The following is a 119696-nucleotide window of genomic DNA, read 5'->3' on the forward strand; positions in this document are numbered from 1 at the left end:
CACAATATTCTACCCAATTTAGCTGTTTCCAATTCCACCCATTTACTAGGTCTCTCAAAATTCACATGATAAACCAGCACGAGGAGGGTGAAGGCTAGCACATGCTTCCACTGCATATTTCTGATCTACAGCTAATGCAACGTACTTGGACAGCTCAACACTTTAGGAAGAGAATGCTAACTGCCAGTTCTGTTATGTCAGCTAACAGATTCCTGTGCTGGCTAGCATCATGCTGAGAGATGGGGGTGGGAGAGTGAGGCCAATTGTGCTCTCTTGGACTCCTGGCCACAGATTGCTGTAGCATCACCAGGGATCCAACTCATGATCTTGTAATGCTAGGTTTATTGGATCACATGAACGCCTCAGAACATCTGAGGTTGGTCAGAATGTTCAAACCACACAATAAAAAACTGCATTTTATTGGAGGCTTAATTTGTATATTGTAACACGAGAGCTCACTTACTGAAGGAAGTGTGAATTGTGTTACCTTTTAAAAATGGCTAGAGGCAATAATTTAAGCCCTTTGTTGACCCTATTGCCAGAAGTTTGATCTCTGGGCAAGTAGGGTGGCCATTCCTCTCCTCCAAGCTTCTTGGACTATCCAGTGACTTTTCCAGTTTGAAAAGATGCTGTGGTGTGTCATGTATCTTAGAGGAAACAACTGCTAGCCTTCACACTCCCAGCTTAACAGTACCGTTGGATTAAGGGAGGCCAAGCTTGCAGGTAGAACTGGCTATCAGCTAATTGTGGAGAAAACCGAGTTTTAAAAAAAGGAACAGAAAAGATCAACCCCTTTTAACACTTGCAAACATGGATAGTTAATAGTTAATAACAGTCAGTCTCCACTTAGCTATTAGCATGATCTCCTATAAAGGTCAAGAAATCATTAGTTAGCATTAGCTTTTACCTTAGGTTTAGAAGATTGGCTTTACTGAAACCATTTGTAATCAGCATGCATAGACAATAAGAAAATGATCACACACAACAATTCCTGAAATTATAGACAGCTCCTTAAAATTAAAATGACATATTTTGTAGCTACAAGGCAAAAAGTAGAACCTAAGCCTCAGAAAGGTAGAACCTTCCTTTGACTTTTTAGAAATGGAATGCCTTTCTGGAGGTGGCAGAATAATTAAAAAGCCAGGCAGGAAAAAAAAAACAAAAGGAATAGTGGCATGTCTGCATGGTCACATGGCATGATCAAGCACTTTGTAAGGGGCTTTAGAGGCTGCGCCATGCACCCCCCCCCAACCCCAAAGAAATAATCATTGCTGTTAATGTTGTTGTGTTGTTGTTTAATTAGTTTAAATGTGCTGATTGTGTGGTTTTGTGTTGAGCTTCGGGGAGAGTGTATCTACCATGAGGAGGAAAAGTGTGGTGTAAAGTGACCTGCCTGCTTCCCATGTGTGAATAAAGTAGCACTTCTCATGGCAGAATTAACGACCTCTCCTGCATCTCCTTCTACACCGATGCCACAGTGGCATCAGAGGTGGGGTAGCGCCGCCAAGTGGAGGATGCAGAGTTCTCTTGTGTCTCTGCTCTTGCATACTGATGGAGAGGACAGCCAAGGAGCTGCAGTAAGGTCGCCTGCCAAGGTCAGTGGAGGACACCCCAGAGTGGGGTGCGCCGAGGACCTGCGGTGGTAAGGATGCGGCCCCAAGTGAGGATTGAGGGTGGTTGCTCTGTGGGACTTCTGCCAGCTGGCACTCTGCATGCCTCAAGAACTTGGTTCAGACTGTGTGGGTTGCTAGGACGGCTGACTTTTGGGGTGGCTATGTGGCGTCTGCCACACACTACACGTTTCAGAAGGGGCTTTAGGGGTGTGGTATGCAAAGCTGCGCCACGAGCTCCACCCCCCTCCATGAAAGAGACAACTGTTGCTGTTGATTTGTTTAGTTAAAATGTGTTACGTGTTGATTGTGTTATTTTGTGTTGGGGGAGATGTATCTTCCATGAGATCCATCCAGATGTCCTGCCTGCTCCCTGGCTGTGTTTGTGTGTGACTTCTTCTGCTTGTGTAAATAAAAGAGCACTTCTTGTGGCAGAAATAATGGCCTCTTCTGCGCCTCCTTCTACGCCAATGCCAGCATATAAAACTGTGAATTCTCTCAACCATTGAGGCTGAGGGATACAATGCTCTCTTGCAAACTCCTACATAAGATAACAGACATAGTTAATAATGTATTAAATTACAGTTTTAGGCCAGAATGCCGCTTCAGCGGCTACAGACAAATGAAAAGCCCGTATTGGAGCTACTATTTTGTCCAATGTGACTTTCTCATCAAGACTTTGTCTCCATCTTGTGTTGTGAAATCGTACTGCACTTTCATGGCTCCACTGGCCTTCTTGTTTTGAATGACAGTCATAATTATGAGGGCGAAAAACGTTAAAAGGATGTAAAGGTAGCCAGTGAATTAGCAAAAAAGCGTATTTTTCATCAGAGGTTTATCTGAACGTATTTGTTTTAGGCTTAAACCTGACGCTGCACATGTAAAAGTTGGTAGACTGGCCTGCCTACCTGACATTTGTTTACTTAGCGCTTGTTCAAGAGTTGGTGTGCAGCAGAGCTGCTGGCTAAGCTAAAGTGACAGCCACCTCACCACCTCGAGAGAAAAAAAACACCTGTCAAAAGTGTCGAAAAAGGAGAATAAAAGTACAAGGTTTCCTCAGAAACTGGCGCTGACTGCGACAGGATATATTTTTATGGTGTGCTTTTGGGACAAAAGTCATGTTTCAGTTGTCTTTTTAACCGTTAAATGGGATATTTCCTCCGTGTTTTCAGTGGATGGAGTCAGATGGTCAAACCCAACAGAGCCTCGACTCGCTCTTCAGGTCGTGTGATGCTGATAATTCGGGACGGATTGAAAAGGGTGAGTTTTTCAGACTCTGTTCAGAGCTACACGTCCGCTCAGAGGACGCCGACGCGATTTTCAGCAAACTGGACACAGACGAGGACGGCGCGATAAACCTGGATGAATTCGTTAAGGGCTTCCAGGCGGCGGCGAGCTTCATGAGGCAAGAAGAACAAATGGGGGAGCGAGGCAAGGGCGCAGAAGCCTTCTCTCTGGCCTGGGAGGACTTCAGATCCAGGCTCGGGGAGCAGGAGAAGTACATTCCCCGGTAAGGAGAAGCAGGAGGAAAGGCACCTGGGTTTGGTAAGAGTTGGTTATAGCAATTAGAAGTGGGTAAGATGGCTTAAACCATACTCAAGTAAAAGTACTGATACTTCAATAAAATATAGGGACTCAGGTGCCACACTTTCAAAAGGGTTTTTCAAGGGTTCTTTAGTAAAGGCGGTGTTTCTATTTAGAACCATTCCGTGTCAGTCTGAAGGGCCATTTCACCATGCAAAGAACTATTTAAGCATGAAATGGTTTTAAAAAGAACTACCTTTACTTAAGAACCATTGAAGAACCATCTTTTTTTAACAGTGTAGGAGTAAAAGTTCCTGCCAAAAACCAACTTGTGTCAACCCCTTAAGTACTCAGTACTGCAGTGGAACTTACTAGAAACTTCCCAGCATCTGTCAGCATAGGAACCGAAGTTTGTCAGGTGCTATTTCTTCTCTTTTGGGGATTTTTTTTTCCGCCTGCTAAAGCTTACAGAGGTTATTTTGACCCAGTAAAACAGAATTAAATTAAATCTCAGATAAGAAATTTGATAATACTCAAACTACAAACGAGAAGTGGGCGATATTGGAAGAATGTATCACGATATTTCGAGAAATTGTCTCGATACATACGATATTTACAATATTTGTGGTATTGTGTTACAATATTAATTTCTTCTGACATAATTTGGAACAGACAGAAAAGAGCATGCAGCGTTTAAAATGTGCTCTCTAAGGACTGACGATACTCAAGATGTACCGAGAAATACACCTTACGCAATCCATCATGATAACAACATATTTTACACCATATTTAGTCATGCAAAAGTAAACAAATTCAGTTATGTAGTTGTGGTTTTTAAAAAGAAAGTTACATTGTATCTGACCCAGCTGTAGCTATGAAACTGTCATAGATATACTGTATGCCTCCCATTTTTACAAGGTACTAAATAGACAATTAAAACACATTGAAATACATTTGTTAGGTATGAAAAAGATGCCTGAGTCAGAAATTTCCCTCAACAGGCAATTTTGACGAGATTTGAGGCGATCTGTACTAATAGAGCTTATTATTTTGCATGGGACTTAAAAAAAAACATTCTGCTTTGAATTAATGTTGGGTTACCACTTACACTCCTAAAGATTTGTCTCTAAAATTTCATTTCCTTAGATCTTTAGCACAGGAAAAAGACTTTTCTGGGCCCTGTACTCCAGCCAGTGTTGGAGAATAACAAAGTACGGGAGAGCAGGGCACAAAACATTTTGATTTTTACTAAATAATTTAAAAAAAATTTGGGATAATCTTGTTTTTATACAAGCAATATATACATCTCTGCTGCAAACAAACATTTGAACTTTGTTTGTAGTACCTACCATTCATGTACAATTTCATAGAAAACGACGAGAAGCGCAGTGTTACACTTTACCCCATGGATAGGGTTAATTGTAACAGACAGAGGGTCAGTTGTAACAGTTGCTAGAAAAGTAATAAATTAGTGCAAACAAAGTTAATTCTATATAATTCTATGTTGTAAGGAGCAAATATATTTTCCAACTGTACTGCATTATATAATATCAATCTATAAGACAAACACACACCATCAGATTATACATGAAAACTGACATGAGACTGTGTTAAACAATGGCAAATTTATATTTTAGCAAATAAAATCAACACACCAGTAAAATATGGAACATTGCTTCTCAATAACTATAGCTTTACCAGGTGTTAATGTCAATTTCATTAATATACTTATTTTAAAAAAAAAGTTAACTTAAAATGGAAATAATGGAACAAGAACAAGTCATTTTGGAGTGATACAAATGCATTTTGTAGCATTTCTGTCGCTCCATCAGTCATGAAATTTGAACACAATATAGAGGCCAACCAGTGTTTTCAAATCATGCACAAAAAATGAAAAATGACACTAGTTTTAGTTCTGACAGTGGATGTTTATTGTTATTTTTATAGTTGTTGAGATAGTGGATGTTACCAGGTCAGTGTACCAAATAAAAGAAGCCAGTATGCGTTAAAGTCATTAGTGATTCTTCTTGAAATGAAACACGCCTTTGTAGGCTTTGTGTAAACTCATCTCAGCCTGTTTGCCAGATGTGAGTCATTAGAATTAGGTATCGAAATGTTTATATAACCCATTGATAAGCATGTTTACTTAAAACATGCAAGTGGATTTAGAATGATATGTGCCAATACCTTCACTTGGGTAGAACGGTCGTTTCTACTTTTTCCACATATGAGTAATCACTAATAAGAATGCCTGTGTGTTAACTCGACAAAACATATATTTTGTGCATATTCAGCTGACTCTAAAAATGCCAAGATGAGTTTAGTTGTGCAAAGGGGAATTCAATTGACTTGTCAACATTTCAAGACAGTTAAATAAATATGATGTACAACCAAACAAAATGCAATTATGTGCAAATCATTTAAATCTCACATTTAATTGCAAAGTTAACATATCAAATTTTGAGAGAAATCTGATGAGAAATGTTATTGTTTTTTATTGGTTTTAAATTTTGCCCATTTTGAACTTGATGCCAGCCATGTGTTTCAAAAACGTTGGGACATTGGCAAAAAAAGGCTGATAAAGTTGCTAAAGTGCTAAAACACATCTGGTGGAACAACACACAACTAACTGGGTCACAATTGGCAGAAAAAAAAGCATCCCTGAGAGGCTGAGTTTTTCGGAGGGAAAAATGGGGAGGGGTAAACTGTCCTGTGAAAGATTGTGCAGGCAACATTCGCAACACTTCAAAAATAACATTCTTCAATGTAAAATAGCAAAGAACTTGGAAATTTTATCTAATCTATGGTAAATAATATCATAACAGACAAAGAACAAGTCTGAAAACCAATACTGGCTGGTCATGATCTTCGGGCCATGAGGCGGCACTGCATTAAAAACAGACACAATTCTGTAGTGGAAATCACCACATGGGCTCAGGAGCACTTCTAAAAAGAACACAGTAACTTTCTGTGATGCAGGTTAAAACTCTACCATGCAAAGAAGAAACCAAATGTGTATATATATATATATATATATAGAGGGACCATCCAGATTGTCATCAGCGCACAGTTGAAAAGCCAGCATCCATAATGGTATGGAGGTGCATTAGAGCACATGGCATGGGTGACATTGTGAAGGCACCATTAATGCTGAATGACATATATCAGTTTTGGTGCAACATATGCTGCCATCCAGACAACGTCTTTTTTGGGGAAGGCCTTGTTTCTTTCAGAAAGAATATGTCAGAACACATTCTGCATGTATTACAACAAAAGAGTCTGGGTGCTAAACTGGCCAGACCCGTCACTCACTGAAAACATTTGACACAATATGAAGTCAAAAATATGACAAAGGAGAACCTGAACTGTTGAGCAGCTGGAATCCTGTATCAAGCAAGAATGGGAAAATATTTCACTTTCAAAACTACAGCAGTCAGTCTCCTCAGTTCCCAAACGCTTACACAGTGTTGTTAAAGAAGAGGCGATGAACACGGTGGCAAACATGCACCTGTCTCAACTTTTTTAAAACATGTTGCTGGCATCAAATTCAAAATGGTCATATGTTTTTCAAGAAACAAATTTTCTCAGTTTCAACATTTGATATGTTGTTTTTGTACTATTTTCAATTAAATTGCACACTGTATTGTTTTTATTTACATTTTTGCACAGCGTCCTGACTTTTTTGGAAAAGGAGTTGTAATTAAAGTTGTTTCGAATGTTTTGATGTGAAATGCTCCACTCAAGACTTAATGAGTCAGAATTATTCACAGGTGTGGTGACAGGAACCAGATGTCCAGAGCACTGAATAGGTAGATAGAAAGATATTACACAAAATTGGTACAAATGCGCTCCTTTATGCCTGAGACATTATTTTGTGATAGTTTTGAGATAGGATTTTGTCCTAAAACATCTTTTTTAAATCAAGGACTTGTACATGCAGTGAGTTGTAGTTAAAAGCATACTTTTTTGGATTTACCACACTTTTACCATCATCATTACTTAGAAAAACTTAAAAGATGTGCATGTTCACTATTCATTTCAGAATTTCGTGTTGTAGACATTGTGATCCTTGGTTCACCACCATTAAAATAGAAATCTGAGTTGCTCAATTTTACTGCAATTCTCCATTTCACATCAAACCACTCTGAATGGCTTGACTTTACATCTGAATGACTGAATTTTGCTGATTTTTAACTCTCTAGAATTACGCTTTTAATTCATGGTGCATGTTTGACAATGTAGTTTGAATCTTATGACAGGACAGATGAGGCTATTGGAGCCAAAGGCTGAGAATAGCTCAGACCACCGTGCTGCCACGCTCCAGCTGAAGGAACATTGATTAGTGCCTCTTCTCATAAAAAAAGACACCATGGTCATGTGGCTAATGATGAACATGGCCTTTCATGAGGAGACCTAGTTCAGTAGTTTTATACCGGTCTTCAGGGTCCCCAGATGGTCCAGATTTTTGCTCCAGCCTAACTTGTAAAGTATAGGGATATAAAATATGGACCATCTGAGAGTCCCTGAGGACCAGTTTGAGGAACACTGGCCAAGTTAACATAGATAAGTTAACCAACCAATTAAAGTACAGAGATTACAACAGTATCATATAGAGAGAAACTGACCAACTAAGCTTAAAACAATGGTTTGGCCAAAAATCACATGTACACAGTTAACACAAATGTAGTTGATTAGCCAATACTTATTTAGCGTCCAAAGTTTACTTCTTTAATTTTGCACTGCAGCTGATGCATTAAGCTAATGTGGCTAACAGGTAATGAAAGCTTATAGTCAACAGTTGCATGCCTAAATCGTCACACGCTTGCCATTGAGTTGTTAAATATTTCGTATCATCTTGTTTGTGTGGTTTCTGATAACGTATGACATACTGTTATGCATAACAGTGGACAAAAGTACATTGCATTGCTCAAAATTAATAATAGTAGCCATTCTGAAGCCTGAATGTCATACAGTGTCAGAAATCTCATAAACATGTCTATTAGAAATCACTTAACAACTTCATGGATTTTGAAAAAAGATTTCATGCAAGTGTGTTCATTTCTTGCTACAATTTATATGAGCTTCCATTACTTGTTAGCTACATTAGCCTCGTAGCTACAGTACAAAAATAAAGAAAAGCAATAAAGAAGCAATTACTGGACACTAAACTTGTCTTGGCTAATCTACTTGATTTGTGAAGTAAAGGGAAAAAGTGTAAATTTGATTTTTGACCTGAAAAATATTTTCAGCTGTAACAACCACCCTTACAATTGTGTTATAATGTTTTTTAGAGCTTGTTCTAAAAATATCTTTGAACCCATGCCTTACATTTTGATTTCCAAAACAATATTTCAGCCCTCCCTTTGGCACCAACATCTGTGGTTAATTCATTCAGCTATTTTTGGATCTATTTATATCTCTATTTTGCTTCACACATGTAGTCACATGCATAATTTTCTGTAAAATGTTCAGTCTGTACCCTTTAGGATTCAGGTGGGCTGCAGGGCTCACATAATATCAGCTGTGCAAATATACTCCTAGGATTCCTTGAGAGATTATGCCCAGTGCCTTTTTCAGTCACATTGTTAGTTGTAGTCTTCTTCTGGAAATTCCCTAATTCTAGAACAAGGTTTAATCTGTGTCCAGGACATTGGCTGCAATGTAATGCAGAATTTTGTGATGGATATTGGAATGGAAAACACCATGAAGACATTATTAGGCACCGGTACAAAGTTCATATTGGTACTTTTGTTATAAAGTAAGACATAATGATGGTTAGTTTTTGGAAAGGAATGCACTGTTATGCACTTATGTTTATCAAATCAAGATCTTTTGAATGAGTTTAATGAACATGCTTCATGTCTAAAGAGATTGTATTTGTTGGGCTGATTTAAAGTCAACCTGAAATTAAAATTGATTCTTGTCCCTGATCGTATTAAGCACAATTCATCATACTATACAATTTAAAAGAAAAAATTCTTGTGACATTTGACTTTTGCCTGCCTTTAAAGCATCTTCTGAGTTCTGGTTGTGTCGTTGTGTACTAGCGTGCAGGGACAAATCACATTAACCAATAATATCTTGTTTTTACCCACCACCTATCATTGAGCAAAGCTCAGCTAACTCAGAGACCCTTCCTGATACAGTGTTAAACTTATGAAATATGTCACAGTATGGAAAGACTTGGAAAGACTTTTTTTTTCATTGATTTTTTTTTTATCAGTGCACATATTCCCATCAAAATTATTAACCTAACTTTGCTTTGACTGCTTCCTTTATGTTTATCTTGGTATTTTTAGCTGTAGATTGTGATGTAATTCTAACGTGTTACCTGTGTTTATTGCTCTAATAACTAAAAACTAATGTACGTATGTGTTTAGTATTGACCAGGTGTCGACTCTGTACCAGAACATCAGTCTGACTGAGGCCAGGATCATTCCTCAGTATGAGAGAGTTGTACTCAACTTCATCAGAGAGATTAAGCTGCAGAACACAGAGATGGAGCACCTGGCACTGGCTGTAAAAAGGTTTGGACACATGCAGTCAGGTCTGCAAATATTTGGATGCAAAGAAATGTAGCTGTCCAACAAAGCACGTTGGAGAAATTAAATAATGAAGATGAGCTCACACTTTACCATTTATAGGGGCTCAACAATCATTTGACAGTTAGCTACTTAGCTGTTACAAGGCCAGATGTGGGTTAATTTCCTCATTATTTCACTTGCAAGTAAGCAGATAAAAAGCTCTAGAGTTGATTTCAAGTGTGGCATTTGCATTTGGAATCTGCTGCTGTTGCTCTCATTGTGAAGTCATCTCAGAGAGCTGTCACTGCCAGTAAAGCAAGCTATACTAGGGCTGAAACATCAAAAGAAATCCATCAGAGAGATTACGAAAACATTATAACTAAATACACTATTTGATAATTGTTAAAAAGAAGAATGCACTGGTAAGCTCAAGAACACCAAAAGGCCTAAAAGACCACAGCAAACAACCATGGTGGATGGTGGAAGACTTCTTTCCCTGATGGTAAAAAACCCCTTCACAGCTGGGCAGAACAAGAATGCCCTCCAGGAGGTAGGTGTATCTCTGTCAAGTCAACAATCAAAAGAAGACTTTACCAGAGTAAATAGAGAGGGTTTACAGCAAGATGTCGACCATTGGTAAGATTCAAAAACAGGAAATCCTGATTAGAGTTTGCCCAAAATACATCTAAAACCATCTTATGGACAGATGAGACAAAAATGAACTTTTACCAGAATGATGGCAAAAAAGGAATATGGAGAAGGGAAGGAACTGCTCATGATTCAAAGCATACCACTTAATCTATCAAGCATGGTCGAGGTAGTGTTATGGAGTGGGCATGTATAGCTGCCAATGGAACTCATTTCTTTGTATTTATTGATGATGTGTCTGCTGACAAAAGCATCAAGATGAATTCTAAAGTGTATAAGGCTAGAATATCTGCTCGGGACTTCGGGACTCATGTGGATGGCACTTCACAGTGCGGGTGGTGAAAGTTCCCAAAGCATGGCGAAAGCAAACCAAGAATTTTTAAGGCAAGAAGTGGAACGTTCTGCAATTGCGAAGCCCGTTCCCTTACCTCAGTCCAGATGAGCGTGCATTTCACCTATTGAAGGCAAAACTGATTGTAAAACACCCCAAGAACAAGCAGGAACTGAAGACAGCTGCAGTAAAGACCTGGCAGAGCGTCACCAGGGAAGAAACCCAGCATCTGGTGATGTCTATGGGTTCCAGACTTCATACAGTCATTGACTACAAAGGATTTGCAATCAAGTTCTAAAAATGGTGGTTGAAATGAATGCTTGTGAGTCTGTCCATTTACTTTTGAGCCCCTAAAAAATGGGGGGAGCGATGTATGGACATGGTTGTAATTTCTACACTGTTCACCCAATTTGGATGCAAATGTACTCAAGCTGAAGCTGAAAGTCAGCATTTCCATATTCATTAGTTAATTCCAGTATGCTGTAGTATACATCTAAAATAACAATAAGTTTGTCAATGTCCAAGTATTTATGGATTCGATTGTTTAAAATATCCTGGCAATTAGCTAATGCATTTTTTTTTTGCTGTGGCTGGCCTTTCTCAGTTATATGGTGGAGTGAAATAGACGAAAGTCAAAGACATATACAGCAGTTCTTACTATACACAGATTCTGTTTGTATCAGTCTGATAATTAGTGTTCTGGCTGTGGTTCTGCTCAGAACACAGGACCTGACTGCTGTATGCTTTACATTAAAATAATAGCTGTCAAGGTCACAATGCTGTATGCTATGCTATGGATAGTGTGCTCTTACTGTGTTTAAGTATGACACATATGGCTGGATCATGCAGAAATGCTGTTGTGTCCTCAGGGCTCAGGACCAGGCTGCCATTCAGCTGAGCGAGATGGAAGAGGAGATGGACCAACGCATACACACGACAGAGAGAAACACACGCATGCAGGTCAGCACAGCACTGCCAGTTAACATAACTGTTTCTATATGGGCTGAGACAAAAGTGTGTGGTGCTGTTTGTAGAACAAGACAACAAGAAACTTCTTTTGAAAGTTTTTTTGATAAACCTTTACCTCCATCTGAAACAGTTGTGATTAGAGAAATACTGAGTGTCATGTGTCATAAATATGGCTGTCACATGATAGAAATAATTATTTTTGATTACTCACATTATTTTAAGTCTTATTTGCTCAAATTTGACTCTAAAATATTTTTTTCATTTAAAAAGCAGTGAATTTTGTTCAATAGTGTTCAAAATAAGCTTCATCAGTTTGTAATTATTACTGTCAGTAATTCCTTAACATTATTTTCATCATGAATCTGAATGTGAAACATACTTTCCATAGAGTGAACTCAGTTTCCAGTTTTCATCACCTACTTCCAGTGAGAGCAACAGTGACTGCATGTTAAAATCAATGAGCCTTATTCACCAATATTTTCCGATATTCACCAATAAGTTTTATCTTTTAGGAAAGGTCCTAAGAAAAAGTCTACACCAGACTCATGATGTGTTCTTAAACCGCAGAAATGTTTGCACCTTTGTGCTCTTGAGTGTGTATAGATTCTATTCTTACCTAAGAACAAATCCCAAATAAGAATCTTTGTAAAAAAATTTGTAATTTGGTTTTAAGAAGATTTTTTTTCTTAAGAATTGTTGGTGAATGATGCCCAATGACTTTATGTATCATAGATACAGTCAGTGGTTCCTCCACAATTGTAGTCCTCTTGTCCTCTTACCACAATATTATGTCTTATTTTGAGGGGAGCTGTAGATTTGCACTTTTGCTTTTTGCTTTTGTTAGTTTGCTGCTTGTTGATTTATCCGTAATTCTTCCATAAGCCACTTCAGTGTGGACTGAGGAAGCCGTCCTCCGGTGCTAATGGTGCTAATATTATCAATATTGTTTTACTTGCTTAAGATTCAACATAACTTCAGTGATGAACAGCTTGCTTATTTCCGGTACTGCCGTCTGTTTTTGCACATGTGCAGACTGAGAAATCAGAGTAAGAGTTTACATGCACTGAGAAATCTGATTACAGAGCTAAAATCTAGCTCTCTTTATCAGATTTCTTAATTGGATTTATAGACCTTACTCCGATCGGATTATTGAGTGCATGTAAACGCACTCAATGATTTGACATAATGATAGAAGAACATATATTGAAAAGGTTTGAGTGCTGACGAGTGCTGACATCACAAGGCGCTTAAAATATGTGGGGTTTGGACTAATTCCCAAAGATAGTGCTTTTGTCAGTTGGTCCTTTAGTGTTTTAGTTTTAGCAAAGACAAAAAGCAAGAGCTGTCTATTGAAACATTATTACATTTCAAAAAATGCTGTTAGTTAGGTATAGATTTCAGTTATTTTGTATGGAATATTATTTTATACACTGACCCAAATTAGAGCTCATAGTTTAACTTCACAGTAGTATTTGCAGTGTTTCTATGGATTCTGTTTTGGTGCACAGCAGATAATAACAGATAAATGGGCACAGGTGAATTTGTGCTGCTGTAATCAGCCTTCTCATGTGAGTGTTCTGGAGTACATCCAGGACTCTGTTTAACCACTGCGTCAAAGTTTAAGGGCTGGGAAACATGTGAAGTCTCGCGTCTGCTCCTGTCCTTAACCCTGTTCTTAATCTTTAACTTCTGGTCCTTGTCTATTGCTCATTTAGTTATATAACTTACAATGAACTGAGCTTATTTACTCATCCAAACAGTATCTGTTTAATTTTCTTCGGTAGTCATAACAAATGCAGTTAGATTTGCTAGTATGTGCAGCTATACAATAGTAGGCTTTTATTTATTTGTCCTTATTCTATTACAAAAAAATTGAGAATGTGTTTAATTACTGAAGAAGTTCTTTTTAAAAATTAATTCCATGTTTTATAGTAAAGCAGTAACAGTGATTCCAGTGAGTACGTCATGGGAACAAGTTAAAGCAAACAACTGATAACATGGTATTTATATCCTGAGCCAGGTTCAAGCAGTGCGTGTGGTTTTCTTTGAATTTCCTAGTAAATGTAACACAATTTCTGTCCCATTCCTTATGTTTTAGCAGTTGTTTTTATATGCTTGCTATACCCTCCACACCTTCCTTAATTAAGTATTTTAGGGCTGACGCTATTAATTATATTTTTCATGGAAGAATCTCCTGATTATTTTTGTGATTGATCAGGTAATAAGGTAATCTGTTTGTTGTTTTAAAGAAAGGGTAGTACTGTATGTCAAAAATGCATTTAAATAGGTGTATCCATCAGTTTGTGTCATAAGTCAATGCCGATTTATTGAGATGGTACATTTTAATTAGTATTTAAGTTAAATCTGTGCCAGCTTCTGTCTTTTGGCTTTGATGGTCTTCTTATTGTATATGATGACATACTACTTCTGTTCTTCCCAGGAGTCTAAGAAGGCAGAGGCAGCACTGAGCAATATGAAACATCACTATGAAACTCAGCTGGCGGAGTTGCAGCAAAAGATTCGCATCTTGCAGATGGTGAGGCCCACCTTAGTGTTTATTTCATGACCATAAACGAATCCCTTAAACTGCATTCTTATTATCCACTGACTGAAGACCGGAGTAAGTACACCAGTGTCAAACAGGAGAATGCAGCAATGAAGTGAAGACTTATTATTCCTTAAATACCATAAACTATTATATTATAGATGTATTATATTAGTTATAGGGTTATATTATATAATATTACAGTTGCAAATGATACATTTATGCAAATTTGAGAAGTTAAGAGTGAGGAATTGAAGTGAGGGCCCTCACACACGTCGCATATAGTTTAAGTGTGTTAAGCTCAATTCATTTCTAAATATCCATTATTATAATTATCAGTTAAGTCCAGTGCGTCCTATGCATTTATCTTAAGGTAAGGTAAATGCTTAAGGCATACATTTAAAGCTAGAAATTATGTGTCTGTCTAAAACTGAAGTGCTGTTATTCTAATGTAGGGTCTCAAACTAAATTTACTTGCTTAACGTCCTAAAAATCCCAGGCTTATTACATACTAAGGCCTAGTATTCAGTAACAGGAAATTCAGTACAACCTGGCTGGGCTATTCTTAGCTTATAGAAGTGTATGATAAAACTTTGAGCCCGCTGGTGGGCCCTGGCCATTTAACAGGTTAAACATTTCCCTAAACAGATGTTATGCAACTCCCTTCATGTAAAGCGAGAGGCCAAAATTAATTTAGATGTTTTATGCAAGTGACCACAGGTCTTTATCTTTATCCAGCAAGCCTACAGTGGCACTTGGTTGAATTATAAAAATGTATTAAAGGGGATTTCCACCAGTTTTTTAAATTTTCGGCATAATTCAATGGTTGCGAAGTAAACAAAGTCTTTCAGAGTGGTTTGAATGGTGAAATTGTTCAGGGTACAGAAACCTAGCAAGATTTCTGTATAGTGGTGGTGATAGGAACCAGGGGTCATGCTGTCTAACACACAAATATAGCCAGTTTATTTACTATACAAAACCACCAGTGAACCTACATGTGTCTTCTGAGTTTTAATATAGAAAGTTGCTTAAGGTAAATTTGTGTTAAATCTGAAAAAGCAAGTTTTCTTTGGGGACTAATTTGTCTTATAACTCTGTTCATGTACCTCTTTGCCATAAATGTACTTTGAACAAATGTGTTTTAGGCCAAAACCTTCTCAAGGTTTGTATCTATCTTAATGTCTCAGGCATCTGGCAGCGTATTCATAACTATTTCATGTAATATAGAGGCATTAAACTCTAAAACTTAACCACTGTGAACAATTTTGACTCGCTAAATGTCTCTCGAACAGAGCATTTCACAATGAAACCACTCTGAATGAATCTTAATTATTTTAATCATTGAGAAAATTGAAAAAATCTGTGGGCTGCTACTCTCAAACATCCTTTTTTCTTATAATTTAAGTTTTATAAATTCAGTCAATTTTGATTGAGATAAATGATGATAGTGATTTTGCCACCATATTTTTCAAATTGTAATCGCAGCAGTCAAGTCAAATCTCCCATCCAGTCTCCTTCATTGACTTACTGACATTCTTCTTAATAGTCCCCCGTTTCCTGTACTATTCGACTGCACTAATAACATGATGATCACCGACTATATAGCAACAGGAGGCATCTAGCTAACATTATATTTCTTCCACAGAGTGAAGACCAGAACAAGTACACCAGTCTCAAAGAGGAGAATGAAATGCTGAAGCGAAAGAATAATGAGCTCACACTGGTATGACAACAGCTTTATTTCATTAAATAGAATGTTGACAGTTTGAAGCAGTAAGTTAGGCTCTAATAAATCTATCTAAAAAGTGGCTGCTGTTTTTTCCTTGTCTCAGCAAAACCAAAAGCTGAAGCAGGAGCTGCTGGAGTCTCACACCAACATAGCATTTCTGCAGAGTGAGCTAGACTCTATTAAGAGTGATCTCACTGACCAGAGCATCAATTTTGAACGGTGAGAGGTCTTTTTTTTGGTTGAGGAGGGTGGGCTGCATTTGAGTGTTTGGAAGTGCGTGTAGAAGCCTTATCTGAAATTTCAACCAGCCTGTTGGGATCGGCCATAAAATATGTAATTGGGACAGTAGTACAGCAGTCTGTCAGAACAAAGTGACAGATGTCTAGTTTCTGTGTATGAGTCACAAACACAGACAGTGATCCTCCTGCCTGCACGCTGTCTCTGTCTGGCCACTCCTATAGCTGTTTGCTGTGCTGGTATCACGAGAGCAGGATATCCTGGAGTGACACCACACGCCTAAGGAATTTTGTGACCTTGTTGCTAAGCACCCAAGTCAGAGACAAAATTCTGAAAGCCTTTTCATTGGTCTGTGGCCCTGTCTTTTTCTGTGTGTGATAAAAAAGCCACCCCTCATTTCTTTCATTTCCAGACAAAATTACCTTTAAGTACACGTTATTTATTTTAGAGGAGTTATTTCTAAGACGATTAGATAAGAGATAATGGAAGTGTGAATGTAAAAAGACAAAACGTATAAAAAATTGTGAGTTTCCATCAGATAAACAACACTTAAAGCTTTCATCTTAAGTAGAGAGGAGAAAATCAAGCTCCACTTACTTCAGATCTGAAAAAATCACAGGTGTTTCTGTCCATCCTTCCACTGTGAGAAGACAACTCAGCACTGTGTGTCTGAAAGGATGTGTAGCTGTCTGAGAAAAAGAAATAGACAAAAAGGAAGAAAATTTAAACTAGAACACCAAGACTGGACATTGGAATAAGGGTTTTTTATGGACAGATGGGTCTATTTTTTTGTTTGGGATTACTTTGAGTGAGAAAATCAGAAAATACAACTTCTGAGACTCAACTCTCTGTAGAGTTCTAAAAAAAGCTGGAACAAGTCTCCTGTAAATAATGGAAACTGGACAAACTAAACATTGAAAAAAATGTATGTTATATTTAGCTGTTGAGGCTTCTGTGTCATTTTCTGTTAAATATGTTTTGTCCTTTTTTCTTGAAGCTGAAAAATAATAACTTGTACTTAATTAGATGTATGAAAAGTGACCTCTGAATTTTGCACAGTACTTTAGTTCCAAATAATAATAGCAGTGCTAAACATAAGTAACTATTAAGTAATAATACAGAAATAAAAAAAAATATATGTTTGTTATGTTATGCAGAGACGAAGCCCTCATGAGGTGTTTTGCAGAGGAGAGGGACAACCTGGAGAGACAGATTGAAATGTTACAGTAAGTTGTGCCAGGAGACACCTGACAGTTCAGCCTCTGAGAAAAACACACAGAAATAACTGGATCAAGTTTTATTTGATTGTTGTCACGATGATGGTTCTGTAATTAGATCACAGTTGAACTGAATATATACACTGCCAGATGTTTATAGGTGTTGAAACATTGCTTTATAGAAGTGACTTTATTCAGTTGTTGCTTCTGGTAAAGTTTCTGTGCTTTTTTTTTACTCATTTTGTTTTCTTAGGTCAGCAAACAGGAAGCTTCATGACAGCAATGATGGTTTACGCACAGCTCTAGAGAACAGCCAGACCAAAAACAAGGGGCAGGTAAGCACTTATATTGAAACACTAGAGTATTTGGTTCTGGGCTTTACAATGTGTCCACAAAGTTACTGTAAGTACAAAGCAGTGGGGTAATATATGTTTAAGAAATGGTAAAGGATTAAACTGCAAGAATGAGCTCTCGTAGTGACACATGGGAGGTGAAGATTAGTTGAAGACAGGTTCTGGTTGCAGGTGTGTATTTGCCCAAACAATATCGTAACCATGCAGTGGCCTAAGATAGTGGAACTAATCTCATTTCAGCGATTATCTCCTGGAAGTACTTTGGCTAGGAGAAAGAGCTTGTGTGCTCCATATTTTGAAAAGTAAGTGAAGAGTTTGGGGATTTTATACTGCCTTTGACAGAGTAACAGCTACCTTTAATGTAACGCGTCAGAATGACGCAGATGCTCGCAGATAAAAGGTGAATGAGAGGCTTTACTAGTGCAAACAGAATCCACAATTGTAGTCAGGTCACAGGCAATGTTCAAATCCAGAAAAGACAATAAACACAAAAGCACAAACATAACCAGGCAAAAAGTCCAAAAGGGATCAGGCAAAAGGCAGGTCAAAAAACAAGGCAAAACAGGTCAGAACAGGAATAAACAGTCAGAAATAACGTTCAGTAGCTCTGTGAAAAGAAGCAATACCTCACAATGAGACTATCTACAAGCCCAGGCTTTAAACTAAACTAATCAAAGAAGAACAGGTGTGTCTGATCAATACTCTGGGGAACTGGAGCACTGATTGGAGCGTGAGAGTGAGGCTGGAGTCACGTTATCTCCCAGGGCATTCTGGGAGATTGAGTCCAAAGAGAGTTCAGAGCCGAAGGGAGTCGTGACATATAAACTGTGAGCTTTTTTTTAAACAATGAACAACACTTCAAATGTTACACCAGGTAATAAATACAAGTCAGAGACCACCCTTGCATTTATTTAATTTCTGACCAAATGGCCATTAAGTACAAGTTATTAATTTATCAGCGTCAGAAAAAATCAGAAAACATGTATCTAAGTGAAAATTACACTGAAGCCTTTAATATAAAATGTTTCAGTAATTGTGTGCCCACACTTTTTGAGGGATTTTGGAAGACTTGCTTATAGTTTTCCAAAGAAATAGACAGATATTTTTCCACTCAATTTCATTTTATTCAATTTCCATTCTGTTCCTTTTTCCATTATATTCCATTCGATTCTTCTTATAATCTTCAAAGTTCAGTCTTAGAACTTGGTTACATTTTCTGCTTCCCACAGTCAATACAATTTTAGACTCAGCAGTTCATAAAACTTTTTAATCCACATCTCATTTTTAAATCTATTTTCTTCCCTCAGTAAGGGCTCACTGGCAGCTACACATCCTTTCAGATTCATAGTGTTGTCATAGTGTAGTGGAAGGATGGACAGAAACATCTGTGGATTTTTTCAGATCTGAAGCAGGAGTGGAGCCTAATTGCTGGTCTGATGGTGGCAGTTTTAGTGGTCTACCAGGTCTGGAAGCTAAATAAACAAAGGGAATCTCTGACGTTTGCACAGTTCTTCACTGTAAATATGTACATAATCTAAAAAAAATCCATTGGGATTCTCTGCATTGCTTGCTACTTTTTAATAACCTAAAGCATTTTTTACGTACACAGTGTATAATGAGCATGTCACATTTACTCTGGTGCTGTTGCCGTTTCTTTGGCTGCCATTATATCATTACAAGTATAATGCATAAATGTCTGTCAGTAGCTAGTATTATCATTGATAATAGTGACAATAGTGATTGACACAGCATATAACTATTCTTGCTTGCTTGTTTCTGTGGTCCTGCAGGTGCTGTAATGTGTGTGGGGATGACGACTACGATCAGCTGCAGCTAATGGAGTGTCTGCGCATGCAAAGCAGTGACTCTTTGGCCCTGGCGCTGTGTGACCCCATGCGCATACTCAGCTGTGAGGTGGACAGTCTGCCTGAGAGCTGTGTGGACAGCGGCATGTCCACTCTTCGCTCCAACAACGGCTACGACTCGGAGCACGAGAGCACATACAAAAGCCCTGCTCGCCCAGTGGATGCAGCCACCGCCTTGTCCGGAGACACGTCAGACACAGAGGTGAGAGAACTGGGCTACGTGTGTAGTGACATTACACGGAACATTGTGAACACAGAGATAGAGCTGACAGTGGCTGTTAAAGTGCTGTATAAATGAATTCAGTTCAGTTTGGTTCAGTTAAATTACATTCAGTTCAGTTACATTCTTAATAGTACAGTTACTTTATTCTGTGTAATTCAGTCCAGTTCAATTCAGTTTACTTCAGTTCAGTGTTGTTGTCAGTGAGCACAACAGCACCACATATAAGTATAATGAACTATTATATAAATAATAATAAATGTGTTTCCTTTGCGCAATTGTAAACAGATAAGCTGTTAATAAACATTGTATTTCATGAGTGGAGCTGTTTTTTGCTGCTTTTAAAGGTAAGTAAAAAGTAAAAGTAAAAGCAAGTAAAAAGAGGCAAAAACGTTCATCAGTTGCTCAGAAAGAATATGAACAGTACTTTTCAGGTGCTGATTATCAAAGAGCTAAAAGCTTAAACCTCTGTGCATATTGCAACACTGCAGGTTAGCCTAGTCTGTCTGGGTCACTGCTCTGTCCTGCTTCGTGTTCCCAGGTGCAAGAAGTACGGGAAGAGACGGTGTGTGGATCAGACAGTGAGTCAGTTCAGAGTTGGACTCTAGTAAAGCCAGACATCCCTGTGTCAGGAAAGAAATGCCTTTCAGCCATCTTCACTGAGGTAACAACAAACAGCTGAAATTAAAGATGAAAATTTTGACCCTTCAATCTGAAGGCCTTCTATAACCCTACATAAGTCTACAGCCTACAAAGTTATTGCTCAGCCTGGCTCAGTCTGTGTATAGGAACTTAACATCATGGACAGATTGCTTTAGTTCTGTATGACTAGAATTAAGATATACGGAATAAGATACACAATAAGATATAACAATAAGATACTTTGCATTCGTATTTTGTGTATTTTTGATGGATTGCACTGATGTATTATGTATTAGTGAGGTATGATGCCACCTGTGCCACAAGTCAGTATGTGGAATTTCTGTCCTGCTAGATCTTCCCCTGTTAACTGTAAGTGCTGATGGAAGTGTCTAGGAGCAACCACAGCAAAGCCACGAAGTGGTAGAACACACAAACCCATAGAGCCGGGCATGCGAGTGCTGAAGTGCACAGTGCCCCATCCTCTGTTGAATCACTCACTAAAGAGTTCCAAATTGCCTTTGGAACAACCATCAGCTAAAGAACTGCACGTTAGGAGCTTCACAAAATTGGTTTCCATGGCTGAACAGCCAGACACAATCCTAAGATCAGTATGCACAATGCCAGATGGGGGAGGGGGTGGTTAGGGGTAGGCGAATGCCAGGAGAACTTGACCTGCCTGTTTTTCAGGGGTTGGTCTAGGCCCCTTAGTTCCAGTGAAGGGAAATCTTAATGCTTCAGCAGACCAAGACATTTTGGACACCTGTATGCTTCCAACTTTGTGTAAACAGTTTGGGGAAGAACCTTTTCTGTTCCAGCATGACTGAGCCCCAGTGCACAAAGCAAGGTCCATAAAGGCATGGCTGGGTGAGTTTGGTGTAGAAGAACTTGACTGGCCCACACAGAGCCCTGACCTCAACCCCATCAGACACCTTTGAGATGAACTAGAACGGAGACTGTGATCCAGGCCCTCTCGTCCAACATCAGTGTTTGACCTCACAAATGTTTTTTTAGATGAATGGGCAAAAATTCCCGCAGACAAACTCCAAAATCTTGTAGAAAGCTTCCCAGAGGAGTGAAAGTTGTTATAGCTGAAAAGGGGGATCAGCTCCATAGTATTGCCTATGGATTTAGAATGTCATAAAAGCTCTTGTAGGTGTAATGTATAGATGTCCCAAAACTTTTGTCCATATAATGTATGTTGTGGTTTTATTTGATCTTGTTCTGTTAATTTTATGTCTTTTCATTTGCATTGTTTTTCCTTATTGATACCTTTTGCAATCCTTTCATTCTTGTTCTTATTCCTCTTCTTATTATTGTGCTCAGTCATGAGCTGTTCTCTGTTGTTGCCTTATAAAGTGGCTTTGGGCTTTGAAAAGTTACCATGTACATAAGATTTATTGTTGTTGTTGTTGTTGTTAATACTACTACTACTAGTAATAATAATAATTATTATTATTATTATTATAATAAAACATAGCTTGTTTCTGTAGAGAGAAAAAGATGAGTTAGTGGAGAAGCCACAGGCGTCTGATAAGACGTACAAGATCGTGTTAGCAGGTGATGCTGCCGTGGGCAAGTCCAGCTTCCTTCTGCGACTGTGCAAGAACGAGTTCAAGGGCACCACCAGCGCCACTCTCGGTAAGAGTGACCAAACAAGTTTTTCAAAACTACACTCAACTACACTTCATGTCACAGTATCATTGTACATGTAAGAAGACTATGAGATAATGTTAGCTGTGTTTGTTTTGCTTTATTTAGGAGTTGATTTTCAAATGAAGACTCTTGTCGTGGATGGAGTGCCAACAGTATTACAGCTTTGGGATACGGCAGGCCAGGAGAGGTGAGACCCAGAAGTGAGGCCTTAATATTACACCTTAGCCCTAAATCCCCTAAATCCTACATAATAAACCATAATTCTTTATCTTAGCTTAAACCAATAAGTCAGTAATAAGCCTAATGTTAAAACAGTATTTAAACCCATAACAATGAACATGTGTCCTAAAGACAGTATCCTAAAGGCTTAACAATAAATCCTAATAGTAGTTCCAACAGACTAAATCCAACCTTCAGTCTGAAACCTTACACCAGAACATATGCTGTAAACACTTCCCCTAAATCCAAACACAAACTTTTAGCCTCTTTTGAATTACTTTTAACATCAACTAAGGGAACTATGTGCAAACTAAAGACTGCTTTCATTGTTTGTTTACACAGGGATTTTTACTGGGTGTCTTCTGGTTGCTTTGTTGGTTTAATGGGTGTTGTAGGAATGTGAATTCGAATGGTTCCTTTTCTGCAGGTTCAGAAGCATTGCTAAATCCTACTTCAGACGAGCTGATGGGGTACTCCTGCTTTACGATGTCACCTGTGAGAAGAGCTTTCTGAATGTGCGCGAATGGGTCGACATCATAGAGGTGTTTCCCTTATTTTCTGCTTAATGTTAAATAATTCAGGATTGGACACCTGAGCGTGCAGTGGCAGTCCTGGAATTTTAATTTAATTCAAAACTCCTCATTTTAATCTCATCTGCATGATACACATAACTCTGATATAAATGTTGACTTAAGTCCTCCTTGCCTCCAGGATGTTTCCCAGGATGATGTCCCCATTATGCTGGTGGGGAATAAGACAGATCTGCGGCAGCAGGCTCTTCAGGATGGCATTACCTGCATCCCAACCAGCTACGGAGAGAAGTTAGCCATGGTGAGGGCATTCATATCATTGAACACATGCACGTCTCTCCCTCTGACTCTGTGGACAGTGATCAAGCCGCTGTGAATGTAATTAATTATCCGTTGAAAGTCTAGTGTCACTACTCTCTTTTTGCTCTGTTATTTAAATGTAATTATGTGATTGCATAATTGACAGTAGGTAGTTATATAGTGAATTATAGTTACAGATATACAGATATAGTTACATTTTGTATTAACAGGTTCAAATCAGACTTTTCATCAAATTCAGATTATAATAAAACATCTCTTCTTCTACTTATGAATGCAAATCAGACTCCACATGTTCACTTTTCTTCCATTAAAAAATAGTTCACTTCTAAGTGTGACTTTTAAGCATTAATAATCCCATCATAATTGGATTTCTGCAGTTATCCGATTATTCAAATGGTCATGTAAGCACCATATTCCAATCTAGAAATCCGATTAAGAAATCCGATAAAGAGAGCTGGATTTTAGCTCGGTAATCAGATTTCTCAGTGCATGTAAACTCTTACTCTGATTTCTTTCGGATTTCTCAGTCTCCACATGTGCAAAACAGACTGCTGTACCAGAAATAAGCAAGCAGCGTCGCTGTGAGACACAGCAAAACACTTTTGGAGCAACTAGATTTGACGAAATAAAGGATTTAAGTTTTCTGCTTCTAGATAATGTCTGTTCATATTTTCACGTCAAGCAGTGCAGTGTTTTTTTAAAAAAAAGCTGTGGCATGAAGTTTGAGTTTTACATTACATTTTCGTCACGTCTTCTTCTGTGAGTTTATTGGCTGGCTGAAAGGCAGAAATCTGATTACTGTCTGACTCATGTAGACCCGGAGTTTCCCCATTATCTGATTACTCAAGTGCATATAAACGCATCGACTGGATTACTGACAAAATCTGATTTTCTGCAGGTATTGTGTTATTAAGTGCATGTAAACGCACTCAGTCTTGTGCCAATATGTAACAGACGGAGGGGAATCTGATGTAGCATTTTGGAAATTAACCCCAGAACCAAGACCGCACAATATATACAAAATTGCAGTGTTTGAGAAAGTTGTAGGATATCATAATGATACAAGAAGTGATAAATTGTAAATAAATTAAATCCAGCAGGTACAGACCTTTTTACCGTGTACACAGAAATCTAACCTTAATTACAAAAGCACTGTTAACTATTGTGCAAAGTGAAGAATAAAAATAATGACATGCTAATACCTACTTACATCACAACTGGAAGCACATTTTTGTGCATTGTAAGCTCCTTATGATGATGCTGTTGTGACAGTAGCCGTTACTGCATTACACATTTATACACAACACTGATAGTGAGAATAATCTTCATCATGTTAAAACATTTTTATAAGTTAGTTAGTTAGGGATAGAGTAGTGGTGATATGTATGTACTTTGCACTTTGTATTTGGTTTTATAGCCGAGTGGTTAAGTCACTGTATAAGGTAGGGCTGCAACTAAGAATGGTTTCCTTAATCAGTCAATTAATCAGTTTCAAGATCAACAGTGCCACAGTATGCCTTGTACACTGCCCTCAAAAATGCTGTTTTACTCAGTGTGAAAGGTGCAGAAAGAATAAAAGAACAATCAATACATAAACAAATCTTACATGGTAGTCTGTGTGCTATAATGGAGTTTGTATAGGGGCTTCACATTGCTATTCAAATGATTTCTCCTCAAAGATAGATTAATGTGTGTGGTGGGTAACATCATGTAATCAAACCTGAGCACACAGAAGAAGCCTAGTTATCAGCCATGCAGTGTCCTAAACCATGTTCACCACATGTGAAACAGCAGTAACTTGCATGTGAAAGTAGTGTTTTTAAAACATCTGTGCCTGTAAAAAAACAGAAAATCCTGTAATCCTGTAATCTCCAGTCTATTTTCCAAAATCATGCCATTTTAACTGTTGACTACAGTTCTACTAGAGTTTTCTGCCACAAATTTGTTTCTTTAAATCCTCACGACAAGATTCATTGCTAACAATTTTTTATTATCCATAACATCAATTAGTTGTTGCAGCCATAGCACACGCAACATTGGGCTTTGACTCCCCTCTAAGCACAGCACACCGCTGCTCTAATATCTAGTCTGATATTCAGTCTGATTATGTTACTTTTGCATTGCACAGAATCTAATTTATTCCCTTCTGTCATCATAGCCTTAATGTCATCTTGGACACTCATCTCACAAAACGATAAAATACGATGAATCATGCAGCCCTAGACTGAACTAAATTGTTTCTGATCTGAATTTGAGGCATGTTTCTGTATCAACCCCATGTGCTTTGTTCTCACCAGACCTACAGTTCGCTCTTCTGTGAGACAAGCGCAAAGGATGGCTCAAACATCGTTGAGGCTGTCCTCCATTTAGCGAGGTGAGTCACTCACACCACATGAAATGAGGAAAGTAGACTGGAAAGGGAAAAACTCCTTCAGTCAGATTAAAGCAAAACTCTCCCACAACCAAACCCCAGCCCCCCTCCCCAAAAAATATTACATCAAAACTCAGCATCTCCAAAAAAAAGTTTACTTTTAAACAAACTAAGTATGGATCTCTGAACTTCAAAGCCACATCAAAGCACTCTGTTCCACTTACTTAGCACTTGGGGGCAGCAGATCTGCTCAAATTGCATCTGACTGCAGAGCCCATGAGGAGTAAAGGGTGACTCATAGTGCAATCTCTGTGAGTGTAATGCATTAAGCATATATTGCTAAATGAAAAATGGAAATATGAAATTAATTTGACAGTGAAATCACAAAGCACATTATTTTTCGATCAATCAGAGAGCTTGAATGCCAGACTCTATGGACCATTCTACCAAATTAGTTCAAACTGCAGCCTCACAGGAAAAAAAAACAATTAAGTATTTAGACCTTAGATATTTACAAGGATTATGTTGTGATCTATTCAAACCCAAGACATTAATTGTGATAGTAATAAGCTAAATATGTACAAAAATCATGATTCATATTTACATTATTTCTTTCAGTGTTTTAAAGATTTCTTTTAAAGTGAAGTGAAATATCTAAAAAAAAATGCTGTCCCACATTTTCTTGTCACTACCGAAACACAGTTTTAGTCTGTAGGCGGAGCTTTATTTTAGCCACACCCCTTCATTTTAAAGCAGGAAGTTAGACTGCGTCCCTCTCCCTCATGACCACATGATGAGCAGTTAAATCCCATTGTTTTGAAGTGTGTCCCAAAGTCTGACAATCAGTGTGTAATGTTAAGAATTGTTACTACCGAAACACATATTTTCAGCAATTAAGTAAACTTTGTTGTGTACAACTGTTCAAAGCTGTATTTGCTCGACATGAACTATTTAGCGTTTTTGAGTTCTGCTAAAAATTAGCTAAAATTGTCACTACCAGAGCAGTCACTCCTGAAATGTTTGGCAAAGTTTCTATAGTGTTATGTCGTGTTATGTTTTGATAGTGACAATTTTAGCTAATTTTGAGAAAAACTCAGTCACGGAACAGTCACTACCGAAACGTTTGGCTAAGTTTCTATAGTGTTATGTAGTGTTAGTGTTACGTTTGAGTAGTGACAAAATTGTTTAGTCATTTGTTTTAATAAACATAATTCAAGTAAAGGGTCATTCAAAGCAAAGGGATTTTAGTCTAAATGAGTTCAAAATCTGAGATGTGTTTTGAACCAATTCTGTAGAATAATCCATATACAATACAGTTGAGTCATGCTCAGCTCATGTTTATAGCAGCTGTTCTATTTTGTAAAGCTTCTCCCTCTTCTTTACAGAGAGGTGAACAAGCATGCACACGAACACAAGGAACCAGCATCAGTGGCCAAACTCTCTGGAAGTCACACCAAAAAGATTTCCAGCCTAAACTGCTGTATGGTGTAATGTTTGTGCTCTTCATCCAAAAAGACAGAATGTAACCAGCGAGGCTCCTGCTGGTCTTGCTGAGCTTATGGCAAAAGCAAAATCAAATATGTGGTTGCTGAATTGGCTGTTTGCATTCGTTTTCTTCTGTTCCCTGTGTTTTCACTAGAGCCTGACTGGTATATAAATATAGATTTTAACAAGCTAAAGGTTCTGATAACTGACGATTATCAGTTTTAGAGTTAAACACTGCTTTACTGATATGATTATCAGTAGTCAACTGTGAATTGTCTATTGTCACATTTCCTAAACCTAAACAGTAGAAAGTAATATTAAGTAATATGAATAATGTAGCGGTTACCAGTCAATCTGCTGTCAGTCGACCTTAACAGCCAAACAATATATCTGTTGGGTCTTGGTTCAGTTTTGTGTCCTAGCCCAATATTACAGTGCTGGAGTCTTGGGCTGTGTTGAGGCCTTAACACGTTTCTATGCATGTTTGAATCGTCTACCTCCGCACAGCTTTGTGATGCTCTGACTCAACATATTAACCTGAACTGGCTCCCTGTTTGACACAGTGCACCCTGCCAAGCGTGTTCAGTCTGTTCCCTCTCACTGTAAGCAGTGCGCTGTATGGAGAGTAGGAGAGTGTTCTGCCTCAGTGGAATAACAGTGGAGTCTTCGCTGATGGTTCAGTCAGACAGGTATACTAAGTAAAGACGCTTTATGCTTTAATTTTTTATTAGGTTTTTTGTCGAGTGACGAGGGCCCTCCAGCAGAGTCGCTGGGGGTAATTATAATGCATTATTACAGTCTAACTGAGCTACACTGTATTTAAGTATGATAATTAACTGTGACAGCATTATATAAGATGCTTGCTTGGAATGTATGTTCAGCATTTTTATTCTTTATCCTTATATCCCAACTGAAATTGTTCTGTATTGTACATACAGTCAGAGATCATCCTTTGTTTATTGATTTATTTGATTTCCAGTCATAATGGCCATTAAGTGCAAGTTAATAATTTCACAGAGGCCTCAACAACTAAATACAATAACCAAAACTTTGTGTGTCCATCTTTCCATTCTTTTCAAGAGACTTGCTAACAGTTTTTCAAAGAAAACTGCAGGGATATTTTTCCACACCTTTAAAGTTCAGTCTTAGAAGTTGGTTGCATTTTCTGCTTCTCACAATCCGAATGATCCCAACAACAAATTTAGATTCATCAGTCTATAAAACCTCACTCCACAGTTGAAGGACAGACAGAATCGCCTGTGGATGTTTTCAGATCTGAAGCAAGAGTGTAATTCTCTGTTAAATATATCGTTGCTGTCCAAAGAAAAAGAAGTATCTCCAAAATGGTAACTTTAAAGGACAGGGCAAAAACATTCTTTACTTTTATTGTAAGTCAATGTAAAGATATTTTATTCCAGGTAATTTTAGAGGTTTGCTATTGGTCCATTCATCATGAAATTTTCACACAGTGTAAAGCTATTGTGCTCAATTGATGCAGAAAACTAAAAATAAAAAAAATGGAGATACATGTTTTTCTATGGACAGTGACGATATGTTTTCTCCTTTTTTGTGACACTGAAAAATGAACTTTTTTGACCTGAAATTTAATAAATGAAAGGGTGGTCTCTGACTTTTGCACAGCACAGTTGTTTGTGTTTATTTGCATATGACACCCTTGTTTATTCATTCAAATGTACTGTGCTGCATTAATTAGTTAGCTTTGTGTTATGCAAAACATTTAGAAGTGGCTTCCCAGAATCAGATTATGTGAAGTCTGAAAGACTTTTTAATGGTGTTCCACATCACTGGAACTGCAGTTTAGTCAAGGATCTTAATTTATGTCTGACAAACTGGCTTATGATGCTCGATTTTAAAAATGTAATAATTTAAAAAATGTATTATAAGCAATGCAAAATAAAGTGCTTTCATTACTTGTTTCTCATTCTGATGTACAATGTAGCTGTAAGCATCAGATTTTGGCTAATTCATGTGTTTGTGCTTTTCATGAACTAAATCAATCTTATGCCTTAGTTTTTGAGCTGCTTCCTTCTGTTAGTGTCAGATTGACAGGTATTAAGATGGAATGTGTGGAGCTGTTCTGTTATGGGAGAATATAGGATTTACATGCAAGACACAACTTATTATTATTACTCGATTATTATTTAAGTCACATGTGGTGGACATGTGAAATCAAACACAGAACACTACACTACAGAAATCTGAATTATAGACTAATTTAATTAAGGCCTTTAGCAAACATGCCACCAAATAGGACATATTAATCTCAATTTGAGATGACGTCTTTATAAAATAGAATCCGACTCGTCTGTCTTCCTTCATGTATAATCAAGTGCAGTTCTACTAAATTAAATTGCAGCTACCTCCCTCAGCTTAATAACCGCCATCAAACTTGCCAATTTTGGAACGCTGCTATTTTCCATTTTTCCCCAAATCTGCTGTGTATTTCCGTAGGCTAACTCAAGTCCTCCACCAACCTTACATTTCAAAGTAGAACCTCTAAATATCCATTTAATGCTGCTTCAGCTTTGTTTTTCTCTCTTAATGCTGACTTTTTTTTTTTTACTGGCTCGCTCTTATCCCTTCTTTTTCATCTTTCATGATTCATCTCCTCAGAGCTTTAGTCATTTTCTAAAAATGTTCTCCCATTCCCCATTCCGAAGCATCTCATCTTCTATCCTCACCTTTTCCAAGTTCGTTCAGGGAAGTTTTAGGGAAATTGGGCTGAAACTGCTTTATTCAGTTTCACCCAAAGCATTTTTGTCATACACTTTGTTTAACCAGGATTGCTCACCCTCATTCAGCTCAAAATAAAGTTCGTCTTCCTTCATTTCTTATAATCAGTGTTTTAATGCACTGTATTCTGCTGTGAATTTTCTCATATTGGCCTGTATTAACAAACTCAGTGTACTTTATGTACCTTATGCTTTGTGTCTGTTCAACATGCAGGTTTATCTAAAAAATAAACAGTACACTTTACATTTTTCATTGTTGATGGATGTGTAGTTTTCATTGAATAGTCTTAGCAAGCAAAGTACAAGAAAAGAACGCTCAGGCAGAAGAATCTCCGTGTTTTGATTTGGGAGTTTTATTGTGGCAGTACTAACATATAAAACAATCCATAATTTTAACATATAAACAATCAAAATTCACTTTACAAATTTCATAAGGCTTTGAGTCCCAGTGTTGCACAAACCGGGATATGTTTTTTTTTTAATCGTCCCAGAGTTGCACTGTAGAACTGATATAGACAATTTTTTTTAAAGCAAAAACAAAACATTTAGTAAGCCATGCAAACAAAAGACAGCATTGCACACACTCCATCTGAGAAATTAAGAAAAAAATAACTACTGAAACTGAAATTGCATATACCAGCATCTTCCAGATGTTTTCCAGAGTTGCATATTTTCTTTTTATCGTCACACTGAACATGAACTACTAAAGGGAAGTGGGTTCCTTTTCTTAAAAAGGCCAATGTGACACCAAACCTGGATTACAAATGTAGAATGAAATAATCTAATTCAGCATTTTCTTGCCGTTTAACTTTCCTAATGAGAGTCGTGCAGAACACTGAATCAGAACTGTCATTTCAAAACAACACATTCATTTTGACCAATGTGTGTTGCCTAGTGTTCAGAAACATGTGTCAAAGAGAACTTACAGCTTATAAAATCCCCCTACAAAAGAACAGAGGTGGGTAGAGTAGCTGAAATCCATACTCAAGTGAAAATAGAAGTGCTCTCCCAAAATACAATTTGAGTACAAGCACAAAAGTACAGAGCCCTGCTGGTGACGTGCTGTATAAATACAACCCCATTTCCAAACAAGTTGGGACGCTGTGCAGAATGTAAATAAAAATACTACAAAGGCAACATATCAATTGTTGAAACTGAGAAATGTTATTGTTTTTTGAAAAATATATGCCCATTTTGAATTTGATGCCGACAACATGTTCCAAAAAAGTTGGGACGGGGACATGTTTACCACTGTGTTTCATCACTTCATCGTTCTTTTAACAACACTCTGTAAGCGTTTGGGAACTGAGGGGACACTGCTGTAGTTTTGAAAGTGAAATGTTTCCCATTCTTGTTTGATATAAAATTTCAGCTGTTCAACAGTTCGGGGGCTCATTTGTCGTATCTTTCATTTTATTATGCGCCAAATGTTTTCAGTGGTGGCTGGTCTGGACTGCAGGCAGGGCAGTTTAGCACCTGGACTCTTATAATACATGTATATATCGTTCAGCATTAATGGTGCCTTCACAGATGTGCACATCACCCACGCCATGTGCACTAATGCACCCCTATACCATCATGAATACTGGCTTTTGAACTGTGCACTGATAACAAGCTGAGTGGTCTTTAGCCCAGAGGACACAGCATCAATGATTTTCAAAAAGAATTTCATATTTCGATTTATCAGACCACAGGACACTTTTTTCACTTCCCCTCAGTCCGTTTTAAATGCGCTCAGGCCCAGAGAAGGTGGCAGCATTTCTGGATCCTGTTTACATTTGGTTTCTTCTGTGCGTTTAGAGTTTTAAGTGATTTCCACTACAGAAGCATGTTTTTTTTTTTAATGCAGTGCCACCTGAGGGCCCGAAGATCATGCCAGCAAACACTGGTTGTTGGGCTTGTCTCTTGCATACAGAGAATTCTCCAGATTCCCTGAGTCTTTTAATGTTATTATGTACCATAGATGATGAAAAGCAGAAGTTCTTTGCTATTTTACGTTGAGAAACGTTATTTTGGAATCGTTGCATTATTTGATCATGCAGTCTTTCACAGAGTGGTGTACCCCTCCTCATCTTGTACTGCATCATGCATTATCTCGTGGGAACGAATAATGCATGATAAAGGCATGATCTCATTTCCATGCCTTACTAAGTCGTGGCCACGCATTAGTAACTCTTTCCCAAGTGTTAATATTGGGTGGCCATGCATTATTTTATGTACACAGGATGTCACTGGCAGGGCTCTGTACAAAAGGAATATGTCAAAAAAAACAAAAACTGCTTAAGCACTGAGTAACTTATAGAACTGCAGTGGAGTGTTGATCAGCATAGGGACTGAGGTTTGTACGGCTCTGTTCTTCTCTTTTTGGTACTCTTTTGGCCTAAAATAAAATGCCGAAGCGCCAAAAAGATGGTAAAAGAAGTAACCAATCATAAAGCAGTGCAGATGTCGTCACGAACAAAACAGAATAAAATGAATAAGAAAATACGAATGGCTAAAAAATGTAACTAAGTAGTAAGTAGTTTCCTTTACTCACTAGTATAAGTAAAAGTATTACAATTTGAAAATTCTCAGGAGGAGAACAAATCCATCAATATTTTACTTAAAGGCATGTACTTGAGTCAATTTAACTAGTTACTACCCACCTCTGCGAAACACTCAACACTCTACTTTCAACAACTTGCAAACAAGACTTTCAAACCTGTGGCTTAAAGGTACATTTAGAGTCTTCACTTACAGTGAGGAAATGAAGATTTCTAAATAGCAATAAGTGTGGAATGTTTTACGGCGATGAAAAGCGAAGGCCTGGAACAGTCCCCGATGGGGAACTTGTACCTAACATCCTATTCTGATGCTGTGACAAGACGTGAACAGCAGTGAGCCTGTAATGCAATATGCGAGCGAAACAAAAAAATGGTTTGCTTTTCATTTGAATTAAGAATGTTATCAAATTTCATGTCCAAGATGGGTCAATACTGTCAACAGAACTGTTTTTTTTACAAGACAAATGTGTGCAAATGTTTATAGTAGGCATAGCATAAAACTGCATTAGTACTGTAGGTTGTATTTTGCTGATTTAATCATTTCTAATAAAATAATAATCCAACATAGTTCAGATCCATCTAGATCAGGAGAAATAAATACAGCTTTACAGAATGACATTAATCTGTGGGTGTGCAGTCATGCAACATAAGGCAAGGCAAGTCAATAAAAATGCAACAAAATCAGGTGTGTAACATATTAAATTGGGCAGAACAGCTTGTACTTTGCCACACTATAATGACAAGAAAAAACTACTACACTGACAGCCAAAGACAATCAACTTGCTACAAACCGCCATGAAATTTCTGTAACAGATTCTGACTGCTGACAGTTTTAAGTAAAAAAAAAGTCAATTTTTTTGTTTGTTATATTTGCTAATATTGGTTGAATTTACATGAATTACATATGGTAAGATTTAGCCACAGTAAACTCAGCATGATGACAAAAAAACACAAAAAACAAAAAACCCCGGCGGTTCCAAGTGCAGTTTGATTGAATTCAGCCCTAGGTCTGGTTTGCTGGTCATGGTAACACACAAAAGCACTAGCTTTAGATAATCTACTGTCTACATTACTACTGCTACTACTGCTTTTATACAAGGATGACGAGCGGTTTGAAAGAAATCACGATGATAATGACTTCATGAGACTTTCAGCAGCATCTTATCTCAACAATAACGTACTATACGTTCATTTATATTACTGGCTATTACAGGTTTTTCTAAGACTACCAACAAATGTCACTCCCTGAGGTCAGAGAAGAGACACCTATCTGAGCTGAATTCGAACCCGAACCAGAGCAAAAGTCTTCTTCTGTTCGATTCAAAAGGCAGTCAGTCACCCAACGAGGTACAACGAGATTTACTTCCGCTGCTCAGGTACAAATAGCATGCAAACACTTAAATGGGGTACAAGTTCACAGACTACAGACACATTTTGACATGAGTATGGTATGATTTTTCACAGTATTTACAAAGAAGAGCATGCTAACTAGTGCAGCTTAGCAATACACATCTAGCAAACTAAAGTATTTGAATGTACACATACATTTACAGTGTAGTTTGTGTGTTCAGCAACTATATAACCAAGCCAAACTTGACGTGTAGTGATATCATGTAGGAGTTAAAGACGGTATAAATCTAAATGACACATTAATATATGCTCAGTAATACTTTGGATTCAATCACAATAAAGATGCTATGGTTTGGTTTATGTTCGAGGTTATTCAGATGTGTTTTTATGCGTATAGATCGTCGGTTAGTTATGTATAATGTGATACCATGACGTAAGTCAGGTGGCTTATCCACTACTGATGGGCCATTAATGATACAGCTATGAATTTAACACAATGCATATGTGCACATTTATATTTGCTGCAATAAAATATACATTATTCTATTTGCAGATCCTTCGGTAAGTCTCGTACGTTCCTGAGAATGCCGTTCAACTTTTTACTATTATTCAGTACTATTATACTGATGTACAGGTATGCAGCACCATGCGAACGTCAGAGACCACCCTTCATTTTTTTCATTTCAAGTCATTCATTTTTCAGGAGATATTTCTGAGTCAAAGGAAAAACAAGAGTTTCAAAAACTGGAGTTTTTAACAATGATTAAAATATATAGAGACAATGGGACTCTTAACAACTGTATAAGACCTGCTGGACCACCAAAACTGTCAGATAAGCAGTAATTAAAACTTTCCTCTTTGAGAGAGAGGAGAAAATCAAGCTCTACTCTTGCTTCAGATCTGAAAAAGTCCACAGGTGTTTCTGTCCATCCCTCCACTGTGAGAAGACAATTCAACACTATGAGTGTGAAGGGATGTGTAGCTGTTACTGAGAAAAGAGAAAGAGACAAAAAAGAAAAACATCTGCACTAGAGATGTACAGATACCATTTTTTTCCTTCCAATACCAATACCTGATCCTTTAGTATCGGCCGATACTGATACTAACTCTGTCTAATCTAGCTCACATATAAGTCCTGATATTTAAACAGTTACGTTTTTAAAATATTTTATTTTGGTAAAATCTATGTTCTGCATTGCAAATAAAACACACTCAGCTTGACTAGATTGCATTTACTTGTTGGATTATATTTCTTATATTTGTTTTTGTTTATGTACTGTATCTACTTAGTATTTACTATTATATAATCAGTGTAGCTAGCGGGCTGCTATGCTAAAGGCTAAATGTGGGCTAAATGCTATAATTACGCTGAGAGTCCAGCAGTTTCTTCGGCTTTATCATGGATATATTTGAGATTACTTGGATTTTGAAAAGCAGAAAATGCAACCAACTTCTAAGACTGAACTTTGGAGGTGTGGAAAAATATCCCTGTAGATTGCGTTGAAAAAATGAAAGCAGGTCTCCTGAAAAGAAATAATAGTGGACACGTTAAGTACTGAGTTTTTTTATATTATATCCAGTTGTTATGTTTCAGTGTAATTTTCTGGTGAATATATTTTTCTGTTGTTTTCCTGATGCTTAAAAATGAATAACTTGTTCTTAAAGACCATTTTGACAGGAAATGAATATAAATGAAAGGGTGGTCTCTGACTTTTGCACAGTACTGTAAGTGATTAGGGATCGCATGTACAGTGGTATATGTTTTCGTTTTCTCTGTATAATGTAGTTTATTAGAAATGTCATTAGCCCTTGTACTACCACCTCCACTACACTGAATCACTTTACATTAAAAATTTGTTGAAGTAGTCTGGATAATTTAACTTCAATATAACCTTTGCATTTGTTTGTTTCCATTACATTTAATTTAAACATAATGTATAGTGATCCATCTTTGAACTAGTTCTACATCTCAGACAGAGCTTAACAGCTATGAACTGTCTTTGACCTTACTTAACCTGATATTCATTCAACATCGTCTCATTCTTCTCCGAGCAACATCTGCATATGACATCAGGTAATCTGAAAAAAGAAGTCTTTTATTTTAAATATTGTGCTATTCTGTATAAGAAAACCCACGTCAAGACCCACTGAGGTCATATAAGTGTAATCATCGATAAAAATATTTTGCTTCTCTCCAAACACCCGGCCAGAATAAATCTGTTTAAATAACATAACTTAGGTTTTCTTGCTGAAAAATACCAGTAATAGTAAGCTTTACATAAAAATGTATAAAATTTTAAAAACAGATTTAAGTTTCAGTACATCTCTCCTGCCCTTACTCTCTTGTTTTAAACACACAGATGAGTCTAAAGGCTGTGGCTTTATGGAGGAAGGGAAGGTTTGTCTCAGTCTTGTGAACCCCATTCTATTCTATGAATGAAGCTGTTGATGCGACAGTGAGCGCAAGCCTGAAAAAATGAACTGATGTAGGGATATGTACATTTGTTATGAAAGGCAGCACATGTAAGTGAATGGAAAGCGTGAAAATGTAGCTTGTAGTTCTCTAGTTCTTCATAACATGGATATAGCTACTGGTTATTAGGTTAATCAGAACTAGACAACCTTTCATTAATATAAAACGCTACTAACCCTCTATTTATCCATTTGCTTCGCTAAGACTTGGACATCTGAAGCCTAACTGCGTATTTCTGCTACAAATGATCTGTTTTACACTGCTACCACTACAATACTGCAACTCAAAACTTACCGAGAAACTGACACTTACAACTCAGCACTTGCGGTTTCTGTAATATCCACCCATTCATGGCTTTGCATCCGGTTATAATTAGGGGTGAATCCGGCCTTGAGGTGCGAGTCAAAAGAAACAGCGTGATGGATGAGACCAAACCTTCCTTCCTCTTCAGTTCACCCCCCCTCCCTCCCTCCCCATGTCCCGTTAGTTCATCCCTGCTGATGGAGGGCCATTAGCCGTTAGCTATTAGCCTCAGTCTCCCCACAGCTGCTCCATCAGGAGCTCAAGCTTGCAGAGGAACCATCTGCGCAGGGGGCAGTAGTATTCGTAATGGAACTGCTCGAATTCAGGCGTCTGGCGGATGTCCTGCAGGAAGGAGACGTCTAAGTCGGACTCCAGCAACACCAGCAGCAGGGGCAGTAAGATCAGGAGGATGACCGTAGCTGCGGCAACCAGGCGGGCGGCGCTGCGGATGCAGGCTCCAAGCTGCTGCCGCCCACTGGATGGGCTGCACAGCGATTGACGGAGGGCCTCTCTGGCCAATTCCCGCTCCCTCTCGGCCTGAAGCTCCTCCTGCATTTCGGGGTCAGAGTGGAGTTCTTTCAGCAAGCGGCCAGGGCTTTGGAATAGAAAGTCCACTCCGCCCTGCCCTTCTTCGACAGGCGTGGGGAGCATACTGGCACATGGGCTGTAGGCCATGTCAGAGATGGTGAGAGAACCCATTTCCTCATCCTCCTCCACCTCCTGCTCTCTCCTCTCTACCTCTGCTCCCGTCCCAGTAACGGCCGACTCCTCCTCTCCCAGCTCGTGGACATGGTTGTCTATTTCCTCCAGCTCCACCTCTTCTGGTGTGATGGACGGCTTCAGGGGAGATAAGTGAACAGAGTCTTTCAGAGCCAGAAGGCCTACAGAGAGAGAGAGATGCATCAAGGTTTCAGTGCGAAAACTTTAACCTTTCCTCTTGAGACAACTATAGACCTTTGAAGTTATATAGAAACTCTGTAGTCGGCATCTTTCCTGTATTAGGAACTCCAGGTCTAAGATGGTTTTGTCTATGTGAAAAATTTATGATGTTTTTGGAAATTGCCGCATGCTATGGTAAACAAAAATCCAATGTTTTGCCGTATGATCATTTTTTCCCGGCGAATGTCATTGGACCCTCCAAATTACGAAGGAGTCAAAATGTGAATATTGCTGTATGCAAGCTACCAGTCCTGCACATCAAACTAACATAATAAGACTGCCAACTTCACCAAAATACTCCACACACCCCAACAGACTCAGTCAAAAGTGGTAGTTTTAGTTTTAACTGCTTTGGCAGTTTTAGGCTGCTGCCTGAGTTGTTGGTGCTATATAACCGTGTTGAAATGTTGAAATTAAATAGTATACATGGTATACTTACTTTAATATGGCATCACTTCAGTGCACGGAAGTGGTAGCCTTCTAGTAGCATGGATGTAGTGTTATTTGTATTTCATCTGCTTAATAACCTCATAATTCAGAGAATCTACTGACACTTACAGGAAATACGTACACAAGAGAAGGGAAACGCATCAGGCTTAGAACATTTCCTGTACCACAGGGTGCAACGGTGGTGTTTTTTGAAAATGCCATTAATTTTTCTCTTAGAGAATTCAGCTTGTGCTGCATTCGAGTGATGCCAGAAACTGGGAAATACCAATTTTCTTTCTTGTAAACTGCACTCGAACAGCCGACAAAGTCGTTTTTGCCACTTGTGAACGTAAGATTCTAGATGAGTTAACAAAATGTGACGTGTTTTTTTTCACCTTTTACATGAAAGAAAAACGCTAAATTTGCAGTGAATGTAAAAAATATATGCCTGATGTGCTTCTATTATATCTATGTGCTTTATTCTTCAGACTTCCATGCTTTTATTCCATGCAATGGGCGTATCTATGAACAAGCACCCGAACAGAGTGAAGTCATATTTACTCGTTAACCTGGTATCTACAATCTTCCAATGAGTACCCAACAGCAGCATTAAACCCAGAGGACCTAATATGGGCATGATGTGGACTACAGAATGACAACACAACTTCTACTTTTAACTCAATGAAAATGCATCTCAGATGAGCAGATAGAAACTCTAATTTAGTGGTAAAAAGTCTATAATATATATAGAAATCTATTTTACATAATTTGATGTCCAAAGTTTTTCATTGTAGCTACAAAGCTAATGTAGCTACAGTATGTATGTACTACATTCTTTATGTAGCTATTTATGTACCAAATAATAGTAATGTATATACACTAACTAGAATTCTGTAAACTGCGTGATCACATGCTTGCCTCAAACTGTTGTTTAGAAAAATTTACAGCGATGTGGACAAACTTCAAGCTTTCTACTTTCAGCTGTGCAACATATTTTTCTCCAATTTTAGAGACGTCATACAGTGTCAGACACCAAGCACGTCTGTTTCAGATTACTTAACAACTTGACACAGTTTGAGGCAAATGTATAACGATTCAGACATTCAGTTTGTGTGATGCTAAAAAATTATGCTAATGCATTGCTTGTTAGCTGCATTAGCCTTATAGCTACAGTGCAAAACTACAGAACCACACTTCAGATGCCAAACAAACCATGAGAACCATTTCTAAAGTATCGGCAAGTCAATCACGAGCACAAAACTGTCCTTCACAACCTCAGTGTGACTCTGTAAGAATTTGTTTGTGTGTACTCAAATGGAAATTGCACTGATCTTTCTAAACTTCTTTAAGATGTAAACAGAGTAATTCTGGGTGGTTTTATGAGAATTGCACTGTTCCAGATTAAAAATGTTCACAGTGCTGGTGATAGGAACAAGACGTCCACAGCATTCAATGTCTCTAAAAGCTTCATCACAGAAAGCTCTTATGTGAAATGGATATGAATACACTGCATTGATGTCTGCGACACTGTTTTACAGAAGTTTTGAGACAAGCTTTTGGCATAAAACATTTTTTAAAAAGACATTCTTTCAGGTCACTGTAAGGCAAATGAGTCTAAAGGAAACAGTTTTTTGGTTTTATAACTATTTTACTGTCATCATCATAACATATAATAACACATATAAAGAAACATGTAGGTTCACTGATCATTTTGGATAGTAAATAAACCGGCTCTGTATGTGTTGTAGACATTGCAGGTGGTTCCTATTGCCACAACTGTAAAGAAATTTCGGCGAAGTCGGCAAGTTTCTCCACAGTGAACCATTTCACAGTCACTATGGATGGTTTTGTTTACATCTCAAAGATTACATTATGCAGAAAGATGAAGAAAAAGTGTGAAATTCCCCTGAATGTGAATGTATGAGTGTTCCCATGTAGTAGTTGAGAGGCAGGGCTTTAGCCTGTACTCTTTGGCTAAGCCCAGTCTAAATATAGACCCAGCTGCCTGGGCAGTGTGGATTAAGACAAGTCTCCTAGCTAAGTTGTCAGTGACGTCCGCACTACTACTTGCACACACGTGTACAGTTCAGATAAAATATACCAGAATGTTTTTTCCACAATATTTCCCACAAGGGTCTAAAATCCTTGGAATTTAGAGTGCTTAAAAGATTGAGTAATTTGTTGGTCTGTATGAATGGAGGAATTATGGCTCCAAGGCTGAAGTGAATGTAATAAGCAAGTCATTAAAAGTCATATTGAATTCTAGTTTGTCAGCTGTATTAGATGGCTAACAAGACTGGAAATGCAATTTTAATCCCACTAAATTGGATCATTCTCGTCGCGTCGGCAGTTACATGGCAGCAAAGAGCAGGGCAGATGAAGGTATCTCCAGCTGAAACCTGTCACCATAGTGACACATACAGAGAGCCGTTTAGCGCAAAAGGAGGAGAGAGTGGGCAACGACGACAGGCCATCAGGGATGGCTGCCATGGCAACAGGCGGAATCAACAAAGCCCAAGTGTGTGGGCGACTTCTGTAAGGATGTGAATGGACCAGAAAAGAAAAGACACAGACGTCACTCTGCTGCACTTACAGTAAAAGAATCCAAAAGTTGATGCTGGCGTCAGTCCCTTGCCCACTTAGGTAGTATTACTTAAGATGGCAGTGAGGTTGGAGGTATGAAAAAGATGTGCACAACACTTGTGTAACCATTGTTCACTAGAGATTTCTCTCAGCGAAAACAATCAATCCCAGCAGGTATCCATAGCTCTAGCATAATAAATCATAATTAGAAAACATGTTACTGGTGATACTAAGTCATTCTGTAAGCCTGGCTGGAATAGGTCCACAATGCCTCATGTTCAATGTGCCGTGTTCAGCATTACAGAGATGGTGAAGCAAAGTCAGCCTTGAGGGCCAACTCTGTCCTGCTCTTCTGCTCCATTAATGTGGTCTAAATTGTTAAAGTTCGTGACTTAAACATTGCACATAAACATGCCTTCAAGTCATAATAACACATAGGAAAGAAAATTCAAGAAAGAAAACTATCTCTGTAGTTTCTTCTATACATCAAAGAGATTAGAAGGAACAAAGGAAGACTTTTGCTTAAGTTTCCTGGTGCTCAGAAGTTCCCCTGAACAGACTCCAATAATCTCCCATGGAGTTTTAGTAGAGATCTAAATAGAGTCAGACATTGTGCTCAGATTTGCCAAGATACTAACTCTCTTCATCTGCAAGTAAACTCTAATCTCTCCTTTATCTTTTCTGTAGCTCACGGCTCTTTTCTGCTATTTATCCTAAGGAATTTCAGGAGAATCACCATTAAGGCTCCTGAGCCATCAATAAGTAACATTTCAGCAATAAAACTTTCCTCTTGGAAATGGGAACTAGAAACAATTTTGGGTTTGAGTTAGAAACAATTTTTCCAGGCTTCTGAATTGCAACTTTAGTTTGCTCGAAACCTACAAGCCTTCTGCTAGTCACTTGAAACACAGCCACAACAGTTGCAAGCGTCTCAACTTTATGGAAACTTCATGTAGAGCCTCAAGTTTCATGAAACAGCCAATCAAAATAGCGGTAATATCATGTGATCACATTGAATTTTGAATTGCTTTGTGTGCCCGTCAGGTTGCACAGAAACTATGTTGCATGCAACTCAAAACATGCAACTAGTTGCATGAAAGATGACCCTCCCTCTCCCCATCGTTAGCTAATGTAACAGAATTGGGAGTTTTCTCTTCCAAGAGTGTTACAGTAATGCAGTGTTAGTGGCAGTTGGACAAGACACAAATGGTGCTACATGTGTCTCAAAGGAAGCAAGTGTTAGCCTTTATCCTCCAAGAGGAATTGGCCACAACTAAACTGGGTTGAAAAAAGATACGCCTACATCTGAAACTACTGGTTGCATTATGTGCATTTTAACAATACTGGAAGATGTTAGAAAGATAGCAAAACAGATAGCAAAACAGATTTACAGCTCTAAAGCACTTAAATCCACAGACTTCGTGATTACAGGTGCAATTACGACTTCACAATAGGGAAACAGGACCTTCTGACAAGCATCTAAAGGCAGCAATTTTACCGTAGCTAAAACCTTACGCTGATCTGCCATCTGTCACAGATGGTGATGTCAAAATTATCATCATCTGAACAGAATGGGTGCCTCCATACCGCTTCCTGAGATCCGTTCACCATGTCCCAGCAGCCTCACGTAAACGTCCCGAGCTGTGTGATTGGCCATGCGGAGCTGCAGGCTGTGCCGGGTGGTAATCTTCACCTGACAGCGCATGGCATCTGTCCGCTCCTCCAAACCCTTTAAAACCTCATCCACGTCCCCCTCCAGAACCTCCTCTAGAATCTCTCTGTGCTGTCCTAGAACCTCCATTACCTTCCCCTCCCAAAGCTCCAACCCTAACCCTGCTTCGCAATGACCTTCCGCCGTTCCCCAGTCCACTTTAATACTGGCTCCCACGCTCTGGCTTTCCGATAGGGTTTAGCACTGTCATACACACACGCCCATACGACAGGGTCCTGGCTCGGCCCCCTCACTTCACAGGATGGCTGAGATGTCAGCAGTGTTAACAAAGACAGGGCATTAGGGACTGGATCATCCCAAATGCAGGATGGGGCTATTTTTACAACATTAGCCATGGCACATGGCTGGGCAAATCTCAGCGGACGATTTTGGAGACAAGAAACACTTGGGAGGACTGCTGCTAGACATCACACACACACATACACACCCTGAAACGCCAGATGAAAGCAGAAAGCAAAAATGGATTGTTTTATCAAAAGCTATAAATAACACTGTGTTGAGTCATTGATTTCGCCTAAAAAGATTGAATGCCTATTAGCTTATTGGTCGTAGGGATCTAGACTTGCAATTGCTTCTTGATTAGTCAGCAATTTGTTACAGTTAGTTAATACACCCACTTGCAGCATTTCACACAGGGACTGCACAATAAATCATATTTTTCTTAGTTGTTGCATTGAGTTTCTCAGATAAACACAACGTTAAGGGCTGCAATGACAGAATAAATCAAATCACCTCACATGGGCACTGTCATAATTGCACTGGCAGAATGTAGTACTGTGTTGGACCCTGCTCTCCTGCATGAAGAGAAACCTGCATCACCATAAGGAGCTTTATACGGAATTAAGTATACAATTTATTCAACTTTTTTAGGCCTATATAGAAAATAAAACTGTTTTTGTAGCTGTTCAGGGAATGCTGTTGTTCTAACAGTGCATGAAAAAATGTGGTTGCAGTTCTGATGTAAGAAGCTATTAGTATTTCATTATATTTATTCTGCAGTGAATGGTGCTTTTGTAATTTGTAATTTTGTATTTTTTCCATTTGCTTAAATTTCAGTTTACACAGAAAGAAAACAGGCTCTGTACTTGCTGCACACCTAGAGACACAGTATATTGATAATCATTTATCACTTCTCATAGTCATTATAATATCCAACAACATCGAATTTTATGGCCACATCGTGCAGCCCTACAGCACACACATTTCTAGTCTAAGCCACACCCACATTTGGTCTAAAATTTTAAAAGAATGCATAGGAAAAAAAGTATCATTCAGGAATTGGTATTGAAATCAAGGTATCGACATCAACACTGAACAGGTTTCAAGATACCTAGCCTTATCCACAAGTCTAAACAGCATAATAAATGTGCTGCTTTTTCTGTTCAGTATATTGGCAAACTGCACAGCATGGACAGTTCCCCATAATTTAAGCCACCAGTATCACTTTTATGTCTAAATGGTTCAACTAGACATGAAGCATTTACACTGCTATCCATGTTTCAAAGACCTGCAGGGAATTTGATCCAATCCATCAGGGCTTGTAAGCCGACACAGACATTGCAGGGGCCTTAAGATCTCTTGACATCCCTTGTGTCCTTTAAGACAGGGAACACGGATACAGTGACAATACAGGTCTTTGGAAGTGAGCCTGGATTAAATAGCCTTTTTCTAAAAGACAGATAAATTACTGGAGAAGTGCTGAGGTAGGGTTGGAAAATCAATCATTTTTATATTTATATTTAAGAAAGTGCAAATTTTTAAATAATTTTTTTTAACTATAACCTACATTATCACAGTTGTCTTAAATTTTAAGAGGTGAAATTTAACCTAATATGCTGCATGTAGAGTTAGACCACTCAGAGGCAACCAAACCTCCATGTGTTGTGACATCACAACCACAACTTTTAGGCTTTCTGGCACACTACATTAAGGGGTCAAGCCTCCAGCCAGAAAAGTGGATATTCTGGCCTTCTTGGTTAAAAAAAATAGATCTGAACCTCGACTTATAGAAAATAAATTCTATTTAAATTACAGTTGCAATATTAGTCAGAAAAATCGCAATTACAAATTTTCCCCAAATCGGTCAGCCGTATGCTGAGGGCATATGATTGACACGCAACTAACCATGCAGTCCTGTAATAACAACAGAGGGTGGGTGAAGAGATTTTCACATGCCGATGGAGTGGCAGATACACTATATGGACAAAAGTATTGGGACACCTACATGTTACACCTACAGGAACTTTTATGACATCCCATTCTAAATCCATAGGCATTAATATGGAGTTGATACTCCTTTGCAGCTATAACAGCTTCCACTCTTCTGGGAAGCCTTCTATGAGATGTTGGAGAGTGTCTGAGGGAATTTTTGCCCATTCATCCAGAAGAACATTTGTGAGATCAAACACTGATGTTGGACGAGAGGGTCTGGCTCGCAATCTCCATTCAAGTTCATCCCATGGGGTTGATGGGGTTAAGGGCTCTGTGTGGGCCAGTCAAGTTCTTCTACAGCAAACTCACCCAGCCATGCCTTTATGGACCTTGCTTTGTGTACTGGAGCTCAGTCATGCTGGAACAGAAAAGGGCCTTCCCAAAACTGTTCCCACAAAGTTGGAAACCCCAAAAAAACAACCCCATATCATTATTCCTCCTCCACCAAACTTCACAGTTGGTATAATGCAGTCAGGCATTGTTCTCCTGGTATTCGCCAATCCCAGACTCATTCATCAGACTGCCAGATAGAGAAGCGTGATTCGTCACTCCACAGAAAAAAAATCCACTGCTCCATCCAGTGGCAGTGTGCTTTAAACCACTCCATCCAACATTTGACAATGTGCTTGATGGCGTAAGGCTTGCATGCAGCTGCTCGGCCATGAAAAAACGAGTTGATTTATTAGTATAAAATATGCAGAAGGTTCCCCTCTGAGATCAGCACGTCTGTAAATACTATTTATGCGATCTCTAATGAAACCCCATCTGAAAGATTATTCCTTCACACCATACATCAGGTCCCCATAGACTCTGTTAGGGTCTCTTTCAGAGTGCGCTAACCTGAGAACTGAAGTCTGCTTCTTTAGTTTTGCACTGAAGCTATGAGGCTAATGTAGCTAACAAGTGATGGAAGCTTATAGTCTTCAGGTTATTGTTGTGCAAACTGCATGCCGACATCATCACACTTTTCTCAGACCATGAGGAGTTGTTAACTGCTTAAATTCCTGGCCTTATTACATGAAAAGGTTTATTATACAGTATCTACAGGGCCTTCAGTGCATTGTTCTTAGGTTATAGAAGTGTGTAATAAAACCTTAGCCCTGCTGGTGGGCCCTGGCCATTTAAGGGGTTAAGTAATCTCACTGTTATATATAAAATGGACAAGTAAGGCAAGCTGGGCAGAACACTTTATCAAAGTAAGGCTGAATACTGAATACGTTGTCCTAAATATATTCAGTAACATAATCCTTCATGATGCATAAAAAGTAACGTACATACATACATACATCATCTAAACCGCTTATCCTTCTGGGTCGCGGTGGGGTGCTGGAGCCTATCCCAACTGTCATTGGGCGGAAGGCAGGATACACCCTGGACAGATCGCCAGTCCATCGCAGGGCAGTAAAAAGGAACGTGTTCAGAATTATTTCAAATGTACAATCTGTACTAAATGTATTCTGAATTTGCTACTTTTTATGCATCATAAAGGAATACATTACTGAATACATTTAGAATACATTCAGAATAGATCTTACATTTAGAATTGATCTTACATTTAAAATCATTCTTACTACATGAATCATTAATTGTGAATCAGTTAACTGATTCTCAAAAAGTACAGGTGGGTAATATGTCAATATTTTATAGTTGTCATGATAAATTTAGTCATTGTGGTAAGCAATATGCTTTCCTGAGCATATTAGGAATAGAGTCAGTACTTGAAGAACAGTGATGAACTGCATGTTTCATTTTAAAGAGCGCAATTTGTTTTGTTTAATCAGATTTCGTGCAGTACAGTATGTGAAAAGTTGAATGAAAAGTTTCTGATGGCTGTTTTAAAATGTCCGTGACCCAGAACGATAAGCGGCTTAGAAGATGTGTGTGTGTGTGTGTGTGTGTTTTAAAATGTAGCACTGCTAGCACATTTAGTCTGTGTGTCAAAATCATATGTAAACTTGTTGAAGTATCGTGATATGATATTTCTGCCTTACTGCCCACCCCTACCTGCAGTTACATTAAAACAGTAGTACCTTAAAAAAAGGAACTACAAAAGAACAATAGCAGCCTGAAATCTGAATTTTGTCTGTATTTTTGTCTATTATTAGATATATTTTTTGCTTTAATGTCTACACACTAGAAGAACTACAATGACAGACTTAATTAGATTTCATTTAAATTTAGAATACATTGTCTTTAGCTGCAAGAAGCGCACACTGCTGATGCTGCCAATCGCCCTCTTGCTCGAGCATCCAGCTAGAACAGCCCTAAATTAGCATGTAGCTCGATACACACACCCACTACAAGCCCGAGCACAGCTCTATTAATCAGAGCTAACAGGCCGTCTGCTGAGATAATCGGGCGGGTATTTTTAACCCTCTGATTGGAGTGTCCGTGGAGACTGGAGCATCAGCTGCTCAATTTCCACTGAGCCCCTGAGAGCAAAGCACCTCACACCTGTCAACACTCTGTATGTGTGTGTACACTGTGTGTGGGAAAGCATGTGCATGTACATCACAAAAGCTTGGAATCATTTGTCGTAATTAATAATTGATGATATTTTTAGAGATATTTTTAAATATTGTCAGTTTTAAATAGTAAATATACTGTAATTATCTAATTAGACTAATTTCTTGTCAAGTCTTGAGAAAAGCTTTGCTCATTCTAAACTTCATTTTTTTACAGCCTCCTAGAAATTAGCTACAAAGCATTGACATGCCAACTAAATATGTCAGACCAGATGTTGCATGCTGTCATGACAGGTTATGTTCAATAATATAACAGTGTCATGTTACATTACCCTTAATTGTCATGACTTTCATCATTAATGTTTGATGTCATGACGGCTGACTAGACTTCACTTAGCAAAAATGATCATGTGACATAAGCTGTCATGACATCAAACATTTTGCCATTTCTTATGATTTTTACCAGTAATGGTAACCTGACACTGTTACATTGAACAAAATCTGTCATGACAACTTATGACAGCATATGACATTTTGGCCCTCATCCAGAAGAGCATTTGTGAGGTCAGACACTGATGTTGGACGAGAGGGTCTGGCTCACAATCTCTGTTCTAGTTCATCCCAATGGTGTTCAGTGGGGTTGAGGTCAGGGCTCTGTGTGGGCCAGTCAAGTTCTTCTACCCTATACTCACCCAGCCATGCCTTTATGCTTTGTGCACTGGGGCTCAGCCAAGCAGGAACAGTAAAGGGTCTTCCCCAAACTGTTCCCACAAAGTTGGAAGCATACAGTTGTCCAAAATGTCTTGGTTTGCTGAAGCATTAGGATTCCCTTCACTGAAACTAAGTGGCCTATACCAATCCCTGAAAAACAACCCCATAGCATTATACCTCCTCCACCAAACTTTACAGCTGGCACAATGCAGTCAGTCAGGTAATGTTCTCCTGGCCTTCGCCAAAACCCAGACTCGTCCATCAGACTGCCAGATAGAGAAGCGTGATTCATCACTTCACAGAATACGTTTCCACTTTTCCAGAGTTCAGTGGTGCTTGACATTGTGCTTTGTGATGTAATGCTTGCATGCTGCTGATCGGCCATGGAAACCCATGCCATGAAGCTCCCAGCGCACAGTGTTTGTGCTGATGTTAATGCCAGAGGAGGTTTAAAACTCTGCAGTTATTGAGTCAGCAGAGCGTTGGTGATATTTGTGCACTATTCACCTTAACACTTGGCCAGGACAGGTTTATGGCATGGTTATGTCTGTTATGCAGCAGTGTTCAAGTAAAGTGTTACCAAAATCTGAGGTTATGGAGGACTAGCATAATAGTATTACAATATTTTATACATATACCCGCTACCAAATTTTTAATATTATTAAAAATTGTTTTATATTATTGAAAATAGTGACTGCAGACTACCGAACGGTAGCATACGCGTGCGTGTGTTACCGTTATCTGCAGAGGTGTCCCTGTGTTCCTTGGTTGAGCTCAGTGCTGGTAGTAGAGGCTCCATGTTCATTATGAGTTGTTTATGGCTGAGGGAGTTATAGCTCCTGCTCTGGCCCAACTGAGACCTATAACAGTCACAACAACGCTTAACACAACAATCAGACCCACAGACAACAAAAACAATCATCAACACAACCCGAGACATAACGAAACCAGTGGCTTTCAGTAGAAAAAAGACATAAAAAGAAAGAGCAATCAAATCAAGCTATGGCTGCAGACAAAACAGACATACACCACCAATCAAAGGTTTGTACCCAACTGATTGTATGTTTTTCAGTTTTCCCAAGCACAATTTTATCTAAAGGCTTCTGTATGGAGTAGGATTCATTAGATATCTGAATTTAAAGGTTGAAAGGCTTGTAAGGTTTGTAGGAGAGCAAACTAATCTGAATCTGAATTTTATGGTTAATGACAACGGAAATTTAATTTCTAAAAAGCATTGATTTACTTTCGAAATAACACCCGGGTGTCAGGCAGCCAAAAGCAGGCGAACACTGAATCTCTTCCCTGCTCCCACCACCAACCTTGTACTTACACTGACTGGAACATTTTATCAGAAACAATTACCATACATGTACACTTGCATACTGCAATACTGGCTGCAGCCATTTGGTTGCTGCAGTTTATCAACCCCCACCCCCCATCCATCAGTAGAAAGAGACCACCACTGACCAGATATTATTTAAGTGATGCATCACTCTTACAACAGCGGTGACACTGAAACAGTAGTGGCACAAGTGTATTAGACACATCAGCGTTGAAGCATGTACAAATTACATTCATGATGCATTTACTGGAGCCCGGTGTTCAAAAAAACACCAGCCGTTATGCACCACTTCTGTTATAAACCAAGCATTATTACCTGGCTCTGAAACAATGTGGCGTTTGAACGCTTTTGGCTGAAAGACACCCTGATGTTACATTGGAAGAGAATAAAAAAGGTGAATCAATAATAGAAATGGAATGCTTTTAAGAATTTGAATTTGAATTTGAAACGTTCAATTGTACATCATCAATTTAGTTGAAGGTTTCATTTTGCCCTCTTACAAACCTTAAAATTCAATTTCAGATGGTATGACTCAGATTCAAAATATTCAAAACATTCAAAATCAGATGTTTGTATTTAAATTCAAATTTCTAATAGCCTGCACCTCCACACTTCTTTTTCAAACCAAAATGAAACATCAAAATTGAAAATATTTTCAAGAATACTTTTGAAACAAGCAGTTTTCATTTAGTAATTTACTGAACGTAGGAAAATGCAGAGCTGGAATGTCATTCTATTAATTAATTACTGTGTTTCTCATTAAAAGTTTATTAGCTGACTGTCTGTTCTCTTAATGCATTTCAGCCAATCTGTTGTTTGGTGATGACGGTGTGGGGTCTAAATAGCCCTGTTTTATTTGAAGCCAAGAGTATTTCCAAATGAACTGTGTAACTATTTCGCAGTTGTGATGCTTTTATTATTATTATTCTAAAATGTGGAAAATAGTAAAATAGTAAAAAAGTAGTAGAAAAAGAAAAAGAAAACCTGCTCTGTGAGTAAGTATGTCTAAACTTTTGTAGTGTAGCTGCAGACAAAACAAAACAAAACATCAAAAGCTTTAAATGAGAAGGTCGAACTCTGACCTGTGAACGACCGGAGGGTCCCTCTGGATCTTTGAACTGGCTTCTATCACCTCTTTAGCAACACGACCACTGTAATCAGTCCAAACACAAAAAACTCATGTGCAACACTTTTTTTTTTCATACAGTCGATTTATAGAAGGAAAAGCTTTAATGTACATTAATGTAACAAAATTTTATTCTTGACAATTTCTCATTTGCTCCATTCATCCTGAAATCTTCATACCATAAAAAGGGCCACTGCTGTTTTCAAATAACTAATAAAAACTGAACAACTTGACTTAATAGGTTTTGATACAATATGACAAAATGCAAGTGATAGACATTAATATCATTAACATCATTAATAATGGAATTTTGTGAATGAGTTTGTGTAGAAAGCTTATCCTACCTGTAGCGAAATCTGGTCCCTTTGAAAAATATACTGCTGCTGGAGACGGTCTTGATCTGACTCGATTTTGCACATCTGGTAAAAGAGAAGAAATTAAGAGGATGTTTCAGAAACATGAATTAGGAACCACAATGGTGCACAGGCAGTCATGCTACTTGTGTGCCTTAACCACAATTGAGTATACTGTAATAGCTCGATTAATCACTTAACCAAGCTGATGACTGACGTGCACTTAAGGTATGGCTGTGTTTTGTCTTCCACTTGTGCTATGTTTATGTATGCAGAGTATGAGAGTGTATAAAGGTATATGTGTGTGTGTAGGTGTGAGTGCAGTGTTGAGTGTTCAGAGTAATTCTTGTTGGGTACACTGGGACTGGGATGTCCTCTCAATGGCATTTCAGCTATTAATTAAAGAGCTTTAATCAGAAATGTGATCTTGCTTACTCTCGGAACATGGAGTAACCAAACACCAGAGCGCCTTTGTGTGTGTGTGTGTGTGTGTTTCAGTGTTTGTGAGAAAGACAAGAGGAGGAAATAAGCATCAGAGAAAAGTAAAAAAGATCCCTTATGTTAGGGCTGCACAATATAGACAAAACCCTATGACCATTACACTACTAAAAATGGTAATATGCCAATGTACAGTACTCTGCACATGTCCAGCACCGTCATTTTCCAGTCGAAATGGCCTTTAAGTACAAGTTATTCATTTTTTGGATATTTCTGTAGAGATTATTGTAGGAGATAAAAGATGCACAAGGAAGGTGTAAGTCAAATCAAAATAAGCAAAAAAAAGGACATGGGACTTGTAACAACAGTGCCAGATCTGGTAGACCACCAAAATTGGTCCCCATCAGATAAACAGCACTTTCATCTTTGAAAGCTTTCATCTTTGAGAGGGAGGAGAAAATTTAACTCCACTCTTGCTTCTGATCTGAAAAAATCCACAGGCATTTCTGTCTATGCTTCCACTGTGAGACAGCACTATGAGTCGGAAAGGATGTGTAACTGTCAAGAAGCCCTTACTGAGAAAAGAAGCTGCTGGTGTTCTCAGAATAGTGGACTCTCCACCCCAGTCCAGACCTCAACATCAATGAATATGATTTAGGTAACTTGGGTTGTGAGAAGCAGAAAAAAAGTCTGAACTTCAGAGGTGTGGAAAAATATCCCTGCAGATTTCTTTGAAAAACTGAAAGTGAGTCTCCTGAAATGAACGTAAGCTGTAATAAAGGTAAAAGCTGGACACTCTAAATATTGAAGGAAAAATTATACCATATTTAAATGTTGAGGCTTCTGTGTCATTTTCTGTGAAAACTGTATGTACTGCTTTTCCCCCAACACTGAAAAATGAATAACTTGTACCTAACAGCCATTTTGACATTTGAAATTAAGTAAATGAAGGGTGGTCTGATTTTTTACACAGTGCTATATTAAAAACACACTGGTGAACACTGATGTAACATGTGTTACTAATCCACCCATCCCTATTGTTCTCCAGTGTATAATCACTGACTATTCCAACCGCTAACTGTGTCACACCCTACCACACGGTGCTACCAAACTGGCACATGCCTCCCCCGAGATACATGAAGTGCCACTGCATCTTTTCCAACTGCTCCTAACACTATTTCTTTGAACAACTGAACATGCTTGGAGGAAAACACTGGCAAATCTGTTACACTACACTCTTAAAAACAATGGTTCTTCAAGGGTTCTTTAGTAAAGAAAATGGATTTGCATGATTAAAGGGTTCTTTGTATCGTGAAAGCATTCTTCAGAGTGATGGAGAATGTGTGGTGTATGATCCTATATAGAGCTTTTTTGAAAAGGGTTGTAAATAGCACTGCAAAACGATTCTGCTATTGTTACAATAAAAGCTTGTTACAATAGAAGAACTCTTTTTGGTGCTATATAGAACCCTTTTAACTGCGATAACAATTAGCAAATGATATATTGTGCAGCCCTACTGTACATGTAGATGTAAAACCCATAGACAGTTGTAGTTGCTCTCACTTGTAAAATGCCTGATTTTCCACGCCACATTTCCAAAGGTGTTTACAGGCTGCTGGTGTGGAGGTGTGGAATGTCAAAACAAGTTTCTTCTGCAGAGAGAAAAAAAGATAAAAACGTGAACCTTTTGCATGCTGACAAAAGGCCAGACAGAAAGGGAAGGAGGCAGGGGGGAGGAGAGGAGGAGAAAAAGAAGGGAAAAAAGGGATTTTGTTCAGGTATGGCAAGCAGACAAGGTCAATAAATTACACCATGATGGAATCTGATGAGAGCTGAACAAACTGCTGACCGCAAAATTTCTGTCAGAGAGAGGGAATGAGGGAGAGAGTGACGGGTGCTGAAATGATAGTGTTGAGTGTTATTTACTGGTAGCTCAGTGGTGTTTATGGGAAGAATGAGCAGAATGTGAGAGTGGCGATCAATACTACAGTAAAAAGCAGCACAGATACTCAGTATTTAAGGGTTTCATTTCATTTGTGATGGTGCGACTCTACGTAACTAGTTAAAGAAATTATTTGTTGAAAATCAAATTCACACAAATGTAATTAATCAGCTCAGACATGTTTGGTGTTGGAAGTTTGTTTCTTTAGTTTTGCACAGGAGCTAAAAGGCTCCTTAAACCTTGTTGAGTTGTTAAGTAACCTTGCTTATGTGGTTTGATAGGGTTATCTATAAAACTGTCAAAAAAGAGACAACATTCAGGCTTCAAGATGGCTGCTACTACTGTCTTAGCTACCAGACCGCCCTTCTTTCATGTAATTTTCTAGCCAAAATGGCCACTAAGCACCCTTTGCAAAGAACAAAGAACTTTGTTTGCAAGTTATCCATTTTCCAGCATCAGGAAAAAAAACAGAAAAAAATTACACAGAAGCCTCAACGACTAAATATCACATTTTTCAGTATTTAGTGTGTCCACTCTTTGCCTTTTTTATAGCTACCATTCTTTTCAGAAGACTATCTTTCAGTTTTTCATAAAAAAAAAACGGCAGGGATATTTTTCCACACCTTCAAAGTTCAGTCTTCTAAGTTGGTTGCATTTTCTGCTTCTTACTATCTGAGTATTCCCAAACACACTCAGTGACGTTGAGGTCTGGACTCTGGGGTGGGCAGTCCAACGTTCTGAGAACACCTGCAGCTTCACTGTTTGGGAAGTACGTTTAGATGTTTTCAGTGGTGTGCTGGAGTCATTATCAGTCCAGATGTTATTATACTTTCCCAAGATCTTAAATTCAGATTCATCAGTGCATAAAACCAGGTGTCCAGTTTTTGTGTTCTAGTGCCAGTTTTCTTCTGTTTCCTTTTCTCAGTAAGGGCTCCTTGACAGCTACACATCCTTTCAGTCTCATAGTGTTGAGTTGTCTTCTCACAGTGGAAAGATGGACAGAAACATCTGTGGATTTTTTCAGATCTGAAACAAGAGTGGAGCTTGATTTTGTCCCCAAAGATGAAAGCTAACCCTAAATCCTTTTTATGGGACTTTGGTGGGGACTGTTTTGATGGTGTACCAGGTCTTGTGTGGTTTTTATAAGTCCCATTTTCTCTATATATTTAAATATTTATTAAACTGATAAATTAATTAAATTGTCAGTTTTGGAGTTTGGTATTATATTTTTTATTAAACTTAGTTGTTGAGGCTTCTGTGTTATTTTCTGTTGAATATGTTTCTTGCTTTCCCCCTCATACAGGAAAATGAATAACTCGCATTTGAATAAATGAAAGGGTGGTCTCTGAATATTGCACAGTACCGTATGTTTTAGCTCAAGTGCAAAACCAAAGAAGCATCAAATGTGTCTTAGCTGATTAGCTGACTTCCAGGCTTTCAGTGGATGACCAAAGAACATGACAAATGCAGAGAACTTAGCTACTGTAAGTCAAACAGCTTTGACTAGATGCCTTAGTTGAGAGAACATCAGCAAGGATAGCACTAAACAGCCAAACAGGAGGAAGGACATTAGTGATGCCAGTCAAGCTTTTTCATTTTTTGGATACTGTTACATGTCTGTGTCGGTCAGGCCCAATTAGATTCTACACTACTCAATTTCATAGCGAAACCATAGAGGATCTAGAGGTCTCTGAGGACTGTAGCCTTGATCCAAATCAAAGTACATTAGCCAAGCTCAGCTAAAGGCATTAAAACAGCAGTGCCTGGGCAGAGTTGGACCAAACCAGTATGTAACTGGCTTATTATTCTGTTAAATCAGATGTTGAAAGGCTCGTATATCTACACTGAACTGAACAGGGGTTAACAAATTGCTTGGACTGGATAATGCATTTTTATCCCCATTCAAGAGAGATATATGTTTTAGACTAAGTGTCCCTGAATCTATGCATTGGGCTGTGCATGTGTGCCACACTGATAAGAGGTAAGTGTATGTGCTGGATTACCCTGGGCTGAACATGTGCTCTGGAGGAGCTGAAAAATGGAACTGTCAGGAGAATTTGTTCCATTACCCTCTTATGTTGTGTAATATGAGACAGAGGATCGATAAATGGATGTCTAAGCAGCAGCCTGAAGCCCCAAAGAAATCAATACCGACTTCCACGCAGCTTAGCATGAGAGCATTGCCCTCTGAAAAGCACCAGTGGGATATCACTGTGGGGTTCCAGGCCTAGCAAGGTACATTTGAGTTTAGTTGAGATTTGGCCCGCTACAAAGTGAATCCCTATATCAATACATACACCTCCATGCCTAATCTGCTCTGAGGCACATTTAGCACGAGTTCAGCTGTGTTCAGAGTGAGGGAAATCTTAGCCACACAAATCCACTCGACATTATCAGATACCTTTGTTTTCAAAGTGCACAGCTAAACTAAAGCAATGGTACAAACTGCATGTCTAAATGGACAAAAGCTAAAAGATGCTGCTACTACTGTTAACTTAATATTTTTGTTGATTTTATTGACGTCATACAGTGTCAGAAACCACAAAAGCAAACCTATTTTATGTGGGAAATAAGCTTGTTAGCTATATTAGCCTCTAGTTTTGCTCTGGAGCTATAAGGCTTATGTTGCTAACAAGTAATAGAAGTTTATCCCTGACCAGTTAGCACTGCACCTCAAGTCCCTCAAACCTTGTTAAACTGTTAAGTAATCTCACTTGCTTATGTGGTTTCTGATACTGTATAACATGCTGCTATAAAAAGTGACAAAAGTAGAGACAAAATAGTCATGGAGACTACTAAATAAGCCTGTGAGCTACATTAGCCTAGTATTAGTATTTTATTGACATCATACAGTGTCAGAAACCACATAAGCAAACCTATTTTATGTGGGAAATAAGCTTGTTAGCTATATTAGTCTCTAGTTTTGCTCAGGAGCTATGAGGCTAATGTAGCTAACAAGTAACAGAAGCTTATCCCTGACCACTTAGCATTGCACTGTACAGCATACTGTTATCAAAAAAAGTATCAAAGGTGGGGACAAAATTCTACCTTCATGATGGCTGCTACTGTTTTAGCTATGTGATGTACTTTTATCCATGTATGTGTTAGCTACATTAGCTTTATAACTCCAGTGCAAAACTAAAGAAGCAATCTGGACATCAAACATGTCTGACTGAACAACCACTTTTGAGATAAAGGGAAAATGTTTAGGTATCACTTTTCCTGCTTGTGTGATCTATCTTCGCTAACTAGCACTCACTGCAGAACCACAAGTCCAAACGGGTGGAGCCGGACCTGATCCAACTCCACCCATGTCTTCTTTTCCTTGGTCTAAAATCATCGCATTTCTATTTGTCTTTAAACTATTATGTATTGCTTACGTTTTCTGCCTACGATTTATTTCATTGGTCTACACTGTCACGTGTTTATATGTGGGAAACCCGCAGGTGTTGCTTGGTTTTTGTTTTTTTCTCGATGTTGCTCCATCCTGAATGCCACAACATAGCCTTTATATTCGCTCATGATTCACGACGTACACACTCATTTGTCAAAACTCGAAAAGCTTTTTTCACATTCTGGTACAAAGTCTGTTCTGTAGGCCTACATCTCAAGAGTACTTATGCTAGACAAGTTCTAGTTGAAAATGCTGAACCTTTTTAAAACACTAGAATGCACTTATGACAGGTCAAAATAACCCACATAACTGTGTTTTATCAACTAAATCCAGGAATTTCATAATAAAAAAAATCTTTATAATGACTTTGCTCTACATTTAGAAAAAAGGATTTGGTATTAGGATTAGGATTTGGTATTACTGCCACACATTTCCATAAGTCTAAGCATTTACAGAGAGAGAAAATGTGTGTTATGTACTTACTTTCACATTCGCACTTGATTACGTTTTACTTGAATCTGACGGGCAAGTATAGCGGGACGGGGTGGAGTGGGATCTAGTTCAGACCAATCTCCATTTTTCTCTAAGTCACAGTCCGAAGTTATAACAACGACAGCTATTCTTACCTCGCTTCTTTTTGAGCCATCTGTTTCTGAGCATCACAAAGTGCTTTACAAAGGAATATAAGTGAAATATTGGGAAGACTAAATGAAAGTAGGTGCACATTTATAAACAGAAAAAAATGAGCCACAAAACTTCAGACACTCATTTTGGATAACCCTAACCTCGATCCTTTGGAAAGCCGCATTCGCAGTCAGGAACAGCACAACGTTTAATAATTTTCCTCATGGCCAATAACTCTACTACTAACACTCTGTATCATTTCAACAAGAATGGGTGAGGCTAAATAGCTGTGGGCTAAATATGTACATGTGTCCAATGTTGTGACATCACAGCCATCAAAATAGGCTGTTTTTGCAGATTTCATATGTGGACTGTATGAACGAGGGACTGAAAAAGAGCAAGGAATTTGTTTTTCATCATATGGGCCCTTTAACACTGTGGTATATGTAGCTTTGCAGATTCCCAACTGAACAGTCCTTCCATATTTCCACTGTAGTCATGAACTATATTGGTTGTACTTGTTGTGGTACATAAGTTATGTATTAGTTTCGTAGTAGTTACCATATAATTCATACTAGTTACTGAATAGCAAGTCTTAACTTTAATAACTGAATAATATGGCTACAGTTTTAGGGTTAACCTAAATTGACCTAAATTGGTCTAGTTTTTAATGCAAGCATACTTTTATTAACAGGCATGACTGGTAACTCTGAATGGCAAATTACATTACACACAAATCATTTCAGCTGAGAGATTTGTGTTTAAAACTGTATGTGATCATTCCAATATTTCCGCCATTTCCGGAAATAAATTGTTCTATAAAGTGATGAATGAAGTTGTGTGATTGGTCAGCTATTGTTCAGACTCAGTATAGTGATCAGTTGACATATTTTAGGGTAACATCTGTATATATCACAAGAAGGCATATATGTATGTGTGTATGTAGCTTAACACACACACACATGTATGCATCAGTCTCAGCACACATAATGATCTGTTCCAAAGTGTGTGTATAGCATGCAGTTACACTGGGGGGGAAAACCAGAGTAAGTGTACACACAAATTAAAGGAATACTCCAGTATTTTTCTACCAGATATCTATCTGCATAAAGGGCAGGGCTGAAAACCAAAACTGAATGCCCATAAACTTTGATCCCTAAGACTACACTGCATTAAAAACTTGCATGCTTCTGTGATGGGTATCACCACATGGGCCACATGATGAGTTAATCTTTCACATTGTTTGTGGTAATTATTATTATAGACATCATGTTCTCTAGGACAAAGTTGAAACAACATGCAGATTGTTACCAGCATAAAGTTCAAAAGCCAGGGTGGTCATGGTATGGGGGTGTATTAGTAGCCATTCCATGTAACCTGCATATCTGTGAAGGCATCTACCAATTTTGGAGCAACATTTGCTGCCTTCTAGATGACGTCTTTTTCAGGGATGTCCAGGCTTATTTCAACATGACAACGCAAAGCATGTGTTACAACAGCATGGCTCCGTAATCAGAGATTGCAGGTGCTAAACTGGCCTGTCTGCAGTCCAAACCTGTCATCCACTGAAAATGTGTGGGACATTATAGAGCATAAAACAGGACAACGAAGGCACTGTGTAGTTGCACAGCTGAAGACTTGTCCTCAGGCTTCTAATTAGTGTTCAGTCTCCAAACTATTATAAAGAGTTTTAAAAGAAAAGGTGACGTCCCAACTTTTTTGGAATGTGTTGTAGGCATCAAACTGGGAATGTGCATATATTAATAATAATAATAAAAATAATTCATCAAGGTTAAACAAGAAATGCGTTTTTGTACTGTTTTCAATTAAATACAGGTCAAACAAAATTTACTAATTGCTGCTTTTTGTTTTTATTTGCATTTTACATATTGTCCCAACTTTTTTGGAACTGACATTCGAATTGAAGTTGGAACTGAAGAAATTAGGTTGAAAAACGCTGGAGTATCTCTTTAACACACTCAGCCGCACTCCTTATAAGGTCATGAACCTATATTATAAGGTCAACTCCCAGGATCACAGAGATGAAGAGCACTCTGGCTCCATCATGTACCTAAATAATCCTTCAGGGAACTCATCATACACATATGTTTTTAAAGATTAAGGAACACTTTAGTCTAATGCCCAACATAATATTATACAAACTATAAAGACCATATACAGTTCTACCAACAGTCATGAAAAATTAAGAGTTCTAATCAAACATTAATACTAGTTATGTACCATTTTTTGAATCTCCAGAACTTGCCAGTCACAACAAAAAAACATTAGATTTTTTAAATGAATTATTTCTCATTCAGGTCATCAAAACAAGCTGTTGAAAGCACAGATTGCAAGCTTTTAACTGATGCCAATTTGCATTTGTAAGTAGAAAAATAGATATTTATGGTAATTTCAATTGGATAATAAATTGCTGTTGTGCATGGTCTTGTTTTGCCAAAACAAAAACTTCTTCTATATATTTTTGCCATATTTTTTGTCATTTATTATGCTAGAACAAACAGGGAAGAGCAGATGTGGACCTGCTGATACATAATGTAAACTGAATAAAAATGAATTTACGTAATTTGTTATGCATGTAATTACTTTTAAATAGTGTGGCAAAATGAAGGTAATAACTCTAGACTTCTAAGGTTTAATGTTTACTGCATTTGGATATTGCCATTTATATCTCCAGCTGGGCATAACAACTAAAGTGTATTTCAAATTGAGGAGGATGAGAGGCGTGAGGGGAAAGGCAGAAGCAGTGGATAAGTGGATTATATGGGTTTAAAACATGTTTAAAGGCTTATAACAAGTATATAAAGGTGCTACGGCATGACTCATTGATGTTCATGGCATGTGTGTTTACTCACCAGCGATGAAAAAGTACACACAGAGAAAAGAAGACAGAAGCACATGTAAAACTGGATTTAAGCAGCAAGACACAAACAGAAAGATGAGCATGACATGCTGAATATATTTCTGATATTTCCATCTTTTTAGAAAAATGAGCCATTTTTAATGACCTGCATGAAATGATAAAATGAAACTAAAATGCTTTGTACATCTCTTTGCTAAGTTGTTTTGTGGAGTTTGAGAAAAGATAAATGGAAGTATATAAATTACAATAATCATTAAAAATGAGCATTGTTATTAATGTATATACAACGCTGTGCAAAAGTCAGAGACCACCCTTTTCATTTATTCAATTTCCAGTCAAAATGGTCATTCAATAAAAGTTTTTTTTTAAGAAACATCTATTTTAACAGAAAATTACACAGAAGTCTCGACAATTAGATATAATTATTTTCAGTATTTATCAGATATGTGGGAAGTGTGGGTGCTCAGGGTGCTGCAGCATCCCTAGATTTCAGGAATGCAACTACTAAAAATAAAATATATGATCATTTGAGCATAGTAATGATTCACATATGCTTGTTTTAGAAAGGAGTTTATATTTTTAGATTTTATTGATATATTTTCTGAAGCTGCAGTAGCTGTTCATTCTCTTGACAACTGTTTTCCGCTTTTTGGTCATGCTGCTAAAACACAAGCATGATGAGGTACAAAGAAGGAAAGTCTCTGCAGAACTACACCAGTTCTGAGCCCCAAAGCAACCTAATATTGTTTTTGAACTTCAAAATCATCTAATGTAATAATAAAGCAATAAGCCACGAGAGGACGTGTTACAGTGATTTTATCACAGAAAGGGTGATCTCCGTAAAGCGGAGTGCCTAAAACTCCCTTCCCTGTGATAAAATCATAGTAACCCACGGCTTCAAGTGGCTTATTGTTTTTCTAAAACAGCAGCCAATATAAAACATGATAAAATACACAGTTTTCATTTGCTACTATTAATAATAATCGACATAAACAAGTATTTCACCAAGAAATGTAGTTCCTTTAGAGTACGGTGTCCTGGCCAAGCAACCATAGACCGCTGAATGAGGAAAACATTTGGTCGCCTTTCGCTGTATACTGCAGTCATTTCATGAACTTTTTGTTGTATAACAATGAACGTATGCTAACACAGCACTGTTTAATGCAAAAACTTTCACTTTCTAAGTACTCTTTGGTCGCCAAATTACCACCGCAATTCGTATTTAGCACCAACCCAGCTGTGCCCCTCTTCTTGTGCTGAGGCTGAAACTCTAATAGCTCTGCTCCCTGCATAGTGCACTACATAGGAATTTAAATACTGGATCCTGCAGCCCAACTGTGTAAAATATATCTACGAAATAGTCATTTGGGCCACATCCACACTCGATACATGATGCACTATTTCGCTGGAATTTCTAAACTTTCATAGCTAGCACACTATTTAGGGAATACAGAGCTGTTTGGGATTCAGCCTGGGTTTGACACGACGTCTGACTAAAACACAGACATTTGAAGCCTGTGATCCATTTAAGTGATATTTTTTAGACTTTTATACTGCCGTTTTACTGTTAATCATACTATAAGTACTTTAATTCAAGCCTGTGATATTGAAGATGGAGTTGTTTAGGCTGTTGCCTATCTTTTAGCCTGTTAGCTAGCTGACCAGCCTAGTTCTATTTAAGAAACATAAGTTTTCAGCCCCTCAGTTTAAACAAAAACGGGTTCTTTTTTCATAAGTACACTCGGCGGTCCTTGCAAGCAGCATTAGAGACAAAGATTATTCCATTAACATAGGTGTGTATATCTTGGATTTTATAACGGTTTCAAACACAGCTCAGTCAGGGTTAAGGACCGGAACTACCCGTTTTATATCAGCATTTTTACCAATCACTGTATCTCCCACTCGGTTTGTATTCCAGTGTTAAATCTCACTGTATAACTATGGGTATGACATAATTTGTTACTGCACTACATAACATTCTGATTGGTCACCACTCCATAAAGTTTGTCCAGAACAAAGGAGCAGAGATGATGTGCACCAGTGGTTTGATTTTGACAGTGACATGTATATACTGCCATCTCTTGCCTCATTAAAGGATGCTATGACACATTCTGTTTCATGTAAACTATCAAAAGAAATCCAATTTAAAAAAGGCAAATCGTTTTGCATGATGTCATCATTCATGTCACATATATGCTGCTTAACATTTCAACAGCTCCAACTTAAAACGCCTTCCCACATCTCTGGTATTTATTGTGTCCATGCTTTGCCTTTATTACAGCTTCCATTCTTGTAAGTAGACTTGCTTTCAGTTTTTCAAAAAAATCTACAGGGATATTTTCCACACCTCCAAAGTTCAGTCTAGAAGTCGGCTGCACTTTCTGCTTCTCAATCGATATAATTCCATTTAGAAATTAGACTCATCAGTGTATAAACCCTAACTGGCATCTCAGATGTCCAGTTTCAGTGTTCTAGTTCAAAACCTGTACTCAATGGCAGTTTTGACTGCAAATTAAATAAATGAAAGGCTGGTCTTTGATTTTTGCACAGTACTGTACGCAGCAATAAGAGTGTGCTATGGCTGTTATATGGTGTGCAGATGTGTCATTAGAAACAACAGGGAGTGGATGAGTGTGAACATAAGACTTCGCAGGTGACTTCGAAAAAGGCAAACTCATGTAACTTACCTCTCTCTGTACTCCAATCACGTAAAATGTTTTCCCTTCAAACTTAAATTTGCTGACATCAGCCCTGAGAGAGTGAGAGATCACTGTGTTTAGTGTTGAAACATTGTGGTTAGAAATAGAGTCCACTGACCCTCATTCTATTGTCACTCCATTCTAGCATTTTAGCATGGGGCTAATGCTGTGTTTTCTTGCCTATTCCATGTGGTCTGCAGTGAGTTGATGTTCCTAAATCTAATCCTTCATCCTTAATAACCCTTCAGGCTGTACAACTTACAGAATGTAATATTTAAAAGAATAGCTCACCCAAAAATGCTAATTATGCCATTTAGCATTACACGCAATGCTACATGCTAACTCTTTACTGCTAGCTTTTGTTTTGTTTGTTGTTTATTTGCCATAATTAACATTTTTGGGTGAATTACCCGTGTAAAAGTTAGATTAAGGAGTAGAGAGAGAGATAAAAGAGTGGAGTGGGAGGCTGAAGACAGTGAGAAGTCGCGGTATAGAATGAGGAAAGCAGGACACATTTGAAGGCTACCAAAAGTTGGGTACCATTTGAGCAAGTGGATCCGCTTGTTTCCCTGGAAAACCATGAAGCCCCGGGCAGTGAATCCGAGAAATGCTGTTGTCCCCGTGAAGTCCTGCAGCAAATAATAACCATTAAGACAACCGTTATTATGCAGTGCTTCATTTGCTGGAACATAACAGTGGAAATGCTAGTTATGCTGTTTAGCATCCTGAGACAACATGAGACACTCAGTCTAAACCAACAGCTCTAAAAGCTCAGTACAGTAAAATGTAATAAAAAGCTACTGAGCAGTAAATTAGCTGTGGTTTCACAAAATAAGTGCCCTTTGTGTTCCCTGACAATTATTTCCTGTTAGACATAAACCTTGAAATCTTGGCCCATGTGGCTTTAGCTAGCTACAGCTTTGTTATCTGTGAAATTACTCCATAATTAGTCTCTGTAACACTCTACACAGTTGAGCCCAACCTGACTGATAAGCAATGAAGCTAGCTAAGCCCCCAGCTTCTGGTGGGACTCAAATTATAATGGATCCCAGGCCCTGAGGCCAAAGCTGAAAGTTAGCTTGGCCTGAAAAAGCACGAGCGATCAGCTTTGCCACCGGGTCTGAGCGTTCAGATTGGACTTCAATGGACCGATATGACGTTAAGCTTGTCCCGGAGTGCAACGCCACTATCAGGACACAGAACACACACTGTTGCATCACCAGCACAGCCACACACATTGATTCTGATGCACTCAGACAACATGTTAAACAAGGCCATAGCCTCAGAAATGCGCTTCAGACTTCAGTGTAGGGCGCAAAGCTCAATCAGCTGATACAATGAATGCAGAGCTAGGTTCCATCAACAGGACCAAGTTTATTGTCATTACTAATCACACCTAACATAGACAGTACAGTTCACAAGTCAGAGACCACCCTTCATTTATTCAATTTCCTGTCAAAACTGACTCTAAATACAAGTAATTAATTGTTAGGATAAGGAAGGCAGAAAAAGGAAATGGCACAAAAGCTTCAACAAGTTCAGTCTTAGAGGTTGGTCGCATTTTTTCTTCGCACGATCCAATTCCAAACACATTCAAAGATGAATTCCAAACACATTCAAAGATGCTAAGGTCTGGACTCTGGGGTGGGCAGTCCAATGTTCTGAGAACACCACCAGCTTCTTTGTTTGATGTGCAAATTTTGATCTTTTTGTCCATTTCATTTTCTCAGTACTTGCTTCTTGACAACTACACATTTTTTCACACCCATAGTGCTGAGTAATTATGTTGATAAATTGATATATTATGAAGGAAACAATTACACAGCTTATAATTTTACATCAGACAATGGTTTAATGTACTCATCATACGACTGAGAGTAACTTAATTGTGGTGATAAGCACAGAACTGCCTGCACTGGAAAACCTGTGTAAAAAAGAGTTAATATTGACATTTATATAATAAAATACAGTGTAGTCAATACCTTGCAGGGATGTGGGTCGACCCCATACGTGTCGAGCGTGTGAGCTCTCTGGAGCAGGTTCAGTTCAGCCAGGGCTGGACACTGACCCCTATAGTGAAGAGCAAGAACAGAACCAGTTACTGGGTTGAAAGGTAACTGAATACCCAGTTTGAAGTGGTTACAGAAGATGATGATGAAGTACACTAGATTCTAGGGGTGCGGGAAAAAATCGATTCTTAGATGCATGCGGACGTGAACGATTCTGAATTGATTCACAAATCGATTTTCTAAATATTTAATTTATAACGCAATGTTGACGGAACGCAAAAGGCGGAACTTGGAAGTGGGAAAGTGCAGTGCCCGGACACTCTGTGGCGGCACATAACAAAAACACAACTGGATGAGCATTAAAAGCCAGGTCAGGTCAGGAGTCACAACCCAAATGATAAGAAAAGCCATTTTGACCTTTCAACAAAAATCAAACCACCTTGGGAGCCGCAACATTTAATGTCCATTATGTCTCAGTATGTCCTAATGTCCTAATATAGACTAAACAATATAAACGAAAACGCAGATTTACTTTGCTCTGCTTTAAGCTTTAACTAGTTATAGCCGCTTTCCTCCCCTTTCCACCAGAAAACGTTTCCTTAAAAGTAGACCAATTTCTTGTAAAATGTCTCTCATCGTTCGACTGTTTTATGAGGCTGAAGTCACTTCTCATTCTCCAGCTTCTTGTCTGAATTTTCCCGTTCCACCTTAAATTCTGCCTGAGGCGCCGAATGTAAATCCGGGAAAATTCGAAAGAGAAGCGACTTCATCTTTGTGACTTTTAGTGTTTGACAGTCTCTTGTTGCAGATTTAACATACCAGGAAATAAACTGCACTGCTTATAAATGCGAATAAGTCCGTTCATCTCCAAATGTTCGTCTTAAATCTGTGCCTTTTCGTTCACTACTAGCCAGGCGAGACTTAGTTGCTTAGTGACCTGCAGTCTGCAGGCCAGTTCTCAGCCGCTGAGAACCAGGGCTTTCGCGCTATGTTGCACATGCCCCGTCTCAAAGATATTTTACTTACACAGAGATCCCACCACTCTCTACAACGAGACCAAAACCGAAGTTATAAAATCACTAAAGAAAACGGGTAGAATAGCTGTAATGTGCTGCATGGACATCTATTACCACTGGATCTTGTGTCACCCTTACAGCGCATTTTATCGCAAATGAGTGGCAGCAGCGTCTCATGTGCTCCAAACAGCAGTGAATGAGAGCCTTCAAGTTCACTTGCCAATTACTTTTACAAATACTTTGCTTTAACATTACCAAGTCCTCAGACAGTAGGAAAATAGAAATCCTGCATAGCAAAAAAAGATGCATCAAGATGCATCGATAATCGTTTTATAATCGCATCGCAGCCCTCTGAATCGTAATCGAATCAAATTGTGAGGTGCCTAGAGATTCCCACCCCTACTAGATTCGATTCATTTATCTAATAAAAAAAAACCTGAAATGGTAAAGCAATAAACAATGAAGGAAACCTTATGTGTATGGTCCAGTTAGCACGACCTTATTTATGTACTGCTAAATGTTTGGTCCCCCTCATTAATTACCAGAGGTGGGTATTAATTAGCTACATTTATTCAATGACATGTATTGTTATTGTGGATTTGTAGTTTTCTGGATATTTTTAAAAGATGCTTTTATATCTATTGAAGTATGTTTGTGAGAAAAGTGATCTACTTTTTCATCAATGTATTTTAGACCTACAGCACACCAAAAGGAGACGAATAGCACCTCACAAACTTCAGTTGGTATACTAATAGATACTGGATGTACTATTGTTTTGTACTTCTATTTAAGTTTGTTTTGTGTAGGTATATCCAAGTTTAAACCACTGTACTTGAGTGTTTTTTTATATATATACATACATATACATATATATATATATATATATATATATATATATATATATATATATATATATATATACCGATCAGGCATAACATTATGACCACCATCTTGTTTCTATGCTCATTGTCCAGCTCCACTTACTATATAGGAGCTGATAAAATGGACAATGAGTATAGAAACAAAGAGGTGGTCATAATGTTATGCCTGTATATTAATATATATATATATATATATATATATATATATATGCATATATATATCCTTATGCAGACAGCCTTCTAAAAAAATGTTACCAATTTGTATCTGGATGATGTACAAAACGAATTTAAACATTACTATTTATTATAACAATGACAGAGGCAATGACATCTTTGAAGCTGCAGGCCAGTGTTATCCTCACCTCAGCTCATTCTGGTGGATCTCCATGATCTTGCGCTCTAGTTTGAGGCTCTGCTTGGGGAAGAGCTTGAAGTCGCTGATATAGTCAGCTGGATGCTCATCTGCATCATAGTCTCCGAGCTCAGCTGGAACAAAGTGCATAAACCATTTAGAATGACCACAGTGCCTTTTCAGTTCAGCCTACCATTTATGTCCAAGGTGAACACATCATGTCTGTTTGATGTCCTCTCTGTACTGTGGATAATTAACACAAATGCATGCATCTAAAGATAGTGGGATTGTGACCTTCGGAACTCTCTGTTCCAGTGTGCTTTGTGCCATGAGAGGAGGAGGATATTTGCGCTAAGTCAGACTTGACTCACAAACCCAGTAATGGCTTGTTAAATGTCACACTTATGTTCTCGTTACAGTGCAGTTTTCACCGGAAAAGATGAATCTTTGTGATAAAGAGTATTGCATAATCATCAATCCAAAAATACCAGCATTGCTAAAGATGAATGAAAAGGACCCAGGACTCCTCTGAAGGACTTTTAAAGGCAATGCTGTCCATGTTAATGCAATGTTGTAGCATTGCTATGAAAGTTCTTCATTGCTAATCATTGTATCTGACTGTATCCTTTAATACAATGTTGAAGCAATGCTAAACATGCAAACCATGCTAGCTATGCTACCATTTCTGACTGAAAGTCTTGTTTAATGCTGTGTTTTAGCAATGCTAATTATGTCAGTAGACTTGCTAGCAGCGTTGGCTAAAGGACTCTTTTAAAGCAGTGTTGGCTAAAGGACTCTTTTAACACACTTCATTCATTGTTAAAGCAATGTTGTAGCATGTTGGTCACCTTAATGCAACATTGTAGCACTGCTAAGCATGTTATTCATTGCTAACCAGGCTAGCATTTTGCCTGAAGGACTCCATTAATACAGTGTTGTAGAACTGCTAAACAGGCCATCCATTCTAATTACCTGGCAAGCAAAAACAGCATAGATCAGCACAGCTGGTCACCAGTAAAACCAGCATGTTGTGCTCGTATGCTGGTCAGCAGCAATGGAAGCTGTTAGGCTGATCAACACCAAAACTGTGGCATGGTCCTTCAGCATGACTGCGCTGGGCAACCAGCTAAACCAGACCAGCATCAGACCAGCATCCATATACTGGGCCAGAACAAACACAAGGATGTGGCCCACAAGTGGGCCAGACAGATTTCGCTAACTGGGTAGCTATGCTAGCATTTTTGACAGAAAGACTTCTTTAATTCACTGCTAAGCATCATCATTCACTGCTATCCATGCTTGCATTGTAGTTGAAGGACTCCTTAAGCAATGTTGTAGTATTGCTACCCCCGTCAGCCATGTTAGCTAGGGTGACCATACATCCTCTTTTTCCTGGACATGTCCTCTTTTTGGGACCTAAAAATTTCAAAATCGCCTTTTCATTGTGTTTGTTTTTGCCTTGCGTTGACCTTTCTCTTCAGGTCAGACCTCACACGCCACCATTGGTCGGTCATGTACACGCCCTTCACACAAACATTGGTCAAACTGCATCTCAGTCATCACCCTCAGCACCACAGCAGCAGCCAAGAAACAGAGCTGCTCATCAACAGTAGCACATGGCGCTTGAACATTTTAAAAATTCACAGATAAATTACAGTAAACATTCCAGTGTTTTCCTCTCGGTCGGGATCCGTGGGGAGCAGAATGCATGATCTGCAAAGCTGGAATGTACGTGTCAGTGTCAAATAGATCTAGAAGCATACCTGAGCACATCAGGAGAACTGAAAATGTCTAGTGAAATAATGGATGTTTTTGACATCTTGCATCTTTATTTTTTTTTATTCTCTTGCCAAGAATAGAAACAGTGTTATGTAATAGGCTTTTAAAGCGAAACTATTTTTTTATGTGTTTGTTTTTATTTTATTGTGGAGGCCCAAAAGCTGAATGGAAAGGCATTAAATTATCTGGCCATAATGGCTATAAAGGCATTTGTTATTTGTCTTGTTGAGGACAAGCTGTTTAAGTATTAAAGCTCAATAACATAGCTGCATGGTTGTGGACACATTTGTCAACTATAACCCATGCTACCACCCCCCAACCTTCCACCCACCGTGAGTGTCCGTCTGCCCCATGCAAAACCAAAATATGGTCACCCCATGTTTTAAAGCAATGTTGTAGCATTACCTTGAACTATACAGGCTCCAAGGTAAGCAGCGTCTGCAAACGGACACAGGAGTCTGCCATGGTACAGATCTCTCTTCAGCTGGAGGTACAACAGGTATCTGACAAAAAGAGAAACAGAGTGATGGATGAAAGAAAAGTGTTGGAGATGTTCAGAATGAAAAAGACAAATTTCTCACAGAGCGGCTTAACTCTACTGCATGAGACAGGGGCAGCTAGGAAACAGCAGTAGCTGCCATAGCGACCAGGTCTACCGTAAAGAGCCGTTGCCATGAGAACCTTACCCCAGGAAACAGTTACCATGGAGATGTGTCCTTGGTCCAGTGGGGGAAAAGACATCAGCACTGTTGACTCTGATTTCACATGCTGTATTGTTAAATTAACAGTGTGCTGTAGCGTACGCTTGCATGACCCCATTTCCAATAGCTTACAAAGTAAACATTCACTTATGTTGTTGTTATTGACCAACAAATGGGTTCCAAGCAAGGGATCTCTGAACATGTGAAATGTGGCACTAAAGGGGAATTCCTGCATGATTGCATGATTAAGATGTAAACAAAGTTATTCAGAGCAGTTTGCTGTGAAATGTGGCATTTGGGAGAAACTTGACAGAACTGTTCACAAAGCTAGAGATGGGAACCAGACATCTAAAGCATATCTACTAGCTCTAAAAGCTCCCTAACAGAGACAGTATATATGAATAGATTATGAATACTGTACCAATGCCTGAAATCCTGTGTTATAATAGTTAGAGATAATATAATTAGGCAGAAAAAAAAGTTTCTTAACAATAAATTAATGGCAGAGAGGTACATGCAGGGCACTGTCCAGCAAAATAGTGCCCAAAAAACCTATTATTTCAGATTTACTATTACAAACATTACATATAACTCACAAATAGGTCACTGATAGTTAAGGATAGTGGATTAATTCACGCTGTAGACAATCCTTGGTTCCTTCCCCTAAAGAAATCTGAGTTGGTAAATTTCTCTACAATTAACCATTTTACATCAAACCACTCTGAGTGACTTTGGTTACATTTGGACGATTTAATTATCCATCAGTTTTGAAAAATCAGTGAAATTCCCCTTTAACACTTCAGAATTTGTGATTTATGATGCATAGATTTAAGTAGAGCTCGTCTGATATGCACGTTTTGTCACTGATACCAATTTAAAGGAGACAGAAGTTCCAATAACTGATAATATTAGCCAGTAAAATTTAATATGGCAAAAAATAAAACATATTCTGATGGTTATACTTAAACAGTGACTAATATAACTGTCGGTTAGTTTTCACCTGCTAACTTTCTTAAAGCTACACCACTTAAGTTTTGGGGATTTGGATTCCCCCTCTGGTAGAAATGTGTAATTGCATGCAACGTGTGGAAGAACAATCTGGTTGCGAGTGAGTTGAAAAGTTTTAAAAGAAAACTCAGTCAGAACTGCGAGTGAATTATCTACTATTATCATCATATCTTCATCAGTGTAATGTCGATTTTGCATTTGAGACCTAAACATTGAGCTGGACCTTCTTTTTGAGCCTGTCCGTATGATGTTAGAGGTGGGCAGTGAGTAATGTTTGTTTATTTGAGCTGGATTTGCGTCTTCCAGCAGTTGGGAGCTATTAAGTATCGACAGCTATGAAGCGAGAGAGCTAATCAGCCAGTTTGGCCACTTTGTACACTATAGTTGCATACAATTAATAAAAAAAGACAATTTATTTGTTAATCGCAATTATTTATATGGTAATTCATCGTCAGGTGAAATGTCATGACTGTGACAGGCCTACTTTAGGCTATGCATATTCTGCTGTAGCACACTTTCCATCTTCAAGTGCTGTTTTTTATTCTACACTATTCCTGTATGATTCCACTCGTTCCTCATATGAAATATTGAGGAGAAAGAAAGAAGCAGAGAGTTGTTTTCTGTGTCTCTGGGGTTTTTGAAAGGAAACAGTCTGGCCTCAGCCGCACTAATGCTGCTCTAACTGCTCTACAGCATGTCCAGCACTTAAACTTCCACCCAGACAGCCCGCACGCCGACACAAAAACATACATCCACTGCTCTCTGACCGACACCACTAGACCCTCAGCCTGTCTGGAACCAGAGAGAGAAAGCGAGAGAGAAAGGGAGAGAGAGCAGAGAGAGAGGGAGGGATACGTATCTTCACAGCTCAGATGGTGAACACACATGACGGGGCCGGCTGAGAAGGCTGTGTTAATGACACACTACACACTAACAACGTATGTGTGTTGGAGTGTTATTACTAAGACTGAATCAAAGCTTGTTTATCCACTTTGGCCTCCGATATCAGCCACAAAGAGAAGAGACACTCAGAAGTAAATGAAAGCTCTCATTTTACCCTCTCTTTTCAGCTACTGATCAATGTTCTAGAAGCAAATGTGTGAAACTAAAATAAAAAAAAGTACTTTCTGGCCAGCACACGCATCCTACTCTAGCCAAGCTCTTCAGTAAACAGCACTCAATTCAAAGCTAGTGGAATCATCTACACTGAAAAATGTGTTGCTTGATTCAAATGTGTACATAAAATACATCAACACAGTTCTTGACAAAAGCAAGCATGAACAACAGTTAATTGTGTCCCTTATGAAAGAAGAATGCACTTAAGTTTACTTTTTTAAAAGTGTATTTAATATGAAAAGTACTTTATTTTAATGTTCACATTAGAGGTGGGCGATATGGCACAACTATAATATTGCGATACTTCCAGAAATTTTCATGATACTCGATATGTTGCAGTATTTATTTTATCAGACATCTGAACAGAGAAAAAAAGAACCAGCAGTGCTACATTTTAGAAAATACTGTCAAAAAATGTGAACACTGTTGCACCAATGTTGCACTAAATCCAGTTAAACACGACTAATTTTGCTCACTTTATAATGAAACATGCATTCAGTGTTCTACAAGTACTGATGATATGCAAGATATGTTCAGAAAAGCATATTGTATTGTGATATAATTTATCATGATAACAATATATACTCATATTGCCCAGCATTTTCAAAACCTTCCCTAAGAGGTAAATACATGGATGTGAGTTAACACCAGGCTTATGCCTTCAATATTGTTATATTCCTTTGGTTGGCTACCGACAAGTATTGAGCAGCCTGTTATTGATTGTGTGGCATGTTCTTGTGCAGGAAGCTGCCAATGAAGAGCCGTTCTCACTCTCACTCTCATTCTCACACGATTTTTGATCATGTAGGGTGGCACAACACACCCCTTTTTTGAGAAACTCTCACTCTAGAGCTTCTGTGCTGTCTTAAAAAGGGGATTTAAAAAAAAATCTCCAGAATTCAGTGGCTGAGATGTAAACAAAGCCAGTCAGAGTGGTTTGATGTGAAATGGTTCACTGTAGAGAAGCTTACGACTTGGATTTCTTTACAGTGGTGGTGACTGGAACCAGGGGTCACAATGTCTATAATACAAATACAGCCTTTTTACTCACTATCCAAAATGAACACTGAGCCTTGTCTTCTGATTACATGTAATGTTGATGATTTAAGTAAATTAAATAAAAAAAAAATTAAATCTGAATAAAATAGTTTCTCTTTGGGGAGCACTTTGCTTCACAAAGTCCCGCATGCACATCCATAAATATGTTTTAAAAAAAGATGTTTTGGGCCAAACGCTTATCTCAGAACTCGTAAAACACTGTCTCAGGCTTTAGGCAGTGTGTCATAATCATTTCATGCAGGAACTTTATGTAAGGGAGCTTTTAGAGATATTAAACTCTGGTTCCTCTCATCACCACTGTGAACAATCCTGAGTCTGTACATTTCTCTAGAACGGAGCATTTCACACCAGATCATCTTCATCTTAATGATTTAATTATGCAGAACTTCTGAAAAATAAAATCAGTTTTAGTATGTTGTTACCTTGTCAATTCTTCCTTGATCTTAATCGGCTCCTGGGGGTAGAACTTGACCCGAAAGCACATGGTGTAGGGCTGCTGACCTGAGAGAATGAGAGAGAAAGAGAGAGAGAGAGAGGGTTAGAGAGAGAGAGAGAGAGAGGGAACATTGCATATAAGCCAATAAAAGTGAGACAGATTATGCTGAGAGAAATAAGTGGGGGCATGACCGGGCATAAAGTGAGACTAAAATGATTATATTAATCCAAGCCTGTCATAAACAGATGAAGAAAACCCTTTGGGTGTAAAAAGTTTTGAAAGAGAGAGTGAAAAAAAAGAATCAGAGTGAATGAAAACACTGATTTCATCACTGTTGCCTCAACAGCCTGCCCCTGCACATTTATAACCATACATGTCTCTTCCATAGATACAAACACAAACAGACACACAACACTCATACACTCCATCCTTCCTACGTCACACACATACACACACGACCTTCCACACCCGTTTGTCTTTTAATCCTGAGAAAAACCGGCCTCACTCACACATTGCCATAAATTAAGCTACAGCTCTGCTCTCTTTCCCCTTCCCATCCATCTCTCCATCTGTCCCCCACCCTGATGATCTCTCTCTTCCTCTCAACATCCCACACTGCTTCCAATTCACACTCTAAAAGGCTTTTAGATTTAGTGAGAGATGGAAAAATGTGATTATCTGAACTGTAAAGGAATAATTATGATATGCTTATGATCTGCTCATAAGCCATGTGCAGTAAAAGGTCAGATTTGAGAAGCAAATCTATGTTCTATTGCACAGTGTGTTATATTCTATTACAATGTTAAAATGTCTAAAATGTCTAATGTTCTATTTCTCAGCAGGCCCAGTGGGGTGTATCATGCTTTTATAATTGTATGCAAAATTTAGACGTCCCTGGTCAAACGACACATTTTGTTGAGTTTATAAGTGAAAATAAGTTAACGTCCTCTATGGCAACAGTTCACAAACATTTTACCCCTGTAGACATCTGACCACCTGCATGCTCCGTCTTACTTCTTGTACATACACAGGCACATATTGACATGATGGATATGTCAGACATTCAGCCAGACATTTTAAATCAGTCTCCTTTAAATTATCAAATATGTTTATGATACAATGACACTTCACATCAGATATACTGTATAATACTGAATAAACAATGTTATTAATAAGTGCACAGAAGGCTATTTGAGGGCACATATACATGTGTGAAACAGTCTGCGGCTGTAAAATGAACAGTGAATACCACAGTGTTCATTATCATCTATTTTGTGAACTGACAACAACCCTAAATAACCACTAAAGCCTCTACAACCTTTAATGTGTTAAAATGTAGACTTTCACATTTGTACAGTTTGAGCACTTTTTAGACGCTCCCTTAACAAGTAATGCATCAGTGTTTTGCTGTTCTAAGTGTTTATGTTCAGCAAAATTTCTTGAAGGAAAATTTTATACATATAAAACCAACTTTATGTTAGAAATATCCCACTCACTCTTACTCATGCATACACACCACAGCCGCTGTCCAGAAGTCTGGCATTGGCTTTAGATTAAACTTAGTATTCAGAGATCTGCTTTTTCAGTGAGGCTGTCTTATTCAGCAGTTGGTGAGTGCGGAGCTGTTTGTGTTGTCTGTTTCAGGGCAGTATCTGTGTAATTGAGTGTAAACATCAAACATCTATTTTTTTTACGTACACTCATTTGGCATACACCTGGGGGAACACCTACCACAGTTCGGGAACCATTCTATTATACTATGTACTATACTACTGCCATGTACTACACTCTATTACATTGTGTACTGCATTCTATTGATGTGTACTACATTCTGTTACACTATGTAGTACATTCTATTGCCATGGACTACACTCTATTTCATCGTGTACACTATTTCATCGTGTACTACATTCTATTACACTGTGTGCTACATTCTAATAGATCATGTACTACACTCTATTACAGTGTGTACTACATTCTATTACACTGCGTACTACACACTATTACACTGTATGACATTCTATTACATTGTGTACTACACTCTCACTGCATATTACATTCTATTACATTGTACACTACATTCTATTACACTGCATACTACACTCTATTATACTGTACTACTCTCTATTACACTGTGTACTACATTCTAATAGACCATATACTACACTCTATTACAATGTGTACGACATTCTATAACACTGTGTATTACATTCTATTACACTTGGTACTACATTCTTTTACACTATGTATTACACTTCAGCACATTGTGTACCCCATTCTATTGCTGTTTACCACATTCTATGCACCATATGCTACATTATATTACAATGTGTACTGTATTCAATTACACTGTGTACTAGATTCTACTGCTGGGCATTACATTCTGTTACACTATGTAAAACACTCCATTACCCTGCGTATGATATACTGTTACACTGGGTAGTACATTTCATCTGTATTGTATTACAATGTGTGCTACATTTTACTACACTGTGAACTACACCATGTACACCATCTACTATATTTTATTACACTGTTCCATTGCTCTATTGCTCTTTTGTTCTATTATGTTGCATATTACACGTTCTACTGCACAGCACATTATATTCTATTGCACTGTGCGCTACACTCGATTGTGCTGCATATTACATTTTATTATTCTGTGTGCTACATTCTATTGCAATGCATAAGAGCACTGTGTACTCTATTCCATATTCTGCATACTACAATTTATTACACTGTATAATAAATTCTTTTACCCAAACTTACATTTCATCTGTTTGACCACGGGTTTGCTGGGGTCCAGCCAGTGCTGTATAAAGAAGAAACGAAAAAAAAGAGAACATAAACAGAATGAAATCCTGAGCATGTGTCATCTGGTAAACTACAGGAACCTGAATGTGTATTTTTTTAGTGAGCTGCCAGATACAATACTACTGCCCCCGTTCCCTCTGATGCATAAGCACATTAATATTACAGCATAAATGGCCGTAAATTATTCAGCGTGCCGCTGAGAGATTTTCTGCTCGACTGAGGAAACGCTGTCGTACAAACAGCAAAGTACAAACGTAGGGATGGTTGTCATGGTAACCTTGCATAGAACTTTAAAGTGGGTATGGGGATCTGATGTGAAGTTTGGAGCGGAGAGGGCTGTGGTTTAAGAGCATACTAAGACATCTGAACTCTGCACTCTGCATTCCATTAGAACCTTTCCTAATGGAATTTACAGGGCCATTAAAAAGTCACAGGTGAAGTTGTGCCAGTGGTGTTTACTGTGCACCAACATTATTGCAGCCGACAAGAAGTTAATTTATTTATCAGGATGTCTGCATAACTAGAGCAAGTATTTTAATGTGCTGCTTACAGATATGGTACATAGACTCCGAGCACCTACGTACATAGCACCTACTTTATATTTCCACTCACTGGCCACCCACCTTATTGGTCCACTATATACACCGATGGCCCAAAACATTATGACCACTTGCCTAATATGGTGTTGGTCCTCTGCATGCCACCAAAACTGCTCTGACCCACCGATGCATGGACTCTACAAGACCTCTGAAGATGGCCTGTTGTATCTGGCACCAAGAGCAGATCCTTTAAGTCCTGTAAGTTGCAAGGTGGAGCCGCCAAGGATCGGACTTCTTGCATCTCCCACACATGCTCAGTTGGATTGGGACCTAGTAAATTTGGAGGCCAGGGCGATACACTGAACTCTTTGTCAAGTTCCTCAAACCATTACTGAACAATGTGTGCAGTTTGAAAAGGTGCATTATCCTGCTGAAAGAGGCCACTGGAATCAGGGAATACCACTGCCATGTAGTGGTGTACCTGGACTACAGAAACTTTTAGGTAAGCACAAATTTCAAATTAACATCCACATGAAGCCTAGAGCATCAAACTCTTTCCAGCGGCTTGTTCTTTTCCCCATAGTGCATCCTGGTGCCATTAATTCCCCAGGCAAACAGCTCCAACCGTTTACGTGGTGTAAAAGGAAGCGGGACTCATTGGACCAGAAGACCTTCTTCCATTGCTCCAACGTCCAGTTCTGATGCTTGCATGCCTATTATATTCGGCGGTGGGCAGGGGTTACCATGGGACCAATCTGCAGCTACGTAGCCCCATACACAGCTGGGTGAGATGCACTGTGTTGTGACACATTCCTCCCATAACCATCATTAAAAATTTCAGTGACTTGAGCTCTTCTGCTGGTTCAGACCAGACGGGATAGTCTTTGTTGACCTGATGCATGGATGAGCCTTGAAGTGCCCAACACCCTGTCGCCGGTTTGTGGTTTGTCCCTCCTGGGACAACTGTCAGTACATACTCACCACTGCTGACCCGAAGCACCACATAAGCCTTGCCATTTCGAAGATGCTCTGACCCAGTCATCTCGCCATAACAATTTGGCCCTTGTCAAAGTCGCTCAGGTCTTCATGTCTGCCCATTTCTCCCACATCCAACACTGTCAACTACAATGGCCTACGGTCTAACATATCTCAGACCTTGACATGCGCCGTTGTTACGAGATAATCAACTTTATTCACTTCATCTGTTAGTCATCATAATGTTTTGGCTCATCAGTGTAAGTGCACAATTACAAGCTGTAGCCCATGCATTGTCATGCACAATCTGTCTGCTACCCTCTACCTCATTCATCACTGGTCAGTTTCTGACTACAGGTCTGTTGTTTTATTTGGGTGTTGGGCCACTCTCTACAAAGCAGTGACATGGTAGTGGTCCATGCGAAGAGTGGCTATCTCAAACTGTACACCAAAAACATGGTGGTTACAGGGTGAGAAATTCTAAAGTTGATGTTTTATGAATGTACAGATACATATGTCTGAACGTACCCTCTGCTTCTCTGGGTCCACATATCTAATGCCAAAGTAGTCCTTCTCCAGCAGACTGTAGTGGTTGCACACATGATCCAGTAGAAACTGCCCTTTTGTGTCTCTCTGTGGGGAACAAGAACCAAATCCAGAATTATTATCGATATAGACAGTACAGGCAGTGTAACAAGCTTACTAGTGATGCCACTGTACCACTGTGACAGTCTCAAGTTTTTGTACCTTCAATGTCATTTTTTATCATACTTTTTGATTACGGAGTTGTGTGGAAAGCACAGAATTCCTCTTAGTGCCTGTAACAGTATAATTTTAAAGCATTCAAACACCTCATTGTGTTTATTTATAAATGTCAAAAATCAGTCACAAAACGGAAAAAAAAAAAATTTACTATGTTTTTTATGATGCTTATTTCTGCTTCTATGGGATTTCTAATACTATGTTATCGCTGGTGTAGACATCTGAAGCTTGTAAATAAAATTCCAGATATGTTTTCAGAAACTTATAACATACATTACCACAATTTTGTCTTGTATGTTTTAGTTTTCCAATCACTCTTTCTGTAAAAAGCCCTGACATAGAGATGCTGCTGTTTTACACTTTTAAGAACAGACTAAAACATGGTTAGGCTACCACTCATAATCACAGTCAGTGATGCATGCCTTCAGTTCAGCTCCTGAAATCCTAAACAATGATTGAGCTCACTTGGCTGTGTCTATCTAAATACCACAAGAAAAAAAACCTGACTGGACAATTTTCAGTTCGGTGTTTCAATACTGTAACCCTTTTGTTTCTAACCAAAATTATAACAAAATAACAATATAAAACTAACAAAATAAGTGTATTCCTACAATACTTGCAAAGTGTATATATAGCAAGCAAGCAAGCAAAGTTTATTTATATAGCGCTTTTAACAACAGGTGTTGTCACAAAGCAGCTTTACACGGAAATCTATACCATATATATATATATATATATAATAAAGAATTAAAGAACTAATTTCCACAAAGCATTAGTATAATACTCACTGGTATTTATGGGGCTTTCCCAATGATAAGTCTTAAAGGAACCATGTATTTCCAGTTATGGCGTTATGTTTTTATGTACTAAAAACAGACATAACTAATCTCTACATGGCCATTTTTCAAACTCTGTTCTGCAAAACAGGCAGTTTTTGTTACTTCACCTGATATAATAATGTAAATGAGCTCTGTTCTGATTGGCTGCATTATACTGTTCATCAGTCAAAAAGCAGTCTGGGCTGAAACGCTCCTTATAACTTCAGCATGAATGGGCAAAACTACTGGCAGTGTAGTTTCCAAATGGACTGAATTCATACCCTGAATTCATACTGACCAAGACAGGCAGTTTGAGTCCTATTTGATGAATAGGCATGGTATTGAGAAGACCCGTGCCCTTGAGCAAGGCACCTAACCCCCAACTGCTCCCCGGGCGCTGCAGATAGGGCTGCCCACCACTCCAGGTAAGTGTGCTCACTGCCCCTAGTGTGTGTGTGCTCACTAGTGTGTATGTGGTGTTTCACTGCACAGATGGGTTAAATGCAGAGGTGAAATTTCCCTGTTGTGGGACTAATAAGGGTCTCTTAATCTTATAACTCCAGCGTTCATTCCAGTACAGGGTTTTCACCTTTCTCTCTAGCTTATGGGAGACAGCCACATCTGCCTGTTGGTATCTTATTGAATTGTGGCCCAACGGTGACATCTCCCACACCTGGTACAGCAGCATATGCAAATGACCTCACTGCATGTGTGTCACAGGCCCTTGGAGCAGCAGGTCAAAAGTCTGCTGCAGCTAAAAGGCAGCAGAAACTCCAGTAAGACGAAAAAGTTTTATTTCACCCTCACAAAAAAGCAGATCTGGTACTGCTTGATGATCCTGCACAGAGAATAAACGAGTTCGCACCCAGGTGGAAAGGGCCTTTTGTCATTCTGAAAAAGATGGACAACAAAAATGGATAGCAGTCCAGGTGTAACAAATGAGATCTCAGATCCGAAGGACAGGGTGGTGCACCACAACTGCCTCAAAGCCTACAAAGGGTCTCTGTTCACTGGCCCAATCAACAGCTCGGAACCTACAGTCTCAGCTGATGTTGCGTATGTGCTGAGGCCGTCCTGAGCCTCCCTCACTGCATTATCTGGAGCTCTTCCATGTTGCCCTTCCACTCCTCCATATGTGCCTACTAGGACTATCATGCAGCCTAAACGTGCACATGCTCACAGCCCTACGCAGGTCTATTACCATCCTCTCCTTGCGTCCCAGGCAGATCACTGTTACATCTCCTAGTCCCAGGTCTCACTCCCCACAAGCCTTTTTGCCCTCCCCTGACCTTTTATATGTATGCTTTACATTTGCATGTATCTACACTGACCTCTGCTTACCTGATGTTAGATGTGTGTTTTCATTGATGGTGTTGGTATGTATGGTTTTATGTCGAAATGAGGACATTTATATTTAAAATAAATGTCCTTAAATAAATTAAAGACTGTAAGACTGTAAGATCTAACATATTTAATCATTTAAGGCCACATTTATTTTTTTTTTTTCATGTATTTATTCAGTTAATTGTGTAATGTGTAATAAGGTGGGTATCTGTTTATACAGAATTTGTTTAGTAACCAGTTTTGTTACCCAGCAGTGTTTAGTTCCTATGTAGGGATTTTCCGGAGGGACCAGTGAGATTGGTGTATCAAGGGAGAAAAGAAAGAGAAAGTAGCATACAGAGTGTGTGTAGTAGTATCACACCAGCTGTACTCTGCAGAGCCATTTGGTTTAGAACAAAAGAAGTTAAGCTAATTCAGTGTAACCCACATCTCTTGATCAGCAAAAATATAAGGGTTGTACTAGCATTCAGGAGTGGTCGGCTTGAAAGGGTTCACATGTTGTATGCTAACTACTACATAATCAAACAGTTTACATATATCAATATATATGCAGCCAATCAATTTTTGTGTGTAAGTTGAGAAAATAGAATGACAATTTTTACTTGTCTCCTGGTTATTCTGCAGAACACAATAAGATGATGCAACTTCATTTATACAACAGTTAGTTCCGACCTTACGACTCGATTGGTTGAGAAGCACTGTAACTGTTTTTTAATTTAACATTTGACACTCAGCCCATTTGGCCAGACTCTGAAGAAGATTGTGACTGCAGACGCACATCAATTTCTGAATCTGCCATTACCCCTGCTTTAAGTTTTAGCTCCTCTATAGCCGCTTTTCTCGCATCTTCGGCCAAAAAGTAGAACAGTTTCTTGTAAAATATCTCTCAACGTTTGACTTTTTACGAGGCTGATGTCAGCTTTTCATTCGCCAGCTTCATTTTTCGAATTATCCTGTTCCACCTTATATGGTGCCTGATGTGCCGGAATGTAACTGCTGTACTATTTAAGGTGGAACAGGGCAATTTGAACAACAAGCTGGCCAACGAGAAGCTGACTTCAGCTTTGCGACTTTTTATTGTTTGACAGTTCCTCGCTGCAGATTAAACATATGAGGAAACCAGTGATTATAAATTCAAATGAGTCCATTTATCTCCAAATTATCAATGTTCATCTTAAATCTTTCTCTTTGCCATTTCGTTAGCTACTAGCTAGGCGAGATTGTTGTCTGCATTGCTATGGTGGCCGCTAAACCTCATGGTTAACGGTTGAATTAGCAGTTATACATGAACTCCAGCGTTTAAGACCACTTAGAACAGTGTTAGAACGATCAGCAGAGCTTAATTTTACTGCAAAGGGCTTTATTTACTGCAAATCTAGTTCTGCTTTGGAGCTGCAACAACAGAGTAAAAGAGCTGCATTGCCGACCCCTGGGCTTGGGAATTATTAACTAATTTTTTGTTGAACTACTTTTTTGCGGAAGGTATTATTGGTTTTAAAGCATATTCAGTATGAGACTCAAGGCTTCTTTGATTTATTTAGTTTTTTTATTTTGTAATAACTGCTGCACAAAGCAATAGAACACTCGAGGTTGTATGTTCTGTTGCTTAACTATAAAATAATAAATGGAATGTTCCATTTTAAAAGGGGGAACACGTTTTGGATAACAGGGCTATGCATAAAATGTGGGATATGGGTTAAATGCCTTTTTTTTGTTAATTTAATAAAATTATTAGTAAAAAATGATTCTTTTAACATTAAGTTGCTTGTAAACTAACCAACTAACATAGTAATCATGGTGTTACTGGAAGATTAATCAATGTCAGTGAGGTGGGACAGCCCAAAATCACCATTTTAAAGGTGGAGACAGACATTTTATGTGTTTTTATGGTTACCTAAATGCTAATTTTTACAAATTTAAGTTAAAATACAGATCCCTTCTTTTTTTTTACAAAAGTGAAAAAAATCAAGTTTAAGCACTTAATTGCTTTTAAAAAGATAACAAGATATAAATTGAACTCTGTTCATGGAAAGTGCTGTAGTTTTAGAACAAAAACATGTCCTTTCATTCCAGCTTCAGTTCTGCTGACGTAGGATGCCGTTCCTCCCTCAGCGCTCGGCCTGGAACAGCTCTCACAGCCGCAGGCCGTTTAACCTTGCTGTCGCTGTATTGATGCTAACCTGCTAACCCGCGACCCTGAACTGCCAAATGGATCCAAGAAACGAGCTAACAGCGTCATTCACATAACTCACCGCCATCCATCGACCTCATCACAGGGAAGCGCCGTCCTTGTATTACACATCACAGAAGCTCATGATATAATCTTACAGAGTCATTCTCGTGCTAGGAATATCGCCACATTCGAATTTAAAAGCCTGACAATGCTAAGCAGAGCTATGAGGCATAAAACAGATTTATAACAACAGGAGTGCTCACGTATGCGCTTAGTAGCGTGAGGAACGGCGTGCCCTTGCTGTCGTTGGGGAAAAAATGTACAACTGTGCAGAAAATTAGGAGGAGAGAGACAAAGAAAATGGGTGGCTCATAGAATTTGGGCTTTCTCAGCATGTTTGTCATTGAATCACTGATTCATTTATCTCTCTGTATTTCTCTCTCACCCCATCCAGTGCTGCCTTGTCCTTCATTTCATCATCTCTGCCCTGAACATGCAGGGTCTAGGACCGAGACGTCGGTGCCCTAGTTAGATCTTCTTCTGTTAATTAATACACGCATGCCGTATCAATTATGAGTGCGACTCGACAGAACTGAAGGAGCAAAGGCGCAAGCTGTCTGTTAATTAGGTGTGCGTGTGTGGAAGTGGTACGCAAGGCAAGCAGCAGCAAGTGGAACCTGTTAATGTCCCAGTCATTGCCAGGTTCCTCAAAGAGAGAGTGTGAAAAATTCAAATTGGCACGAGAAAATTTCATAACAAAACTGAAAAACATTCTCCCAAATTTTGGAATTCTAACTCAATCTGAAAAAAACTACCAGTCTTCCTTGGAGAAGGCAGCGCAGCATCTCTCGCTGCAAAATATGAGGCAACATGTCAGGGACAGTAACACGCTCAGCACCCCCACCTCACTGACCCCCCCCAAACCCTTACTGTATAAGTTAAATATACTGTCTGTTATCCTTTATTTATGATTGTTTAATGTGTGTTGTCTTATTTTATTTATTTACTTTATTATTTATTTTACCAATTTTTACAATATTTTACAGCATTTATTATATTGTCTTTTTTTGCTTATTTACTTTATTTATTTTAATATTGTCGCTGTTATTTCAATATAACTTATCATTTTTACTATTGTTCTATATTTGTTTTTTTAGTTCTACAAAGTGTGTTCCGGCTTGGAGTTGATAGGCTTTGGCAACATTGTACTCAAAACAGTCGTGCCAATAAAGCTACTCTGAATTTGAAATGAGAGAGAGAAAGAGAGAGAGAGAGAGAGAGAGAGAGAGAGAGAAAGAGAAAGAGAGAGAGAGAAAGAGAAAGAGAGAGAGAGAAACAGAGAGAGAGAGAGAGAGAGAGAGAGAGAAAGAGCTGGGAGTGATACTGATTTTGCTGACATTGAGATGGGTGGGGTATAACAGAGCTGCGATTAGACTGGGATGAAGAAGACAGAAGAACAACTGAGAGAGACTTTAGAGATGAACAGAATTTAAATGTGAAAGCAGTGGGAACAGATTAGCATCTCGTGTAAACAAAATAAAGTTCTGTTTTTAAAAATAATGTAAAACAGAAAGCCAAAACATTTTGTGTCTTAAATCATGAAGTGTAGTAGCCTCTGTTAGTGCATGTTAGTTATGTTAGTAACCGCTAAACTAAACATCATTTGACCAATGCTTTTCACTTTTCTCTACTGCCTGCATTATGAGTGTTTAAAAATTGTTTGATTCACTTTTCTTGCATAAAATGGACCTGATTATTAATATCAAAAAACTTAATAATCAGGTCCATTTTATGCAAGAAAAGTGAATCAAACAATTTTTAAACACTCATAATGCATGCAGTAGAGAAAAGTGAAAAGCATTGGTCAAATGATGTTTAGTTTAGTTTTTTTATTTTAAATGTGTACAGGCATTCTTTTGGGGTATGTTGCCTTAAGGCAACATGGTGTGACAATGGAAAGAAATGATACAGAGCTGTGTTCACTGAAGTGGCTACATATGTGACACTGGCTAAATCCATCCCAATGTCGCATAATGTTGATTTATTTAATACTGAATGTAAAGAAAAACTTCACACTGCTCACATCCAAATGTTTTTCTATGGATGAAAATAATGAAAATTTGCTTTTCTGACAAAAGTTGTCGTGCATAAATATGTTTCATCCACAAGTTGCACCATGCCAAAAAGAGGTTTAAAAATGACCACTGAGACAGCACGACCAAGTGCATGCCTTTTATTAGCTTACTCAAACTGTTCCCTTCATTATTAATCCTATCGTTGTCGTTAAATATGATTGATGTGATTGTAAAACGAGGAAAATAAGTTTGTTACCCTGAGGCAACAGAGGGTTAAAACTTGCCTTCAGTAGGTGGATTATTCGTTCAAGCTGAGGAACGTTTCAAAATTGCACACATGAGGGTACAATAGGCAGTTGGTTCCACCACACAGACCTACTAAAAAATGAACCACACAGCTAAAAATAGTGGTATTCGGGACCACTTTTAGAAGTGGAGTGGGACTTGTTTTCAGACTGGGTTCTTTTTTTACCTGCTCTCACCCACTGACTCACCACTTGGATGTGCGTAAAACCTACGTTGCACAAGTGGTCACTCACCTGCAGTTTGTCCTTTCAACAAAAATCAAGCCACCTTGGGAGCCACAATGTCCTTTTTACCATCTTGGCTGTAAATGTGCAGCTCAGTATGTGCATTGCTATGATGACCAGCAGTCTGTGTGCCAATCTTCAGGGTTAAAGGGTGAATTAGCAGTTATAAGCTATATTAACTCCAGCATTTAAGACAATTTATTGTTAAAACTATATTAGAACGATCAGCAGGGCTTTATTTTACTGCAAAGCAGGATTATTTTATTTTTACCTAAAAATCTAATTCTGCTGTAGAGCCGCAACAGACAGTAAAAGAGCCGCCAACCCCTGGTATAGTGTAATAATACAGTGCCCAAACAGGAATTATAAAAGGAAACCCATTTGATCCAGAGCAGTGTGCCGCTTCATTATTGCCTTGCTCATGGCTCACTTGACCTCTCTGCTCAGTTGACCATGTGTGAAAGACATCAACGCCCACAACCCCTTTGTCCTGTGGAAATGGTCTAATCCGTCCTTGCTCCAAATACATCAAGAGCCCTAGTCAATGTTAAACACCTGGGGGTGCGATGGTGATGGAGCTTGTGCTGGGTGGAGTAAAATGATGGATTGTGGTAGCGGATATAAGTAGGGTGACCAATATAAAGGACAGCCTTTACGTTTCCATTATGTTTCACTGCAAACATCTCTCTCATAGCATCACAAGGCAGAGTGCAGTATTAGTGCAGACAATGCAATGAATATCTTATCGATGTTTAATAGGGAAATTAAAGAAAGGTCACTTGTTTTCTTACGCAAACCAACGACAGCTTAGTCAGTGTTGTTCCAGTGCTGAGTCTTAATTAGTGCCGTCATGGAGGAATCCTCGGGGACTGGATTCAAGAACTCAGACCCAATATACACAAAAACATCCATTATCGCTGAACTAGGGCCTGACATAAAAATGTTGTGGCCGATACCAATTCTCTGTGGCTAAAAATCCTGATAACCGATAATATCGGGCGATATGATTTTATATTTTAAGTTTATACTCCAACAGTGTTAGTCAAACAATGCTTTACCGACTGATATGATTGTCAGTTCTCAACTAAAAGGGGTTGGTTTAGGAATCAACTTTAAGTTGGCTTGATAAAGCCTTTGCTATGAAATCCCAGGTGGCAGCTAAGGTATTGCTAAGCTGCTGCTATGGTATCCCAGGTGGTTGCTAAGGCATTGCTAGGCCGTTGCTATGACATTGTAGGCAGTTCTTAAAGTGTTGCTAGGCTGTTGCAATGGTATCCTAGGTGGTTGCAAAGGTGTTGCTAGGCTATTGCTATGGTATCCCAGGTGGTTGCTGAGGTGTTACCTGGCTGTTGCTGTGGTATCCCTGGTGGTTGCTGAGGTGTTGCTAGGCCATTGCTATGGCATCAAATGCAGTCCTTAAAGTGTTGCAATGGGATCACAGGCAGTTGCTAAGGTATTGCTAAGCTGTTGCTATGCTATCCCAGGTGGTTGCTAAGGTGTTGCTGGGTCATTGCTATATTATGCCAGGTGGTTGTTAAGGCATTGTTAGGCCATTGCTATGGCATCATAGGCAGTTCTTAAGGGGGTGCTGGGCTGCTGCTATGGAATCACTATTGCTAAGCTGTTGCTATGGTATCCCAGGTGGTTGCTAAGGTGTTGCTATGCTGTTGCTATAGTCTCTCAGGTGGTTGTTGAGGTGTTGCTAGGCCATTGCTATGGCATCAAATGCAGTCCTTAAAGTGTTGCAATGGGATCACAGGCAGTTGCTAAGGTATTGCTAAGCTGTTGCTATGCTATCCCAGGTGGTTGCTAAGGTGTTGCTGGGCCATTGCTATATTATGCCAGGTGGTTGTTAAGGCATTGTTAGGCCATTGCTATGGCATCATAGGCAGTTCTTAAAGTGTTGGTAGGCTGTTGCTATGGAATCACAGGCAGTTGCTAAGGTATTGCTAAGCTGTTGCTATGGTATCCCAGGTGGTTGCTAAGGTGTTGCTATGCTATTGCTATAGTATCCCAGGTGGTTGCTGAGGTGTTGCTAGGCCATTGCTATGGCATCAAATGCGGTTCTTAAGGGGTTGCTATGGAATCACAGGCAGCTGCTAAGATATTGCTAAGCTGTTGCTGTGCTATCCCAGGTGGGTGCTAAGGTGTTGCTAAGCCATTGCTGTATTATACCAGGTGGTTGTTAAGGCATTGTTAGGCCACTGCTATGGCATCATAGGCAGTTCTTAAAGTGTTGCTAGGCTGCTGCTATTGAATCACAGGCAGTTGCTAAGGTATTGCTGAGCTGTTGCTATGGTATCCCAGATTGTTGCTATAGTATACCAGGTGGTTGCTAAGGCATTGTTAGGCCATTACTATGGCACCATAGGCAGGTCTATGGAATCACAGGCAGTTGCAAAGTTGTTGCTAGGCTGTTGCTATGTTATCCTAGGTGGTTGTTAAGATGTACAAGTACAAAAAAGCATAGAATAATAAAACGAAGGACAGTTAGTGGGCTTTATCAAGCCAAGTTAATTATCACACTCTTTAAACTCAAAAAACAGCTGAGACAACCAATATATCGGTTGGGTCATACTTTGAACAGAGTTAGCTTATTTAAACCAATCTGACAGTCATGAGCATCAACCCTCATAAGCCTTTAACAGACTGAAGTGGTTTATAATTCTAAGTGGCCCGAAGTGAAACAAAAGCACTGCGGTAAGACGATGCCTTTCTCCAAGTCTCAGCTTACATACAGTTTGGCCTTTTGTTCTCCAGCTGTCCCTCTCTTAATGCATAATTGAAGCTGGAAGAGGAAAGAGCCCTTAAATAGGATCTCTCTCCTTCCCATTCGGCCTCTTGGACATTTTAAAAAAAGAACAGACAGCGCAGCAGATTTTTCATTATCGTAGAAGAAAAAAACGAACAAAGTCATGCAGTCGTGAAGTCGTGTTACAACATACCCTGCCTCCTGCGCCAAGATTGGCCAGTGCCTCATGCTCATAAGCAGAGAATGTTGGGGACTACTGTCCACTCTAGGCATAAGAAGCAAAACTAGCCAATCCTAATACAGGACACGAGACACTACAAGCCAATCCTAGCGCATTAGGAGTGGTCTGTTGGAAAATGGGTGGTGAATAAAATGTGTCTTTCCAGAAAGCCCTCAGTTTGGTACAAATCCAGCTGTCTTTCATCGCTGTCCAAAAACATAATAGCGCAATATGAACAGAAGGAGGCCTTTCTTTCTTAATTAAGGTCTCAAAAAGAACAGCATATGGACACGAAAAGCCCATCACATATGCTTACAGGCACCGTGACACAGCTTGACGTCTGAGACTGGGATCAGAGCGAAGGCCACAATGCTGATAAATTTTTCAAGAACTTTCTTTTTTAAACGTGAACAGCATTTGATCAAAGTAGGGAAAACACTGTTTTAAAGAAGCTGTATGATGCTGTGGCCCCCCAGCACTGGCATTTGCCCCCTGTGTTTTAAAAGACCCTTATCATGGAAAACCCTCACTTTTATTCAAATAAAAGTTTGTTGTGGTGTGTAAACATAGTATGGAGAGTCCATATACACTTTATCTGGAAATTAAGCTGAAAAACTGCCCAATTTGAACTGAATGTTTTTGTGATGTCATTAAAACCAACACTTGTACCTGCTTATTCACGCTCCAGCAGTTTTGCAGTTTAGCCCTGTCCATTCATGCTGAAGTTATAAGGAGAGGCCCAATACAGAGTAGCGCATCGTTGCTGTCCAAAGAAAAACAACTCAATCTCAAAAAAACAACTCAATCTCAAAAATGGTGATTTTAAAGGAGAGGGCAAAAACTTTCTTTACTTTCAATGTAAGTTAATGTAAAGGTATTTTATTCAAAGCAATTTTGAAGGATGTCTATTGGTACAATCATTATGAAACGATGACAATGTAAAAGACAGCCGCTGAACTCAGATTATGCAGAAAACTAAATTTTTTTTTTGGACAGCGATGATATTTTAGTGTTAAAGAGCCAGTGAAAAAAAACAGTATGTTTACTTCTAAGGGATAAAGTGAGGTTGGAAAATGGTCATATAAGAAAAATCATGGCCAGTCCATGACTGGACCTCGAAATAAAATACAAGAAAAATAAAAGATATGGGCTCTTTATTGTAAAATACAACATTTTATTAGACACCTTTTAATCATAGATCATTAGAGATCATAACTGATTGTATACTTATGTTATCAGATCCACTCAATACCATTAAAGAACCCGTATCATTAATTGAACTGATTTTTTTTAATAAAAGACTTTGATGTAGTATGTAAACTACAAAGTTTCACTCTGTATATGAAGATGAAGCTTCAAACCAACATATTTACATACACTGATCAGGCATAACATTAGCAACCCTTATTTTTTTTGCCGATCATTGTACCAAACTTTGCTGTCACCTTTGGTGGCGGCAATAGAAAGAGATGGGGGTTACACTGAATTAGCTCAACTTCTTTTAGTCCAAACCAAACGGCTCTGAAGAGTACAGCTGGGGCGGTACTACTACACACACTCTGTATGCTACTTTCTCTTTCTTTTCTCTCTTGATACACCAATCTCACTGGTCCCTCCAGAAAATCTACATAGGAACTAAAAACTGCTGGGTAACTAAAACTGAACAGTGGTTACTCAACAAATTCTGTACTAACAGATATCTTCATTATTACACATTACAAAATTAACTGAATAAATACATGAACAAAATAAAATAAATAAATGTGGCCTTAAATGATTAAATATGTTAGATCTTACAGTCGCCCCTTATTTTAAGTTGAAATGTCATATGACCACCTTGTTTCTATGCTCATTGTCCATTTTATCAGTTCCACTTACTATATAGGTGCAGTTTGTAGTTCTACAATTACAGACTGTGGTCCATCTGTTTCTCTGCATACTTTATTAGACCCCTTTTACCCTGTTCTTCAGTGGTCATAATGTTATGCCTGATCGGTGTATAACTGTCTGTTCAACCTATTTGCCCTGCCTATTAAATGGGCCTGGAAACAAAAAGCCAGCCTGATCACAGCAGCCCAACACATATACTTACAGGCCTCGTGACGCAGTTTTAAGTCTGAGGCTGGGATCGGACGGAAGGCCAAACACTCACGTCTGATGAATTTTTCAATGTCCGTTCTTTTTTAAAACTTGAGCATTTGTGTTTAGGAAAAAGCCTTCTGCTTGTGGCCATTTGCTGACATGAATAATGGAATATGGGTCCAGGACAGAACAGAAGAGACCAGACTTTTCTATTTATTTATTTGTTTTATCGAGAGAAAGAGGGCAGGTTTCAGCCTGTTTTCAAGTTACGTATTTATTTTTAATCAGCTAGATTTCACGTGCCATTTTCCGAATCTCAGGATAAAGCATAAATGTATGAAGATCAGAAGGTGAGAGATGATGAAATGATTAAACAGACAAGAGCACTTAAGGAGGTGAGGTAATGATGAGTCAGTCGAGTAGAACCTCTGCAAGAACATTTACACATTCACAAGAGGCCATATCTTACATGTTTGTTCTGTAACCCCCCCTTATGACGTTGGTGTGGGTATATCTACCAAAAAGTTATAATTCATTTCTTCTTTCATCCCTTTAAATTAAACAAGCTATTTTTGTAAAGGGGAATTCCACCAGTTTTTCAAAATTTCTGCATAACTCAATAAATGATCTGTAAACAAAGTCATTCAGAGTGGTTTCGTGTTGAAATGTCTCATTGTAGAGAAACTTACGAGCTTGATTTTCTTTACAGTGGTGGGGATAGGAACCAGGGGTCACAATGTCAAGAACGCAAATACCTCTCCACTCGAATTAATGAAAAAAGTATGCTTTGGCCAAAACCTTATCTCAAAACTATAATAAAACAATGTCTCAGGCACCAGGCAGCGCATTCATTACCATTTCATCCAATAGCTTTCTATGATGTAGCATTCAGCCTTTTCTAGATCACTGTACAGGTAACCCTTCCATCTTTGAAATCATCCAGCAATAAGGTTGATTTCATATATCGCTAAAAAGCTTGAAATTGAATGATTTGATTCCTGCAAACAGTTATATGATCTGTTATTCGCAGTAGTTATGATCGTCTCATTTGCAACATAAGCATCGAACAAACAAAAGCTAGCCGGTAAGGGCCGTGGCTGGGGCTCAGTTATGTTTCTAAGGTGGAATAGGCATCAGTCAGTTTAGAGATCTATGAGTCAGGCAGACACAAACTCCTCTGTTCTAGCCTCTGTTACTCTGTGTCAGTTATTCATACAATTATTCTGACGGTTGGGGAGAAAAACGTGAGAGTGATACCTTTCAAGTAAGATTGAATGGGAGGGCTAAACTGCTGTAGACTAAACAAGCAGGTTTATGTAAATATTGGTTCTTATAACATTATGAAAACAATCAATTCAAAATGGGCTGTTTTTCAGCTAAATTTCCATATATGAACTCCATACTGTTTTCATACTACATCAAACTTCAAAAAAGTTAGAAAATGTCAGTTTTCCAGGATATGGGCCCTTTAAACACAGGGGCCAAATGCCAGCACTGAGGAGCCACAGCATTATACAGCTTCTGCAGTGTTTTCCTCTACATCGATGACACCTGATTCAACCTATTAGCTCATTATCAAGACTTCAATGAGCTAAATGAGACGTGCGAGTGAGGAAAATAAGCGTGCAGCACTGTGACCCGTTTAACAGCCCTGTGCTAAATTCTTTACTCAAGGAGAAACAATGTTATTCTTATGACCACAGTCTGTGGAGGAAGAAAGGTCAGTGTGATTGAGGGACGTTCCTCTGTGAGTGAGTGTGTATGTTTGAATCAGTGTGTATGTGGTCATCAGGTCAGTTGTCCCCTCTGGCTGAGCATGCTGTCGTCTCTTAAAATATCCATCACACACACTGTCGCTGAACTGCTCTGGGCTATTGATGTACAAACAGAGTGGCTAAAAACACACGCGCACACACAAATCTCTCAGCCATAAAGTGAGCACTTTGGATATAAAAAGTATATAGAACTTTCAATGCTTCACTTTCAGTAGTTTTCAATACATTATTGCCATATCAGCCAGATCACTGCTGTCAGAACAAAACCTTGAAGGAAAATTCACTGAGAAGGAATTTTCAATGGAACCAGACTTTTTGTCCATGTCATTTTGGGCAACTTCTTTTGGTCCATTCTGCATGAAATTTACACACAATGTAAAGGGCAACAGGCATTTTCAAATTATGTCAAAAACAGAAAAATAACAAAAATGGAGATATGAGGTTTTCTTTTGACAACAGTGTATTCATATATTTAGATACATATGTATATTTGTATGCATATATATATCTTTATCTTATACAGTTACACACAAATATTATTCAAAATTAACTTAACTAATATAAAATGTCAAATTTAAGATGATGGAGTGGTGAAAATAACACTAACCCAAAGGTAAATATGTCAGTTTCCTTAAGGCCTGAAGTTATTAGCAACAAACAATTAAAGGGGCCTATCCTGCATTTTTGTTTTATTTTTTCTGAGGTCCATGTTTAATGTTTTTATGATCTTTTGGCTTTATGCACCAAAAAGGATCAATTTTCCATTCCTCAGACTTAAACTTTATAAAAATTAACATTTTTGTTACTGGCCCTTTAAGACTATGTAAACCTCTGTTCTGATTGGCTGCTCTGCATTATGCCTCACTGAAAATGCAGTGTGGGATGAAACACATCCTTATAACTTCAACATGAATGGACAAGAATTAACTGCTCAGGCAGAATAGGTGGATATATAAATGCATTGGCTTTTGTGACATCACAAAATTGGACTCCATATATGGGGAGAGAAAGGTATATTTTGAAAGTTTCACAATGTTTACAACCGCTTATATATATAATATATATATATTTCTGTTTCTGTTTCGTGGAAAACAGAAACTCACTTATACATATATATATATATATATAAAGTGAGTTTCTGTTTACCACGATGGGACCCTTAAAATAACACCCCCACGTCCCCAACAAAAAAAAGAAAAAACACAATTTACATACAGACAAACTACTCAATCAAACCGTGGTGAGGTCAGAGATTTACACCACTGTCAGGCGCCACAAAAACGTAAGCACTGCAGTCATCAATCAGTGCTGAAAGTACACAAGGTGCCCAAACAGCAGCTTCCTCCAGTCTGTAATCTGCACCCTAGTCAGTATGCACGGCACATCGGTGACGAATCATTCCACACAACCCCCAACATCACTCGTCTCTCCTCTGCTCCCTCTCCTCATCTTCCTCCCTCTCATCCTCTCTCCCTCGCCATCTCCTGATCCCTCTTTTCCTCCCTTCAGTCATCTTAGCGGAAAATCATCAAAGGACGTGGTGAAGGATAAGAATAGCACGGCTTCTATTTATAGCCTAATGAAAAGAATGCCTCTAACAAAACATAATACCCTCCTCCTCCTCCTCCTCCACCACCACCTTGGATATGTTCGCTCAGGACGCACACTGAGAGAACAAGAGAGAGGGGAGAGGGTTATGTTTCTGCAGATGTGCTGATTTGGGCTTGGCACAGTGCAAAAATAGAAACATTTAGTCAATGATTCCACTCTGATGGGAAGTCTTTTATTTTTTTTTCTCAGAAATAGTAAGTGTGGATCGGTGTGGGCTAACATTATGCTGACTGAAGAAGCTTAAAAATTAGTACAATAATCAATTTTCATAGTTATGAAGAGGAAATAAAACAATATATCTTAAATATACTGAATGTACTTCTCTAAACTACAAAGAACTACTACTAAAATGGACCCAATTTGTGGCTGTATTTCATACACAGAGTGCTTTGACCCAAAACGGTAATGCAGCTAATAGCATGTCTGCTGGAAAAACTAGCATAGACCTGCATGGCTGTCACCATGTTGTGTTCTAGATGCTGGTATACTGGTCAACCAGCATGACCATGGTGGGTGACCAGCTTAACCAGCACTAGACTTGTACCAAATGTCTGTGTTGTCTTTTCAGCAGGGTGTAAGAAGCTAACAGGCTCCGTTTAGCAATTTTAACATTACAATCATGCAAATTGTCCATTCATTATTAGCCATGTTAGCAGTTCTTAATCCCACAGCAAAGCAGCTGCTTTCCTGAAGTACAAGGAACTGTATGTGGATTAAATCTGTGACTAAATTTGTCTTAAAACTCTAATTTAATCAAAAACTGCTATATGAAGCTAACAGGCACCAATTAGCATTATGAATAAGGAATCTTGCTAATTGGCTATTAGTTAAACTAAGTAAATGTATGAATCCAGTCTGTGGACATTTGTGGTAGCTTGACCAAAAACACAAGCAGCTAATAGCCATAAGAAGCTAACAGTCACTAGTGATTTGGAAATTAAATCATGTCCATTGATAATTGTTCATTATGTTTCGTTCCTTGTTAGCCATGTTAGCAAGTTTTTAATTCAAGAGCAGAAACAGCTGCTTTTTAGAAGTGCAAAGTCTGTATGAATCCAACCCATGACCTACACAAAGTAATTTGACCGAACAATCTAACATGGCTTCCTATGAAGCAGGTGCCACAAACTAAGACTATAAAAAAAGAAATTTAATTTAAGTAAAAGGAGCCTAATTATTTGAATCCAATCTGTGGCTGTTTTTTTCATAGGAGGGTCATTTTACAGACACGTCCATTTTTGTGTCCTTAGTGTTTACAGATATATTACACTTCAAAAACATGTTAGGGTTACAATTCATTTATATTTTAAAATAAAACAATAAGTGATTTGAACAATTACTAGCAATATTAGTTTTTAAATCAATTATCTAGAATTCCAAGCACCACAAAAGTGCTCGTCCCCACAGTCATGTGTAAAGGCTGAAGCCATATTTTGAGGAAAAAAACACATTTTTACTACAATTTTAACTACAATAATCTATACATGACTAAGGAATGTGTGCATTAACTGACATAAAGAAAACAAATGCCAAATAAATATTATAAAATATATAATGAAAGTTGTTGTCCCTAAGACCCTGATAGCAAGAGGATAGTGGACCACTGTCGGCCCACTGATGGCAAAGTTGGTGGTCCACTGGCGTTTTGCTCAATGCTTTCCAGGCGGGCCACTGGTGATTACGCAGATTCACAAAATAAGCTAGCGGACCGATATATGCTTGCTATCTGGGGAGTCGTGTCACTGGTGTTACCGCATAACAAAAAATCTCTTATTTTGAAATAAAAATCACACTGATGACATCACTTGACTTCCTTTTACCTATTTTCTGAGGATCTATGAAAAAAGCCAGTCCACTGTGATTTTTCAGTTATCAGAAATTTTCTCATTTAGCTCATGATTTCACATGAAGCTTTTAGTTGAAGTCACTGGTGTGACCTTCTATATTCTTAGTTAATTGTGAAAAATAGAATACAAATGGATTGAATTACATATTTTAGCTGATATTCCATGATTGAAAACATATGGTTTGGTGCTCTGTAGCAGCCTTTTTGTAAAATGCATTTTTCATTAAAAATGTCTCTGGTGTTACCTTTCTTATGAGGATCGGTAACACCAGTGACTCCTATGGAAAGACAAGAAAAGTGGACGCTTCTGTAGAATGGACCCAGGAGTAGTTTGACCAAAAAACCCTTTTCACAGCTAAGCTAATAGGCATCAGTTAGCAATTTAGAAATTAAATTAGGCTAATTGTTCATTCATTGTTAGCCATGTTAGCAGTTTTTAATCCAAGAGTAGAAGCAGCTGCTTTTCTCAACTCTGAATTTGTCCTACGCAAAGTAGTTTGACCAAAAAGTCTACCACAGCAAGCCACATGAACCTAATAGGCACGAATTAACATTGCGAAAAAGAAATCCTGCTAATTGCTCATTAGTTTTTATTCATAGTTAGCCATATTAGCACTTAAGCCGAAGCAGCATTCGCCAGGAGCAGCATCGCTAGCACATGATTGATGGTGGCTGGCACTGGAGACCATGATCAGTCTTAATAATGCAAAAGCTGTCTGTTTCTCAGACACTGAGAAGCCCCTGGGTACGACTGCACAGCGCTAGCCACAGCTACCATTCGAGGCACGGTCATCTACACACGGCCCACCAAGTGCACATGAGTTCAACCATATCAGCCCACATTAAACACACCACATAGATGGCAGCTCTAGACAGTCCTTTGCTTAGCTAAGTGTGGTGAGGAGAAGGTCAAGGAAAACAGGTTGAGGCTAGCTGTTGTGTTTTGTTTAAGCTTGGAGCATCTTGCACTGCCTGCTTCTACTTAGATGAAGCTGAGTGAGTCAACATACGTAATTTAGTTTGATGGTTCTCATATTGTGCCATGTTCAGGGTTGGCTTCCTGCGGAGGGTTACGGCACAATGTTAGCTGGGTCAGATGCAAACAAAGAGACTCATGTTAGCTGGCTTAGGCACAGATGAAGAGACTAGGAGAGGCTTCAGTCAATGCTGAATAAGGGAAAAGCATGCAGCCCACTGTTAGACAGGAGAGAGAAGTGCGTTTCTGGTGGCAGGCTGCTGCTTCCTTTGAGATAAGGATCAAAGAACGCTGATGATTTATAATCACAGCCAATGCAACACAGTCCCTTGTTATGAGGAGTTAAGAAAAACTGAATCTGAATGTTGAGTCAGACATAAGCCACGAATAAAGTGTGAAATAAAGCTCATTTCACGAAGTACAGTACAGTCCAAAAGCGGACAGTGGGGCAGTTTTTTGGTGTTTTGGCTCTGTAGCCTAGCACATTGGATTTGAAACTAAACAATGACTGTGAAGCTTAAGACTAGCAGTGTTATTTGAGCATATGAGCTCCAATACTGAGTGAACTGTATAGCGTTGATGTGGTGGGTGAAGCAGCTAGAAAGCATTATGTTCCAGATATAGGCCCAATCCTGTTTCTTCTTTTTACCCCTACCCCTTGTTTTCGAGTGTCACCCTAACCCCTTGGAATGGAGTTACAAAGGGTAGTGGTTGAAATCTTGCCCTACGAAATGGGACCCTCAAATTATTGCATCATTAACAGGATACTAGCGGTGCTCTGTAGGCGACCCGGCTCGTCTTCAGTGACAGCAGAGAAGGGAAAAGTTCAGCAACTTCGCCACTGGGCTTTAGTTACATTTAGGGCATCATATGCCTTCAAAGAGGGGGTATAAAACAATTATTTATTATCGCCCACCGCTCATTCTTTGGTGATACAAAGCTGAAATCCGCTATGAAGACGCCCTACCCCTTTATCTCAACAAAAATTGGGACACCCTAACCCTAGATGTGAACGCACAAAACAGAGGGCTTAGAGCTGAGTGGTAGGGGCAAGGGGTGAAATGGGATTGGGCCATACTAAGCCTAATTCATTGTACCTTCCATAACTACTATCATATCACTGCGGGTGTAGATGTCTGAGGCGAATGGTTGAAGACTGTGATTTTCTCATCTTTTTTTCCACAGTATTCAACTTTGTTTTCTTCACCAAAGTCAACTTTACTGCCTACCTAGCTTGCGATAATTATGCTAGCCTATAGCCTGTAGGCTATGCTAGGAATGAGCACATTAGCTATGTTCCCACAGTCTTCTGAAACAGTAGAGCAGTGCAATATTGTATTTACATGTTGCCAATCTGGGAGGGCTTGACTTCCAAGTGAGAGGGCCTAGGCCACCCTTGGATTTCACTTGAATCTGCATCCGATCACTGAAAATGCATGTCATTCAAGGACTCAAAAGGGCTAACACTGATTCTAGCGCCGTTTACATCTGGAGGCTCTCGCTGCCATCTCTCAACATGACAACCAAAGAACTGTCAATGCCAGAAAGGCAGATGGTGATGAGGCTGAAATCAGAATAAATTGAGACACAGCCACAACAAGGTGTCAAATCAGCATTGGGTGTCAAAATCAACTGTTTGCAATGGCAAGCTTAGCAATAGCTGCCAGACCACGGAGGACCACAGACTGTTGCAATCACAAACATGTATCCAATACATTAGAATAGACAAGCCAAAGACTACTATAACCTCATGAGGCAAACCACTGGTAAGGCTCAGGAGCAGAAAGGCCTGGTTTTGATTAAATATATATTTATATATGTTTAATACAATTTGAAAGCCTGTGGGGTGCCAGGACCAGGTCTTGTGGAAATTGATGAACCATTACCGAAGTGATGGAAAGAGGAAAGCGAGGAAATATAAAAGGAGCTTCTCATAATCCAAAGCCATTGACTCAGACCCAACCAAAAACTCCACAACTAAAGTGAAAGGTGCTTGATCTTACAGCAAGACAACTCAACATACTGCTAACAGCAACTGCTTTTTTTCAGAGCCTAAAAGCAGAATGTTCTTGAGTGACCAAGTCAATCATCTGACCTGAACTGCACTTACTAAGAACAGTGAAAGCAAAAAGCAATTTTCCAAAAAGCTTCCAAAACGAACAGGAACAAACAAGCCTGGCAGAGCATCACCAGGGAAGATACCCAGCATCTCGGTCACAGATTTTAAGCAGTCATCAACTGCAGGGGACTTCAACCAAGTACTAAACATATTTTTATTTAAGATTATGTTAATTTAGTCAATTTTTCTTGGTCCCCTGGACCTCCAAGACTATATATAAAAGGTCTGTGATTCCTAAAAGGTTCTTCTTATATACATACATGTAAATACACTTGAGTTTAATGGGATTTCATAATAATTCAGTGGTTCAGACGTAAACAAAGTCATTCAGAGTGGACTGATGCAAAATGGTTCACTGTAGAGAAACTGACCGACTTGGATTTCTTTACAGTGGTGGTGATAGGAACCAGGGGTCACAATATCGACTGCACATATATAGCCATTTTATTTACTATCCAAAACCACCAGTAAACCAACACATGCCTTTGAAGTTTTTTTATTGTAAAATAGTGGTAAATCTTAAAAATAAGCCTTCTTTGGGGACTATTTTACCCTCCAACACCCAGCATGTCCCTCTTCGCCATGACCAAACTTTTAAAAAAGTACATTTTAGCTCAAAATCTTGGCAAAAAGATTGTAAAGCAATGTCTCAGACACCCAGCAAGGTATTCATAACCATTTCAACCCTTAATAACTGTCTGTAAGGGAGCTTTTAGAGGCATTAAACTCCACAGACGCCTGGTTCCTATCACCACCACGGTGAACAGTTGTGACTCAAGAACAGAGTATTTCACATCAAACCACTCTGGATGGCTTTGATTGCATCTTAATGATTTAATCAAGCAGCAGTTTTGAAAAATCTATGAGGTTCCATGTTAAAGGTGAAACACGGTATGAAATACTGAAGACTGCTCATAAATCTGGAGATAAAATCAAAAACCTTGGTACATTTGAGAAGGCAAAGCATTGTGGGCACAAAAAAAAGCATACAAGTTGACCCTCTGGGGTTTGCGGGCCTTCTTAAATTCGCCTTTAAGGCACTTGCATATAACATGATACCTATATGTTTCATATCACTACTTTCCAAAACCGCTGCATGACATTTTACTTGTGTCTCCGATGTGGAATCAATAAAGAATGCAGGATTTCCGGCGTGATGGCTCAGTCCCATTAGTCAGTTTCACACAAAATGTAGACAGACACACAAATCCACCAATTACATATGGTGAGAGGCAGATGATGTGTATCTCAGCCCCTCTTCATAGGCTCATAACTCTGGATGTGAGTCATTTACAATCTCGTGATAAGATGGAATGGAAAGGGCGACTCTACAGATTCAGGAAATGTTTGAACCATATTTCTGCGCTGTATAATCACAAAGATAGAGAAACATATATCAAAACAGAGAATATGACACGCAGGCGAGTTCGTGGACCCCAGAGGGTTAATGAACAACCTCCACAGACATGCCTCTCCAAATATGAGCATTAAACCAGTACTTCACAACCCAACCTCCACTGGCAAGCGCAAACATAAACCTACAGATGAGTCTCAGATGCGCTTTCAAATTTTCTTTGGTTCTGAATGTGGCGATCATGCCACAGGAGAATGGCTCCACACAAATCTCTTATGTAAGTGTTTGTTTAATTGCCTTCCAGGTATTTTGCCTTTTATCGTCTTATGTAAGCTGGAGGCCCCCGAGCGCTCACATTTTGGCAGAGGTTACAGTTAAGAGCTCCGTGACATTCTCTGAGGCAGATTATTCTGTTTTATTACAGAAAAAAATACAGGGGTTGCTTTTAAAACAGACATACCAGCCTTCTTGTTTTGGCTAGATAATTTCAATCCATTGTATGATGGCCAGAGCGTGGATAAAGTGTGCACTGTGGGGGAAAATAACATGAAAAATATGCATAGCTGCACTCACAAAAAATAAAATCGCTGTGTTTTTGAATTTAATCAGTTTTCTCTCATTGATATTACTCAACAAATGCATGTTAAGTATTGTGGGCTGGAGGTTAGGGAACGAACCTTGTGACTGGAAGGTCGCCAGATCGATCCCCTCAGTGACTGAAGTGCCCTTGAGCAAGGCACCTAACCACCAACTGCTCCCCGGGAGCTGTGGATAGGGCTGCCCACCGCTCCAGGCAAGTGTGCTCACTGCCCCTAGTGTGTATGTGGTGTTTCACTGCACGGATGGGTTAAATGCAGAAGGTGAAATTTCCCTGTTGTGGGACTAATAAGGGTCACTTAACTTAAAGTAACCAGTGAAACTGAGCAAACTGTGTTGTTTTTGATTTACCTGATAATTTGTTTGGTCACTCAGCTTCTTCCCCACTGGCTCCTGCTTTACCAATTTGCTTATTTCTTTACATGTTTTACTCACCCTCTTTGTATTCTTCTGGCCGCCTTCCATTGTTTGAACATTCTTCTTGTACCTGTCTAGCATCTACATCACTGTTGGCTGTGAGTGCAAGTTACCAAGAACCCTACTGCTGAGTGTACAACAGCTCAGTAGCACAGTAATAACTTATGTAACAGTAATAAATTATGTCTAATATCTAACTTAAACTTAACTTTATGTTCTTCTTCTACTTTAACTAGTACATATAAAAGCTACTTAACACAGTTGTGTGGAACCACTTGACATAGCATTTTTAAGTAAATCTGACCTTGCATTTTTAGGTAATACATAAAATAATCAGTCTAGTTAATGAAAATGTACTCAAATTACTTTAAGTGTGATTTACTTGAATTCGTTACTCACTTGAAGTATTTTAACCCTGTTGTGAGGAACCATTTGACATAGCATAGGAGTGTAGGGTTGGGCAAAACAGCCATATTTATCATTATTGTGTTTATTTACATCACATTGTGTCTCAATATGCATTTCTGAGCGTACTGTGGATATCATCAGTACGTTCGCTGTTTTTTCAAAATTTCAACATGATTAACTGGTTGAGAAGTGAACAGTCATTCATAGAGAAACTACCTGTACTGATTTCTTTACAGTGGTGGTGATAGGAACCAGGGGTCACCATGTCTACAATATAAATATAATCATTCTGTTTACTATCCAAAAGGACCAGTGAACCTACAAGTTTTTTATGATGGTAAAATAGTGGTAAATCTGAAAAAATAAGATTCCTTTGGGAGCTATTTTGCCTTAGAATAACCTGCATGTACCTCTTCATCTTGAATGGATTTTCTATTGTAAAATAAAGTGTCAGGCATCAGGCAGCATATTCATAAACATTTCATGTACCAATCTCCTGTGAGCGAGCTTTTAGAAGAATGAAACATCAGAGATCTGGTTTCTATCACCACCACTGTGAACAATTCGGACTCGGAAAGTTTCTCTAGAATGGAGCAAATGTAAACGGGAATAATAGCAAAACTTACAATGTAACTGAAAGCCTACTTATGCAGATTAGAAAAATACAATCATTTTTTGAAGGTTAGAAATCCTTAACACAATTCAGCCCTTTCTACCTCCTCAGGCTTTAACCTTTCTGTTCCCTAAACAGCAGCACTATCCAGTTTTAACCAGCAGGACTCTTCGGTCCTCTGTCTTGTACGTGATGAAGTGCAGGAGAAGGACAGTCCGACCACGCAGAAGAGCAATTAATGGAGGAGAAAGCAAGGGCTGCGTGGATAGTCATGAAATATGCAGCAGAAATCCATCACAGAACAAGAAGCCATTAAGGCCTTCTGATGGCCTGAAAAATTCATAAGACCAAAACAAAACGGTTCCTTTTTTAACAGCAAAATGGGAAAACACAAAAAAGGAATAGGGGTGCTGACATGTGGAGATTTAGGACTGATATGGTCAGAGGAAAAGGAGCAGAAGATGAAGAAGAGAAGAAGAAGAAGGAGAAGAAGGAGAAGAAGGAGAATGAGCATGGCAAATCTGGCCCTAAATTAGAAGCCATAACTTTTCCCAGCGGTGTAATCTGATGTGCTCTTACTGAGCAGCCTTGCTGCTGCTTCTCCTTCAGACATATTACTGATCAACGCTACTGGACTCTAAACATGCTGAAGTCTATCAGCGCCATCAGATACAGTACAGAGCAGATTTACTAAGATATGTGCTAATTACAGACAGTCTGCCGACACTTCGTGCTGGTGGGGGCCGTCAATTTAGCGTGTTATCTACTGAGAACTTCTATGCAAATGAACACAGACACAACGTCGTAATTAACATTTGACAAGCGCAGTACAGCCAAGTGTTTGGCTTGGGTGTTTCTTGTGTGAAAGCCAAGGTAAGGTTTCCACCAGGACTGTGACTATTTAGGTAGAAATAATTCCAAATATTTTGACTTAGAAAATTAAAATTATGACAAACTTGAAAAATGAAAAACATTACTGGTCAAAAAAGTAGATTTGTTTCAACATAGTAAATAATAATTTTGAAAAATTGGGACATTATTTTGACATAATACATCTTAAATTTGAGAAAATAATTTATTATTTTGACTTTCTCTTTTAATAGATGTTCTTTTTCAATAGACAGATTGAGCTGAACTTGAGATCTCAACTGCATTTGTAAACTGTGTGAAACTGTAAAATCCACGTTTAATTTCACTGAGGACCCTTTAGTTTAGGAATTGTATATTAGTGTTTAGCTAAATAAGAAAACCAGCCAAAAACGTTGGCCAAAAAAAAAGCAAAATATTAAAAAGGTCTTCACTGAAGTGTAAAAACACTTAAAAGTTAATCTGAATATGAGAAACTTGGCTCTCCTACACAGACACGTTCAAACAGTCTGAGCAGCAGCAGATCAACAGTGGAACACTGACATGGTCCTCTACAGCTGCACTCAGTACAGGCTTTAACTAACATTCTTTTGAACACTAAGATCTTAAGGGAAATCAAATAAATAATACTGAGTAACTCAATATATTTTGATAATAAACTTCCTGTTTTATTCGTTGTTACTGTAAACATGTCAGTTTGTTAGATAGAGCCATTCAGACTGCTGGGAGTTCCAACGCCGCGTCCACATGCTTTACATAATAAAACATGGTGTTTCCGTTGTTATAGCAGATGCACTCTGGAATTCAGCTTTAGAAGCCTTTGGAAAACTACGAGGCATTATTTTTCATAATTTTACATCTTTTAATATTTAATATTATTTAGCATGTTTAAAATTGAATTAGTTCTCCTTAGTTCCAAAATGTGTTTATCACCTTTGAAGCATAGTCAGCATTAATTCAAAAGCATATAAAACTGCAAATTATAAATAAAAGAACCCTTCTTTCAGTTTCGAGAGGGTGTCTTAAATCTTAGTTTTGACATTTTGTGTTTTGAGAATCAAGAATTTTCATATCACAGGTTTGTAGACACTGTTTATCCAACGTTTCTTCTGAAATCAGGGTATTAATAGTGGTTTACCGTCATTTTCTGCAGTAACAGCTGCACTTCTGGGAAGGGTTTATACTAGATGTTGCAACAATGTTGTGAGGGTTTGATTGCAATCAGTCACACTGAGCAGAATTAGTAAGGTCAGGCACTGAAGCAGTATGCTTGGCTTTAGGAATGGTGACCGTAGGCTCATAGGCTCTGAGCGTCCTGCTCTATCAGCATTGCTTATCTAACTTGAAGGGGTATCTGAACACTTTCAGACATATAGTATAAGATTTTCTTGTTTCTTGGTCTCAGTGCGCTGTTTAGTCTGATGATCTGTTGGAAAATGACAGTAGGCACATTTACATGCAGCCTAACAATCCGTTAATAATCCAAAAAATAACTCAGTAAGAATAGACTAGTCCAATTGGCTATGATCAGACTGACAGCCCAAATCAAATTATTGGCATATCCACATTGATTTTTGATACACATGCAATTTTTGCAAATCAGATCCAAACCACATCTGCAGGTGGTATGAAATGTGATTCCAATCATATTTTTACAGATGCGTCTCAGTCTGGATGCTCTGGCTGCTCAAAACAGATTTCAAAGTGTCTTTTGCGTCACTTACAACACGACAAACAACGACAATGTCAAATCCAGAGTGACGGAAGTGCTGGGATTCAGAAAGAGCACCAAAGATTCATGCTTTTCCCAGAAAATTCTGAAGAGTTTGGAGGGTGAGATGATGCACCTTTGCATCACCAGAATAGCTACGTGGTCACTGATTGATGGGTTGGTGACACGCAAATTCGGTCTGATCCCCGGCAAATAACAGTGGACAGTCGTCTCAAAAGATCTGATTTGAGAAACAAATCCAATTTGCCCACAGTCTGAACACAGCCACTGAAGCCATTCTGAATACAATATCTGTCCGAGGTGTGTAATCCTGTAAATAATCAATTAAATAGAAGAATAGTAACCATGTAAACACCCGTATCTGATTACGTTCCCAATCGGAAAGTTTAAGCATGTACTGTGGATGTGTAATTGACAGAAGTTTATAATGTTCAACATGGCGGGAGCCAGAAACTGGCCTGCAAAGGAGACCAAGTTTACGCTTCAAACTTTAAAAGACTTAAGCAGGACGGCCATAAAGCCAGCAATAAGAAGCTGGCCAGAGAATAATATGAGCAGAAGAAAACAGTGGGTTTACACCAACTATGTCTCACAATGTTTCAGGACATGAAGTCTTCCTCTCGCCCCTTCTTTAATACGTACATGTGAAGGATGTTTTCCTGAGTCTGACAACATTTTAAAGCAATTAATAACACAAGCGGTCCAGCTGAAAGCTCAGGTAACACGCTGCTGCTCATCTCACTCTGACTGGCCTCACGTGATGCTCATCGTCATAGTAACGTCTACACTGAATGGTACTCTACACATGCGTGCACATTTGGATCGGATTACTTGTAGTGTGCATGTAAACAGAGATGTGCCTCAGATTACTGAGTAAGAAGCATATAAACACCTCGATTTTAATCTGTTATCGGAATGAATTCAATCGTATAGCATGTAAACACAGCCATTTCCTTAAGACTCTGCTGTGGCTTTCCCAGAAACCCTTCCACGGGTCTATTCGTTCGTCCTAACAGGAAGATGCGAGGCCTCAGGGGCTGATGATGAAGCAAAAAGAAGATGAAAACCGCCTGCTAAAGAAGTGGCTACATACATGTATATGTTGTACTACTGTGAACTTGTCGCTAAACTACCACACCTGGTGTCAATTTGAAGTAAAAAGGCTTTGTAAAGCCACCTAAACCTCTGTTTTTTAAATGATAATCATCTTCATCTTACTCTAAGTCAACGAAGAACAGGCCTATTATATACAGCCTTAACAGCTGCCAGGAAACCCATTCTCAAATCATGCTTTGAGCCAGCGGGCCTAGTTCAAAGAATGAAAAAACACAGTGTTATTAGAGCGTTTACAATATGACAAATAGAAATGAGCTGATGCTACAAATCAGCATAAGCTGGGATAAAACTGTGTTTCACTCACTGGCTGTAGTTTATTTGCCTCAAATGCCTGTTTAGGCCTCATAACCCTTTAACCACCCTTGTCATATATTCAAGACCTGGATCTAGTTGAACATTTCCCCATATCTGCATTTCACAAAGTTTTACTTTGTAAACTTGACACTTTTTGTAAGCTATATTGCTTCTTTTTCACCTATTTATATCATTAGATCCCCCACCACTTACAGCAGGCCCTGGCAACGTACATAGTTTTGTGATATTTGCTGTCTGATGCAGATAAAATGAATAAAAACTATTGATCACAGGGAAGAAATGCGGGATGTGATGCTGAAATGAGCAGATGGTGTGTACAGCTGCGATAAAAATCAGACTCCAGAGTAATGCAATAAAGTGATGTGAAGTCTTCCAGCACTGGTAAACAGGCTGAGATCAGACCCGCCTAAACTCATGCTGGAGAGTTAGAGAGGATGAGGGAGGCGCACCATCACTTAGTGCTGGAAAAGGAGGCTTCTTCGTCAATAATCCCACAAAAACAGGCAAATAATATATTAAATATATATGTTTTCAATTGTTTTGCAAGCTCTGTTTATGTACACGAGATGTTGACTGGATATAATATCGAAATAAGCAGCTTGGTATGAGACTTTCCTCAGGCGCCACAATGTAACTGCTGCACCATTTAAGGTGGAACGGGAAATTCGAATAAGAAACCTGCAAAGATGAAGCGAACTTCCGCTTCTCCAGTTTGCTGGGTGGTCTCCTCTCCACCACAAGACCCTGCTGAAGTAACCCCACCTTTCTCCTCCATAATCACTCTCAGAAACGCAGAAGCTCTTTTATGCAAGATCCTGGTCATTTTAAGGGGTCTCAAGTAATCGCACAGCTACGTGTCTCATCATCAGTGGATGCAGCCGGTGGAGTCTGTTGCTCTCCTCTCTCACCATGAGGAGCACAGACGCATGCGGGGCTCGTCGTTACGGGCGGAAAGAGGAGCATGGCGATGGAGCAAGGTCGCCGCGTCGGCTCACTTACCTGGATGCTGCAGGAGATCTCGGAGTCGTCCAGCAGGCGCACCGTGCAGCGGAGCTCGGGGCCGAGCGAGGAGACGCTGGGGCTCCGGAGGCGAAGCATCTTCATTTTCATGGCTCCATCGTTCGGACGAGACTACGGCGAAGCGTTCGTCGCTCGGAGGAGAGAGAGGAGCTGTCGTGTTGCATAGCGTGGAGAGCGATTCCCTCCCCTTTACATCTCCCTCCCCCCTTTTTTCCCCTCCCTCTGCCAACGCAAGCAGCGCTCAGGACTGGAGCGATGATATCGAGTGTAAATGCTACGATTCGATACGGTACGATACTGATTTGCCATTTCAGTGCGATGATTCCCATTTATTATTTTATTTTCTATTATTAATAGCAATATTATTGATAGGGTCAATATCAGATAACATTGTCCATTCTATAAGCTCCACTTACCATATAGTTGCACTTTGTAGTTCTACAGTTACAGGCTGTAGTCCATCTGTTTCTCTGCATACTTTGTTAGCCTTTTTTTTACCCTGTTTTTCAGTGGTTAGGACCCCCACAGAGAGGGTATTATTTGGGTGGCGGATCATTCTCAGCACTGCAGTGACACTGATGTGGTGGTGGTGTGTTAGTGTGTGTTGCACTCTGTCCACTCTATTAGACACTCCTACCGTGTTGGTCCACCTTGTAGATTCAGAGACTCATCTGCTGCTGCACAGTTTGTGTTGGTCATCCTCTAGTCCTTCATCAGTGGTCACAGGAAGCTGCCCACAGGACGCTGTTGGTTGGATGCTTTTGGTTGGTAGACTATTCTCAGTCCAGCAGTGACACTGAAATGTGTCTGATCCACTCCTACCAGCGCAACACACTAACACACCACCACCGCATCAGTGTCAGATCATCAGAAAATGCCACCACCCAAATAATACCTGCTCTGTGGTGGTCCTTTGTGGCCCCTGACCATTGAAGACTGTAACTGTAGAACTACAAAGTGCACCTATATGGTAAGTGCAGCTGATAAAATGGACAGTGTGTGTAGAAACAATGATTGGTGTTTAATAACTTGGAGGAATTGTATCACTTTGTATGGTGACATTTCAATAGTGTCAAAGATCAAATCACTGCTCTCTAAATCAAGACTGTGACGTGGCACAAACCCACACAGGGCAATGTGAACATATCACGAGCAATGTCATGATACCTGACTATCAACAGAAGCCTTCTTGTACAAACACTTCTGCCCAATAGAATGAGTCAGAATCTGTACCACCTGCTGAATGATGCAGGACTACATGCTTAGTTATCTGTGCACCAGGTGGTTTACCTTACTTAGCATTGCCACTGACTAATTACAGATGTCAATGTAAAATATCTTGAAAAGCTCAAGTAAAAAAAATAGTCACCAAAAAAGTGCTAATACACGATTCTGTTTCTGCAAGGCAATCAATCTCAAGTCACCACAGCTCCTCCTGCAGATGGGTTAGAAATTCTTTATCCTTTATCCTCCCTTTTATATCATCCTGCTCTGTCGTGGTCCTGACCGTTGAAGAACAGGGTAAAAGGGATAACAACCTATGCAGAGCAACAGAGGGACTACAGTCTGTCATTGTAGAACAACAAACTGTTAAAATACTTTGTTTTTGTCCTCCAGTAAGTTTACCACCTATAGAACGAGTTTATTACTGACATTTCAGGAGACCATAAACAAGTGGAGAAGAATGGGCTCTCGTTAAATCAGGTTGCAAATAACACCACCACAACTGTCTAAGCATTGGGCCCCATCATCAGGAGATCAAGCTCGATCCCCAGTGATGCTACAGCCATCTGCGGCCAAGACAGCACAACTGGCCTAGCTCTCTCTGGGCAGGTGGGATGGCCCTCCTCCAGCCCCCATCACTTAGCGCAATGCAAGCCAGCACAAGCATCTGTTAGCTGATGTAACAGAAGTGCCATTTAGTGTTCTAGCGCTGACAGTATCAGGTGTTTTGGGGGGGGGGTTCCAACTAGTGGGTAGAATTGGAAATGACTAAACTGGGGAGAAAATTGGGGGAAAATTCTGCCAAAAGATAAAAGTAAAAATATCACCACTCCAAGCAGCAGGCAGGTATACTTTGAAAAAGTAAATTAGTCTCTTTATTAAAAAGAACTCAAAATTACACCCCTTTGCTTTCAGTGTACAGAGCATTAAGTGTGTGGTTGGTTCTGTAGTGGAGCTAACGTGGCACTTTCTCACCAGCAGGAGGCAGCACACTCCAGAGAAGAAGACACATGAAACTTCATTTAGTATTGGTAGAAATTTCCGAATAACACTGAATCGTGTCGTTTTGCATTTTCCCTTTTAATGGGTTTGATTCAGGAGGCAACATGGGTCCAGTTTTCCCCCCAAAGAATCCTGCACATTGACAGCAATCACCCACAGCACAACATGAAGGAACCACGTCAATGCTTTTGGCAGACTAGACTATGGATAATCACATCCCTCCTTTAACCCATCAAGGACTGTGCATGTTCATATAGTCTGGTCTTGATATCATTACTGAGGAGGTGTAAGGAAGCACCTTTGACCTCTCCTGCCTTCTTTTAAGCAAAATACCCCAAAGGAAACAGTAAGCTGTACCAAATTTGGGGAAATACTGAAGCTAGAAATTGTCTGAATATGTGTATGAATTGATCGATGTGTGTTTCAGATTAAACAGATATGAGCAGACTAGATGTACGCAGTTCCAAAAATCAAGACAGCCTGAAAAAGGAATTCCAATGGCTTTTGAAAATACCTGCATAATTTTAATACTTAAGATGTAAACAAAGTCATTTAGAGCAGTTTGAAGTTAAATGCTCGGCTCTATAGAAACTTATCCCGTCCAATGTGTTCATGGTGGTGCTAAAAGGAACCAGCTGTCTGAAACGTAATGCCTCTAAAAACTTCCTCACAGAAAGTTCTTACATGAAATTTCTATAAATATGTTGATTTCTGAGACACTGTTCTAGAAGTGATAAGCTTTCAGACTACATATTTTCAAAAATCCACTAATTAAGAAATACATGCAGTACAATGAAAAACAAAATGGAATTAATTTTTAATTCTTGCACATTTATCACTGTTTTACCATCAACATGACAAACTCAAACACATGTAGGTTCACTGGTGGTTTAGGACAGGAAAAAAAAGGGCTACATTTGTGTTGTAGACATCACAACTAATCAGTCAGTAAATTCCTCTACAATGAAAAATTTCACATCAAACCACTCTGAATGACTTTGCATCTCCATGATTAAATTATGCAAAGATTTAGAAAAATGAATTCGTTTTTAAGGCAGTCTTCAAATGAGCAGCACACAAGGACAATTTCTCCCACAGTCTTCATGAGACAAATAGGACCGTGCAACTGAGGGAAGTCAAAAATGAGACACAGACAGTGTTCCTGGGATTTGCCAGAGTTTCAGAGAAGAAAGTGTGGAGTGTAGGTGCGGGTCAAAGATGACAGCAAAAGCCAGAGGCTGGAGCCCTAAAGCTGTTCATTTATTTCTATACTCTGTCTTCATAAATCACCCTCTGGTCCCTTCTTCCCCTTCCGGTTGGTCTGAAACAGACAGAGGAAAAGCGTTTATTTATTTTATTTTATTATTTATTATTATATATATATATATATATATATATATATATATATATATATATATATATACACACATACACACACACACACACACACACACACACTATATATAAACTTTATATATATAAACTATAAGTTTAAAAACTCTACACATAATGTAAAGGTTCTATACCAACTAAAGGTTTTACACAAAACACAAAGTCCACATATGACGTGTGTGTTTTCATCTACCAAACAGTCAGAATTCACTGTTACATGACCATTTTCAACCTCTCTACATCCCTTAATAAACAGAAATTAAACAGCCTATTTTTGTTACTGTGCATTTTAGACTGATATATGCAAATGAGCTCAGTTCTGAAAGGCTGCCCCATTTTCTTTCTTTTAAAAAAGCAATCCAGGTGGACTAGGTAGGTGGAACTCAACTACTGTAGGCTGAATACATGGATACATGTACATGTGTTACTGTGTCAAAAATGGGCTGTTTTGGCAGCTTATTTGTAATACACTGCCTATATGGACAGTGGACTGGGCGGTAGGTAGTATTTACACACTACATTACATTAATCTTAAATGGGCATTCCAGCTTTAAACCAGTTTCATTTCAGCTTCATTGGTTTGACATTATACATGATTTCATCATTTATCTAGATAGCTACCTTACTAACTTCAGCTTATAGCTTGTTGTCCTCCTCATCTGAATCCATTCTCTCCACTATAATAATGATTTAAAGATATTAAGATGCTTTTTTTTTTGGCTGGAGTATCGTCTTAAATCCAACACTGGTAAACCACCCAATGCTTTATTCATGTGTTCATCCATGGCCGTTTCCCTGTTCTATCTATTCATTTTCCTTTCTTTTCAGGTTTACTCTCTAGTCGTTCTGTAGAACTTTCATACCTTCACTGCCCTGCCACTGCCTGCATGCCTGTTCTAATGAGGAAACAAGAGCATAAGCCAACAGCGAAAATGTAGCCTGGAAAGGCTCCTAAAGTAATCTAGCAGCACAACTAAATGTAAAAGGCAAAACAGACTTAGACTGAAGTGAAGGGTAAATGTTAGCTTCCTGTGCTGCTAACAATACAATTGGCTAACATTAAGGGAGACTTCTTACCTGTTTTGGTTGTTCTGACTGTAAGCCCTTCACCTTCGATCTCTCCTGTTCTAATGATGCATGCAGCAATGTCACCTGAGGAGAAGAAATACCCAGGTTTTACTGCATTACCCATAAGACATTGCTGTTTCAAGGTGTGCACAACAATTTTGCAGTTTCTACATCCAGCCCAATTGGGAGTGGGATCTAAATGTTTTAATGCATATAGCAGAAATTAGTTCTAAGCACAAACATACCTGTGATGTCAGTTCCTCTTTGATGTTCAGAAGCTCATCCACCTGCTGCAGGATTTCTGCTTTGTCCTTCACTGAAGGAGACATTAATTGTATCGTAAATGTGTTAGAAAGTTTTGTCCAAGTCTGCACAAAGGTGTGGTTTAGGTATGGCACAAAGTGAAGTGCCTTAAACCCACTTACCCATAATAAAGTCACTGTTCACGTATGGTGTGCATTGTCTTAAGTGACAATCGCCAACCAGATTTTGGGACAGAAACTATTCACAACAGTTAACAGCTAGCTATAGCTATGCAATATGATTCTGGGAACCCCATGTGTTTTCCCTACTGTAACAGACCTGAAACAGCACATTAGATAATAAGAGTAATCAGTGGTGCTGGATAAAGCAAAATACAAAGGCTACGTTCACATTACAAGCCTCGTTGCTCAAATCCGATCTCTCAGACAGGATGGTTCACACTCATTTAGGTAGGTGATTCAAATCTGTCATTAATGTGAACGAACCTGTCCCCTGAAATCGGATTTGAAAAGATCAGATTTGTGTGTACACCTAGGCCTGAAAACGTTAGATCTGAGTCACATTAGGACCAAAACGGATTTGTGCCACTTCAACCTGGTAATGTGAACATAGCCAAAACGTGTTGTGTGTAAAGTCCCCAGGACTGGGATTGGATATGTTACTGTTTTGTGTACTCACTCTCTCCTTGCTGAAGCATCTTAAGTAACTGGGCATTTCTTGCTTTCACTTCTTTATATCTCTCCTGAGAATGACAAATGAAGAGCAATATAACACATCATTCAAGAATCAGTGTTAAAGGGTCCATACATTTTCCTTTGAGGCCCACTTACGTGCAGTTTTACAAAAATAGTCACAATTCATTCACTATTACATGACCATTTTCTAACCTCTCTTTATGCTAGAATTAAACACAGGCCGTTTCTGTTACTGTTCCCTTGAAGACTGATATGTAAATGAGCTCTGTTCTGATTGAATGTCCTTTATTGTGCTTCATTCCTAAAGCACTCAGAGCTGAAACTCTCCTTATAACTTTAATATAAATGGGTGGGGCTAGGCTGCTGTAAGCTTAATAGGTTGATATTATGTAAATGTGTTTGTTCTCTTGACATAATAGAAACAATGAATTCAAAATGGGCTGTTTTTGCAGCTTAGTGAACAGGTGTAGTGAACAGTACGCTTTGAAACTTTAACAGCATTTACATACTACTTTACTTGGTTTTCCATTATATGGGCCCTTTAAAAAATATTTGTCCATTTCTTTTGCTTTAAATGTGCAGGGTCAGTGATTCAATGTCCCAACCAGAAGGAAAGACCGTGTATACTTTATTGACTTAAAACTTGAAAGTAGAATTTATACATATCTTAATAATATTTTAATTCTCTAACCCCTGTGTAACATTTTATACAGTTGCACAGAGTACAAATCTGTAAAAGGCTGTGGAGATGACTTACCTCCCACTGTGAAATAGTCTTCTTCAACTTTTCAATTTCCTGGTCTTTCTTTTCCAACTCAAACTTTAACTGTTCAGTTCTAACATCCTTTGAGGGAAAGAGAAAGAGAATGTATTGTGTTGAATGCAAGATACTCAATATGTAGCAACATAAATTTCTAAAGTGTTTCAAATCTGAGGGTAAATAGGTCAAGGTCCCTATTGATACCACTCGTCGTGGACAGTGAAGATCACAATAAATAAGAACATGTGGAACTGATTCCAGATCAGCACTTTTAATCAGCTTTTTCTGACTCATTGTGAACCTGGTGCAGGTTTTAAGTGGTGCTTCAGTGAAGTACTGGCCCAGGCTCTCACCTGCTCTTGTTCAGAGGAGGTGTTGACCTCGTGGCCGGCGCTGCTGCTGTACTGCTCTCTGCGCTTGTCTCGCTGCACGATTCGGCTCACATCGTCCTCCAGCTGGTTAAAGAACCTCTCTTCACGGGCCGCTGGGTTCATAAGCTTCGGCTCCTGATGCAGAGAGAGGGGGGCAGAGAACTGACAATATATTTCACTGTACTTTTCACCTATCTACCTCTTTTAGGAAAAAAAAGAAAAAAGAAAAAAACATAACGCTGAAGAACCATTGTAACTTAGTAGCGTAGCCCCACATAAATAACACCATTTTTGGACAGCAGCCCTGTACAATTAATGTGATGAAGGCCAGTGAAGTTGTCAGCATCCGCATGGCTGTCAACCAAATCTTTAATCAGAGTTCATTACTCTTTAGCTTGCTTGAATCCACTTCAAAGCTTTGCATACATAAATTCCAACAAATGCAAAATTCTACTGTTTGCTAACCATTAGATGATGCGAGTTTCAACTGCAGAGACTTGCAGGTCACCAATCAAATATTTGAGTATGACAGGAAATCCTTCACATGTCGTAATTACCCAGATACTCACCTCTCTCTCTTGCCTTTTACTCAGTGGATCTGGAATAGAAAGGCTCAGTTAGCATTTCTCTCCTTCATATACATACACAAAAGCACATACAAAACAGATTCTCACCCATGCTTCCCTCCTGCTGAAAGTCTTTCAGGGACACTGTGCGTTTGTCTTTTCCCTGCTGGCTCTTCTTCTTTTCTTTCTTCCCTCCTCCTTTGGACTTTGGTGATGGTGTCTCCATACTTGCAGCTTCCTACAGAGACAACAAGAACCACATTGCTACCTGAGTAAAGACATAAAGCTAATTTCTTACACAATGCTCATTTCATTGAAAATGAAGGACTAGCTTACAAAAAAGTGCATTTTATGCAGACAGAACTGCACAGATTTTACCTTTTTCTGCTCCTCAAACTCTAGTTTACTCAGCATTAAGGCCTTTTCCAGGTCTGCCTCGTACAAGTCGCTGGTCAACTACAATACCAAATATGAACGACAAGCAAATACAAAGAGGAGAGAATTAGTCACAAGCAGGCAACAGTCAAATGCATGAGCACCAAAGAAAACAAAGATGAGAAGAAACCACGAGAGATGCATACGAGTGATACTGGAAACATATTGGTATCAGCAGTTATTTGCTTAAAGAAAAAAAAAAGGGAACTGAACAGACCGATATCTGACATATTTATCACTGGGTTATCTTTTTTGTGTTTTATTGTAAAGACTTTGGTTTTATATGTGCTATATGAATAAAATTTACTTTTTTATAAATTAGAATTTATTTATAAATCTCACATATCCAGACTGATCTAGCTCGAATTTCGACATTTTACAAAATTGTACTATTCCTACATTGGTGCATCCCTAGAAACTACAAAGCATACGAGTTATCAGAAGACACTTCTACCTGTTCATCTCTCTGCTTCCACTCCTGCCAGTTTTCCTGCGGAGCTGAGGAACGATCTCTGGCTGTGGGCTGCAGCAGATCGTTGGCCAAACTCTGCAGCGTCAGAGTACAGGGTGGTGGGACTGAGGACTTCTGAGGCAGCTTCTTGAAGGCTAGGCTCCTGAGCTGTGAAGGAACACAAAAACAAATAAATAAATACAATGTTTTAAAATAAAAAAGTGAATACATTTATATAATAATGCACTCTGCTAGCTTGTTCGGTTCCTTTGTATGGAATTAATTTTAGTCATTCCCTTCTACAGCTTCTCATGTTTGTCTGTACCGCTTCACTCATGACGTATTTCATTTTACACTTTGTATGTGGTCTCTAAAATAATATTTCCCTGTTTGTTGTGTGTTAGAAAGGCACTCTGGGCAAGTGGGTTTTGTCTAAAACATCCTTTTGTTAAATTTATAGTAGTTATTTTAGCTGTTCATGCTCATGTTTAGTTTGACTCTGGTGCGACACTGTTTGTGGTTGACTAATTTTGGACTTAGTGTGGTAACCATAGCAGGGCAAAATTCACATCACGAGAGAACATCACACCGTTATTCACTTAATGCCCCTCATGTCCATGTTCTTTGTATCTTCTACAGTATGCGTTATATGCACCTCCACCAATTTAAAAAATGGTGAATCACATGGATCATCGTTAATGGCACTCAATACAACAACAAAAAAAAAGTGTAATTTCTCCAGATAGAGGTGGGCACAAAAAAGTATCACTAATGTTTTGTTTTCTTTTTCTGTTTCTGGCATCAGTACACCAAAATATCGACTTACTATCTTGAAATTAGGAATTAACGATCTGGAAAAAATATCTAACTGCAATTTTTCTGCACACTGTCACTGTCTGATTATTCTATAACTGAAGATTGTCAACAAAAACCAAAACATTCACTTTTTCTGGGCTAAGGCTTAAACAATGTGCCAGACTGCTAGTTAGTTGTGACTGCTTTTTCATCAGTCAACATATGGGTTTTTGGTAGCTTCTGATTGGTCATCTACAATCTGATTAGTCTTCTTGCTCAACTACAGGGAATTCACAAGCTCAGTTATCAGGTTAAATTTCTCCACTAGTTAAGACAATGTTGTTGATAATGAAGGCTGTGATAGAAGTTACCGCTCTTGCAATCTGCAAATGCTCTTTTAAATTTCAATATAAAAACAATAAATGATTTATTTTTATTATTTTTTAAATGATTTACAGCACAAACACTGCAAAGGAAAAAAAAGTGACCCAAAAAGAATCGGTGGGGTCTACCCTCATCAGAGGACTGTCCCTGATTATAATCTGAATCCCAAACTTAACCTGCCCTGGAGCAGGTTAGGCATGCAGCATAAGTTGCCATGGTGATGTACTCAGGTAAAAAGCTACTGACCGTGATGAGACAGAAAATCAAGGGTTAAAAGTTAAAGTCAGCAAGAAAGCTTTGTGAGTCAGGCTCCCAGTCTCTCTACATTATTCACCTCATTGGTTTCACTTTGCTGCTGCTCCTTCTTTCGTCTCTTCTTCTCTTTCTTTTTCTCTGTGTTTTGATTCGTTTTGCCGCTGGGAGATTTCCCTGAGCGTGACTTTCCAGCTTCCCGACCACCTTTAGGCTTGCCCGCATCTGAATCGGAGTCTGAATCCGAGTCCACCTGCAGAAGGGCGAAGCGTGACGCTGTGGTGGGGACTGAGATCATTGTGGAGGTCATTGTGTATCTGTGGATAGAACAAAGAGGCAGCATAAATTTAAATGAAATGTCTGAGTTTGTCTGAACACCAATGGATCACCAGCTAATTTTGGAGTTTTCTGAGAGGGTGTTCATAATAGCAATGACTAACACTGCTACAGTGCAGTACACCATGGAAGTTTAAGATTTAATATGAAAGTGCAGAGGACAAACGTTTCTAAATTCATGACATGTTTGGGACAGTCAGTGATACCGTGTAACATTAGACATTTGTAGAGATGGCACGATACCACTTTTTCAATACTGATATCAATATTGAAACCTTGGCTGCTAGCCCATACCGATTCAATATTTTTTCTTTAAAAATTCATCTTTTAAAATGAGCTATTTTTATAAGCTTTTTTGAGCTTTTTTGAAGAGTTACTACTAGTTTTTCACTATGTATTATCAACATTACATATAGAAACTCAGAAGATATGTGTAGGTTCACTAGAGGTTTTGGATAGTAAATCAAATGGCTTTGTTTGACATCACCACCGCCGTATCATCACCACTGTAGAGAAATCTGAGTCTGTAAGTTTCTCAACACTGAACTATTTTACATAAAAACACCAGATTTTTTCCTACATCTCAACAATTGAATTATAGAGAAATTTTCAAAAATTTGGGGAATTCCCCTACAGTTAAGGGCTTCAATAAGGGCTAGCGGCAGCTATAGGCAGAATAATGCTCCTTTTATGACAAGTGGTACAACTTGGACTCTCCTACTTTCCATCTAAGCCTTCAAACAACTTCAGCTGTTTATGGTTGGGGAAAAAAAGATCTTTACAGTAAGCAAGTGCTTGTCAGACTACTGTGTGCATATAAATAACTCCTAAAAAGTATTTACATTAGAATTAAAGAGCTATTCATTTATTTTAAAAGTGGCTGTAGTCAATCGCAGCTCACCATTAATACAGTGCCAAAGAGATATATAAAAACGAGCAGTTTGATCAAAAATCTGCACAGAAGGGCTTAATCTAACATTTATCCAAGTCCCTCTGTAGAGATATCATACACAAATAGCATAGGATACACAAACATAGACTCAAAAGTCTGTTTAAATGTATAAAATACGCTGTTACTTCTTGTTTTATGGGCGCTACCATGTTGAAATGATGTCATGTATTAGCAACTCTGACTTTCCAAGTGGGAATTATGAGTTTAAAGGGATATTCAGATGGATTTTTCCCCACTTAGAGGTCAGAAGCTTCCCAGTTCCCAGTAGCAACCTCCCAGGACCTCTGCATTGGTGGGGCCTCCATATCTTTGCTATGCCATGACAAAATAACCAAAGTGTTTTATTTTCTATTGGATATTTTTTCATATCTAACCACCCTGAACGACTTTGTTTCCATCCAAATGATTAAATGATGCAGAAATAAAGAAAAAAATCTGCTGAATTCCTCTTTAAAATGTTACTCGATAATGGCACTTATCATCAATACATAGGTTACCTGAAGTGCACCGGTGTCTAAATCTCAGACTCCATCTAACTGACAATGTTCTTTAAAAGTCAACATGGGTTGCCATGACTACGGCACAATAAATTCCTCCGATAATGAGCAGAAATATTTCAGAACAACTGCCCGTTTTTAATAATAACACCAGGCATATATCAACTAAACAGTTAGGTTAGTACAAAAATACAAAAAAATATGTACAACAAAAATAAATAAGCAGGCGCCGCACAACGACTAGCCACCTTAAAGCTAAAACAAAAAAGAAATCACTGTAACTTACTCTCACTAGGCCAACGACGCTAAAGTCAGCTTTTTATTCGCCAGCCACTTGCTCGAATTTAGCCGTTCCACCTTAAATACTGCAGCAGAACAGATTCTGGTGCCTGCGGGGCCAGAATGGAACTACTGCATCATTTAAGGTGGAACGGGAAAATTCTAACAAGCAGCTGGCGAATAAAAAGCTGACTTCAGCCTCGCATTAGGTTTCGCTAAACAGCACCAACATCCGTTATCGTTAAGTGAACTTATTAAGCAATGTCAAGCGCTGAAAGGGTAACCAGAGACACGACACAAAGCCACACAGCTTCGTTTGTCATGTAATAAAATCCATTCCTTAACAAGAAGTTTTCCTTTCGGCGTTTTGTGCGTTAGCTGTTGGCTAACGTTAGCACTCTCTGGCATTGTTAACGCTAGCTGGCTAACCGCGTCGCTTTCATCTCCCTCTCCCAGATTCTCCTATCTAGCCAACGTTAGCTTGTCATGTTTCTACATCACACGATCAGAACACGCTTCATATACACGCCATGACTCAACTGAGAAACGTTCAGGACATGTAAGTTCTAGTAAGTCATAAACTCTCACCTGCAGGAGTCTCAACAGCCGCTACCCGTTGCAAGCGCAGACAGACAGGCTGAACCTGCAAACCCTACGTTGGCCGGATTGGACATACAGGTAGAAGTCGAACGCGTTTTTAAAATCCACAGCTGAATGTGAGGGAGATGGTATGGAAGCCCTTTACGGACACTTAAAAACATCAGCGCCTAATTGTTTTTTCGTTATTATGTGAATGTCTAGACAATTATTTTTCAACACTAAGTCATTATTTTAAGATACTATCTCATTATTTTTATATACTATCTTATTATTCTGTAATGCTAAGTCATTATTTTTGAGATACTATTTAATTATTTTGAAATACTATCTCATTATTTGGAGGTACTATCTCATTATTCTGAGATGCTAAATCATTGTTTGAAGATAAGATAATCCTTTAGTCCCACAACCGGGAATTTCACAGTGCTACAGCAGCAAAGGGATAGCAAGGCACTCAAGGAAAGCAGTAACAAGAATTAACAAAGTAATTAACCTTGTATAGACAATATATAATACTCCTAATAATATATAATACTATATAAACTATATAGCAACTATATAAAGCATATATTTAAACTCTATGTTTCACATAATCTCTATTCACAAATATTAACAATGTAAACATGACATCAGTGCCACCGGCCTGTAGCTGCTGAGGTCCTTCAGGTAGCTGCTGCAGAGGACGCCACCCTCACCCCATCGTCACCCATCAATGTGATTCTGAAATGTCACTTTTATATATGTGTGTATGTAATTTATTTGGTAATTTTATTTCTATGACAGACATACAGAATTGTTAGAGACCACACTTCATTCATTTAATTTCCAATCAAAACTGCCTTAAATTACAAGTTATTAATTTTTCAAGAGAAATTTCTAAAA

General features: G+C 38.8%; 3 protein-coding genes across 3 annotated transcripts; 1 reads left to right on the forward strand and 2 right to left on the reverse strand.

Moving 5' to 3' along the window:
• Positions 1-2542: 2542 nt before the first annotated feature.
• rasef (RAS and EF-hand domain containing) lies at positions 2543-28363 on the forward strand. The gene is made up of 17 exons (XM_036579088.1): positions 2543-3120; positions 9515-9661; positions 11507-11597; positions 14047-14142; positions 15797-15874; positions 15984-16099; positions 17275-17343; positions 17588-17669; positions 17928-17989; positions 19478-19754; positions 20314-20436; positions 21905-22052; positions 22173-22254; positions 22714-22828; positions 22998-23117; positions 25435-25511; positions 26894-28363. The coding sequence occupies exons 1-17, from the start codon at positions 2786-2788 to the stop codon at positions 26997-26999; spliced, it is 2124 nt and encodes a 707-aa protein (XP_036434981.1). The 5' UTR covers positions 2543-2785; the 3' UTR covers positions 27000-28363.
• Positions 28364-36587: 8224 nt separating this feature from the next.
• frmd3 (FERM domain containing 3) lies at positions 36588-106581 on the reverse strand. The gene is made up of 14 exons (XM_036579089.1): positions 106471-106581; positions 77498-77602; positions 75411-75453; positions 72628-72706; positions 68727-68824; positions 66553-66676; positions 64267-64354; positions 62825-62913; positions 62273-62336; positions 52308-52396; positions 50298-50372; positions 49910-49978; positions 48221-48345; positions 36588-37296 (listed from the first exon to the last, which is right to left on the reverse strand). Exons 1-14 carry the CDS (start codon positions 106579-106581, stop codon positions 36644-36646), a joined length of 1812 nt encoding a protein of 603 aa, XP_036434982.1. The 3' UTR covers positions 36588-36643.
• A 2195-nt stretch (positions 106582-108776) lies between these two features.
• gkap1 (G kinase anchoring protein 1) lies at positions 108777-118896 on the reverse strand. Its single transcript, XM_036579090.1, has 12 exons — positions 118803-118896; positions 116233-116467; positions 114723-114887; positions 114212-114289; positions 113942-114071; positions 113837-113865; positions 113250-113402; positions 112894-112980; positions 112120-112183; positions 111423-111493; positions 111187-111261; positions 108777-110038 (listed from the first exon to the last, which is right to left on the reverse strand). The coding sequence occupies exons 2-12, from the start codon at positions 116458-116460 to the stop codon at positions 109997-109999; spliced, it is 1122 nt and encodes a 373-aa protein (XP_036434983.1). The 5' UTR covers positions 116461-116467; positions 118803-118896; the 3' UTR covers positions 108777-109996.
• Between the last annotated feature and the right edge of the window lie 800 nt (positions 118897-119696).

Source organism: Colossoma macropomum, unplaced genomic scaffold (assembly GCF_904425465.1).
Source record: "Colossoma macropomum unplaced genomic scaffold, Colossoma_macropomum, whole genome shotgun sequence".
Lineage (NCBI taxonomy): Eukaryota > Metazoa > Chordata > Actinopteri > Characiformes > Serrasalmidae > Colossoma > Colossoma macropomum.

What these genes read in the sequence shown, in the direction of transcription:
- gkap1 (XM_036579090.1), bottom strand. Translation starts at nt 116,460, where the DNA reads ATGACCTCCACAATGATCTCAGTCCCCACCACAGCGTCACGCTTCGCC. An exon ending in AGCAAAGTGAAACCAATGAG is followed by an intron (nt 114,888 to 116,232) that starts GTGAATAATGTA and finishes GTTCCTTCACAG; the next exon opens with CTCAGGAGCCTAGCCTTCAA. An exon ending in AGACTATTTCACAGTGGGAG is followed by an intron (nt 112,184 to 112,893) that starts GTAAGTCATCTC and finishes TGTCATTCTCAG; the next exon opens with GAGAGATATAAAGAAGTGAA.
- frmd3 (XM_036579089.1), bottom strand. Translation starts at nt 106,581, where the DNA reads ATGAAAATGAAGATGCTTCGCCTCCGGAGCCCCAGCGTCTCCTCGCTC. An exon ending in CGGATCCACTTGCTCAAATG is followed by an intron (nt 62,337 to 62,824) that starts GTACCCAACTTT and finishes TCACTCTCTCAG; the next exon opens with GGCTGATGTCAGCAAATTTA. An exon ending in GACCCTCCGGTCGTTCACAG is followed by an intron (nt 48,346 to 49,909) that starts GTCAGAGTTCGA and finishes TGACTGTTATAG; the next exon opens with GTCTCAGTTGGGCCAGAGCA.
- rasef (XM_036579088.1), top strand. Translation starts at nt 2,786, where the DNA reads ATGGAGTCAGATGGTCAAACCCAACAGAGCCTCGACTCGCTCTTCAGG. An exon ending in AATGGGTCGACATCATAGAG is followed by an intron (nt 22,829 to 22,997) that starts GTGTTTCCCTTA and finishes CCTTGCCTCCAG; the next exon opens with GATGTTTCCCAGGATGATGT. An exon ending in GCTGTCCTCCATTTAGCGAG is followed by an intron (nt 25,512 to 26,893) that starts GTGAGTCACTCA and finishes TCTTCTTTACAG; the next exon opens with AGAGGTGAACAAGCATGCAC.